The 144,179-nt window shown below is 36.8% G+C and overlaps 1 protein-coding gene across 5 annotated transcripts; it reads right to left on the minus strand.

The window, feature by feature from the left end:
• Positions 1-5,409: 5,409 nt before the first annotated feature.
• RRAGB (Ras related GTP binding B) lies at positions 5,410-57,500 on the minus strand. 5 transcript variants are annotated; one of them, XM_081793482.1, is made up of 11 exons: positions 56,772-57,458; positions 55,891-55,924; positions 53,261-53,360; positions 48,613-48,696; positions 46,623-46,689; positions 43,996-44,218; positions 34,015-34,110; positions 31,665-31,787; positions 8,591-8,682; positions 7,425-7,540; positions 5,410-6,490 (listed from the first exon to the last, which is right to left on the minus strand). In XM_081793482.1, the coding sequence occupies exons 1-11, from the start codon at positions 56,861-56,863 to the stop codon at positions 6,393-6,395; spliced, it is 1,125 nt and encodes a 374-aa protein (XP_081649608.1). In that variant the 5' UTR covers positions 56,864-57,458; the 3' UTR covers positions 5,410-6,392. The 5 variants fall into 5 exon arrangements, with proteins under 5 accessions (XP_081649608.1, XP_081649609.1, XP_081649612.1 ...); XM_081793483.1 differs by having other exon boundaries at positions 5,412-6,490; positions 57,409-57,500; XM_081793486.1 differs by having other exon boundaries at positions 5,412-6,490; positions 57,404-57,454.
• Positions 57,501-144,179: the final 86,679 nt, after the last annotated feature.

Genomic DNA, 144,179 nt, shown 5'->3' on the forward strand with positions numbered 1-144,179 from the left:
GAAATAATTATGCAACCAAATAATAGACTTTGGGAACTCCGGAAACCATCAAACATAATAACATTCATATTACAGGAGTCCTAGAAGAAGAGAGTGAAATAAAGGCAGAAAATTTATTTGAAGAAATAATAGCTGAATACTTCCCTACCTGGGGAAGGAAACAGGCACCCAGATCCAGGAGGCACAGAGATATCCCATCAAAATCAACAAAAGCAGGCCAAAACCAAAACAGACTACAATTAAATTTGCAAAATACTGTGATAAAGGAAAAATCTTAAAATCAACAAGACAAAAGATGTCTTTAACTTACAAGGGAAAACCAATAAGGCTAGCTGGAGGTCCTTCAACAGAAACTGGCAAGACAGAGGGAGTGGCATGATATATTTCAATGCGCTGAATGGGAAAATCTGTTGCCAAGAAAATTCTATACAGCAAGGCTATCATTCAAGTAGGAGAGACAAACAAAACAAAACAAAACAAAAACAAACAACACACACACACACACACACACACACACACACACAAAACCCTAAAGGAATTCATGATCACTAAACCAACACTACAAGAAATATTACAGGGGACTCTTTGAGTGCCAAGGAGAGACCAAAGTTGACAAAGATAATAAAGGATCAGAGAAAATTTCCAGAAACAGTAATAAAATGACAATAAATACATACTGATTAAGAATTACTCGGGCTCTGTGCTGACCGCTCAGAGCCTGGAGCCTGTTTCAGATTCTGTGTCTCCCTCTCTGCCCCTCCCCTGTTCATGCTCTGTCTCTCTCTGTCTCAAAAATAAATAAACGTTTAAAAAAAAAAAAAAGAATTACTTTGAATGTAAATGGACTAAATGCTCCAGTTAAGATACATAGGGTGTCAGAATGAATAAAAGGCAAGACTCATTGATATGCTGCCTACAAGAGACTCATCCTAGACCTACAGACACCTTCAGTTTGAAATTGGGGGGGTGGATTTTATCAAGAAAGCATGCTGTATTTTGTCAAATGCATTTTCCGTATCTATTGAAAGGATCACATGGCTCTTATCCTTTCTTTTATTAATATTGATGTACACATTAATTTGCAAATATTGAACCAGCCCTGCACCCAGGTATAAATCCCACTTGTTCATGGTAATAATTCTTTTGATGTAGTGTTGAATTGGTTTGCTTGAATCTTGAAATTTTTTGCATCCAGATTCATCAAAGATATTGACCTATAATTCTTTTTAGTGCTGTCTTTGGTTTTGGAATCAAGGTAATGCTGGTTTCATAGAATAACTTTGGAAGCTTTCCTTCCATTTCTATTTTCTGGAATACTTTGAGGAGAATAGGTATTTATTCTTCTTTAAATGTCTGGTAGAATTCCTGTGGGAAGCCATCTGGCCCAGGACTTTTATTTGTTGGGATATTTTTGATAAGTGATTCAATTTCTTTGCTGGTTATGGGCCTGTAAAAATTTTATATCTCTTCCTCTTTGAGGTTTGATAGTGTGTGGGTGTCTAGGAATTTACCTGTTTCTTCCAGATTATCCAGTTTGTTGGCATATAATTTTTCATAGTATTCTCTTATAATTGTATTTGTGTTCTTGCTTGTGATCTCTCCTCTTTCGCTTATTTTTATCTATGTGGGTCCTCTCTTATCTTTTTGAGAAGTCTGGCTAGGGGGTTATAAATTTTGTTCATTCTTTCAAAAAACCAGCTTAGTTTCATTGATCAATTCTACTGTTTTTATGGATTTTATATTGTTTATTTCTAATCTTTATTATTTCCCTTCTGCTGGCTTTGGACTTTATTTGCTGCTCCTTTTCTAGCTCCTTTACATGTAAGGTAGGGTTGTGTATTTGGGACCTTTCTTGCCTCTTCAGGTAGGCCTGTTTGGCAATGTATTTTCCTCCTAGGATGGCCTTCGTTGCAACCCGAAGGATTTGGACTGTCATATTTTCATTTTCATTTGCTTCCATATATTTTTAAATTTCTTGTTTAATTTCTTGGTTCACCCATTCATTCTTTAGTAGGATATTCTTTAACATCCATATATTTGAAGGCTTTCCAAATTTTTCCTTGTTGTTGATTTCAAGTTTCATAGCATTGAGATCAGAAAATATGCATGGTATGATCTTAATCTTTTTGTACCTGTTGAGGGCTGATTTGTGACCTGATATGTGGTCTATTCTGGAGAATGTTCCATGTGCACTCACCATATATGAGAAGCCTGCAGCTAATATCATCCTCAACAGGGAAAAAAATGAGAGCTTTTCCCTTAAGATTGGAAACATGGACAGGGATGTCCACTCTCACAAGTCCTAGCCACAGCAATCAGACAACAAAATGAAATAAAACACATCCAAAATGGCAAGAAAGCCAAAGTAATGTTGAAAAAGAAACCCAAAGAAGGAGGCATCACAATCGCAGACTATAGCCTCTACTACAAAGCTGTAATCATCAAGACAGTATGGTATTGGCACAAAAACAGACACACAGACCAATGGAATAGAACAGAGAATCCAGAAATGGACCTACAGATATATTGCCAAGTAATCTTCAACAAAACAGGAAAGAGTACCTAATGGGAAAAAGACAGTCTCTTTAGCAAATGATGCTGGGAGAACTGGACAGCAACATGCAGAAGAATGAAAGTGGACCACTTTTCTACACCATAAACAAAAATAAATTCAAAATGGATGAAAGACCTAAATGTGAGACAGGAAACCATCAAAATCCTAGAGGAGAAAGCACACAACAACCTCTTTGACCTCAGCCACAGCAATTTCTTGCTTAACATATTTCCAAAGGCAAGGGAATTAAAAGCAAAAATGAACTATTGGGACCTCATCAAGATAAAAAGCTTCTGCACAGCAAAGGAAACAATCAACAAAAAAGAGAGCCCAGACAAGCAACAGAAAGAAGACATTTGCAAATGACATATCAGATAAAGGGTTAGCATCCAAAATCTATAAAGAACTTACCAAATTCAACACCCCAAAACCAATAATCCAGTGAAAAAATGGGCAGAAGACATGAATAGACACTCTTTCAAAGATGTCCAGATGGCTAACAGAAACATGAAAAGGTGCTCAACATTGCTCATCATCAGGGAACTATAAATCAAAACCACACTGAAATACCACCTCACACTGGTCAGAATGGCTGAAATTAACAACTCAGGAAACAACAGATTTTGGCGAGGATGTGGACAAAGAGGAACCAGAACCTTCTTGCACTGTTGGTAGGAATGCAAACTGGTGCAGCCACCCTGGAAAACAGTGTGGACGTTCCTCAAAAAATTAAAAATAGAATTACCCTATGACCCAGCAATAGCACTACTAGGAATTTATCCAAAGTATATAGTAGTGCTTATTTGTAGGGGTACATGTATCCCAATGCTTATAGCAGTGCTATCACAATAAATTATGGACAGAGCCCAAATGTCCATCAACCTATCAACTGATGAATGGATAAAGAAGATGTGTGTACACACACACACACACACACACACACACACACACACACACACACAGAGTGGAATACTACTCAGTGATGAAAAAGAATGAAATCTTGCCATTTGCAACAACGTGGATGGAATTGGAGCATATTACGCTAAGTGAAATAAGTTAAAAAATACAGATATCTTATTTTCACTCATATGTGGAATTTGAAGAAGCTTAACAGAATATACCATAGGGGAAGGGAAGGAAAAGACAACACAAAGGATCTTCTGCTGGCTATGTGAAGACATGCAGGGAGCGCGTGCAGATCCAAGGAGTGTCAGGAAATTGCAGCAGATTTTGTATCTAACTGTCCTCTGGGGGATCATGGGGCTCTGTATCTCATAATGCTATCACATTTGATAGCCTTGAGACCAGAACATCGCTGACATTTCAGCAATTACCCCATTCACCCTTCCAGACTTACAATACACTCTCTAGAAATAACTCCACAGGGATAATCCTTATAAGCATTTATAAGCTCACACTTAATAAACACTCAACTAAAGGTAGCACTGTTTTCACTTGGCAATCCACATAAAGTTATATATCCTATTGAGAGAAAATAAAGCTGGTTGAAACTGGGAAAAGCTAGCTCCCTACACAAATCACTACCACTACTCTATGCTAGTAATGGTTTCCATTTACAACGTACTTTTAAAGTAGAAGCTTCCTAGTTATTATGTTTGTGTAAAACAGTGCTTCACAAACTTTTAGATCCCTTTGAAAATCAGTGGTCTATATTATATATTAGTTCATATAATGCCTTCAACTTATCCTTATAAACTTAGTGAACACGTTTTCATACTCCTCTTTCTACATTTCTTCTTTTCCCTAAAGCTGTGGTTCCTCAAGTATAGTCCATAGACCAGCAGGATCAGTATCTGCTTCACCAAGGAACTTGTCAGAAATGCAGACTCCTGGGTCCCACCCCAGACCTACAGAACCTGAAAATCTGGGTACCGGGTGTGGGGCAGCAGTGTGTTTCAACAATTTCTCTTCCAAGTGATTCTAATGCCTGCTCAAGTTTGAAAACTATTGCTCTATCCTAATAACATCACTAACATAGCCTATAAAAACCATCATTTCATTGTATCAATAATCCCATAATATGCTTTCACTATTCACTTGTGTTTATTTCAGTTTCTAGGTGGTTCCATCTTGGACAAATATCTATCACAAAACATATTTTTGTCTTCAGTGACAAAGAAGACTAGTTGGTCATTACAATAGGGAGGATTAAGCTAAATCATAACTTAATTTTTCTAACCTTTCATTCTTTTATGCATCCTCTAAGTCCAAATTATAACTAGAATCTGAGCAAGGGTTGAACAAGAGCAAATAATAACTACATTTTTTTCACACTTACCTAATTTAATGTCTATATCTGTATCTATCTGTCCACTTTCTAACTACCTTCAAATATAACCCCATATATTGAGGATAATGAGAACATATCAACTCATGACTCATATTAGTCACAGAACTGACCCCCACTTCATTTACTCTTCTTCATTTTCCTAGATATTAAGAAAATAAAGAATCTAGAATATCTACTAAAAAACTCCCCTTCTGCAGAGGACTAATACAACCGTTGATAAAATTAGTTCCATGACCTTTTAAAGCTTGATAATTTTAACCTACATAATGTAGGCAACCTAAAAACCATGTTCTTCACTGCTTAGTGAAAACTATTTCTCTCAACTGAGGATAAGATTGGGAAGGGTGAGGTTCTGTTGGTCTAGAAGAGTTTTCTTCATGATATAGAGAGGAGAAATGAGATGAATACACTGTGTTATAGATTTACCAAATGTTTTTGTGTTCTTTTATTGTACCTACAGAAGCAGAAAAAGGGCTTTGAGTAATTCTAGTTAGTGTTATCAAGCTCCATTTCTCCTAGTTTACAATGCTTCATCTTTTCATTAGGCGATGAAATAAAACACATCTTCTTGACAAATATTTTAATATTACTTGATCAGCATAATGTAATTATGGGATAATTAGATGGAATGGAATACATCCCATTAGATGTAATGGGATACATAAATTTAATCATTCCTGGACCACAGAGAAAGAAGATTTATATCTCATAAATCTTATCTCTTTTCCCTCAACTTTTTATTCATTCCTTCTCCAGCTGCAACCTAGAAGAAGCTTTCAATACACCTCAGGCCTATATTACTGCCACAGCTTCTCCAGCTGCCACCAGTCAGCCCATATAGTCTAGGTTAATTTTCTTTCAAAATTCCTTTCACATAATTCCCCTCCTCAAAAACCTACAATGGTATCCTATTTCCTATCACATAATATCTAAACTCTTCTAACTTTAAGACTATAATCTGCCTCCATCCTTCCTATCCAACTTTATTCTATAATATTTCCCAAACAGCAGATCCCCTCCCCATAGGATAACTATGAAATTCATTTGCTCTTCCTTAGGGAAAAAGTTGAAAAGACAAGGAAAAGAAAACAGACACTGAAATCCCTAACAGCAAAAGTTTATTTACAGTTGAAGTTAAGGAATAATTTTAATGCATGCTGAGAAATTAGTAATATTCCAAATTATAGGTTACTATCCAATGAGGAATACAAGATGATGTTGGAAAAGGCTATGGCATACACAACTATTAGAACCAGGTTATCAGAACACACACTATTAGAATCTTGTTATCAGAACACTTACATATCACATACTTTTATGTCACATCAAGTCCATGAACAGCTCATTTTCTAACTTCTCACTGGCTATTTTAGTAAACAGCATTCAAGGTTAAACGTTGAGACTGATGTGGGGAAGAAATACACAAGTGGTAAGCATCACATTTCAGAGCCTACATATATGAATACAACATTAAGATTAATTAAGAAACAGTATTTCAAAATTTTTTGAAACAACATGTGGCAATGTTTAGCGCATGAGGAGACACTGTTTTGGTCCATCCACTCTTTCCAGCTTTTCAAAGTGTTTCCTGGCATTGCGGATGTTGATCAGAGTAGCTGCAGAAGCTGAGGGTAGGGAGGGTAGGGGTGGAGGAGATACCCAACATAATAAATACAAGCAGCCAACGGAATGTCTGACTAGTAAAAACAAATAAATAAACAAAAGAGAGCCAAATCTCTCAAAATAGGTCACAGAGAATATACAGGAATAGGAGGTCCCAAATTAACTATGATTTAATTTTTCTGGATAAGCAGATTTGTTTATATTTAAATATATTTCCAAAATAAAATTTCCAAATCTTTTTTTGGTTCATTTTTAGAATAAAACCCATTATGTTATGCTGTATTTTAATATTAACCTAAGTAGGAAAAGCCAGTGGATCAGAGATAATTTATTTAAACTTCTGGGAACATCCTGGAAACACGGCTAGAACCTTTATTTCAGTAGTTATGAACATGGCTATTATGGCATGGAAGTACCAAATACGTCCCTTTATGCCCAGGGTACAAATATGGGAATATAGTATTTAGGAATATACAGTGACATATAAAATGATTCAGCATTTAGTAATCCAGAGCTTAGACTGATTAGTCTTTTGAAAATTTATACTATATGAAGCATAAATCATACATATGGGTTCTCTTTTCTTTAAAACCCCTAGATTTAGTACCTTGATTTCTGAAATTTCATGAAGAAAAAACAAAACACCCAGGAGTCTAAATTATTTTTAAGCTTCAAAACATAAGTTTAGTAAACAAAAAACTATTTATTACTAGTACTAAAATAGCTTTTTTATTGTGGTAAATAATACATATAACGAGAAATTTACCATTCTAACCATTTAAAAATATACAGGTCAGTGGCATTAAGTATATTCCCACTGCTGTGCAACCATCCCCACTACAAGATGTTTGTTCATTATCTAATAAAGTACTACCTCTAGGGCAATTGGTTTAAAGAATGAAGCTTTAAATGTATGTCAGCTAAGTTTGAACTTACGAATGGATGGATCAGACATCACGACCATCACATAAGTGTTGGATGTAAAGATGTCAATGAAAGCAGCAAAGTTAGAGTTCCTGACTTCCATGCTCTGGAAAGAAGCAGCTAGCTTGCTATAAGAGAAATGAGAAAAAGTAGTAAAGAACATAAAATAATAGCAATATAAAAAATTCTTACTTTGTATATTAAACATTCAATAGCATTATACCTTGATTCACCACTTCATTAAGACAGTTAATCACTAACTTCTCTTTGTTTTCCAAGGAAACTCTACTGCTAAATTTACTATGTTTTGGAAAGTGACTTAGAAAGTGGATTAGGACTTGACATTGACTGTGAAATGGGCTTAGACCTAGATCCATGTTAAAATAACAGATTACAAAAGATTTCCCTAATATTTAAGAATTTTAGGTTGAAATTTTCCTATCATTGTGATTAACAACTATTTTTGAATGTTCATTATATTGAAATTAGAGAAATGATCCCATTTCTTTAAAAACAAACAAGGTAATTATATTTGCATGCCCTTTGCGATTTCTTCTTAAAAATGTTAGCATAAACATGCCAGTAAGTCTCACAGTGTGCTAAGACATAAAAAGAGTAAACTTATACTTGTTCTATTGTCTGGGCATCAAAGTTTTACCAGGATAAGGATTTTGATTATTACATATTTACTAAATTATAATGTTCAGCCATTCCTTCTTCCTATATTCACAATGCTAAGATTCAAACCATATTTAATCAAAAGCGAGACAACATGATTAGACATTTCCAGACTGTATTCTGTACCATTCCTGAATCAGTATGTCACTATTTTAATTACTATAGTATTATAGCAAAATTTTTATTTGGTAGGGTAAATTCTTTCTTCTTTTTCAAAACTCCCTTGGATATTTTCTGTTTATTTCTTCTTAAATAGTATCGAATATCTCAAAAGATTTTTCTGCTTAGATATTTTTCACATGCTTCTTCTGTATCCGTTGAGTTTGCATTAAAGGACAATGACTTTCACCTGAACCAACTGTAGGCTCCCTTAGAATTTAGCTTTCTTTTCAATTAAAAGAACTACTCTGAACACAGAAGTGCAGTCTACTGTGGTTATCTGAACCTCTCAAAAGTGACAACTTTTTCCAGACATAAATAGATCACAAAAGATCTCTTACCTGCAGCTCAGCTTAAATTGCTTAATAATGTTGCTGATTTTCTCAAATCTGTGGGCATCACGCTGCTCTTTACACTGATAGTGAGAAATCACCTATGAAAAAAAGCAATACTCTTAAATATGCAAAGTAGTCATATCACCTTCTGCTACTTAATCCTCAAGTTAGACCTCTGTCAGTTTCTTGGTCACCCTGATTTTCAGGATAGACTTGGCACCCAACCTTACTGTCTCTTCTTCTCTCCCATATCCTGCCAATGTACTGCATAATTTCAACATCCCTATGGATAACCTATACAGTAGTGTTCATTTATAATTTTATTGGACATTAAAATATTATCTATTTTGGTTTCACTGCTGTTATTTCTCATTTATGTTAATTAAATGGTCATCTTATTTCAATATTTCACAGGATGTTTTTGATTTAAAAAGTACAAATTAGGGACACTTGGGTGGTCAATCGGTTAAGCATCTGACTTTGGCTCAGGTCATGATCTTGTGGTTCCTGAGTTTGAGCCCCATGTTGGGCTCTGTGCTGACAGCTCAGAGTCTGGAGCTTGCTTGGGATTCTGTGACTCCCTCTCTCTCATCCCCTCCCCCACTCATACTCTGTCTCTTAAAAAATAAATAAATGTTAAAAGTTTTTTAAAAAGTACAAATTTAAAAAAAATAAATATTTTTAGTGGTTCTTCAGATGTACCTAATGTACTGATTTTTTAAAAGATTTTTAATGTTTATTTATTTATTTATTTTAAAGTATATTCATTTTTCACACACAGAGAGAGAGACAGAGCATGAGTAGAGAAAGGGCAGAGAGAGAGGGAGACACAGAATCTGAAGCAGGCTCTAGGCTCTGAGCTGTCAGCACAGAGCCAGACATGGCGCTCGAACCCACAAACTGTGAGATCATGACCTGAGCCAAAGTCAGACACCTAACTGACTGAACCACTCAGGCGCCCCCCTAGTGTACTGATTCTAATGAAGGCTATACCTAAGTAGGTTTGGCATCACATTTAAAAATCTTAAGTATGCCTTGGGGTGCCTGGGTGGCTCAGTGGGTTAAGCGGCCGACTTTGGCTTAGGTCATAATCTCGCGGTCCATGAGTTCAAGCCCCGCGTCGGGCTCTGTGCTGACAGCTCAGAGCCTGGAGCCTGTTTCAGATTCTGTGTCTCCCTCTCTCTGACCCTCCCTTGTTCATGCTCTGTCTCTCCCTGTCTCAAAAATAAATAAAAAACGTTAAAAAAAATTAAAAAAAAAATCTTAAGTATGCCATGAGGAGAGCCCCTGCATGTCCCTGCCCCTTTCCTATCAGTGCTCCCTACATGTTGTTAGCTGAGTGTCCCATGGGGCCTGAGGCATTTACTCTGAAACAATTAGAATGTTCAAAGCAGGCAGGAGTCACATAGATACAGAAGCCAGGAATAATGGAGTAAGACTGCAGTTCTATTCTGTTGGTTTCTGGAACTGAGGGCATAATTAAGAGGAATAGCCAGGGACATTCATATTGCAGCACTACAGGTGAAATTCTTGGACTGGTGCAAGATGGACAAGAGTAAAATTATTTGCCAAGAATGTTTTCATTACTCAAGAATCAATGTCGAATGTATTGGGTGGGATCCAGGGGAAGATGGCAGCATAGGAGGATACTGGGCTCACCTCGTCCTGCTGATCACATAGATTCCACCCACACCTGCCTAAATAACCCAGAAAACCAACAGAAGACTAGCAGAATGGACTCTCTGGAGCCAAGTGTAACCAAGAGGACTCATGGAAGAGGGGAGAAAGGGTGGAGAGGCGATGCGTGCTACACGGACTGGCAGGAGGGAGCCGGGGTGGTTGAAACGTAGCCCACCCAGCAAGGCAGAGCCCCTGAAGTCTGGCATACAAAAGCGGAGGGGCCGGACTCGGTGAGTTCTGATAGCCATCGGGACTTAACATCTGGAATGTTAAAAGTCAAAAGCCTTGCTTGGAGAGCAGGAGGGCAAGAGGACACCAGGAGGGAGAGTTGTTAAGCCCGGGAAGACAGAGCTCAGCTTGGCAGGGGAACAAAGGCGCTGGCAAGAACCATCTCCCTCTCCCATCCCCCAGCTGTAAACCCAAAAGGAACCATTTTCCATCACTGAACTTGCTTGCACTGCGCCAACACCCACAGCTAAGCTTCTGTGGATCCATCCCTATGACAGGTCTGCCTCCCTCCCAGTGCTGCAGGGCCCCTCCCACAGGGGACCAGAGACAGCAAAGCAAGCTTAGCCTGCCCCTCATGCCCCTGTGCAGCTTGCAGATACACCCCAGCTAATACACCAGATCCCATCAAAGCAGCACCACAAGCCTGCAGTGTGCAAGTAGCCTGGACAGGGGCCACACCACTCCACAGTGAGTCCTTCCCCTGAGAAAGGAGAAGATAAAGGCACATACCAGTCTGACTGTGGCCCCAGCAGTGGGCTGGGGACAGACATCAAATCTGACTGTGGCCCCACCTACCAACACAAGTTACTCCAGACAGCACAGGGGAAGTGCCCTGCAGTTCAGTGCCACCCCAGGAAGTACCCAAAATGACTAAACGGAAGAACTCTCCTCAAAAGAAACTCTAGGAAGTAGAAACAGCTAATGAATAGATCAAAATTGACTTAAGCAATATAATGGAACAATAATTTAGAATAATCATCATAAAATTAATTGCTGGGCTTGAAAAAAGCGTAGAGGACACCAAAGAATCTGTTGCTACAGAGATCAAGGGACTAAGAAATAGACATGAGGAGCTAAAAAATGCTATCAATGAGGTGCAAAATAGAATGGAGGGGACCACAGCTCGTAATGAAGAGGCAGGGAGAGATTGGTTAATTAGAAGATAAAATTATGCATACATTCTTCTCCAGTGCACATGGAATGTTCTCCAGAATAGACCATATACTGGGACACAAATCAGCCCTAAGTAAGTACAAAAGGATCGAGATCATACCGTGCATATTTTCAGACCAAAATGCTATGAAACTTGAAATCAACCACAAGAAAAATTTGGAAAGGTAACAACTATTGGAGACTGAAGAACATCATACTAAAGAATGAATGGGCTAACCAAGCAGCTAAAGAAGAAATTAAAAAGTAGATGGAAGTCAATGAAAATGATAGCACCACAACCCAAAGCCTCTGGGACGCAGCAAAGGCGGTCATTAAGAGGAAAGAATACAGCAATCCAGGCCTTGCTAAAGAAGGAAAAAAGATCTCATATACACAACCTAACCTTACACCTTAAGGAGGTGGAACAAGAGCAAATAAAACCTAAAACCAGCAGAAGACAGGAAATAATAATAAAGATTAGAGCAAAAATTAATGCTATTGAAACCAAAAAAAGAGTAGAACAGATCAATGAAACCAGAAGCTGGTTCTTTGAAATAATTAACAAAATTGATAAACCAATAGCCAGTTTGATCAAGAAGAAAAAGTAAAGGACCCAAATAAATAAAATCAAGAATGAAAGAGGAGAATTCACAACCAACACAACAGAAATAAAAACAATAATAAGAGGTAGGAGGGGGAAGATGGCGGCATAGGAGGACGCTGGGCTCACCGCGCGTCCTGCGGATCACTTAGATTCCACCTGCACCTGCCTAAATAACCCAGAAAACCGCCAGAGGATTAGCAGAACGGAGTCTCCGGAGCCAAGCCCAGACGAGAGGCCCACGGAAGAAGGTAGGAAGGGCAGCGAGGCGGAGCGCTCTCCACGGACTGGTGGGAGGGAGCCGGGGCAGAAGGGCAGCCTGCCGGCCAAGCAGGGCCCCCGAGTCTGGCTGGCAAAAGCGGAGGGGCCAGACGGAGTGTGTTCCCACAGCAAGCGCGACTTAGCATCTGGGAGGTCATAAGTTAACAGCTCTGCTCGGAAAGCAGGAAGGCTGGAGGACAAAGGGAGGGAGAGCTGCTGAGCCCCCGGATGACAGAGCTCAGTTTGGTGGGGAACAAAGGCGCTCGCCAGCGCCATCTCCCTCGCCCATCCCCCAGCCAAAATCCCAAAGGGAACCAGTTCCTGCCAGGGAACTCGCTCGCTCCACGCAAACACCCAACTCTGTGCTTCTGCGGAGCCAAACCTCCGGCAGCGGATCTGACTCCCTCCCGCGGCCACAGGGCCCCTCGTGAAGTGGATCACCTAAGGAGAAGCAAGCTAAGTCTGCCCCTCCTGCTCCCGTGCACCTTGCCTACCCACCCCAGCTAATACGCCAGATCCCCAGCACCACAAGCCTGGCAGTGTGCAAGTAGCCCAGACGGGCCACGCCACCCCACAGTGAATACCGCCCCTAGGAGAGGGGAAGAGAAGGCACACACCAGTCTGACTGTGGCCCCAGCGGTGGGCTGGGGGCAGACATCAGGACTGACTGCGGCCCCGCCCATCAACTCCAGTTACACACCACAGCACAGGGGAAGTGCCCTGCAGGTCCTCACCACTCCAGGGACTATCCAAAATGACCAAACGGAAGAATTCCCCCCAGAAGAATCTCCAGGAAATAACAACAGCTAATGAACTGATCAAAAAGGATTTAAATAATATAACAGAAAGTGAATTTAGAATAATAGTCATAAAATTAATCGCTGGGCTTGAAAACAGTATAGAGGACAGCAGAGAATCTCTTGCTACAGAGATCAAGGGACTAAGGAACAGTCACAAGGAGCTGAAAAGCACTTTAAATGAAATGCAAAACAAAATGGAAACCACGACGGTTCGGCTTGAAGAGGCAGAGGAGAGAATAGGTGAACTAGAAGATAAAGTTATGGAAAAAGAGGAAGCTGAGAAAAAGAGAGATAAAAAAATCCAGGAGTATGAGGGGAAAATTAGAGAACTAAGTGATACACTAAAAAGAAATAATATACGCATAATTGGTATCCCAGAGGAGGAAGAGAGAGGGAAAGGTGCTGAAGGGGTACTTGAAGAAATAACAGCTGAGAACTTCCCTGAACTGGGGAAGGAAAAAGGCATTGAAATCCAATAGGCACAGAGAACTCCCTTCAGATGTAACTTGAATCGATCTTCTGCACGACATATCATAGTGAAACTGGCAAAATACAAGGATAAAGAGAAAATTCTGAAAGCAGCAAGGGATAAACGTGCCCTCACATATAAAGGGAGACCTATAAGACTCGTGACTGATCTCTCTTTTGAAACTTGGCAGGCCAGAAAGGACTGGCACGATATCTTCAGTGTGCTAAACAGAAAAAATATGCAGCCGAGAATCCTTTATCCAGCAAGTCTGTCATTTAGAATAGAAGGAGAGATAAAGGTCTTCCCAAACAAACAAAAACTGAAGGAATTTGTCACCACTAAACCAGCCCTACAAGAGATCCTAAGGGGGATCCTGTGAGACAAAGTACCAGAGATATCACTACAAGCATAAAACATACAGACATCACAATGACTCTAAACCCATATCTTTCTATAATAACACTGAATGTAAATGGATTAAATGTGCCAACCAAAAGACATAGGGTATCCGAATGGATAAAAAAACAAGACCCATCTATTTGCTGTCTACAAGAGACTCATTTTAGACCTGAGGACACCTTTAGATTGAGAGTGAGGGGATGGAGAACTATTTATCATGCTACTGGAAACCAAAAGAAAGCTGGAGTAGCCATACTTCTATCAGACAAACTAGACTTTAAATTAAAGGCTGTAATAAGAGATGAAGAAGGGCATTATATATTAATTACAAGGTCTATCCATCAGGAAGAGATAACAATTATAAATGTCTATGCGCCGAATACCAGAGCCCCCATATATATAAAACAATTACTCATAAACGTAAGCAACCTTACTGATAAGAATGTGGTAATTGCAGGGGACTTTAACACTCCACTTACAGAAATGGATAGATCATCTAGACACATGGTCAATAAAGAAACAAGGGCCCTCAATGATACATTGGATCAGATGGACTTGACAGATATATTTAGAACTCTGCATCCCAAAGCAACACAATATACTTTCTTCTCGAGTGCACATGGAACATTCTCCAAGATAGATCATATACTGGGTCACAAAACAGCCCTTCATAAGTATACAAGAATTGAAATCATACCATGCATACTTTCAGACCACAATGCTGTGAAGCTTGAAATCAACCACAGGAAAAAGTCTGGAAAACCTCCAAAAGCATGGAGGTTAAAGAACACCCTACTAAAGAAGGAGTGGGTCAACCAGGCAATTAGAGAAGAAATTAAAAAATATATGGAAACAAACGAAAATGAAAAGACAACAATCCAAATGCTTTGGGACGCAGTGAAGGCAGTCCTGAGAGGAAAATACATTGCAATCCAGGCCTATCTCAAGAAACAAGAAAAATCCCAAATACAAAATCTAACAGCACACCTAAAGGAAATAGAAGCAGAACAGCAAAAACAGCCTAAACCGAGAAGAAGAAGAGAAATAATAAAGATCAGAGCAGAAATAAACAATATAGAATCTAAAAAAACTGTAGAGCAGATCAACGAAAGCAAGAGTTGGTTTTTTGAAAAAATAAACAAAACTGACAAACCTCTAGCCAGCCTTCTCAAAAAGAAAAGGGAGAGGACCGAAATAGATAAAATCATGAATGAAAATGGAATTATTACAACCAATCCCTCAGAGATACAAACAATTATCAGGGAATACTATGAAAAATTATATGCCAACAAATTGGACAACCTGGAAGAAATGGACAAATTCCTAAACACCCACACTCTTCCAAAACTCAATCAGGAGGAAATAGAAACCTTGAACAGACCCATAACCAGCGACGAAATTGAATCGGTTATCAAAAATCTCCCAACAAATAAGAGTCCAGGACCAGATGGCTTCCCAGGGGAGTTCTACCAGATGTTTAAAGCAGAGATAATACCTATCCTTCTCAAGCTATTCCAAGAAATAGAAAGGGAAGGAAAACTTCCAGACTCATTCTATGAAGCCAGTATTACTTGGATTCCTAAACCAGACAGAGACCCAGTAAAAAAAGAGAACTACAGGCCAATATCCCTGATGAATATGGATGCAAAAATTCTCAATAAGATACTACCAAATCGAATTCAACGGCATATAAAAAGAATTATTCACCATGATCAAGTGGGATTCATTCCTGGGATGCAGGGCTGGTTCAACATTTGCAAATCAATCAACGTGATACATCACATTAACAAAAAAAAAAAAAAGAGAAGAACCATATGATCCTGTCAATCGATGAAGAAAAGGCCTTTGACAAAATCCAGCACACTTTCTTAATAAAAACCCTTGAGAAAGTCGGGATAGAAGGAACATACTTAAATATCATAAAAGCCATTTATGAAAAGCCCACAGCTAACATCATCCTCAACGGGGAAAAACTGAGAGCTTTTTCCCTGAGATCAGGAACACGACAGGGATGCCCACTCTCACCGCTGTTGTTTAACATAGTGCTGGAAGTTCTAGCATCAGCAATCAGACGACAAAAGGAAATCAAAGGCATCAAAATTGGCAAAGATGAAGTCAAGCTTTCGCTTTTTGCAGATGACATGATATTATACATGGAAAATCCGATAGACTCCACCAAAAGTCTGCTAGAACTGATACATGAATTCCGCAAAGTTGCAGGATACAAAATCAATATACAGAAATCAGTTGCATTCTTATACACTAATAATGAAGCAACAGAAAGACAAATAAAGAAACTGATCCCATTCACAATTGCACCAAGAAGCATAAAATACCTAGGAATAAATATAACCAAAGATGTAACAGATCTGTACGCTGAAAACTATAGAAAGCTTATGCAGGTAATTGAAGAAGATATAAAGAAATGGAAAGACATTCCCTGCTCATGGATTGGAAGAATAAATATTGTCAAAATGTCAATACTACCCAAAGCTATCTACACATTCAATGCAATCCCAATCAAAATTGCACCAGCATTCTTCTCGAAACTAGAACAAGCAATCCTAAAATTCATATGGAACCACAAAAGGCCCTGAATAGCCAAAGTAATTTTGAAGAAGAAGACCCAAGCAGGAGGCATCACAATCCCAGACTTTAGCCTCTACTACAAAGCTGTCGTCATCAAGACAGCATGGTGTTGGCACAAAAACAGACACATAGACCAATGGAATAGAATAGAAACCCCAGAACTAGACCCACAAACGTATGGCCAACTCATCTTTGACAAAGCAGGAAAGAACATCCAATGGAAAAAAGACAGTCTCTTTAACAAATGGTGCTGAGAGAACCGGACAGCAACATGCAGAAGGTTGAAACTAGACCACTTTCTCACACCATTCACAAAAATAAACTCAAAATGGATAAAGGACCTGAATGTGAGACAGGAAACCATCAAAACCCTAGAGGAGAAAGCAGGAAAAGACCTCTCTGACCTCAGCCGTAGCAATCTCTTACTCGACACATCCCCAAATGAAAGGGAATTAAAAGAAAAAATGAATTACTGGGACCTTATGAAGGTAAAAAGCTTCTGCACAGCAAAGGAAACAACCAACAAAACTAAAAGGCAACCAACGGAATGGGAATAGACATTTGCTAATGACATATCGGATAAAGGGCTAGTATCCAAAATCTATAAAGATCTCACCAAACTCCACACCCAAAAATCAAATAACCCAGTGAAGAAATGGGCAGAAAACATGAATAGACACTTCTCTAAAGAAGACATCCGGATGGCCAACAGGCACATGAAAAGATGTTCAACGTCGCTCCTTATCAGGGAAATACCAATCAAAACCACACTCAGATATCACCTCACACCAGTCAGAGTGGCCAAAATGAACAAATCAGGAGACTATAGATGCTGGAGAGGATGTGGAGAAACGGGAACCTTCTTGCACTGTTGGTGGGAATGCAAATTGGCACAGCAACTCTGGAAAGCAGTGTGGAGGTTCCTGAGAAAATTAAAAATAGACCTACCCTATGACCCAGCAATAGCACTGCTAGGAATTTACCCAAGGGATACAGGAGTACTGATGCACAGGGGCACTAGTACCCCAATGTTTATAGCAGCACTCTCAACAATAGGCAAATTATGGAAAGAGCCTAAATGTCCATCAACTGATGAATGGAACAAGAAATTGTGGTTTATATACACAATGGAATACTACATGGCAATGAGAAAGAATGAAATATGTCCTTTTGTGGCAAAGTGGATGGAACTGGAGAGTGTGATGCTAAGTGAAATAAGCCATACAGAGAAAGACAGATACCATATGGTTTCACTCTTATGTGGATCCTGAGAAACTTAACAGAAACCCATGGGGGAGGGGAAGGAAAAAAAAAAAAAAGAGGTTAGAGAGGGAGAGAGCCAAAGCATAAGAGACTGTTAAAAACTGAGAACAAACTGAGGGTTGATGGGGGGTGGGAGGGAGGGGAGGGTGGGGGATGGGTATTGAGGAGGGCACCTTTTGGGATGAACACTGGGTGTTGTATGGAAACCAATTTGACAATAAATTTCATATATTGGAAAAAAAACAATAATAAGAGAATATTATGAGCCATTATATGGCAACAAAATTGGAAATCTGGGAGAAATGGACAAATTCCTAGAAACATACACTACCAAAACTGAAACAGGAAGAAAGAAAAAAATTGAACAGACCCATAACCCGTAAGGAAATCGAATTAGTAATAAAACATCTGACAAAAAACAAGAGTCCAGGGCCAGATGGCTTTCCAAGGAAATTCTACCAAACATTTAAGGAAGATTCAACACTTATTCTCTTGAAACTGTTCCAAAAAATAGAATGGAAGGAAAATATCCAAACTCTTTCTATGAAGCTAGCATTACCTTGATTCCAAAACCAGACACAGACCCCACTAAAAAGGAGAATTATAGACCAATTTCGCTGATGAACATGGATGCAAAAATCCTCAACAAGATATTAGCCAACCGGATCCAACAATACATTAAAAAATTATTCATCACGACCAAGTGGGATTTATACCTGGGATGCAGGGCTGGTTCAATATCCTCAAAACATTTAATGTGACTCATCACATCAATAAAAGAAAGGACAGGAAGCATATGATCCTCTCAATAGATGCAGAGACAGCATTTGACAAAATACAGCATCCTTTCTTGATAAAAACCCTCAAGAAAGTAGGGATAGAAGGAGAATACCTCGAGATCATAAAAGCCATATACAAGCAACCCAATGCTAATACATTCTCAATGGGGAAAAACTGAGAGCTTTCCCCCTAAGGTCAGGAACAAGACAGGGACAGTCGCTCTCGCCACTGGTATTCAACATAGTATTGGAAGTCTTAGCCTCTGCAATCACACAACACAAAGAAATAAAAGGTATCCAAATCGACCAGGAGGAAGTCAAACTTTCACTCTTCACAGGTGACATGATACTCTATATGGAAAACCCAAAAGATTCCACCAAAAAACAGCTAGAACTGATTCATAAATTCAGCAACGTTGCAGGATATAAAATCAATGCACAGAAATCGGTGGCATTCCTATACACCAACAATGAAGTGAGAGAAGGAGAAATCAAGGAATCAATCCCATTTACACTTGCACCAAAAACCATAAATTACCTAGGAAGAAATCTAACAAAAGAGATGAAAAATCTATACACTGAAAACTATAGAAAGCAGATGAAAGAAACTGAAGAAGACACAAAGAAATGGAAAAAGATTCCATCCTCCTGAATAGGAAGAACAAATATTGTTAAAGTCTCGATACTACCCAAAGCAATCTACATACTCAATGCAATCCCTATCAAAGTAACACCAGTATTCTTCACAGAACTAGAATAAATAATCCCAAAATTTGTATGGAACCAGAAAAGACCCCAAATAGTCAAAGCAATCTTGAAAAAGAAAACCAAAGCAGGACGCATCAAAATCCCAGACTTCAAGCTACACCACAAAGCTGTAATCATCAAGACAGTATGGTACTGACACAAGAACAGACACTCAGATCAATGGAATAGAATAGAGAACCCAGAAATGGACTCACAAATGTATGGGCAACTAATCTTTGACAAAGCAGGAAAGAATATCCAATGGAATAAAGACAGTCTTTTCAGCAAGTAGTGCTGGGAAAACTGGACACCGACATGCAGAAGAATGAACCTGGACCACTTTCTTACACCATACACAAAAATAAATTCAAAGTGGATGAAAGACCTCAATGTAAGACAGGAAGCAATCAAAATCCTTGAGGAGAAAGCAGGCAAAACCCTCTTTGATCTTGCCCGCAGCAATTTATTACTCAAGACATCTCTGGAGGCAAGAAAAACCAAAGCAAAAATGAACTACTGGGACCTAATCAAAATAACAAGCTTCTGCACAGCAAAGGACACAATCAGCAAAACTAAAAGGCAACCGACAAAATGGGAGAAGATATTGGCAAATGACATATCAGATAAAGGGTTAGTATCCAAAATCTACAAAGAACTTATCAAACTCAACAACCAAAAAACAAATAATCCATTGAAGAAATGGCCGAAAGACATGAATAGACACTTCTCCAAAGAAGACATAGAAATGGCCAGCTGACACATGAAACAATGCTCCACATCTCTCATCATCAGGGAAATACAAATCAAAACCACAATGATATACCACCTTACAACTGTCAGAATGGCTAATATTAACAACTCAGGCAACAACAGATGTTGGTAAGGACACGGAGAAAGAGGATCTCTTTTGCATTGTTGCTGGGAATGCAAGCTGGTGCAGCCACTAAGTATGGAGGTTTCTCAAAAAACTATAAATAGAACTACCCTACGACCCAGCAATTGCACTACTAGGCATTTATCCAAGGGATACAGGTGTGCTGTTTCGAAGCAACACATGCACCCCCATGTTTATAGCAGCACTATCAACAATAGCCAAAGTATGGAAAGAGCCCAAAAGTCCATCGATGGATGAATGGATAAAGAAGATGTGGTATATATATACAATGGACTATTACTCGGCCATCAAAAAGAATGAAATCTTGCCATGTGCAACTACATGGATGGAACTGGAGGGTATTATGCTAAGTGAAATTAGTCAGAGAAAGACAAAACTCATATGACTTCACTCATATGAGGACTTTGAGAGACAAAACAGATGAACATAAGGAAAGGGAAACAAAAATAATATAAAAACATGGAGGGGGACAGAACAGAAGAAACTCATAAATATGGAAAACAAACTGAGGGTAGCTGGAGGGATTGTGGGAGGGGGCATGGGCTAAATGAGAAAAAAGGGAATCTACTGAAATCATTGCTTCACTATATACTAACTAATTTGGATGTAAATTTTAAAAAATAAAAAATTAAATTAAATTAAAAAAAAGAAGATAAAATTATGGAAAAAAAGAAGCTGAGACAAATAGAGATAAAAAAAAAAATCCAGGAGTATGAAAGGAGAATTAGAGAACTAAGTGATGCAATAAAAGGGAACAATATCCGTATCATAGGAATTCCAGAAGAGGAAGAGAGAGAGAAAGGGGCTGAAGATGTACTTGAACAAATCATAGTTGAGAACTTCCCTGATCTGGAGAAGGAAAAAGGCATTGAAATCCAAGAGGCACAGAGAACTCCCTTCAGACATCACTTGAATCAATCTTCTGCAGGACATATCATAGTGAAACTGGAAAAATGCAAGGAAAGAAAAAATTCGGAAAGCAGCTAGGGATAAACATGCTCTAACTTATAAAGGGAGACGCATAAGACTACTGGCAGACCTATTGAAACTTGGCAGGCAGAAAGGAATGGCAGGAAATCTTCAATGTGATGAACAGAAAAAATATACAGCTGAGAATCCATTATCCAGCAAGTCTTTCATTCAGGATAGGAGAGATAAAGGTCTTCCCAACAAACAAAAACTGAAGGAATTCATCACCACTAAACCAGCCCTACAAGAGATCCTAAGGGGGACTCTGAGTGAAATGTTGCAAGGACCACACTACAAGCATGAAACCTACAGACATCACAATGACTCTAAACCCATATCTTTCTATAATAACACTGAATGTAAATGGACTAAATACGCCAACCAAAAGACATAGGGTATCAGAATGGATAAAAAAACAAGACCCATCTATTTGCTGTCTACAAGAGACTCATTTTATTTTATTTTTTTTCAAAGAAAGGCAGACTGCCACGTGCAGCGCCTCATTTGGATGTGTCTGGAGTCTTGGAAGCTTGACTACCTTACGTTCTCCTACAAATGGACCTTGAGAGCTTGTTTGGAGGTTCTAGCAGGGGAGCGCAGCTACTCGTATACCCTTGACCGAAGAACGGTCCTCCTCTATCGGGAAAGGTCGTCCTCTTTGACCAAGCACGCAGCTTCGGGAGGGACACACATGGAGCGGTGAGGGAGGAAGGGGACACCCGCCTAGCCAGCCAGATCAGCCGAATCAACCCTGGCGATCAATGGGGTGACAGATATCATAGCAAGATCGCCCTCACATCCTACAAGAGACTCATTTTAAAACTGAGGACACCTTCAGATTGAAAGTGAGGGGATGGAGAACTATCTATCATGCTACTGGAAGTCAAAAGAAAGCTAGAGTAGCCATACTTATATCAGACAAACTAGACTTTAAATTAAAGGTTGTAACAAGAGATGAAGAAGGGCATTATATAACAATTACAGGGACTATCCATCAGGAAGAGGTTACAATTATAAATGTCTATGCGCCAAACACAGGAGCCCCCAAATATATAAAAGAATTAATCACAAACATAAGGAACCTTATTGATAAGAATGTGGTAATTGCAGGGGACTTTAATACTCCACTTAAAACAATGGATAGATCATCTAAACACAGGATCAAGAAAGAAACAAGGGCCCTGAATGATACATTTGATCAGATGGACTTGACGGATATATTTAGAACCCTGCATCCCAAAGCAACAGAATATACTTTCTTCTCGAGTGCACATGGAACATTCTCCAAGACAGATCACGTACTGGGTCACAAAACACCCCTTCATAAGTATAAAAGAATTGAGAACATACCATGCACACTTTCAGACGACAATGCTATGAAGCTTAATATCAACCACAGGAAAAAGTCTGGAAAACCTTGAAAAGCATGGAAGTTAAAGAACACCCTACTAAAGAAGGAACGGGTCAAGCAGGCAATTAGAAAAGAAATTAAAAAATATATGGAAACAAATGAAGATGAAAATACAACAATCCAAACGCTTTGGGAGGCAGCAAAGGCAGTCCTGAGAGGAAAATACATTGCAATCCAGGCCTATCTCAAGAAACAAGAAAAATCCCAAATACAAAATCTAACAGCACACCTAAAGGAAACAAGCAGAACAGCAAAGACACCCCAAACTCAGAGAAGAGAAATAATAAAGATCAGAGCAGAAATAAACAATACAGAATCGAAAAAAAATGTAGAGGAGATCAATGAAAACAAGTTTGGTTTTTTGAAAAAATAAACAAAACTGATAAACCTCTAGTCAAGCTTCTTAAAAAGAAAAGGGAGATGACCCAAATAGATAAAATCATGAATGAAAATGGAATTATTACAACCAATCCCTCAGAGATACAAACAATTATCAGGGAATACTATGAAAACTTATATGCCAACAAATTGGACAGCCTGGAAGAAATGGACAAATTCCTAAGCACCCACACACTTCCAAATCTCAAACAGGAAGAAAGAGAAAATGTGAATAGACCCATAAGCAGCAAAGAAATTGAATCAGTTATCAAAAACCTCCTGACAAATAAGAGTCCAGGACCAGATGGCTTCCCTGGGGAATTCTACCAGACATCTATTTTTATTTTTTTTAAATGTTTTATTTATTTTTGAGACAGAGAGAGACAGAGCATGAATGGGGGAGGGTCAGAGAGAGGGAGACACAGAATCCAAAACAGGCTCCAGGCTCCGAGCTGTCAGCACAGAGCCCGACGCGGGGCTCGAACTCACAGACCGCGAGATCATGACCTGAGCCGAAGTCGGCCGCTTAACCGACTGAGCCACCCAGGCGCCCCTCTACCAGACATTTAAAGCAGAGATAATACCTAGCCTTCTCAAGCTTTTCCAAAAAAATAGAAAGGGAAGGAAAACGTCCAGACTCCTTCTATGAAGCCAGCATTACTTTGATTCCTAAATCAGACAGAGACCCAGCAAAAAAAAAAAAAAAAAAAAAAAAAAAAAAAAAAAAAAAAAAAAGAACTACAGGCCAATATCCCTGATGAATATGGATGCAAAAATTCTCAACAAGATACCAGAAAATTGAATTCAGCAGCATATAAAAAGAATTATTCACCATGATCAAGTGGGATTCATTCTTGGGCTGCAGCGCTGGTTCAACCTTCACAAATCAATCAATGTGATACACCGTATTAATAAAAGAAAGGATACATGATCCTGTCATTCGATGAAGATATAGCATTTGACCAAATTCAGCATACTTTCTTAATAAAATCCCTCGAGAAAGTCGGGATAGAAGGAACATACTTAAACATCATAAAAGCCGTTTATGAAAAGCCCACAGCTATTATCATCCTCAATGGGGAAAAACTGAGAGCTTTTCCCCTGAGATCACGAACACAACAGGGTTGTCCACTCTCACCGCTGTTGTTTCACATAGGGTTAGAAGTGCTAGCATCAGCAATCCGGCAACAAAAGGAAATCAAAGGCATCAAAATTGGCAAAGATGAAGTCAAGCTTTTACTTTTTGCAGATGACATGATATTATACATGGAAAACCTGACAGACTCCACCAAAAGTCTGGTAGAATGGATACATGAATTCAGCAAAGTCGCACGATACAAAATTAATGTACAGAAATCAGTTGCATTCTTATACACTAACAATGAGGCAACAGAAAGACAAATAAAGAAACTGATACCATTCACAATTGTACCAAGAAACATAAAATACTTAGGAATAACCCTAACCAAAGATGTAAAAGATCTGTATGTTGAAAACTATAGAAAGCTTATGAAGGAAATTGAAGAAGATAGAAAGAAATGGAAAAATATTCCATGCTCATGGATTAGAAGAATATTGTTTTAAAATGTCAATACTGCCCAAAGCTATCTACACATTCAATGCAATCCCAATCAAAATTGCACCAGCATTCTTCTCGAAGTTAGAACAAGCAATTCTAAAATTTGTATGGAACAACAAAAGACCCATCATAGCCAAAGTAATATTGAAGAAGAAGACCAAAGCAGGAGGCATCACAATCCCAGACTTTAGCCTCTACTACAAAGCTGTAATCATCAAGATAGCATGGTATTGGCGCAAAAAGAGACACATAGACCAATGGAATAGAATAGAAACCGCAGAACTAGACCCACAAACGTATGGCCAACTAATCTTTGACAAAGCAGGAAAGAATATCCAATGGAAAAAAAACAGTGTCTTTAACAAATGGTGTTGGGAGAGCTGGACAGCAACATGCAGAAGGATGAAACGAGACTACTTTCTTACACCATTCACAAAAGTAAACTCAAAATGGATAAATGACCTGAATGTGAGACAGGAAACCATCAAAACCCTAGAGGAGAAAGCAGGATAAAACCTCTCTGACCTTAGCTACAGCAATTTCTTACTTAACACATCCCCAAAGGCAAGGGAATTAAAAGCAAAAATGAACTATTGGGACTTCATCAAGATAAAAAGCTTTTGCACAGCAAAGGAAACAATCAACAAAACTAAAAGGCAACCAACGGAATGGGAAAAGATATTTGCAAATGACATATCGGACAAAGGGCTAGTATCCAAAATCTATAAAGTAGTCAACAAACTCCACACCCGAAAAACAAATAATCCAGTGAAGAAATGGGCAGAAAATATGAATAGACACTTTTCCAAAGAAGACATCCAGATGGCCAACAGGCGCATGAAAAGATGCTCAACGTCACTCCTCATCAGGGAAATACAAATCAATACCACACTCAGAAACCACCTCACGCCAGTCAGACTGGCTAAAATTAACAAATCAGGAGACTATAGATGCTGAAGAAGATGTGGAGAAACGGGAAACCTCTTGCACTGTTGGTGGGAATGAAAACTGGTGCAGCTGCTCTGGAAAACAGTGTGGAGGTTCCTCAGAAAATTAAATATAGATCTACCCTATGACCCAGAAATAGCACTGCTAGGAATTTACCCAAGGGATACAGGAGTGCTGATGTGTAGGGGTACTTGTACTCCAATGTTTATAGCAGCACTTTCAACAGTAGCCAAATTATGGAAGGAGCCTAAATGTCCATCAACTGATGAATGGATAAAGAAATTGTGGTTTATATAAACAATGGAATACTATGTGTCAATGAGAAAGAATGAAATATGGCCTTTTGTAGCAACCTGGATGGAACTGGAGAGTGTGATGCTAAGTGAAATAAGTCATACAGAGAAAGATAGATACCATATGTTTTCACTCTTATGTGGATCCTGAGAAACTTAACAGAAGACCATGGGGGAGGGGAAGGAAAAAAAAAAACAGGTTAGAGAGGGAGGGAGCCAAAACAGAAGAGACTCTTAAAATCTGAGAACAAACTGAGGGTTGATGGGGGGTGGGAGGGAGGGGAGGGCGCGTGAGGGGTATTGAGGAGGATATCTGTTGGGATGAGCACTGGGTGTTGTATGGAAACCAGTTTGAGAATAAATCTCATATTAAAAAAAAAAGAATGAATGTCATTATTCAAATATGATCTGATACTTTTATAGTTCCAACCACGAACAATGCTGACTGGTGATGCAGCAGAATTATTACCATGACCCACCAGCTAGCATGTAGGAAACCAAAGTCTTTGGGTTCCAGAAAGAGTATGGTTGCAAAGCTGAAACTTAAAGGAATTGATGGACGGGAACCACCAGAATTGGAGACTGTGGCTTAATTTGAGTCAGCATAAGAAATCTCACACAGCTTAGACATGGACAGGACTGACACCGATAGCTCTTTCCCATTTCTGTGCATGGTGGTACATGGCCAGTTTTAGTTTGTGGAGCAATTTGCCTGGTTAATTTCAATAACGAACAAGGCTCTGGCATGCTAACTAGTTACAGGCTTCCTATGCTAGGATCACCCAAACACATAGAGCAGTTAATAACAAACATAAAGGAATTAATCGATAATAATACAATAGTAGTAGGGGACTTTACAGACACTTACATCAATGGACAGATCATTTAAACAGAAAATCAACAAGGAAACAATGGCTTTCAAAGACATAATGGAACACATGGATTTAATAGATATATTCAGAACATTCCATCCTAAAACAAGAGAATATACATTCTTCTCAAGCCCACAAAACAAACCTCAACAAATTCAATATCGAAATCACGGCACGCATATTTTCTGACTACAACATTATGAAACTATAAGACAAGCATAAGAAATAGTTGGCAAAGACTACAAATACAAGGAGATAAAGAACATGCTACTAAACAATAAATGGATCAACCAGAAAATCAAAGAAGAAATAAAGTACATGGAAACAAATGAAAACAAGGGTCCAAAACCTATCAGATGCAACAAAACCAGTTCGAGAAGGAAGTTTAACAAGCCTACCTCAAGAAGCAAGAAAAATCTCAAACAAGCTAACTCTACATCAAAAGGAGGTAGAGAAGAAAAACAAACAAGACCTAAACCAGCAGAAGGAAGGAAATAATAAAGATAAGAGCAGAAATAAATGATGGAGAAAATTAAAAAATCAATAGAACAGATTAATGAAACCAGGAGCTGATTCTTCGAAAAAATTAAATTGATAAGCCTCTAAGCTGTCTGATCAAGACAAAAGGAGAAAAGACCCAAATAAATAAAATAAGACAGGAGAAATAACAACCAACCATATAAAAAAGCATAAGAGAATATTATGAAAAACTATATGCCAACAAACTGGACAGCCTAGAAGAAATGGATATATTCCTAGAAACATATAAACTACCAAAACTGAAACAGGAAGAAATAAAAAACTTGAACAGACTGATAACCAGCAAAGAAACTGAATTAGAAATCAAAACTTGGGGCACTGGGTGGCTGAGTCAGTTAAGCATCCAACTTAGGCTCAGGGCATGATCTCACCGTCTGTGAGTTTGAGCCCCGAATCAGGCTCCGTGCCAACAGCTCAGAGCCTGGAGCCTGGTTCTGATTCTGATTCTGTGTCTCCCTCTCTCTCTGCTCCTCCCCTGCTGGGTGCTCTCGCTCTCGCTCTCTCTCTCTCTCTCAAAAATAAAAAAGAAAAAGATAAACAAAAAAAAAAAAAAAAAGAAATCACAACTCTCCCAACAGATAAAAGTCCAGGGCTAGATAGCTTCACAGGCAAATTCCACTAACCATTTAAAGAATTTCAAAAAATAGAAGAGGAAGGAAAACTTCCAAATTCATTCTTTGAGGTCAATATTACCCTGATACCAAAACCATATAAAGACACCACTAAGAAAGAGAACTACAGGTCAATATCCCTGATGAACATAGATGCAAAAATTACCAACAAAATACCAGCAAACTGAATTCAACAATAAATTAAAAAAATCATTCACCACAATCAAGTAGGATTTACTCATGGGTTGCAAAACTAGTCCAATATTTGCAAATTAATTAAGATGATGCATCACATCAATTAGAGAAAAGGTAAGAACTATATGATCATTTCAATAGATGCAGACAAAGCATTTGACAAAGTACAGCTTCCATTCATGATAAAAACCCTCAACAAAGTAGGTTTATAGAGAACACACCTGAACATAATAAAGGCCATATATGAAATACCCATAGCTAATGTCATCCTTAATGGGGAAAAACAGAGTATTCCCCCTAAGGTCAGGAACAAGACAAGGATGTACACTGGCACCACTTTTATTCAACATAGCACTGGAAGTCCTAGCCACAGCAGTCAGACAACAAAAAGAAATAAAAGACATCCAAATTGGTAAGAAATAAAATATTCATGATTGGCAGAGGACATTATACTACATATAGAAAACCCAAAAGGTTCCACCCCAAAACTGCTAGAACTAATAAATTCATTAAAGTCACAGGATACAATATCAGTGTAGAGAAATCTGTTGCACTTCTATACACCAATAATCAAGCAGCAGAAAGAGAAATTACAAAAACAATACCATTTACAACTGCAACAAAAATAAGATGCCTAGGGATAAACCTAACCAAAGAGGTGAATGACCTGTACTCTAAAATTATAAAACACTGATGAAAGAAATTAAAGATGACACAAAGGAATGTAAAGACATTCCAATCTCATGGATAGGAAGAACAATGTTAAAATGTCTATACCACCCAATACAAGCTATACATTTAATGTAACCCCTATCAAAATACCACTAGCTTCACAGAACTAGAAAAAACCTAAATGTGAGGCGTGTTAACCATCAAAATCCTAGAAGAGAACACAGGCAGTAACTTCTTTGACAATGGCAAACTTGTCTCTAGATATGTTTCCTGAGGCAAGGAAGACAAAAGCAAAAATAAACTATTGGGATTATGGCAACATTAAAAGCTTCTGCACAGCAAACGAAACAAGCAACAAAACCAAAAGGCCACCTTTGGAATGGGAGGAGATATTTGCAAATGACATATCTGATAAAGAGTTAGTATCTAAAATATATAAAGAACTTCTATAACTCAACACCCAAAAAAGGAATAATCCAGTTAAAAAAATGGGCAGAAGATATGAATAGACGTTTTTCCAAAGACAACATATAGATGGACAACAGACCCATGAAAAGATGCTCAACATTACTCATTATCAGAGAAATGCAAATCAAAACTACAATGAGATATCACTTCACACCTGTCAGAATGGCTCAAATCAACAACATAAAAAACAACAGGTGGTGGTGAGGATGTAGATGAAAAGGAACCCTCTTGCACTATTGGTGGGAATGCAAACTGGTGCAGCCACTCTGGAAAACAGTGTGGAGGTTCCTCAAAAAATTAACAGTAGAACTACCTTAAGATCCAGCAATTGCACTACTGGGTATTTATCCAAATAATACAAGAACACTAATTCAAAGGGATACAGACACACACCCTATGTTTACAGCAGCATTGTTTACAATAGTGAAGATATGGAAGCAGCCCAAAGTGTCTATCAATCGATGAATGGATAATAACATGTACACACACACACGCACGCACATGCACACACACACAGTAGATATTACTCAACTATAAAAAAGAATGAAATCTTGCCATCTGCAATGAAGTGGATGGAGTTGGAGAGTACTATGCTAAGCGAAGTAAATCAGTCAGGGAAAGATAAATACCATATGATTTCACTCATATGTGGAATTTAAGAAATAGAACAAACAAAGGGGAAAAAAGGACAGCATGAGAGAGTGACAAATCAAGAAACATACTTTTAATTAACAGAACTGATAGTTTCTAGAGGCCAGGTGGTTGGGGGATATAGAGGATGATGATTAAGGAGTACACTTGTGATGATGGGCACAGGGTGATGTATGGAATTGTCGAATCACTATATTGTATATCTGAAACTAATAATAACACTATATGTTAACTAGAATTAAAATAATTTTTTAATTGTAAATTAAATATATAAAAAACAATGAAAATCTTAACTAAAGGATTCCAACCTCTAAGGATTTACTATTTATAAATGAACTTATTCATTATGAACACTCACATCAGCTGAAAATACTTCTACCACTTTCAGATTTTAATAAAACCATGTATTTTTATAGGCTGAATATTTAGATATAAAGTTTCTAGTAGGAAGCAAAAATGAGTTGCTCACCAGAAGAAAATTCACAGGGCAATTTACTGAAACCATGTGAACCTTCGAAAGGTAATTCCTAGACCAATGGTGGAACAGGTTCCCCTTGCTTGACTTCAACTCATTCAGTGAAAATGGTTGATCACAACTAAACTTGGTCTTCAAGAGAAACCAAAGCCACCTGTTACTGTTAGTGAGAAAGAGGGAACTTATATAAGGTTAACCTCTATGATCATATGTGGTGGATAAGGCAGGAGAATACTGCTGAAAGCAGGATTCTGCCATGCCAATGTGTATCAAGATGGTAAGAATAGCTCACTTGTTTGTTGCTATTCACACTAGAAGCAAGAGGTTGCAGGGTAGTAAAACTGCAAGCAAGTGACTCTTGCCAGTGAGCTGAAGCAGAAAGTCACTCTAGTTAGAACTCCTTGCGGCAGCTGTACCACCTAGCAGGATAGATGACTCAGAAACTACAGTTACAAATAATGTTTCCACAAAGGATGGAGTAGGAAAAATTACAGTACACATTCTCTGCCCTCTGTTGCTATAATAACAAAAAGAACCTACTTTTTATAGTATGACAACTATATGGTAAGCTTTGTATTAGGGCTTAACATTGCCTTGTGCCATTTATTCCATACAATAAACTTATGATATAGATGTATTATCTCCATTTTATAGAAGGGAAACCAAGCTCAGATAGATTTAGAAATGTGTTTTAAAACCATCAGGCATTGGTAGAGCTCAGTAACCAATTATTTACTGTGAGTTGCTCTTAGAATTATATTTATTAAACTGATCAGCAATTATATGCAGTGTTTTATGACATCCTTAATTAGCTTCTGTTACTGTTCTTTAAAATTTTACTTATAAATATAATACTGCAACCCCCTTAAGGCCATACACACAGTAGGCTCTATAGTTAAGCTGAATTTATATGAGAAAAATAAAAACGCCAAGGCACCTCTTTCCCCTTCCACCTCTCCATCTGAACTCTTAGCTAAATCACTAAAATGACCATTATACCTCTTCCATGTTAAAAGTTTTCAAATCAGTCTTTTGGAGAAAGGGGTAGGATAAGAGTTTTCTCAAAAGGAAAATACCCCTTATTTCATAATAAAAGTCAATAGGAAATTAGGAATTATTTAACACAAATGAATAATTTTTAGCAGAAATAATCTAAACTCTATAATAAGGCATGCTTGTAAAAATCTAAGTTTTACTAACTACTAAAGAGCTGCACACCAAAGGACTTCTTTTGGGTCACCTGTAAATAAGGTTATATATGCTGATGCAATGACGAGAGGGAAAAAGGTTCTTCCTGAAAGTAACAACATGTTGTTCTCTGTTGCTGGATAGAAGGTAAGTGTGAAGTACACCTGCAGAACAGAAAGTTCTCACCAGAAAAGTAGCTCTCTCAAACAAAAGGACTTCATCAGCCTCAATAATTTCAGCAAAATTCCTTAGGTTCATTTCCAGCTGCTGAACATTGGGGATCAGCTGATAAACAATGCTGGACCAAGCCTAACGGAACAGAAGCACAGTGTAATATTACTAACAGGTAGGCAGTCCCAGACCTTTGCAAATGAGTAAGTATACTATAACATATGGACAGCAAAATATGGTGATATAGAGTCCCAAACAAATACTTGTAACGAATATGGTATGACACAAACAAAATGAGATGAAGGTGATATTTGATTATTATCCTTCAGATGGATTTTTTTAAAGTTTCAAACACTTATAAAATGCTGGAGAAACTTCTTTCCATTGATAATTTTTTAAAAATTAATAATTTAATTCCATGACGTTTGCCTTAAGAATAGTTGAAAACTCTGATTTACTGGACCAAATAAAACGTTTGTAATCCAGCCATTCAACAAATATTTAAGTGCAATAATGTAGACCACTCTAAATATCAGAAGATAATAGTGCTATATTTAACATAAATCCAAGAATCAATTTTGTAAAAAATATCATCAGAGTCACATGGAAAAATGGCCCCTCCCCTTAATGGGATAATGTACAAAAGAAATCACAAGAGAAATTAGTGGCATTGTCATTCCAAAAGGCTTATTATTGTCAGTTGTATAAATTATTGATCCAATTGAATTAAAAATGGTCCATTGTGTGATTCCTAAAACTGACTTCATCCAGAGAAGTATTACTAATGTAAGTAGTTGAAATTAACCACACCCTCCCTCTATTCTCTTAAGGCTCTTTTATTTGCATTTCCATTGTAATAATTCCTTCCAATTTGTCTGATAAGCTTGTTCTTCTCTCCCCTACTAGAGGGCAGGAACCTGGTCTTAGTCAATTTGTGTGTCCAACAGCATTAAGCAGTTATGCAACGAGTGCTTGTAGAATAAAACAAAATAAAAATTTAAGTCAGCTCTATGCAACATTGATGTAAGAGATAGTAGTGCCATGTCTCTGTTCCAATTAGTTTTATTACTTAAGCATAGGGGTTCAGGTTCCAAGTTCCCAGGTCGGTGTTAATGTCACTGCTGAATTTACCTTGGAGAAGGCACCAAAGCTAACCACAGCAGAGACATTGTCACTCACAGCAGTGTTGTGATTAGCCAATTGTCTTTGGTCGTGTTATGTATTGCCATCCTTCACACCGCAGTTGGTTCTTATCAGTGCGTCATGTCCATCCTTATTCACGGTTACCTGTTCTATGGGAATAAGGCTTTGAGAGAAATTCGGCCCAAATTAATCTGGAGCAGTATTTCCTAGACAGGTATCTCAAAATGATCTGTTATTAGAGTGAGGCTGAGTCAACAATATTGGGAAAAAATGAATTAGTTTAAAAAAGAAATCAATGGCTATTTTTAATGCCCATTGGTTTTTCTCCTTGGCAAATCAGGTTTCTGTGCTTCTCTGGTTGTAGATAATTGTCAGATGCAGTTGATAATGAGGCTGTAGCTACCAGTGACAGAGAAAGATGCTTTCCCACCCAGAGTCAGACTTGTCAATGAATATTAGCAGCAGGAAGGAAAGGTCTGACCAGGAGAGGACCCCAAAGAAGCCAGTCTTTCAAATCACCAGATCAGTAGGGAAAAAGCAGGATAAGGAGCCTATGTGCCAATAATGTAATTTCAGCTTAATCCATAACATAGCTATTATAACCTCTACAACTACTACAAGCAGTGTTTCCATTCCAGCAATGGAAACAATCCTGGTTAAAAGAATACTAGTCTCCAATATGGCATGAAAGTTGCTGCTACCATATTCTAGGCATAACATATCTCATTTTAAGACTCTCTTTTCCAATATCATCCCTAAATGTTGTTATTCTACTGCCATCCAAACTGAAGCAGACTAGTTTATATACTGAAGAGATACCTGAATATTACACACAGATCCAATCAGCATTGAGACCACAACAGGTCACAATGGATGATGGCCAGTAAAACCTCTGCTGTCACAAAGATCAGTATGAAATTAATCATGATGAAACTGGCTAGTTCAGTGTCACTTGGTAGGTATCTCAACACAATTCAAGATCAAACCCCAAATCTCTTAAGGTTAAGTTTGATAGTTTTCAAATAGGGTAGAAGAGTTATGTGAGCAAATCATAACGGAAAACTTTCCTAACCTGGGCAAATAATTTATTGTAGATTATTTCCTTTTTCAGTTCAACACATCTAAATGGATATGACAGAGTTTAAAATCTTTTACTTTTGACAATACCCTTTTAGCTTTTTTTCATTTTCTTAAGTAAGGGCACTAAGGGAAACATACACACCTTATAGAGAGTTTCATCCCAGATAGATGTTCGGAAACAAGAACATTCCAATGGGCGAGACAAACGCCTCAGATCTTCTTCTCGCTCTTTAAAAATCTGAATTAAAAAGTCCACATACAGATTAGCATATAACAGCTCTTCTCTTTCATTGTAAAATCTGAAATGTAATTATTTCAGTGTATTTTAAACAAGAACATTTCCTCTTTCCTCAGAGGAGTGTGTACATTACTTCGTAAAATAGGATGGCAGAAATTATTTCAGGTCAGGTCTAAAAGTACAACTACTAGAATTCTTCAGGCTTCTGCTGCTTGTGCTGAGTGCTCACTGAGAGCACTGTGTTGGGAAAAAAAATTACCATACAGAGGAGTGTTTATAAAATATATCGAATGTTCCAAATCACCTAATCTGGGTCAATTTAAGGTAATAATATTGTAAATTAAAATACTTTAACCTTTGTAGGTATTTTTCTCTCTCACACAAATATATGCATATACTCAAATATATTCTCATATATATTATTTCTGAATGGACTATATTTATTTGGCTATATAACACCCCCCACACACAAACAGAAATATCTATCCATTTTGGTATGATATGTATCTATGTATAAATGCCCACATACACATCGAAGAATACCTATTTGTACAAATATATATATACACAGGTATTTTCCATGACTGGGTGGGTTTGTAGTGAGCGCATGTATACACTGTGGTGGTTAATTTGATGTATCAATGTGGCTAGGCCACAGTACCCAGACATTTGGTCAAACAGCAGTTTAGATCTTCTTGTGAGGCATTTTTAAATGAGATTAATATTTATATTAGTAGACTACTCCATAATGTGGGTAGGCTTTATACAATCAGTTGAAGGCCTTAAGAGAAAAAAGGTCACCATTCCGCCAGGAAGGGGGAATTCTGCCTCCACACTGACTTCTGAATGGAACTGCAATAACTACTCTTTCCTGGGTCTCTATTGTATCAGCCTGTCCTGCAGATTTTGGACTTGCCAGTCTCCACGATTGTACAAGTCAATTCCTTAAAAACCAATCAATCAATCAATCAATCAATCCCCCCTCTCTCTCTACACATACACACACACACACACACACACACACACACACACTTATTGATTCTGTTTACTTGGGGAACCCACACACATACAATAAACTATCTATCTTGCTTGAAATTGATATTTAGGGAAGCACCCTAGCCACTTTGACTTCAAAACTTGCAAGTTTTAATCTTTAATTAAATGAAGTACACTTTTATTAATTGAGCTTAAAATACCACAAAGAACATCATATATCTTTGGGGATATATTCTATAAGCATTTAGGAAACAATAAATTGATTAATAAAAATGAAAATTAATTTAAAAAATCCATAAGGACCTTATTTGTTGGAATGCTCTGTTTTTCTATTGCAAATTGGGCCAGGTAATGAGGTGATTTTTAAAGGAAACAAAACAGAAAACAAAACAACAGCAAGAATAACAATAACACAGCCCTCATAATCCCAAGACTCAAGCTACATGCAGATATTCTACTGAATTACAACAGAATTAATACTTCGTGAGAAAAGGAGAGAGAGAAGGAAAAAAGACTAGATACTCAAAAATAGTTTTCAGAGTCAAATACAGAACCCGGTCAAGTTGTTTATAACCTGTAAGTTACCTAGAAACACCAAAATATGCCCAAACACCAAACACTGGAGGCAATACTGTAACTAGTTATACAAAAAAAGTATTCCTGACTGTAGCTATTACCATAAAATTCCTTTAAATAAAGGGTATCCTTAGACTCCTAGGTTCCAATCCAAAAAGGAACTGTATTCTTCTGTATCACCAAAATATTCTGAAACTGCTTTTCTTACCTTTATCCTTACAGGATCTTCTCTTTCAGCTTAGACTTTAAAATCAAATCCTCTTTTTTTTTTTTTTTTTTAGATTGATTATTTATTTATTTATTTGTTTATTTTATTTTATTTTTTTTTTAATGTTTATTTTTATTTTTATTTTTATTTTTTTTTTTATTTTTTAATATATGAAATTTACTGTCAAATTGGTTTCCATACAACACCCAGTGCTCATCCCAAAAGGTGCCCTCCTCAATACCCATCACCCACCCTGCCCTCCCTCCCACCCTGCCCTCCTTCCCACCCCCCATCAACCCTCAGTTTGTTCTCAGTTTTTAACAGTCTCTAATGCTTTGGCTCTCTCCCACTCTAACCTCTTTTTTTTTTTTTTTTCCTTCCCCTCCCCCATGGGTTTCTGTTATGTTTCTCAGGATCCACATAAGAGTGAAACCATATGGTATCTGTCTTTCTCTGTATGGCTTATTTCACTTAGCATCACACTCTCCAGTTCCATCCATAAAATCAAATCCTCTTATATTGCATAAACTAAAGTTGGACTATTTTTGTTACTTGCCAGACCTGGGGTCTCATAGCTAGCTAGGAGTCATCTCTTTCTACTGTGTCTTCTTTGGTTAATTTATGTGTACTAATCCCCATGCTAGAAAAGAAGCCAAAGATACCATATCAGTGTAATTAAGAGGAACTGGGCATTGAGCCTAACCCAAAGTGATTGGCACTTCTATTGGTGCATAAATATTTTCTAAGTTAACCTAGTGAATGCAATAACCCTTCTTCATCTCACCCCTGGTGGGTCTTCTAGCCTTCACAGTAACTACCTCTTCTGAAGGACAATAAAACAGGATAAGTAAACATAAACATACATAAAGGAGGATGTAAATGGAGAAGATGGCGGACTAGGAGGATGTTAAGCTCATTTTATCCCACGGACACACAAAAATAACAGTCACATCAGTGCAACCAAACAAGAAAATAATCTAAAGACTGGCAGAAAGAGTTTCCATAGCTAATAGAACACACTGAAAGGGTGAGGGGCAGAGATGTGGGGAACCAAACTCTCAGCCAGACTAACCACAAATGGGAGGTACACCACAAGCATGGAGAAGGGAGAGGAGCAGACCCCACATTAGGCACCCCAGACATAGGGATCTGCACTAGGAAGATAAGTCCCCCTAACATTTGGTTTTGAAACAAGTGGGGCTTAACTTTATGAGTTTTTGTAGTCAGGGGGCTTAAATTCAGGTACTTTAAAATCAGCTGGCTCAGCTCTGGGAGAGCTGGAAGGCAATAGGAAACTAAGTCTTCATCCTCAAAAAGTCAGCATATCAAACAACTCCACTGAGATACTGCATAGAAGCAGCAGTGTGAAAAGTGCTTAGGGTACACATTAAAGAGATTTATTTTCCAATCTCAGAACATGTGAAGGAGGGCAAGGGATCTTTAGGAGACTTCTCCAAGAACAAAAGAACTGGTGGGAGCCATTTCTTTGCACCCACAGCCTAGATAGCTAGACACTTGCAGAAAATACCATGAACACTTTCCACTTTGCTTGCTAACACTATGTAGCTCACCCTCACAATCTCTTGTGGACCGGTCCTATCCAACCCACTCTACAGAGGAGTCCCTCCAAAGCAGGTCCTGCATGTCTCATCCTACAGGGGCCAGCACTACTCCAAAGTAACTCCTGTACTGGGGAGAGGGGAAGATAACCCTTCGACTAAAGCCTCGGTAACCAAGCCTTATAACTGGCAGTATAGAGAGTCCTGGGGCGCCTGGGTGGCTCAGTCGGTTAAGCGTCCGACTTTGGCTCAGGTCATGACTTCCCAGTCCGTGAGTTTGAGCCCCACTTCGGGCTCTGCGCTGACAGCTCAGAGCTTGGAGCCTGTTTCAGATTCTGTGTCTCCCTCTCTCTCTGACCCTCCCCCATTCATGCTCTGTCTCTCTGTCTCAAATATAAATAAACACTAAAAAAAATTTTTTTTTTAAAAAAGAGAGAGAGTCCTGCCAGACATTACTCCTGCAGGCCCTGTGGGAATCTGGCCTGACTCCTGACCCCACACACCAACAAAAGCCTCTCAAGGGACAAGGCAGGGAGAGCACTCTGCTGGTAGGTGCTATTTCAGCCCCTAAAGACAGACCAGGAGAAGAGAGCTGGTTCGTCTCCAGACTCTGTCCACAAATGAAAGCCTCTCATTAGACAATGCAAGGAGAGTGCACTGCAGTTTGATGCTACTGTAGCCCCTGCAAATGTGCTGAGGGCAGGCATCTGGTCTGATTGCTGAAACCACCCAATGATAAGCCCACAGTGGCTTCAGACTGCCCTCTTAACAGAACAGGGACCAAATCCTACCCAGTGCGTGCATAATAGGCAAAGCAGGCCATTATAGCATACTGATAGGAAGGCAAATGTGGCTCAACCAGAAGAATAAGTCATATACAATCCACACAGGAGAAACTCCTGAGGCACCTGGTTCTGATAAACAAGGGACATTGTGCTACAAGCCACAACAAGAACTTTTCTTCATAAGGCTATTACTTTCAATACCAGGAGACATAAATGATCTGACACAGAAACAAACACAGAGTTAGATAAAATGAGGAGGCAGAAGAGTATGTCCCAAATGAAATAGCAATAGAAAATAAAAGCAAAACAGCTAAGTGAAACGAAGATAAGCAATATGTGTGGTAAAGAATTCAAAGTAATGGCCATAAAGAAGATACTCACTGGATTTTTAAGAGGTAGAAAATATAAAAATAACAAATAAGAAATGAAGGATTCAATAGCTGAAATTAAAAATACACAAGAGGAAGACGGAATCAATAGTTTAGAGGAGGAAGAAGACTGGATCATAGAGCTGGAAGAGAGAGTAATTAATAGGAAGAACCAAACTGAAGAGCAAGAAAAAAAAAAAGGAATAATAAAAAATAATAGGTTAAGGAAAGTCAACAACATCATTAAGTGTAATAACCCTTACGTTATAGGGATTCCAAAAGAGAGAGAGAAGGGGGCAGAAAATGTATGTGAAGAAATAATAGCTGAAGAATTCTCTAATCTGGACAAGGAAACAGATATCCAGATCCAGGAGGCACAGAGAACACCTAAAACAATCAACCAGAGGAGTACACACAAAGACACATTAAAGTAAAATTGCAAAAAGTAGTGAGAAATAGAGAATTTTAAAAGCAGCATAAGAAAACTTATACACATAGGAAATCCCATCAGGCTATCCACTGCTTTTTCAGCAGAAACTTGGCAGGCCAGAAGGGAGTGGCATGATACATTCAAAGTACTAAAACAAAAAAATCTGCAACCAAGAATACTTTACCCAGCAAGGCTATCATTCAGAATAGAAGAAGAGATAGAGTTTCACAGGCAACAAAAGTTAAAGGAGTTCACTACCACTAAACTAGCCTTAAAAAAGTTAAAGGGAATTCTTCAAGGGGAAAGAAAAGGCATGACCAGGAAAAAGATTATGAAATTATGATGAAATTATGAAATGAAAACACTTCATAGGTAAATATAAACATAATAAAAGTAGTAGACTAATTACTTATAATACCAGTATGGAGGTTAAACACAAAAGGATTAAAATCAATTATATCGATAAATATTTCTCCATAGATTCACAAAATAAAAAGTTATGAATTATGACATCATATACATAACAGGTTGTTGATGGCAGGAGTAAAAATTTAGTACTTTTAGAATGGGTTCAAAGTGACCATCTGTATGGGTTAAATTGTAGTGTAGGGCTAACGTAGCTTAAAAAATAACAGCTTTGTTCTGACACTGAAGGTCAAGAGATAATAGCCTTGCTTTACTCTTGTAAATTATGCTTCACACTCTTGTAAATCAGGCTTCACCAATGAAGGAAACAAAAGCTCAAAGAAAAGAGCATCAGAGGCAAGGTCAAGGAGATCCACTGGTTGCAACTTAGCGCAGAAAGTCTAAAACAATCACCTCATCCGGCAACTGTTTCTAGCTCATCTGGGAACTGTTTCTCTGTTCTGTTCCCAGGTGATAATAAAACGATGTGATCAGCCATAAAAACTCTGTATCCTGGTTGTTCAGGGCCACACTCTTATCAAGAGTGTTGGTCCCGATCGGTTGGCCTTGCCTCTCATTGCAATAAACTTTGTTGTGACTGTCACTGGTGCCCATAGCATTCTGTTTCAGGAGTCATGTGGATGCAACACATCAACTTAACATAGACAGCTATAGTCATCAGATGTTATATATGAGCATAATGGTAATCACAAATCAAAAACCTATAATAGATAACCAAAAAATAAAGAGAAAGGAATCCAAGCGTATCAGTAAAGAAAGCCATCAAACCACAAAGAAGAGAACAAGGGGAAAAAAACACAGAAAAACTACAAAAACAACCATAAAACAAATAACAACACAACAATAAGTACATATCTATCAATAATTACTTTGAGTTTAAATGGACTAAATGCTCCAATCAAAAGACACAGCATGACTGAATGTATAAAAAGCAAGACCCTGTCTACAAGAGACTCACTTCACACTTAAAGACACATGCGGATTTAACGCAAAGAAATGGAAAAACATTTATGATGCAAATGGAAGTGAAAAAAAAGATGGGGTAGCAAAGCTTATATAAGACAAGATAGACTTTAAAACAAATACTGTAATAAGAGACAACAAAGCATCATGTAACAAGAGACAACAACTACATGATGATAAAGGGAATGATCCAATATGAGGTAAGAACAATTATAAATATTTATGCAATCAACATAGGAGTACCTAAATAAAGAACATAAAGAAACAAACATATAAACACAAAGACAAGCATTGAAAGTAATAATGGCAGGGGACCTTAACACCCCATTTACATCAATGGATAGATCATCAAGACAGAAAATCACCCAAAAAAAAATAGTGGCTTTGAACACTGGACCACATGTAACTAACAGATATATTCAAAATATTCCATCCAGAAACAAAAGAATACACTCTTTTAAAGTGCACATGGAATATTCTCCAAAACAGATCACATGTTACGCCACAAAATAAGTCTCGGTAAATTATAAAAGAGTGAAAGCATATCATGCATGTTTTCTGACCACAATGGTACAAAATTAGAACTCAATCACAAGAAAAAATCTGGAAAGATCACAAATACATGGAGACTAGGGCGCCTGGGTGACTCAGTCGGTTGAGCATCTGACTTCAGCTCAGGTCATGATCTTGCAGTCCGTGAGTTTGAGCCCTGAGTTGGGCTCTGTGCTGACAGCACAAACATTTAAAGAAGAATGAATACTATTCTTCTCAAACTATTCCAAAAAAATATGAGGAAGGAAAGCTTCCAAATTCAATCTATGAGGCCAGCATTACCCTGATACCAAAACCAGATAAAAACACGACGAAAAAGAAAACTACAGGCAAACTCACTGATGAACAAAGATGCAACAATCCTCCACAAAATATTAACGAACTCAATCTAACAATACAGTAAATAAATCATTCACCATGATCAAGTGGCATTTATATCTGGGATACAAGGCATTTAATATTTGCAAATCAATCAACGGGATACACCACATTAGCAACAGAAAAGAGAAAAAGCATACAATCATTTCAATAGATGCAGTGAGAGCATTTGAAAAAATATAATATCCATTCATGATAAAAACTCTCAACAAAGTAGATTTAAAAGGAACATACCTCAACATAATAAAGACCATATGAAAAACCTACAGCTAACATTCTCAATGGTGAAAAACTGACAGTTTTTCCTCTAAGATCAGGAAAAAGACAAGGATGTCCACTCTCACTACTTTTATTCAACATAGTATTAATAGGAAGTCCAAGCCAAAGCAATCAAACAAGGAATAAAAGGCATCCGTATTGGTAAGGAAGAATTCAAACTTACACTGTTTGCTGATGACATGATACTATATATTGAAAACCCGAAAGACTCAATCAAAAAACTATTAGAACTGGTAAATGAATTCAGTGAAGTTGCAGCATATAAAATTAATATACAGAAATCTGCATTGCCATACACTAATAATTAAGTAACAGAAAGAGAAATTAAGAAAACAATCCCTTTTATAATTGCAAAACAAAGAATAAAATATATAGGAATAAACCAAGCAGATAAAAGACCTGTACTCTGAAAACTGTAACATACTGAAGAAGGAAACTGAAGATGACACTAACAAATGGAAATGATATTCCATGCTCATGGATCAAAAGAACAAATACTGAAATGTCCATACTACCCAAAGCAATATACAGATTTAACGCAATCCCTATCAAAATACCAACAGGATTTTTAACAAAAGTAGAACAAATAATCCTAAAATATGTATGGAACCACAGAAGACCCCAAACAACCAAAGCAATCTGGAAAAATAAGAACAAAACTGGAGGTATCAGAATCCCAGATTTCAAGATCTACTACAAAGCTGTAGTAATAAAAACAGTATGGTACTGGCACAAAAATAAACATAGAGTCCATGGAACAAAATAGAACACAAATACACCCACGCTTATATGATCAATTAATCTACCATAATGGAGGCAAGAATATACAATAGGAAAAAGACAATCTCTTCAACAAATGTTACTGGGAAAACTGAATAGCTACATGCATATGAATGAAACTGGACCAGTTTCTTACTCCATACACAAAAAATGAACTCAAAATGGAGTAATAGACCTAAATGTGAGACCTGAAAATGTAAAATTCCTAAGAGAAAACATAGGCAATGATTTCTTTGACATTGGCAATAGAACCATTTTTCTAGTTACATCTGTTCTGGCAAGGGAAACAAAAGCACAATCAAACTACTGGGACTACATAAAAATAAAAAGCTTTTGCACAATACAGGAAACCATCAATAAAACAAAAAAGGCAACCTACCAAATGGGAGAAAATATTTGCAAATAATATATCTAATAAGGGGTTAATATAAAAAAATATATAAAAAACTTAATAATAATAATTCAACCCCCCCCTCCAAAAAAACCCCAAAAAATCCAATTTAAGAAATGGGCAGAGGACATGAATAGACATTTTTCCAAAGAGGACATACAAATGACCAACACACATGAAAAGATGTCCAACATCACTAATTATCAGGGAAGTCCAAATTAAAACCATAACAAGATATCACTTTACACCTCTCAGAAAGGCTAAAATAAAAATACGCAAGAAATAACAAGTGTTGACGAGGATGTAAAGAAAAAGGGACCCTCATACACTGTTGGTGGGAAGGTAAATTGGTGCAGCCACTGAGGAAAACAGTAAGGAGATTCCTCAAAAAAATTAAAAATATGATTTTCATATGATCTAGTAATTCCACTACTGTGTATTTACCCAAAGGAAAGGAAAATACAAATGTAAAAAGATATGTGGGTCCCTATACTGCAGTATTATTTACAATAGCCATGATATGGCAGCAACCCAAGTGTCCATCCATAAATGAATGAAGAAGATATGGTATATATATACAATGGAGTATTATTCAGCCATAAAAATGAATGAAATCTTGCCATTTTTAAGAACAGGGATCAACCTAGAGAATATAATACTAAGTGAAATCAGGCAGAGAAAGATAAATACCACATAACTTCATTCATTTGTGGAACTTAAGAAACAAGACAAAGCAATAAACAGAGGAAAAAAAGACAAAAAACCAGACTCTTAAATACAGAGAACAAACTCCTAGTCTCCAGAGGGGAGGTGGCTGGGAAAAATGGATGAAATAAAGGGGATTAAGAATACAGTTACCTTGATGAGCAGTGAGAAATGTATAGAACTGATGAATCATTATACTGTACGGCTGAAATATAACACTATATGTTAATTTTACTTAATTAAGAAAACATACAGGCTGCTTAATGATATCACATTGACAAGTTCCTTACATAAACCTGAAAATTACTTGCCAAATGGATATTATATTTCCCTTACCATGGAAACTTTATGAGTATTTTTAAAAAACTTTGAGTGCTTATGCTGAGATTTATTCTTCCTAAAAACAATCCTACCATTTACCTATATCTGTAGAAAAGAAGTTTAGAAAGCATGTCAACCATTTTGTGCAGCACCCTTTATATTTCTTACCAGGTCCCGTTGATCCTCCTGTACCAGATCCATTTTGTGTACTAAGCAAAAGATTTTGGCATCTGGAGAATTCTGAAGAATAGCCTCTAGGCATGATTGGTAATAATGCATGTCCTTTTCCAATTCACGGCTTTCCACATCAAACACATATATCAGAACCTCCACATTTCTGAAGATGTTGTCTCGCTGGCTAGTGAAATAATTTTCCATGAAAGTGTCCTGTCTAGTAGGAAAAAAAAAATCTAGGTAGTAAACAAGTCCTTGGTTTAGTCACTCCTATTTACAATCTATTTTTGTTGGCTTAATCAATGTGAAAGATAATCTTACAGCTTCAAATTACTAGGCAAATAAATAGTAAAATAAATAGGCCAAAAAGGTATGGCCTCACCTTATTTCTTGAGCCCCACCTTGCACCACTCTTTGCTCCTCTCCTTGTGTTCCAAATACACTTTGACCTTCTCTCATTTGGACTAGCCTGTGGTATACCCAACAAGGGGCACTTACACATTGTTTACTCTGTTGCACATGCTATTCCCCTATCTCCACATCTAATTAACTCCTACTTGTCCCTTTAGATTTCAGTTCGATCCATATTTCCTCACAGAAACTATCCCTGATATCCCTGTCTTGAGCAAATCCAGTCACCATAGGCCCTAATATAACAGTTTTTTTAATATTTATTTATTTTTGAGAGAGAGCATGTGCACAAGTGGGAGAGGGGCAGAGAGAGTGGGAGAAAGAGGATCCAAAGCAGACTCTGTGCTGACAGCAGAGAGCCCAATGCGGGGCTCGAACTCATGAGCCGTGAAATCATGACCTGAGCCAAATAGGACACTTAACTGACTAAGCCACCTAGGTGCCCCAACACTGTTTTTATTTTTCACACTTAACCACAAATGTGATATTACATGTGTCTGTGCAAATTTTTAATTAATGGAATTCACTTCCCTACACAATATATTCCATGAAAGCAAGGATCATGTCTGTTACTGTCTGTCGTTGTTTCCCAGCTTTATGCAAAGAGCCTGCCATAGGGTAGGTGCTCAGCGAATGTTTATTGAATGAATAACCGTCATATACTCTAAACTATATGACAATGACTCCAAGATAACTTTTTATAAGTGTTGTTCTTTGACCCTTAGGCTGTGTGCTGCTTACCAAGAACTTCTCAATTACCAGGCAGCCAGTGAAAAAACAGTAGTTTTGTTGGAATTTAAGAAACGAAACAAGTAAGCAAAGGAAAGAGAGAGAGAGAGAGAGAAAGCAAAAAACAAACTCTTAAGTATTGAGAACAATCTGATGGTTACCAGAAGGGAAGTAGGTGGAGGAGATGGGTGATATATGTGATGGGGATTAAGGAGTGCATTTATCGTGATGTGCACCGGTTACTGTATGGAATTGTTGAATCACTATATTGTATACCTGAAACTAATGTGAAACTGTATGCTAGCTATACTGGAATTAAAATAAAATAAAATAATAAAAAAAGAGTTTTGTCATGTCACAAGCTTTTAGTCTTGTACTTTGTTATTAATTAGCTGTGTGACCTTGGGGGATTCATAAGCTCACTGGACGTCAGCTGCCTTATCTGCAAAATTAATAACACCTTAGTGCCTAAAAGCAAGGAACTATAACTAATCTCTTGAAATAGATTACAGAACTAGAAGAATTATAATGAGGAAGGATTTGTATGGAGAGAGCTCCTAGAGCATTAAGTGAACCATCTGCTAGCAATAATGGAGTCATTTTCTTATAGAATATTTGGCTATTTCATTATTCTTTCAACAAAAAATTCATTCAGCACCTGTTATATGGTTGGTTCTATGCCAGGAGCTGGTAAAACACTGAGCTAACAATAATGTCTGTCTATTTTGTGAGGAACTTTCCTATGCATTTATATATCATCTTACTGAATCATCAAAACAACCCTATTGAGTGGGTACCACTATTATCCCTTTTGTACAGATGAAGAAACTGTAGCTCAAGAGTTTAAGTAATCTACCCAAGATAACACAGCTAACAGAGGTGTGCTATAAACCCCAATCTAACTCCAGAGCCTAGGCTCCTAACCACTGTGCAGCATGGAGATGCAAATGGCCATATTGTAGGGAGCAATATCCACATATAAGCACAGTGAATGTGCATTTGTGATGGACTATTCTGGAAGTGCCTCAGCCATGAGAGGAAAAACTGTTTCCTACTCCTCCAACAGCTGGTAAGTCAGCTGGAGAATATATACTTAGGGCAATCTACAGTGCTTAGGCTGCCTGGAGATTGAAAATAATAAAGAATGAGGTGGTATGGTATGATGACTAAGAACTCAGCATTGGTGTTATGACACTTGAGATAAAAACCTAATTTCTTCACCTGCAAAAGAGGGTGATAATCTATCCCATACTACAGATACCTAGATATAGCTTATGTTACTGATGATTAAACATGTCACATATGGCATGTTCACAATTACATAAAAGTCAGAAATCTTTAATCAAGTGCCAGTTCTGAAGTAATTTCTATCGAATGTATCTATTACAAGTGATAGTTACTTTAATGTATTTTCTACACTTGATTATACTAGGTGCTATGATTATTGTCACTGGCCCTACAAACAAGCAGATGGTACTTACCCACCACAGTCCCACAGGTTCAATACCAGGTTTCCCAGAAATCGAACATGAGAATGTTCTACATCAACTGGAAGACAAATATGACAAATCTAGTATTGTAGCATGTGAGGTGAAATTCAAAATAAGCTAACCCAAAAAGAACTAACCCATGGAATTCAGAAGGACCAAAGTGGAGTGAAATGCTCAAAGCTACAACAAGAAGGTGATATTTAGCTTAGTAGTGTAGTTTAGTGGCAAGGTGGGCACCTAAACTAGTCTGAGCTACAGAGCTGGCTTTCATGTACGTCATTTTACTTTTTAGTACTTTAGTGCTTACAGCAGAAACAATCTCCAATTATAATATTAATGTTAACATTTCAACATGTAAGACAGAGACATATACCAAAATAGCTCTTCTCCAACCCACCAACACCCTCCACAAAAAAATTTAATACCAACACCAAATACAAAACAAGCATAAAACATAACCCAACTCACTCCCTCTATTGGTTTCCCTATTTCAGTTAATGATCCTACCACTGTCCCATCTGGGGGGGGGGGGGGGGGAACAGGTCATTGTAGACTTCTCTGTCCACATTCATTGATATTCCTTTGTAATCTCTCAATTCCACACCTTGTTTTACAACTTGCCACTAACATTAAGGAAGGCCCTTTACCTTTCCAAGCCTATATAACTATAATAGCTCTATAATTACCTCTCATCAGGAAACCTTACCCACTTTACTTCATCCTATAGGCTACTGTCAGGTTCATCTTCTTAACACTACTTTGAACATGTCACTCCCCATTCAAAAAAATTTCAATGGTTCCTCCATGTCTACAGGGGGGCATTCAAGGTCCCTCAGAATTTGGCTTCCAATCTACCTTTATATCCCCAGTGAGTCACATTAATAAAGCCTTTTGCTTCAGTCCAATTTGGTTTGTTCATAGTCCTCCCCAACCCCACTACCTCCCCAACCCCCAATATACCTTACACCAGGGGTCGCAAACTTGCTAATATGGGCCAGGCCAGTAAATGTACAAAAGCAAAGATAATCATGTATGGAGAGCAAACATCCATCCAAGGGGATGATGGAGTGGTTGTCAATTACTCAATTACTCAGCTGTAGCTCATTTGTCAGGCATGAATGTGGGATCAAGATGATCATATCTTTAAAACTTCCAATAGTAGTAGGAAATCCATATTTTTGCAGAAACTTTTACATATTAATAACTAATTCCAATTTTTCTAAAACATTGTACAAGCCAAACAAAACATATCTACAGGCCTTATCCAGCTTATAGATTGCCTGTTTGCGACCTCTGCCTTACACTTCTCTCTGTACTCTATACTTTGCCTACTCTGTTCATCTGCCTAGAAAGTCCTCCCCACCTTTCTTTCAAAGTTATGTTCATCTATTAAAACCCAGATTAAATTCCACTTCCTCTAAAAGCCCTACCTGGCCACCCCCACTTACCGTCATCACTCCCTCTGAATTCATTCAAACATTTATTAAGCATCTACTCTCTGCCAGGCACCAAAAATCACAAGGAGGAATAATGAAAATTCTTATCCTGAAAATTTCCTTAAAGTCTAGCAATTATCATTTATACAATTTATGTGACAATCAATCATACAGTGGTGTTTCTTCTATGACTATCTTGAATCTATTGCTTAAATTGACTGCTCTCTAAACTTTGTGCAATTTTATCTTCTTATAACCTAGATCATAAGCAGCAAAGCATTATTATAAAAAACATGGGCATTGGAGGTAAACAATTTTAGTTCAAATACCAGCTGTACTTCTCTGTGTGACCTTGGGCAAGTCACTTAACCTCTGAGTATGTTTCCTTTTCTATTAAAAAAGATGGAAGGCATGCTACTGACCTCACAGGATTATTGTGAGGTTTAAAGGAGTTATCATACAAGTGCCTGGCACGTAGTAGGTGCTCAAACTATTTCCCTTCTTCCCCTTACTTCCCCCTCCTTGGAAAAGGAATCATATCTTACATGTCTTTGTATTTCCAACAGAGTCTACGAGAGAGTAGGTGCTCAAACTGCTATTAATTTGAAGACTATGTAAACGGTCTAGTACTAAAAAAAAAATGGAAAGAAGTGCTACTGAGAAAGGGAAAGACAATAACAAAAGAAGTGACAGGATTCAGTGACTGTTTAGATATGAAGCACATGGGACAGAAATCTGGTTTCTACTCCCATATCAGAAATTGTTCTCATCAAGTGACCAGTGGCCCCATCATCAAATCCAGTGGACTTTTTAGTCCTAGTCTTACTTTCTGCAGCATGACACTGTTGACTACTCTCTTCTCAAGAAATTCTCTTCTCTTGGCCTCTGATATCATACCTATAACCTCTCTGGCAGATCCTCCTATTCTTCTTTCTGTCCCTTAAATGTTAGAGTTCTTCAGGATTTCACCTTTGGCAACCTACTTTTCTCTCTAGATTTTTCCCCCAGGCAAGCTTTCTGTTCCAGTTCTATTATTTACCATTTGGATACTGTTAACTCATAAACGTGTATCTCTTAATATAGATGTCCCTCTCCCTTTCTGAAACATGTATTGGACATCTTCACTTGAATAATGCACAAGTATCCCAAACTCAGTGTATCCAAATATAACTCATCTCACCATTTTCCCTACAAAATCTATTCTTTCAGTCTTCTCCATCTCAGTGAATTTAACCAGTTGCCTAAGCCAAAACCTTAATTTTATCCTTGAATCCATCCTTTCCTCTACTATTCCCCCCAAACCTATCAGCAAGTTCTATTAACTCTACCTCTTAAATATATCCCAAATTCATTTTCTCCTCACTATATCCACTACCACTACTTTAACCCAAGTTAAGGTCCCATCATCTCTTACCTTGTCTACTAAAATAGTTTCCTAATTTATCAACCTGCTTCTACCCTTGCCTCCGTCCAATCTTTCCTCCATGTTAGATATAATGGTCTCTCCAAAATGCAGATTTTACTCCATCCTTCTTTAAAAAGAAAAAAAAAAGCTTCTGTATATGTATGATTGTATACACCCAGGAAAAATAAAAAAGGCCAGAAGGACAATTTCAAACTACTAATGGTGGTTGTCCCTAGGAAGCAGGCCTGATGATGAGGGAAGGAGTAGACTTTCTACACTTCTATAATACCTGAATTTTTCGTATTACTTTTGTAATTAAAATTGAAAATTAAAAATAATAAAATCTGATGTTACTTTTCTGTTTAAAATTCTCTAGGGGCTGCCCTCTACCCTCAGTTCAAACTACCTGACTTGGGTTATAAGACTTTATGATCTAACCCCTACGTTCTGCCTCCCTCTTCTATTCTTCCTGTCCTGCTGTCATAAGAGCAACTGAAAAGAACCAGAAGAGAGCTTTGGGAAATCACATACACTTATGGGGCAGAAAGAAGAAAATATTTTTTAAAGGAGTAGGGATAGTTAAAGATAAAGGAAGAAAACCAGGGTAATAAAGCATTAAATAAAAGCCAAGGGAACAGAATTTTGAGAAGGTAAGAAATCTTGGAGCTGTCAACAGTGTTTGTGACTAAAATACTTCAAAATTATATTTTTATTGACAAGTTTACTATTCCAACAAACACATTTTAATAGCCCTCTAATAAATTAATTATATCACCATTCTGTATCTTTACCTCAAAGTTTAAAACACAGTAGGCTCTAAGTTTAACAAAATAAAACTGGATTTTTTCAGCAATGACAAGCTAGAAAAACATTAAAGGTGATATAATATTTTAGAAGTACTCTTTTACTACTTTTAAAGAAAATCAGCAACTGCATAAAAAAACCAATAAGTGAAAATCAAAGCACTATATGTATTTTCAAGTAGTCTTTAAGTTTAGCAGTAGAATCCAGACTTTTCTTCAGCAATGACAAATTAACTAATGATACATTCAAGCATTAAGTCCAACATAATTATTTAAAGCATATTTTACTACCTTTAAGGAAATATAGTAACTGCTAGCAAAGTATATCAATAAAGCTCCCACCTGAGATATTCTTAAGGACAAGTGTCCTGTCCCATTCACAGTGCCTGGCACACAGGACGATCGAGAAAAGCACTTGTTGAATAAATGGACTGCTTGAATATATGGGGTTCATATAATTTGCAACATTCTGTTTGTAACCTTTTAATGCTGCTGCTAGATTACTTCAAAACTATTTCAAGTAGCTTGAATAGTTTTGAAATTTGGGTTGCATGACTATTCACTAGACTTAGGGTAGTAAATCAACCTCTGCTGATTAGCTAAACACAAAAATATTAATTGACTAGAAAAAGGTACTTCAGTAAAATGTACATAATTTAAAATACACAAAGAATGAAATTCCCCAGGCATGGTGGCTATAGAACAATGGACAGAGCAGGAGCATATAATGACATTTAAGTTCTAACACTTGCTAGTTGAGTAAGCTTAACTTCTAGTTCATCTATCAAAATGAAGTTAATATAAAGAGTAAATAAAAAAGCATATAATAAATACCAGCTTCCTCTAATATACTGAAACCATATGATTATTAGGTCCAGTTATTTAACTTGGGAGAATAGAAACAAATTAAAATCTAGCAAACCAAGACATGAAGAAGTCTGGAGAGGTACTTTTCTAAAAGGAAGTCTCTCAAGGCATGACAAGCCATAGGACCTTGTCCTGACCAAAATTTTTGAGGAATGGCTTAGATGAAAACTAGATGAGATGCTTATCAAATGTACAAAATGCACCAAGCTAAGAAGAATAGCTAACAGAACAGATGAGATAATAAGCATATAAAATGAAAACAGTATTGGATCCTTTTTCTACAGATAAGGAAACTGAGGCCCTGAGAGATAATGACTCATCCTGGACTTCACAGTTAACAAACAGTGGGTACAGGAACATAAAGGCTAAAACAAACAAAACTGAGTAATTTAATAGATATAAGAATTTATTCTTAGATTTTAAATATTAGCTGCACAAGAATCAAAAGGATGATATGTGTTTTAGTAACAATGTATGTGAAAAGGATTTTTTTTTAGTATGACTCAATATAATGAAAACCACTCCAAAAAATAAGAGTAGGGGGCTAGACTGTGCTAACAGCAGTGCAATGCCCAGAATAAGAAATATAATAGTCCTACCCTGATCTGATCAGATCACATCTATATTCAAGTCTCAGCACTTTAAGAAGAACATAGACACATTCAAACAAGTCCTTAAAATGCTTCAAAATGATGTCAAATGAGGAATATATGGAGGAACTGGAGATATTTAACTTAGGTAGATAAGATTTGGGAAGCAAGGATAGATTGAGACATTAATCATACTCAAATATTTGTAGAGACACAAAGGAACAAAAAGAGGACCAGCTAACAAAAGGGAAATAGATTTAGGGTTCTAACTAAGAAATAGCTTTCTAACTATTAAAGCTGCTCCAGGGGTGCCTGGGTGGCTCAGTTGGTTAAGCGACCAACTTCAGCTCAGGTCATGATCTCAGGGTTCGTGAGTTCGAGCCCCGCATTGGGCTCATGCTGACAGCTCAGAGCCTGGAGCCTGCTACAGACTCTGTGTCTCCCTCTCTCTCTGTCCCTCCCCTACTCTGTCTCTCTGTCTCTCAAAAATAAAAATAAACATTAAAAAAAAAATTTAAGGCTGCTCCAATTTTGACAGTATGTGTGTGTGTGTGTGTGTGTGTGTGTGTGTGTGTGTGTGTGTATACACACATATATATATGATACTCCCAGTACTTTATAAACAAAAATGAGGTATCCTTCTTTGTATCCTAGGGTGTGGAACATAAGCTGTTTTAAAATGTTTGTGGTTCTTGAAACAAGAATGAGATACCTTATGAAGTAGTGGGTGACTTGTCCCTAAAAGTGTTCAAGATGCTAGAAACCCAGATCAGGAATCTTTGAAAGCCAGGTAGGGCAATGCTTTCATCACTTAGAGGCCAAGGACCATGGCAGAATCCAGAAATGCCTGGATGTTGCAAAATAAATTGGCATTACAACCTAGAGACAGAAGAGGTCTTCCAGAAGCATAGATCCACTGAACTGGCAGCCACAGCAGCCCAGTTAGCCTATATTACAAAGCCAGATTTAACATTCAAACAAAAAAGGGCAATGAAACATTTCTCAAGTCAGAGCTGGAACTCCATTGAGAACATCTATATATATATCCAGGAAGAGAAGCAGCAGAGAATACACATCAAGCTAACCTCCTGCCCACAGCCCCCGCCACCCAGAATTTACCTTTTAATGACTAACAGCTTTAAAAAAGTCTTAGAGATTTTATTGTTATGCTTATTAATAGCTATCATGTTATTTCCTTTTATATAATAAAAACAACCCCCTACAAAAAAGGAAAAAATAATCAAACAAAAGGGTCCCTATGTTTATTTAAGAAACAGCAGGATAAAAAACAAGTTGGACAAGGGTATCCTACTTGGTAAGCAACCTAGAAGGGACCTTCCCAAGAGAGCAAGTAGTAGTAACCAGAATTAGGCCACACCCCTCTGAGAAGGAATGAAAAACAAAGGAGAAACATGCTCCAAAACAAATCTCTCAACCTCTGCATCCCTAACTTACTGCAATCAAGTGCCTTAGGCAGACTATTAATAGTTAAGATCACCTGATTTCACAATAAGATAAAACATCTTACTTGTTGCACCAAGGCGACGTGTGTCTCTGGCAATATAATTTGCAAAGATAATAGACCTCATACTGGTCTTACCAGACCCACTTTTACCCATCAACAGCACCTAAGGACAAAGTGAGAAAAAACAATGAAGTTAGAAATCTAGAGCAAATCAAGTATAAAGGGACCCATGTCTCTCCTGTACTTGATGTTTTACTGAAGTGACAGTACCAACAACCTGCTGCAAATACTTGTAACTAACTAGTTCCCTGACCAATGGTGAATACAGAGATACCTAAAATTCCAGGGACCAGGCACTTACCAGTCATGGATCACACATCCTCTTGGCAATATAATCGCATGAATTTATTATGCTACCATTATACACTATCATATATTCAGAACTATGTTAGAGAAATAACAACTTGAGGAAATCAAACCCTGACTCATAATCTAATGCTTCACGCACTGAACTACCTGGCAGGGGATTTCATTGTAACTGAAAGTTCCTCCTCCTGATTAAGGTCAACCTTTCCACCTCTGCCCTTGATCTCATGCCTTCTACTTACTCTATGATTTTATTCTTTAATTAGTCTGTATATTTTTTCTTTTTAAGTGTCCCATGGCCTACAAGATCAAGTCCTTAAACAACATATAAGACCTTCCTTGATCTGGCTTATCTACTTCTCTGTAATTACCTCCTGACCTTCCTGGCTTGGAACTTTTAGAGTCCAGCCATACTGAACTGAACTGAACTGCTTATATCCACTTTGATTGCTCCCAGAACTCCAGGCAGCCCAGATCTATGTCTCTGTTTCATGCTGTATTCTCTGCCAATAACTTTCCATTCCTTTTTCTTCCTTCAGCTAAGCTCCATTCATCTCTCAAGACTTGGTTCAGTAATAAACTCCTCAAGAAGCTTCTCTGATCTCAATGTCCTAAGGTGGCTTGGGTGCATCTCACCTCTTTCCTCCCATGGCACTTGTAGAGCATTGCAAAGACCATAATGCACTGCGGTTATCTGGGATTTTTTTGGTCTTTCACAAGACTCTGAGTTCTTGAATAGCAGGGAGAATAGCCTTTGTATCTCCAGTGCGTAACATATAACAGACGCTTAAAATATGTTCATCAAAAGAATGACCAAGCTATCAAAACAAAGACATAAACCTAGCAAGTTTTTAATGATGACAACTTTCCAATGGAAAAGGTGAACTTATGAAGGTGAATAGCCATCATATCAAAGTCAGCACCTAACAAAGACAGAAAAACACCTATCAAAGATACTGTAGATTCTTGCACTGGAGGGAATTTGGTAAGGTAACTTTTCAGTCTTTTCAAACTTTAAACTTTATGGACTATAGTTCCAATTACCTTGCTTTTCAAATGAAGGGGGTATGGTTATATCTTCAATCCCTAAATAATTTACAAAATTTTCTAATTACAAATGTAGGGAGTATTGACAAAAGTGTATTGCACTCAGACTCAATTTAATCTAATCTAGCTATTTAGCTACATAACTTTATCTAACAAAATGTTACTGACAAGCCAGTCTAAGGCTGTTGGAAAAATTACTTTGTTTTATTCTTAATCACACAGAAATTTCTGGTATTTTTAGCCAACCTTATTGACAGCAACTTTAGTTTTTTTAAGTGTATTTATTTATTTTGAAAGAAAGAGAGAGTGCTAGTGGGGGAGGGCAGAGAGAGAGAGAGAATTCCAAGCAGGCTACATTCCATCAGTGCAGAGACAGATGTAGTGCTCCATCTCATGAACCATGAGATCATAAACTGAGCCAAAATCAAGAGTAAGCTACCCCAATAGCAACTTTGGACAGGCTCATTAAGAACATTCCTTTAGCAAACTGAATTATATAACTGAATTATTGGATGAAGTTACGGGTAAATATGGTGTTTTTCTTGTGTTTTTTAATTTAAGAAATCTTCAACTGCTTAGGAAAGAGTAACCAAGGCTAACGGTGTTAGGTGCTAACTTAAGGCCTACACATGCATTTACTCATTTAAACTTCATAACAGCCCTATGAGATAGATCATATTATTATCACCATTTTACAAATGAAGAAACTGAAAGCCCAAATTTCAGAAATTTGCTCCAGAACTGTGCCCTTATTGATTCTGTCTAACCCCCAGGTGGGGCACAGTACCATAAGAGCACAAGGGAAGGAATGTTCAATTCCACTTGGAAAACTCATATAAGACATTATAGAGGTAACATTTAAGTTGGGTTCGTTGGGTTCCACAAAAATGTGCAGGAAGACGCCTGTGTAGTGTTTGTGTATGGCTTGCACAAAATGCAAATTCGTAATTTGTAGAAAAACAGATTCTGTATAGCTATGGCAAGGTGCACAGGTGTGGCAGATTGGTTTAGTCAGGAAAATTTTTAAAGGGCATTCTATACTATGAAGTCACTTGAATTTCATTCTATGGGCTTTGGGAAGTATGTGAATGACCCAGTTAGATTTAAATATTAGAAAAATTAAATCTGATAGCAGAGAAGGGGATAAGAGTCAAAGAGAAAATGTAGAAGATTCCTGAAATGGTCCAGGAAAGATGATATATATACACCACAAATTTATTTCCTGAATCATATCTTCTTACCTTCACTTTTATGTATTTGATGTAATTAACATGTCTTACCTTTTTCTTCATGGCTGTATTTGGTAGCACCCACCTGCAGATATAAACCAAAAGACAGTTTCCAGGATCCATTGCCTTAGAAATTGGAATTTAAAAAATACAAATAAATGTGGAGTTGCAAAAGAACATGTTTAGCACAACAGCTGAGTACAGCTGTGTGCAGGAACTCCGTTAAAGAGGTCCTTGTTCTCCTAAATTATAAAACTGGATTCAAGTTCCCTAACCCCTAATTACAGTGCTCAGGAGACGGCTCCTAAGGTTTATTTAGTGATATAAATGAGCCATAAAATTCAAGATTTAATTTTTTATTATCTTAAAAAAAATTATCAAAGCAACATATATAAGTGCTTTAGTGAAACAATACTGTCCTATTTGAATGTCCTCTATTATTTTTAAGTTAGCCTATTTTTAAAACCTGGAAGTATGTTTAGTCAGCTGTCCTTCCAAGTCATATTTTACTCATTACATGCACAAAGTATATACAATAGAAATCTCAAGTTCAGGAACAAAAATGCACTGAAAGTACTCTCAAGCCACTGATCTCTGCCCCGGAAATACCAACCTTCTCCCTAGTCGTCTTATCCTCAACATGATGATGTTAAATCTCCTTTACTGATAATTCAAAGAAACTCAAAACTATCTTCTCAATTAGAACAGTTCCCTCAACCTCAGGACTAATATTAGGCCCATCCCAAGGGTTGTTTCTGCCCAGTTAACGACCAATCGATCCTCTTTCCAGTTTATCCTGTCACCAAAAGCATGACACCAATCAACCTTACTGGTAAATCGAAGCAATTTATCATAGGTGGGATGTTCTAATTCATGATATTTTCTTCAGTTAGAACCCCCATTCTAGGTTTGACATAATAAACTTCACCCACCCTAGCGATCCTTCAGGTTCCCCTATGGGAGGATCCATTCTTGGCCCCAGATTCTCTTTCTCCATCTTTCTCTCAGAGTCAGATTCTTCCATCGTGCAACAAGTCCTTTCCAGTCCTTTCTAAACCGCAGTACTCTTTTTCTTTTTTCTTTTTTTTTTTTTTTTTTTTTTTTTTCCTTTTTTCCTGTTCACACCCTCAGTCGCCTACTTTAATTGCCTGTGGCCGCTAGGCCTGCTCTATTCTTGCCTCCGCCTTTGTCCACTGGGGGGCTGCTTTCCCCACGGTTACTTTAAACCGCCTTGAACTTGGCCTCAAGGAACAGCCTAGCTGGCCAGTTCAAAGGCTAAATAATGTGGTGGTGCAAAGGAAGAGACGGAGGATGAGTGAAAAAGAGGAGTGGTGGGGACTCGTGTCGAGTTTGGGCCTCAGGACCCAAAGTCTCGAAACGCAAATGTGACTTCACCCGAAAAGAGGTGGAGACGGCGGAGGTGGCAGAAAGAGCAGACCCGTGCGGTAGGCACTAAGTAGTGACTGTCCCCGCCGGCTTGTCGTTACCGACCCTGGTCGCCCGAGAGCGTCCGCCGGCAGCGGCAGTTATGACCTAAACGCCCGCCCTTCAGGAGCCCAGGTACCTCACCGCAGGCACCGACAGCAGGCCAGGATCACGTGGGCACCTCCTGTAAGCCCAAAGCCCGTCATGTGACGCGCTGCTACCCAAGGGGCGGGTGGACTGGGAAGACTACCATAGATACTGCGCGGAGAAAGACAGAGCGCCGCCAGTCGCCATAGCTGCTATCGCTCCGCCTTGAGTCGGGTGGGAAGCTAACATCCTGTAAGCTGTTTACTTGTGGGCTGGCCTGGCCCAACTGGCCTGCCACGCAGAATTAAAGGAGACGTTTTCAATTTCAGTTCTTCAACGCTAGCTTCTTTGTGTGTGTGTGTGTGTGTGTGTGTGTGTGTGTGTGTGTGTGTGTGTGAGAGCGTGTGTGTGTGTGTTGTTGTTGTTGATGTTGTTTTGTTGTTGCTGTTTTAATTGCTATTTCACCCTTAACATTTTTCTGTGAGGAAGGCCGAGCATCGTTTTTGTCTTCCTGCTTTTTAAGTCTTTGTCTTCTTTTTATTATTAGTCCCTGTAACCGAGCTTGTAATGAAATGACTTATTACATCCAAAGTGATTACAACTAAGTCTTTCACATACTATGCACACAATGAAAGTTATTGCTGGGACCAGGTATTCATTGGGAAGTCTAGAAAGCATACTCATCTCCAAACTTGTTTAAAAGTGGAAGGGAAATAAATTCTCACTGACCATAGTAAGAAGTCAATAAAGTCTAAAATTGATGATGAAGGGACATTGATAGGTATTTACATAATATATTTAGACATAGAGACCTCCAGATAAAATGGCCAAAAAAGTTCAAAGGGGTTGCTTCTGGAGAGGAGCAGGGTAAAGGAAGTGAGGGGACTATTGCTTTTCATCTTAAGCCCTTTTGTACTATCTATCTATATCTAGAGATATAGATATAGATGGGTATATCACGTGTATATGTTACTTAATAAGAAAGGAAAGGAAAGAAAGAATGACAGAAGGGAGGGAGGAAGGGAAAGGAAACTGGATAGAACCAGGGTGCTATCTGCTTCCAGATTTCCCCAATTGCTGTTCTATATGATCCCTTCTCACCACAGCTGCCATGCCTCATGAAATACTTATTTCATTCTGATCACAGCTTCCTTAGCCCTATCACTCCCTATTTTCCTCCTTCTTACCAGCTTCCCCCAAACAAGTATTTGTTCAATTTTGTGTGTGTGTGGTGAAAGACTGAGTCCCAAAACCCTCCATAGATTCATTAGATTCGTTGCTGGCCATACCAGACAGTGAAACTAAGCCATGCTTAGTGTCAAAGATAAACAGAGTCTGAGTTAAAGCAGTGAAAACAGATTTTATTCAGTAACTACTGACAGTAGAAGGAAAAGCTGAGCTCCATTCCAATATGTGCAGAGGTAACTGGGCCTTTTAAAAGGACAATGAGGGAGGGGGAAGAACTGGGCTTCATTTGAGTCAGAAAAATGAAAATCTATAAAGGTTGGTCAGTATAAATGCAATTAAGCTGTTTGTTAGCAGGCAGTTATCAAAGTCAGGAATCTATCTTCCCACAGAGACTTGAAAACAAAAGCCCTATCCTTCCTGATTATTGTATTTCAATGGGATGGCTTTCAAGTCCTTGAAAAAGACACTTCTGAGTTGTAAGAGATACATATTCACAATTGTAAGCCCTTTACAATAATCTGAGAAAAATAGGTAAGGGACCTATCATCAGGCTGTATAGAACAAACAGTAAGTTATCTTTGATGTGTTGAGCTTTCTCAGGCACTTTAATGGAGGTTTGGAATCAACAGAGAGCTGGGAGTCATCCTAGGGGCGTAGAAAGTCTCTTCGTGCAGGGGTTTAGGCAGAGTTATGCGCTGAGAGTTCTGCAGTTCTCATTAGCTCATTTTCTACAATTTGTCTTCTCCTCCCTTTTCTGCTGCTATTTTTGTTCCAGCTGCTATAATATCTGGCCTGGATAATTGCAATAGACTGCTAAATTATTCTCCTACAGTGGCAGCTCCAACGTTGTTGGGAGTGGTTGGAATAATCTTCATCAGTCATCTCACCCCAAAAAACCATTTAATGTAAGTAATATGTGCATGTTGTGTAAAGGAAGCTTTCAAACATATCCTCCAACCCTCCACTACCACCAGGTATCACCAGCCAAATTGTTCCCTTACACTCTTCTATTACAGAAATTCACTGTATCCCTGTTGCCTGTTTCCCTTTCCTTCCCCCTCTCAGAAACATCACATGTATGTACCCACCATGACTACTTCCCTCAAGGTCCATGAGGAACAGATGAAGAAAGGGAGAGGAAAGGATGAAGAAAAGGGGGAGAAGTGAGGAGATGAGAAGAGGGAAGAGAAAGAGGAGAAAAGAGATGAAGAAAGAGGAGAAAAGGAGTAGGAGGATGGGAGTGGAAGAGAGGGATTTGAAAAAAGATTGAGGAACTAAACTGAATTGAATTAATTGCAAAGTAAATGAATAGGATTGCTGATGCAATGCATTCCTATATGGTCTAGAATTTGAGATTCTGATTTCTACCCAGGCATCCTGGGATGTTTATTTTTATATTTTCATTGACAAATCTTACAGAAATAAAAGATAAACCTTTTTGTCAAATTAATTTTTATTATAGGGACTTTTCAAAAAGTGTTGATTAAACTGTGCAGAGTTATTTATGCATCCATTCAGGAAATATTTATTGAGCAGTCATTCAGTTCCAGGAGCTACATTAGACACTAGATATACAAACATTTCTCTATTTCGGGTCCTTACTGCATGTGAGATGCTTCTTTCTGACACCTCAGCTTCACTATATTCATATGCACATAAAACAAATCAGCATTCTGTCTATCCACATCCCACCCCATATTTTTTCAACCATCCATCTCAGCAAGAAAAAGTAATATAGACACCTAAGATCCAATAAGATATCTTTCCTTATATTCTCTAAACCCATTCTAGTCACTTTTATCCTCAACCACATCCATGGGTTTCCAAATTGGTCATCCAGTTCCTAAACTGTCCCTCATAACTTCCCTGATCTTCTTTTTCTCCACCTCTGCTTCTTCCCCTGTTCCCATAGCTCACTGCTATTTTCAAGAGACCCATGAGCTTATCCCTACATCTTTCTTGCAGTTCTTTATTCTCCATTCTCATCTCTTTGCTTGAAATATCAGGAAATAATCTTCCAGTTAACTAGACTTAAGGATTTTATGAATGAAATTCTAATAGAGGGACTTCTGGTTTCATGTCCAACATGTAAGGAGATTAGGAGTTGCCAATCCATACTAACAAGTAAAAGGCTGAACAAGCTGAAAAAACAACAAATCTTAGATTCATCAGAGAATTGAAGCCACAGGAAAAACTGCTAACCCTAAAACTGGAGAGACAAACAGGCAGACACAGAAAATGAAAACTTCAGAACAGAACACCCCACCAACAGAAATATCTGTAGGAACCACTATTAGGGTAGAAAAACCTAAATTGTAATAGACAATTTGTTGGAGGTTCAATGTGGACAAGTCTGAGAGTTAAAAGCTCTAGGGCATCCCAGGGGTGCCTGGGTGGCTCAGTTGGTTAAGCATCTGACTTTGGCTCAGGTCATGATTTCATGGTTTGTGAATTCAAGCCCCACATTGGGCTCTGTGCTGACAGCTCAGAGCCTGGAGCCTGCTTTGGATTCTCTGTCTCCCTCTCTCTGCCCCTCCCCCTCTATCCCCAAAATAAATAAACATTAAATTTTTTTTTTCAAAATTCCAGGGCATCCCATTCAGAGAGAGGCCTCCACACTTTTGTGAATTTTACCTCCAGGAACTCTACTAGGTTTTCAGTGAGTGTCAGAGAATATTACCTTCCTAATACTGGAAGTGAGAGGTGAAAAGTAAACATTTTAAAATCAACTAGAACTTTCTGTTCTTATTAACAAGGCTGGCCCTCAGGAGAAACTACTTTACCAGAGCCTAACTTGCTGGGGTTTTATCAGTGCATACCTACCTAAGGAAAGAGAAATGCCCAACTCCAGCCCACTTTAGACATCCTGTCCCACCCAGAAAAAGATAAACCTGAGAAGCACTGGTTAAGTTCACAGTCTAGAGACACAGGATCACCAAAGACATACATTACTGAGAGACTATAGATTATAGCCCCTACACAAACACACACACACACACACACACACACACACACACACCTGCACACACACACACTCATACCACCGTAATACTAAAAGTCTATTTGCCCAAATTCCTTCCACCTCTACATCATCTATGTTATGTGCGCCTTTCAACAAAAAATTACAAGTGATACGAAGAGGCAAAAAACACAGTTTGAAGAGACAGAACAAGGATCATTGTCAGAGACAGATATGGCAGAAATGTTAGAACTACCCAAACTGTTAATTTAAAATAACTATGATTAATATGCTAAAAGCTTTAATGGAAAAAGCAGATAATATGCAATAACCAATAAGTGATGTAAGCAGAGAGATTGAAATTCCAACAATGAATAAAAAATAAATGTGTGAAATAAAGAACACTGTAACAGAAATGAAGAATGCTTTGGTTGGACTCATAAGTAGACTAGACACAGCTGATAGAAGAATCTCTGACCTTGAGGATGTATAAAGAAACTTCTAAGACTTAAAAGCAAATATTAAAAAGACTGAAAAAAAAACACAGAGAAATACACACACACACACACACACACACACATATATATATATATATATATATATATATAACGGACTATGGGATAACAACAAAAATGTAACATATACATAATGGGAATATCATAAAGAGAAAAAAGAAGAAGGAGCAGAAACAATATTTTAAGCAATAATGACTGAGAATTTCCTCCAACTTAATGTCAGACATCATCATAGACTCAGGAAACTCAGAAAACACCAAGCAAGATAAATACCAAGAAAAGAAAAAACTACAACCAAGCATATCATTTTCAAATTACAGAAAATCAACATAAAGAGAACATGAAAAAAAAATCTTGAAAGAAGCCAGAAAGAGCCCACATTATTTCCATAGTGGAGCATAGGTAAGTATTACATCTCATATGTTCTGAAAAACCATGGAAACAAGAAAAGAGTGGACTTAAATATTTAAAGTGCTGTAAGAAAAAAAAACACCAACCTAGAAATCTGTGCTCTACAAAATTATTCATTAAAAAAATCTAGAATAAATAAAGACTTTTGAACAAACAAAAATTGAAGGAATCTGTGGCCAATAGATTTGCTTGTAAGTAAAGGTCTTCAGAGAGAAGGAAAATTATACAGGTCAGGAATCCAGATCTAGATAAAGAAAGGAAGAACATCTGAGAAGGAATAAGTGAAAATTTATTTTTCTTATCATAATTGGCTTGAAAAAACAGCTACATGAATACCAAAACATTCAGAATACCCAAGAAGTTGATCTGAAGACTGACAGAACAAACTACACAAGAAGAGGGGGGAAAAAGGATGAAATTCTAATAGAGGGACTTCTGGTTTCATGTCCAACATGTAAGGAGATTAGGCGTTGCCAATCCATACTAACAAGTAAAAGGCTGAACAAGCTGAAAAAACAACAAATCTTAGATTCATCAGAGAATTGAAGCCACAGGAAAAACTGCTAACCCTAAAACTGGAGAGACAAACAGGCAGACACAGAAAATGAAAACTTCAGAACAGAACACCCCACCAACAGAAATATCTGTAGGAACCACAATTAGGGTAGAAAAACCTAAATTGCAATAGACAATTTGTTGGAGGTTCAATGTGGACGAGTCTGAGAGTTAAAAGCTCTAGGGCATCCCAGGGGCCCTAGAATTTCAGTCCTTCCTTGTGGAAGGTAGGAGGAGTGGAGACATGATTTTGGGGAGAAACAGATCATGAGTGCTGTAGAGAAGAGGGAGCACTGGTCATGGAGAGAGAGGATAGAGGAGGGAGAAGAGAGAAGAGAGAGAGAGAGAGAGAGAGAGAGAGAGAGAGAGAGAGAGAGATCCACATAGGGGATCACATGAGGCAAGCACTTCCCCAAAGCCATTGACTAGAAAATGAGAGGGGCTGATTTTCATGAAGTTTTACAACCAGTGGGACTCAAAGACTGGAGTTTTAGAGGTGTGCTTGTGGCTGATGTGGAGCCCTGAGGGCACTGCAGTGCTCCTGTGGAGAAGGAGCACAGAAGCCCAGTAGCAGACATTGTGATCTGAGGACTCCATAGGACACACTGGGAGAGACAGTTCCCCCTTCTTGGAGCAAATCTGGGAGAGGTGGCATTTGTCTCTCAGGAGACAAAAGAACCTGCAGGCACCATTACCCACCCCACCACCTAGCATAGGCACAGAGACACCTGCTGAGGGCAGTTAACCTGGACACTGGTCTTTTGCTAGGCTACATTTTTCTGCAAACTCCACACCCCTGTAATTTGGTGCAGCTGTCATTCTGGGTCAAGCCTGCATCAGTCCCAGTGCTGTGAGATGCTCCCCCAGAGGACCAGCACATGTTCATGCCATGCCAGGTCCCAATGATTTGGAGTTTAAAAACTCAGCAAGCCTGCATAGGATAGAACACAGGTGTACTGTGCGGCTGAGTGGGCAGATGGCCTGGATATAGACACGGTGAAGGAGGGAATCTGAGGGACACCTGGGATACATGAGGTGGAGATCGTATGCTCTTCAGGGAGGACTTCCAGGGGTACGAACACCCCTCTCCAGGGACCAGGAGGGGGCTGATGCCCTTTATTTCCTCTGCCCTTAAGCATAAACTACCCTCAGTAAGCAGCACAGCTTACTAACACTGGAGGCCTAAACCACTTACACCAAGTCCTGCCCACCTGCATTCTTCAGGGGCTGCTTTCTCAGGCAAGTGTGCCTAAGAACCAGAGCAGTGGGACAGTCCCACAGAATAGTACAAATATCCCACACTCACAATAACTGCTGAAAATAGAGTTCTGCAAAATTTTAATTCTAGTGGAAATAGCATAGTCTCATTTAACAAGCAGAATAGAGCAAACCTACTTAAAACTCACAACACTCTGGTCAAGGACCAAACACTCTGCACTGAAGGCAAGGAGAAACTCAGCAGACGACTGGCTTGAGGGAAAGAGCAGTCATAACACAGGAGCAGAGCAGAGTGCACACAGCATACACCAGAGACACTTCATGAAGTGCCAGGCCCTGGACAGTATATGACTTCTTCTTCATAAAGCCATGACTCTCAGGACAGAAAACATAAAAGGCTTTCTTAACACACACAAGATGACAGAGATGAAGAAAAAACACCAAGATGGAGGTATTCATTCCAAAAGAAAGAACAAGAAAAGATCATGGCAAGGGATCTAATTAAAACAGATGTAACTAATATGCCTGATCCAGAATTTAAAGCAAAAATCATAAGGATACTAGCTGGGATTGAGAAAGTCATAGACGACACAAGGGAGTCCCTTACTGCAGAGATAAAAGACCTAAAACCTAGTAAGGCTGAAATAAAAATACTGTAACCTAAATGTGAAACTTACTGATGGTAATGACCACAAGGATGGAAGAAGCACAGAAATGAATAAGCGATATAGAAGATAAAACTATGGAAAATAAAGAAGTTGAAAAGAGGAAAATAAAAATATTGGATCATGAAAGTAGACAAAAGGAATTCAGGGACTTCATAAAACATAACGCATTCATATTGTAGGGATTCTATAAGGAGAAGACAGCAAAAGGGGCAGAAAGTTTACTTGACGAAATTATACCTGAAAACTTCCTTAATTTGGGGAAGGAAACAGACATCCAAATTCAGGAAGCACAAAGAACTCTCATCAAAATCAACAAAAGCAGGCCAAGACCAAGACATATTGTGATTAAATTTGCAAAATATAGAGACAAAGAAAAAATCCCAAAAGTGGCAAGAGAAAAGGAAGTCCCTAATTTACAAGGAAAAACAGATAAGGTTAGCAGCAAATCTCTCCACAGAAACTTAGAAGAGCAAAGGGAGTGGCATGATATATTAAGTATGGTGAATGGGAAAAATCTGCAGCCAAGAATACTGTAACCACCAAGGGTATAATTCAGAACAGGAGACATAGAGTTTCCCAAATGAAAACTAAGAGTGACCTCTAAACTAGCCTGGAAGAAAGTAGAGCAAGAGAGAAAAACCAAAAGTGACAAAGACTACAAAGGAACAGAGAAAATCTCCAGAAATGACTTGCCAAGTAATACAACGGCACTAAATTCATATCTATCAATAATAACTCAAATGTAAATGAAATAAATGCTACAATCAAAAGACATAGGGTGTTAGAATGGATTAAAAAAATCAAGACCCATCAATATGATGCCTACAAAAGACTCATTTTAGACTTAAAGACACCTGCAGATTGAAAGAGGGGGAATAGAAAACTATTTATCATGCTAATGGATGTCAAAAGAAACGTATGGAGTAGCCATACTTTTATCATACAAACTAGATTTTCAACCAAAGACTGTAAAAAAAAAAGAGAGAGAGAGATAAAGAAGGGAACTATATAATAAATAAAAGGGTCCATCTAATAAGAAGATCTAATAGTTGTAAATATTTATGGCCCCATTTATAAGAACCAAAATATTAAAAAAATAGAAAACATAAAGGAACTCCTTATTAATAATACAATTAAGGGACTTTAACACCTCATGTACATCAATGGACACATCATCTAAGCGGAAATCATCAAGGAAACAATGGCTTTTAATGACACACTGGACCAGATGGACTTAACATATATTAAGACCATTTCATCCTAAAGCAGCAGAATACACATTCTTTTCAAGTCCACATGTGACATTCTCCAGCAGAGATGATATATTGGGTCACAGATTGGCTCAGAGAAGTACAAAAAGATTGAGATCATACCATGCATATTTTCCAACCACAATGCAATGGAACTTGAAGTCAACCACAAGTAAAAACTTGGAAAGACCACAAATACAAGGATATTAAAGAAAATCCTAATAAAGAATGAATTGGACAACCAGAAAATTAAATAATAAATAAAACAATACATGGAAATAAGTGATAATGAACATGAAAGTCCAAAACATTTGGGAGGCAGCAAAAGCTGTCATAACAGGGAAGTATATAACAATACAGGCTTACATCTGGCAGCAAGAAAAGTCTCAAATACACAATCTAACCATATACCTATATGAGCTAGAAAAGGAACAATAAATAAAGCCTAAAGCCAGCAGAAGGAAGGAAATAATAAATATTAGAGCAGAAATAAATAATATACAAAATAAAACAACTCCTCCAAAACAGTAGAACAGTTCAATGAAACCAGGAAGTTGTTCTTTAAAAGAATTGATAAAATTGATAAACCCTCAGCCAGATTATCAAAAAGAAAACGGACCCAAATAAATAAAATCATGAATTAGGAGAGATCACAACCAACACCACAGCAATACAAATATTTATAATATTATGAAAAAAATATTTGCCAAAAAACTGGACAATTTAGAAGAATGGATAAATTCCTACAAACATATAAAGCAGAAACAGGAAGGGGCACCTCAGTTCATTAAGTGTCTGACTTATTCAGCTCAGGTAGTGATCTCATAGCTCATGGGTTCAAGCTCCACATCGGACTCTGTGATGATGGCTTAGAGCCTGGAGCCCGCTTCGGATTCTGTGTGTTTCTCTCTCTGCCCTTCTCCTGCTCATGCTCATGCTCATTCTCATTCTCATACTCTCTCTCTCTCTCTCTCTCTCAAAAATAAATATACATTAAAAATGTAAAAAACAACTGAAACAGGAAGAAATAGAAAACTTGAACATACTGATAACCAGCAAAGAAATTGAATCAGTAATCAAAATCTCCCAGCAAACAAAAGTTCAGGGCTAGATGGCTTCGCAGGGGAATTTTACCAAACATTTAAGAAGAGTTAACACCTATTCCTCTAAAACTTTCCCAAAAAGTAGAAATGGAATAAATTTTTCCAAACTCATTCTAGAAGACCAGCATTGCCTTAATTACAATATCAGACAAAGACCCCACTAAAAAAGAATTACGGGCCAATATTTCTGATGAACATGGATGCAAAAATTCTCAGCAAAATACTAGCAAATTGAATCCAACAATACATTAAAATAATCATTCACCATGATCAAATGAGATTTATTCTTAGGCTAAAAGTGTGGTTCAGTATTGGCAAATCAATCAATGTAATTCACCACATTAATTTAAAAAAAAGGATAAGAACCATATGATCCTCTCAATAGATGCAGAAAACACATTTGTCAAAATACAGCATCCATTCTTGATAAAAACCCTCAACAAAGCAGGGATATAGAGACCACAATATATCTCAGCATCATAAAGGTCATATATGAAAGACCCACATCTAATATAATCTTCAATGAGCAAAAACTGAGAGCTTTTCCTCTACAGTCAGGAAAAAGACAAGAATGTCCACTCTCACTACTGTTATTTAAGTTAGTACTGGAAATCCTAGTCTCACCTATCAGACAACAAAAAGAAATAAAAAGCATCCGAATTGGCAAGGAAGAAAGTAAACTTTCACTATTCACAGATGGTATGGTACTCTATGTAGGAAACCCAACACCCCACCAAAATAATAGCTAGAACTGATACATGAATTCAGAAATGTCACAGGATGTAAGATCAATGTACATAAATCAGTTGCATTTCTATGCACAAATAATAAAGCATAAGACAAATCAAGGAATTGATTCCATTTACAAAAACCATAAGATACCTCGGAATAAACCTAACCAAAGTGGTATAAGATCTGTACTCTTGAAAACTATAGAATTCCCCCATTTTTTAAGTTTATTTCTTCATTTTGAAATAGAGAGAGAAAGTGCATGGGCGGGAGAGAGGCAGAGAGAGAGAGAGAGGGAGGGAGAGAATGCCAAGCAGGCTCCACGATGTCAGTGCAGAGCCCAACAAAGGGCTCAATCTCACGAACCATGAGATTGTGACTTGGCTAAGATCAAGAGTTGGATGCATAACTGACTGAGCCACCCAGGTGCCTCTGAAAACTATAGAACTCATATGAAAAAAGTTGAAGAGGACACAGAAAAATGGAAACACATACCATGCTCATGAATTGGAAGAATAAATATTGTTAAAATGTCTATACTACCCAAAGCAATGTACACATTTATTTTTTTAAGTTTTTTATTTATTAATTTTGAGAGAGAGAAAAAACGTGAGCAGGGAATGGGAAGAGAGAGAGGAGAGAACAAGAATCCCAAGTGAGAATCTCCACACTGTCAACGGAGAGCCCAATGCAGGACTCGAATTCATGAACCATAAGATCATGACCTAGATGAAATAGGATGCTTAACAAACTGAGCCACCCTGGAGCCCCACAATCTACACATTTAATGCAATCACTATCAAAATACCACCAGCATTTTTCACAGAGCTAGAACAAACAATCCTAAAATTTGTGTGGAACCACAAAAGATCCCAAATAGACAAAGCAATCTTTAAAAAGAAAACCCAAGCTGAAAGTATCACAGTTCTGGACTTTAAGTCCTACTAAAAAGCTGTACTGATCTACACAGTATGGTACTGGCACAAAAATATACACATAGATCAGTGGTACAGAATAGAAAACCCAGAAATGGACCCAAAACTATTTGGTCAGCTAATCTTTGACAAAGATGGAAAGCATATCCAATGGAAAACAGATAGTCTCTTCAATAAACAGTGTTGGGTAAACTGGACAACAACATGCAGAAGGATGAAACTGGACCATTTTCTTACACCATACACAAAAATAAATGCAAAATGGAGGAAATATCTAAATGTGAGACAGAAAACCATCAAAACCCTAGAGGAGAACACAGGCAGCAACCTCTTTGACGTTGGCCATTGCAACTTCTTACTACATATACCTCCTGAGGCAAGGGAAACAAAAGCAAAAATTAACTATTGGGACTTCATCAAGATAAAATCTTTTGCACAGTGAAGGAAACAATCAACAAAACTAAAAGACAACCTTCAGGATGGGAGAAGATGTTTGCAAGTGACATATATGACAAAAGGTTAGTATCCAAAATGTATAAAGAATTTATCAGATTTGATATTCCCCCCAAAAAACAAATGATCCCATTAAGAAATGGCAAAAGATATGAACAAGCACTTTTCTAAAGAAGACATAGAGATGGCTAACAGACATGAAACATGCTCAACATCACTCATCGTCGGGAAATTCAAACCAAAAAATACAATGAGATATCACTCCACACCTCTCAGAATGGCTAAAATCAACAACATAAGAAACAACAGGTGTTGGCAAGGATGTGGAGAAAAAAGAAACTTCTTGCACTGTTGGTGGGAATGCAAACTGGTGTAGCCACTCTGGAAAACAGTATAGAGGTTTCTCAAAAAAGTTCAAAATAGAACTCCTCTACTATCCAGCAATTGCACTGGTAGGTATTTACATAAAGGATGCAAAAATACTGATTAAAAGGGTCATATGCACTCTGATATTTATAGCATATATATATATATAAATATATATATTTAATATATTTAATATATATTTAAATTTATTTAAAATATATTAGATATATTTAATATATATATTTAATATATTTAATATATATTTTTATATATATTATATACATATTAAAAAAGCCATAAAACTTTTTAACTCAGCCATAAAAAAAAAGAATGAAATCTTGCCATTGGCAACAATGTTTATGGAGTTAGAGTGTATTATGCTAAGCAAAATAAGTCAGAAAAAGACAAATACGACATGGTTTCACTCATATGAGGAATTTAAGAAACAAAACAGATTATCTGGGGGGGGAGAGATACAAACCATATAATAAAGTCTTAACTAAAGAGAACAAATTGAAGGTTGCTGGAGGGGAGGTGGGCAGGGTGATGGGTATTAAGCAGGGCAATTGTGGTGATGAGCATGAAGTATTGTATGCAAGTGACGAGTCACTAAATTCTACTCCTGAAACTAATATTACAGTACATGGTAAGTAACTGGAATTTAAATAAAACTTAAATAAATAATGACAATAGCAGCAATGTATTTGATATATGGCATATGTATAAGAGAAATGAATAACAGCAATGACATAAAGGATGGGAGGGAAAATTAATTTTTTTTCATTATCAGGCACACTACTCATGAAATTGTATAATAGTACTTAAAAGTGGATTTGGAATACTTAGAAATGTATTTTGCAAGCACCATGGCAACTAGTAATTTAAAATTTAAAAAATTAATATATGAAGAAAGAAGAAAAGTAGAGTAAATTAAAACCATAAGTGGCAAAAGAGTACAAGACAAACAAGAAAAAATAACAAGAACAATAAATAGAAAATAGCAAATAGTAAAGTGGATCCTAAGCCACCTATATCAATAATCACTTTAAATGTTAGTGGTTTAAGTACACCAATTAGAATACAGAGATTTTCAGAATGTATCAAAAAACAATATCCAAGTATATGTAGTTGTAGGGGAGAAAAAGTATTTCCTTGACACTCCTAGGTACTATGGATGGACCTTAAAATTAATTTGACAAAAAAAGACTAACAAGAGGAAAGCATTAAAATTTAATTAATATAAATTTTATGAGATGTGGGAGCCTTCTTAAGGAAATGAAGATTAAGAAACAGGCTTCGATATTTTTATGCAAGTTTTGATAAAAAGTGGACATTCATGTAGAAATATGATAGGTTAAAAAGTATGAGGTAAGTGCATTAAAATGGTAGAAACTTAGCAAATCATGTTTGTTAGGATTCTTCTTGGCATCCCTTTATCTTTATCTTCTAAGATAAGGATGCTCCTATCCTCTGCGTATATGAAGGGCATTTTTCACCTGAAGGTTTTATGACCTGTTTGTAGGAAAAGTGTGGGAAGAAGGTCAAAGTGACCTTCCTGCTTCTTTGGTTTTCTCAAATTCCTTCAGTTCAAAATATTCAAAATGCATGATGCCACACTTTTCAGTAGTGTATCCTGAACCCTATCATTGTTTACAAAAAATCCATTTTAAATATAAAGACACGTATACATTAAACGTAAATGAATGGAGAAAGATCTACAATGTAACATTAATCAAAAGAAAGTTAAAGTACATGTACTAGTTTTAGACATAACTGATTCCAAAGGAAGGGAAATTTTCAAAGATCCTAAGGGATATTACATAATGATAATTAGGTCAATGCCCTAAGAAAATCTAACAGTTCTTAATGTGTATGCATCTAACAAAGCATCAGAATCTGTGAGGCAACACAGAACTGCAAAAATACAGATGAACCCACTATTATAGTTGGAAACTTCAATTCCCCTCTATCAGAAATTGGACAAATCTAAAATGCAGAAAATTGATAAAGACACAGCTGAACTCAACAGCAGTATCAATCAACTGGATATAATTAGCATTTATAGACTACTTCATCCAGCAATAGCAGAATACACATTTTTCTCAAGATTACATGGATCTCAAGGCAAGATAGATCACTTTTGGGGCCATAAAACACACATTAACAAATTTAAAAGAATCAAAAGCACACAATTATGCTCTCAAACAACAATAGAATTAAAGAAGAAATCAATAGCAAAAAAATATTGGAAATCTCAATAAGAAGTTGGAAAATCTCGATATACTTGCAGGTTAAACAAAGCGCTTCTAAAAAAACATGGGTCAAACAAAAAATTTAAGAGAAATTTAAAAATATTTTTAAATAAATGAAAATAAAAATACGATTTATAGATATTTGAGGGATGCAGTAAAAACATTATTTACAGGGAAATTTATGACATTGAATATGTACATATTAGAAAAGAAAAAAGATCTAAAATCAATAATCTTCCCTCAGATAAAGAATGGTAAATTGAATTCAAAGTAGGCAGGAAAAAAGAAATAATGAAAATTGCAACAGAAATCAATTAAATTGAAAATCGGAAATTAATAGAGAAAATCAATGAAACAAAAATCTGGTACTTTGGAAAAAAACAGTAATATCTTAAGTCTCTAAGCAGGCTAACTAACAAAAAAAGAGATGATACAATTTGCTAATATCAGAAATAAAAGAAGGCACAACTATAGACTCATGGACATTAAAAGAATAATATAGGAATACTATGAAGAACTCTATATTCAAAAGTTTTGTAACCTAGATAAAATGGACCATTCCTTGAAAGACACAATCTGCCAAAACTCACACAAGAAGAAATAGACAAATTGAGAAGCCTTATATCTATGAAACAACAAATCATTAATTAATAAACTTCCAAAATAGAGCACCAGGCCGAAATGGATTTACATTAATTCTACCGAATATCTAAGGAAGAGATTGTGTGAATTCTTCACAATTTATTTCAGAAGTTAGAGGAAGATGATACTTCTTAACTTACTGTATGAGGCCAGCATTAATAGTAAAATCTAACAAAAACATTACAAAAAATATATATATAGACCAATAGCTCTCATTAACATAGTGAAAAAATCCTCAACCAAATATTACCACATCAGATCAAATAATGTACAGGAGTAATTATATATCATTACCAAGTATGATTTATCCCAGTATGCAACTCTGGTTCAACATTTGAAAATTAATTAATGCAATCCATATCAACAGACTACACAGACGGATTACATAATCACACCAATACATGCAGAAAAAGCATTTAACAACATGCAAAACTTATACTGGTTAAAACCTCTCAGCAAACTAGGAAGAGAGGGCACATCCTCAACTTAATAAAGAACACTTATATAAAACCTACAGATAACATCATACTTAATGGTGAGAGACTTGAAACTTTCTCACTAATATCAGCAACAAGGCAATAATGGCCCCTCTTACTACTCTATTTTTATTATCATAATAGAAATCTTAGCTAATAAGGCAAGAAAAGAAAAGAAAATACATACAGATTTGGAGGGAATAAATGAAACAGTCTTTGCTGTTGACTTGATCATCTATGTACAAAATCTGAAAGAATCAATGAAAAACTAAAACTAATAAGTGATTATAGCAAAGTTGGAGTATACAAGGTTAATATACAAAAATCAGTATATTTTTAACATACCAGCAATGAAAAACCACTTAAAAATTAAAAACACATTACTGTTTAATACTACTACCCAAAAAAGTATACAGTTAGGTACAAATGTTTTAAAAAGTAACATATATATCTAAATGAGGAAAACTTCAAACTCTAATGAAAGAAATTAAAGGACTAAAAAAATTTATAGATATTCCATGCTTATGGATAGGAAGATTAAATATTGTCAAGATTTTAGTTTTTCCAACCTGATCTATACATTCAAAATTTCAACAAGGGATATTGTGAATATTGACAAATTGAATCTAAAGAAAATATGGAGAGGTAAAAAATCCAGAATAGTAAACACTATTTGGAGATGGACAAAGTTGGAACACCGACACTATCTGACTTCCCGAATTATTATAAAGTCATAGTAATCAGGAGAATGTGGTATTGGTAAATGAATAGACAAATAGATAAATGGGACAGAATATACAGCCCCCAAATAGACCCACATAAATAGAGTCAACGCACTTTTTACGAGTGAGTGAAGGCTGTACCACGGAGAAAAGATAGTCTCTTCAACAAATTTTGCTAACAACTGGACACCGAAAAGGAAAAAAAAAATCGACACCAAACTTACATTCTTCACCAAAATTAACTCAAATTGGATTATAAGCATAAATGTAAAATGCAACACTACAAAACTCCTAGAAGAACACAGGAGAAAACCTAGATGTCCTAGGATATAGTGATGACTTTTTTTTTATATTTAACAAAGATATAATCCATGAAAAAAATAATAGATCAATTGGACTTGATTAAAATTTTTAAACTTCTTCTCTGTGAAAGTCAATGTCAAGAGAATTGGAAGATAAGCCACAGACTGGGTAAAACTTTTTACAAAAAACACATATGATAAGAGATTATTAACCAAAATATACAAACAACACTTAAAATTCAACAATAAGAAAAAAAAACTTATTAGAAGTGGGCCAAAAACCAGAGCGAAATAAACAATCAACAAAACTAAAAGGCAACCAATGGAATGGGAGAAGATATTTGCAAATGAAATATCAGACAAAGGGTTAGTATTCAAAATCTATAAAGAATGTTATCAAACTCAACACCCAAAAGAACAAATAATCCAGTGAAGAAACGGGTAGAAGATAAGAACTGACACTTTTTTAAAGAAGACATCTATATGGCTAACAGACACATGAAAAGATGCTCAACATCACTCATCATCAGAGAGATACAATCAAAACCACGATGAGATACCACTGCACAACTGTCAGAATAGCTAAAATTAACAACTCAGGAAACAACAGATGTTGTTGAGGATGCAGAGAAAGGGGAACTCTTATGCACTGTTGGTGGAGTGCAAACTGGTGCAGCCACTCAGGAAAACAGTATGGAGGTCCCTCAAAAAGTGAAAAATAGAACTACCCTACAACCCAGAAATTGCACTATTAGTTGTTTATCCAAAGGATACAAAAATGATGATTCAAAGAGATCATATGCACCCTATCAACAATAGCCAAATTATGGAAACAGCCCAAATATCCATTGACTGATGAATGGATAAAGAAGATGTGGTATATAGGGGCGCCTGGATGGCTCAGTTGGTTAAGCATCCGACTTCAGCTCAGGTCATGATCTCGCCATCCATGAGTTCGGGCCCTGCATCGGGCTGTTTGCTGACAGCTCAGAGCCTGGAGCCTGTTTCAGAATCTGTGTCTCCCTCTCTCTCTGCCCCTCCCACACTCACGCTCTGTCTCTCTGTCTCTGAAAAATGAATAAACCTTAAAAAAATAGAAAAAAAATTGTATATATATATGATGAAATTTTACTCAGCAATCAAAAAGAATGAAATCTTGCCATTTGTAACAATATGGATGGAGGATGGAACTAGAGTGTATTGTGCTAAGCAAAATAAGTCAGTCAGAGAAATAGATACCATATGATTTCACTCATATGTGGAAGTTAAGAAACAAAACAAAGGAACATAGGGGAAGGGAAGGAAAAATAAGATAAAAACAGAGAGGGAGGCAAACCATAAGAGACTCTTAAATACACAGAATAAACTTAAGGTTGTTGGAGGGGAGGTGGGTATGTGTAGGGGCTAAATGGATGATGGGAGTTAAGTAGGGCACTTGTTGGGATGAGCACTTGGTGTTATATGTAAGTGATGAATCACTGGGTTCTACCCCTGAAACCAATACTACACTATGCGTTAACTAACTTGAATTTAAATAAATATTTTTTAAAATGGGCCAAAGACCCTGTATCAGAGCATACAAGGAGGTGGACGGGAGATGGACTAGATGGATGATTGGTATTAAGGAGGGCACTTGTTGTGAGGGGCATTGGGTATTGTATGTAACTGATGAATCACTGGATTGTCCTCCTGAAACCAATATTGTACTATATGTTAACTAACTTAATTTTAAATAATTAAAAAAATAATTTATAACAATAGGTGACTTCTGGGTAAGACAGCAGAATAGGAGGGTCCTAAGCTCACCTCATCCCATGGATACAACTACATAATAGCCACATCAGTGCAAATAACCCAGAAAATGACCTGAAGACTTACATGACTAACTCTCCACAGCTAAATGTAGAGGCCATGTTGAAAAGAGTAAAAAGGGTGGAGACACAGTCAGGAACCAAATGGACTCCCAGGACTGTCCTCAGAAGGTAGGGATGTGGTGGACTTAGGTAGGGAAGAGGACCAGACCCCCACACCAGTCACCCTAGGCACAGTTGACCTGCATAGGGGAGAGACATTCCCAAAACATTTGGCTCTGAAAACCAGAAAGTCCTCACAATCAGTGAAGCTCAACTCCTGGAACCTTAAAAATCAGCAGCTCAGCTCTGGGAGAGCTGGAAGGGTGGAGTCCTCACCCTTAAAGAGACATCACAGCAGACAGCCCCACTGAGATATAGCATAGAAGCAGCAATTTGAAAAATGCCTGGAGGATACAGAAAGATTTTATTTGTATCTGTGTTGGAGGGGCAGGTATCTTTGTAAGACTTACCCAAGAACAAAAGAGCTAGCAGGCACCATTTACCTACACCATTCCCTAGCCTAGATACACAGAAACCTGTGGAGGCCAGGGTAGTGCCAAAACGTTCCACCAAGCTTGATAACAGTGACCTGCCCTGGCACACTTCTGCATACCTGTCCCCTCTAACATGTCTGGCCTCAGCAGGAGTTGTCCCAGGTAGTTGCAGGTACCCTCCCACAGACCAATACAGACCTTGCTAGCACCATACCTCTCAACCCCTGTGTTCTGATACAGACCTGTCCCCACCAATTGCCCTTGGCCAGAGCCCATGAAAACAGTACCAGAAGCCTGGGAGTGTGCAAATAGCCCCCAAAAGGCCATCAGCTCTACAAAGTGACTCCTACCCCAGGGAGAAGAGAATATAACCACACCCAATAGTCCAACTGCAGCCCCAGTAGTGGGATGGAAGGAATCATCAGGTCTGACTGCAGGTGCCACTCACCAATGAAAGCTCAAGAGAAAGCACAGGGAAAGTGCCCTGTAGATCCATGGTATTGCATCTTTAGCAAATGCCTCATCTGACTCAACTCAAGGCCAGGGTGACTCTAGACTCACCCACTAACAACACAGGGACCAAACCCTACCAAAAATAGGCCAAGAGAGCCATTGCACATGACTAGACAAAAGGCAAACACAACTCAACTACAATAGTAGGCCACATGCAACACACATAATAGACACTCCTGAAGAGCCAGGTTTTGGTGAAAAGGGGACATTTTACCTGAAGAGAATACAAGACTTCTTCTTCAAAAGTCCACTACTTTCAAGGGAAGGAGATGTAGTTGAAGTCCTAATACATAGAAACAGAAACAGAGAGTTAGACAAAGTGGGGACACAGAAATATGTCCCAAATGAAAGAACAGGAGAAAATTACATATGACACCTCAATAAAATGGAGATAAGTAATATGGCTGATAGAGAATTTAAAGCAATGATCATGGAGGAGCTAAGATGGCAGAGCAGTAGGACCCTAGGTTTGCCTCTTCACCTGAATACAGCTAGAGAAATATCAAATCATTCTGAATGTCAAAGAAATTGATTTGAGGACTGACAGAACAAACTGCACAACTAGAAGGAGAGAAGGGACCATTTTGTAGAAGGTAGGAGGTGCAGAGATGTGGGTTGGGAAAGAAACAGATGGCAGGTACTGCAGAGGGGAAGGGAGCCCTGGTCACAGAGAAAGGTAAGAGAGGAACACACAGTGGAAATAACTAGGAGAACACTTCCCTCAAAGCCGTTGACTAGGAAAATAAAAGGAACTGATTTTCATGAGTTTTTGCAACCAGTGAGACTCAAAGACTGAAGTTTTAAAATTCCATGGCGTGGATCACATACAGCCTTGAGGGCGAGGCAGTGCTTCTATGGAGAAGGGAGCCAGGTAACCCAGGAGCACAGCATGAACTGAGGATCACCTAAGACACACTGGGTGAGACTCTTCCCGCTTCTTGAAGCACATCTGAGAGAGGTGGCATTGTCTCTCCAGGGAGGAAAGAGCTGGTGGATGCCATTTTCCTCCCCCATCCCTCAACACAGAAGTACAGACACCTGCTGAGGTCAACTAACCCAGACACTTGCTGTTTTGTGTGCTTTGCTCCAAATTCCACACTCCTGTGCTTTGGTGTGAATACTCTTCTGGGTCAAAATTGTATCAATCCCAGTGTTGCAAGACGCTCTACCAGAAGATCAGCACAGGTCCCCGCCACACCAAATCCCTAATGTTTGGGGTTTTAAAATTCAGCTGGCCATAGATGGGATAGAGCACAAAATGCACTGTACTGCTCCAGGCAGGCAAGCAACCCAAACATGGAGTGTGAAAGCCATGATCTGAAAAACTCCTTGGATGCACAAGGGGAAAATATTCACTCTTCTGGGGCGGCTTCCTTGACAGCAGCAAGTGTGAGCTCTCCTCTCCAGGGACAAAGGAGATTTGGTTGGATAGCACCATTTCCCTCTCCTGTGCCTCAGCATAAATCAACATCAGTAAATAGCACAGTGCAAACACCAACTGCCTTACATTCTCACACCAAGTCCCACCCCTCTGCACTCCACTGGTACTGCTTTTCTCAGTCAAGTGTGTATAAGGACAAAAGCAGTGGGATTCTCCCACAAAAGACCAGCGGAAAACCCCACATGCACCATACCTACTGACAACAGAGTTCTGCAAGGATTCAGTTCTAACGGAAATAGCATCAGGTCTCTTTTAACAAGCAGAACAGAGCATACCTAGTTAAAATTCACCACACTCTGACCAAAGTTTAAACACTCCTCACTGCAGAAAAGGAAAAATTATGAATACAAGTGACCTGAGGGATGGAGCAGTCATAACACAGCAGCAGAGTGCATGTAGCACACTAGAGACATTTCCTGAAGCATCAGGCCCTATGCAGTACATGACCTCTTCTTCGTAAAGCCATTACTCTCAGAAGCAGGAAAAATAACAGGCTTTCCTAACACACAGAAGAAGAGACCTAGAAAAAGCACCAAGATGGAGGAATTTATCCCCAAAGAAAGAACAATAAAAGATCATGGCCAGGGATCTAATTGAGTCAGATATAAGTAATATACCTGGTCCAGAATTTAAAGCAACAATGATAAGGATACTAGCTGGGCTGGAGAAGACATCAGGTATATGCTTACTGAAGAGATAAAAGAGCATAAAACCAATGAGGCTGAAATGAAAAATACAATAACTGAGATTTGAAACCAAATGTATGTAATGACCACAAGGATGGAAGAAGCAGAGGGATGAAAAAGTGACATAGAAGATAGAATTATGTAAAATAATAAAGTTGGACAAAAGAGAAATCTTGGGTCACAACAATGGAACTTAATGACTCCATCAAAGCTATTAACATAAATATATTACCAGTTCCACAGGAAGAGAGAGAAAAGGGGGAGGAAGATTTATTTCAGGAAATTATAACTGAAAGCTTCCCTAATCTGGGTAAGGAAACAGACATCCTCTAAATTCAGGAGGCACAGAGAATTTCCATTAAAATCAACAAAGCAAGCCAACACAAGACAGGTTGTAGTAAAATTTGGAAAATATAGAGATAAAAAAATCCTAAAAGCAGCAAGAGAAAAGACCAACTAAATTATGAGGGAAAAAAATAAGGTTAGCAGCAGAACTCTCCACAGAAAATTGCTGGGCCAGAAGGGAGTAGTATGATATATTCAATGTGCTGAATGAAAAAAAAAAAAGAGTATTCTATCCAGCAAGGGTAATATTCAGAATAGAAGGAAATATAAAGAGTTTCCCAGACAAAAAGAACTAAAGGAGTTCATAACCACTAAACCAGCCCTGCAAGAAATGTTAAAGGAGACTCTTTGAGTGGGGAAAAAAAGACCAAAAGCAACAAAGACTAGAAAGGAACAGAGAAAATTTCCAGAAACTATGAAAAACAAGTAATAAAATGGCACTAAATTCATATCTATCAATAATTACCCTGAATGTAAACAGACTAAATGCTCCAATCAAATAACACAGGGTGTCAGAATGGATAAAAAAAATTACACCTTTACACGCTGCCTACAAAGACTGATTTTAGACCCAAAGACACCTGCAGATTGAAAGTGAGGGAATGGTGAAACATGTACCACGCAAATGGATGTCAAAAGAAAGCCACAGTAACAATACTTATATCAGAAAAGTTATTAATATATTATTAGATTCAGGTTGCTAGTATCTTGTTGAGAATTTTTGCAGCCATGTTCATCAGGGAAATTGGCCTGTAAAGAATTATTCACCACAATCAAGTGGGATATATTCCTGAGATGTAAGGCTGGATCAACATTTGCAAATTGATCAATGTGATACATCACATTAATATAAGAATGGATAAGAAACATATGACCCTGTCAATAGATGCAGAAAAAGCATTTGACACAATACAACATCCTTTCTTGATAAAAGCATTCAAGAAAGTAGGGATAGAGGGAATATTTCTCAATATCACAAAAGTCATATATGAAAGACACACAGCTAGTATCATCCTCAGTGGGGAAAGACTGAGAGCTTTCCCCCTCAGGTCAGGAACACTACAGGGATGTCCAGTCTCACTTTGGTGTTTAACAGAGTGTTGGAAGTACTAGCCTAAGTAATCAGACAACAAAAAGAAATAAAAGGCATCCAAGGCAGCCAGGAAGAAGTCAAACTTTCATTCTTTGCAGATGACATGATACTTTACATGGAAAACCAAAAAGACTACACCAAAAGACTTCTAGAGCTGATATATGAATTCAGCAAAGTGCCAGGATATAAAATCAGTGTACAGAAATAGACTGCATTTCTATACAGCAATAATGCAGCAAAAAGAACAAAGATATCAAGGGATCAATCCCATTTACAATTGTACCAAAAACCATAAGATACCTAGGAATAAACCTAACCAAAGAGGTAAAAGATCTGTACACTGAAAACTATAGAAAATGTATGAAAGAAATTAAAGAAGACACAACAAATGGAAAAACATTCTATGCTCTTGTATTAGAAGAACAAATATTAAAATGTCTATACAACCCAAAGCAATCTACATATACAATGCAATCCCTATTAAAATAACACCAGCATTCTTCACAGAGCTAGAACAAACAATTCTAAACAGGTATGGAACCAGAAAATAGCCTGAATAGCCAAAGTAATGTTGAAAAAGAAAACCACTATGTGGATGGAACTGGAGGGTATTATGCTGAATGAAATTAGTCAGTCAGAGAAAGACAAAAATCATATGACTTCACTCATATGAGGACTTTAAGAGACAAAACAGATGAACATAAGGGAAGGGAAACAAAAATAATATAAAAACAGGGAGGGGTACAAAACAGAAGAGATTCATAAATATGGACAACAAACTGAGAGTTATGGGAGGGGTTGTGGGAGGGTGGTTGGGCTAAATGGGTAAGGGGCAATAAGGAATCTACTCCTGAAATCATTGTTGCACTATATACTAACTAATATGGATGTAAATTTAAAAAAAAATAAAAAATAAAACAAGTTAATAAAAATAAAAAAGAAAGAAAACCAAAACCGGAGGCATGACAATTCCGGATGTTAAGCTGTATTATGAAGCTATAATCATCAAGACAGTATAGTATTGGCACAAAAACAGACACGTAGATCAATGGAATAGAAGACAGAACCCAGAAATAAACCCACAAATGTATGGCCAACTAATCTTAGACAAAGCTGGAAAGAATATCCAATGGAAAAAAGACAGTCTTTTTAGCAAATGGTGTTGGGAAAACTGGACAGCAACATGCAGAAGAATGAACCTGGATCACTTTCTTACGATGTACACAAAAGTCAACTCAAAATGGATGAAAGACTTAAGTGTAAGACAGGAAATTATCAAAATCCTACAGAAGAAAACAGACAGCAACCTCTTTGACCTTGACCACAGCAATTTCTTACTAGACCTGTCTCTGGAGGCAAGGGAAAAAAAGCAAAAATGAACTATTGAGACCTCATCAAGATAAAAAGCTGCACTACCACAAAAAAAAAAACAACTGACAAAACTAAAAGGCAACTAACAGAATGAGAGAAGATATTTGCACATGACATATCAGATAAAGGGTTAGTATCCAAAATACATAAAGAACTTATAAAAGTCAAAACCCCAAAAAACAAATAATCTAGTTAAAAATGGACAGAAGACATGCATAGTAATTTTTCCAAAGAAGACATATGGATGGCTAACAGACACATGAAAAGATGGTGAGCGTCACTCATCATCAGGACAAGACAAATCAAAACCACAATGACAGACCACCTTACACCTGTAATAATGACTAAAATTAACACCACAGGAAAAATAGGTGTTGGCAAGTATACAGAAAATGGGGATTCCTCTTACACTCTTTGTGAGAGTGCTATCTGGTGCTGTCACTCTGGAAAACAGCATGGGGTTTCTTCAAAAAGTTAAATATATTCATACCTACTACTATCCAACAATTGAAGTGTTAGGCATTTAGGATACAAAAATACTGACTCAAAAGGATACACATACCCCAATGTTTATAGCAGCATTATCAACAATAGCCAAAGTATGGAAAGAGCCCAAATGTATATCAGTTGATGGGTGGATAAAGATCTTGTGGTGTGTGTGTGTGTGTGTGTGTGTACTATATATATATATATATATATATATATATATATATATATATAGTATACAATATATATATATACATATATATATATATTCAATGGAATACTAGTCTTACAAAATAATGAAATATTGCCATGTGCAGTGACACGGATGCAGGTCGAGAGTATAGGAAGTCAGAGAAAGACAAATACCATATGATTTCACTCATATGTGAAATGTAAGAAATGTAACAGATGAACATAGGGGGAGAAAAGAGAGAGGGAAGCCATAGAACAGAACATTACCTAAAGAAAACAAACTAAGAGTTGCTGGATGGGAGCTTTTAAGGGGGATGGGTTAAATTGGTGATGGGTTTTGAAGAGGGGACTTGTGATGAGACCTGAGTGTTATATGTAAATAATGAATCACTAAGTACTGATTGCATTACATGCAACTAATATTGCACTATATGTTAACTAACTAGATTTTAAATAAAAGCTTGAATGGAAAAAAGAACATAAAGCAATGTCATAAAAACAGTTACTCGACTAGAGAAAAGAGTGTAGGATCTCAGTGAGACCCTCAAGAAAGAGATAGAAAACATAAAAAATGGCCAATCCGAGATGAAGAACACAATAACAGAAATTAAAAATACCTTAGAGGGCATAAATAGTAGACTAGAGGAAACACAAGAATACGTCAGTGTCCTGAAAAGCAGAGTTATGGAAAGCAATCAAGCTGAGCAGGAGTGACAGAAAAAAAAAGAAATTAAAATAGACCAAGGGAAATCAGCAACACTATCAACCGTAGTCACATTCACATTACAAGGATATCACAAGGAGAAGAGAGACAGAAGTGGGCAGAAAATCTATTTTAATAAATATAGCTAAAAACTTCCCAAATCTGGGAAGAATATAAGAATACAGATCTAGAAGGCACAAACATCCCCAACAAAATCAGCCCAAGGAGGTCCATACCAAGACACATAGTAATTAAAATGGCAAAAAGTAGTGATAGAGACAGAATATTAAAAGCAGAAAGAAAATAGAAAAATGTTATATACAAGGGAAACCCCATAAGGCTATCAGCTGATTTTTCAGCAGAAACATGGCAGGCCAGAAGGAAGTGGTATCATATATTCAAAATTCTTAAAGAAAAATCTTGCAAACAAGAATATTCTATCAGCAGGACTGTTATTCAGAATAGAAGGAGAGGTAAAGAGTTTCCCAGACATAAAAAAAAAAAATTAACAGAATTCATAACCACTAAAGAGGTCCTAAAAGAAATGTTAAAAAGGGCACCTTAAATGGAAAGGAAAGACAATAAGTAGAAGAAAAAAAATAGGAAGCACAAGAACAATAAATTAAGTATGCTTATAAAAATCTGTCAAGAGATTCACAAAATTAAAGGACATTAAGTATGACACCATATACCCAAAATGTAGAACAGGGCAGAGAGTGGTAAAGAATGGGTTCAGGGGCACTTAGGTGTCTGTCGGTTGAGCATCCAGCTCTTGGTTTGGGCTCAGGTCATGATTCACAGTTAGTGGGTTTGAGCCTCACATCAGGCTCTGTGCTGACAGCACAGAACCAGCTTGGAATTCTCTCTCTCCCTCTCTCTCTGCCCCTTCCCTGCTCACATGCAAATGTGCTTTCACTCTCTTTTTCAAAATAAATAAATAAACTTAAAAAAAGAAGGTGTTCAAACTCAAGCAACTACCAACTTAATATAAACTGCTATATGCATAAGATGATATATATAAACCTAATAGTAACCACAAATCAAAAATGGATAATATGCAAAAAATAAAGAGAAAGAAATCCAAGTATATCACTAAGGAAAGCCAGCAAACTGTGACAGAAGAGAGGAAGAGAAGAAAAGAGCAGACAAGATCTACAAAAACAACCCTAAAAAGTAAGAAAATGGCAAAAGGTCAATATTAATAGTTACTTTGAACATAAATGGGCTAAATGCTCCAATCTAGGCATGGGGTGACACAATGGATAAAAAAGCAAGGCCTGTCTGTATGCTGCCTACAGCAGAATAATTTCAGACCTAATGACATGAATATTGAAAGTGAAGGGATGGAAAATATCATGCAAATGGACAAGAGAACGAAGCTGTGGTAGTGATACTTATATTGGACAAAATACACTTTAAAACAAAGATCGTAACAAGAGACTACGAAGGATGCTGCATAATCATAAACAAAACAAAACAACAAGAAAATAAAATAACTGTAAATATTTTTGAACCCAACATGCAAGCACTCAAATACATAAAACAGCTAATAACAAACATTAAAAAGTAATTGATGGTAATACAATTATAGTAGGGGAATTTAACACTTCACTTACATCAATGAATAGGTCATCCAAACAGAAAATCAATGAGATATCAGTGGCTTTGAATGACACATTGGACTGGATAGATCTGACAGGTATATACACAACATTCCATCCTAAAATAGCAGAATATACTTTCATTTCAAATGCACATGGAACATTGTCCAGAATAGACACATATTAAGCCACAAAAAAGTCTCAAGTAATTAAAAAAATATTGAGGTCATGCCATGCTTGTTTGATGACCACAAAACTATGAATCTAGAAATTAGTCACAAGAAAATATGTGGAAAGTACACAAATACATGGAAGTTAAATATCGTACTACTAAACAATGAATGGGTCAAATACAAAATCAGCGAGAAAATAAAAAATACATGGTAACAAAAGAAAACACAGTGGTAAAATTCTACAGGATGCAGCACAAGGTGTCCTAAGATGGCAGTTTATTGCAATACAGGCCTACCTCAAGAAGTAAGGAAAAGCTCACATAAGGAACCAAACTATATCTAAATGAGCTAAAGAAGAAGACAAAACCCAAAACCAGTAGAAGAAAGTAAATAATCAAAATTAGAGCAGAAATAAACAATATAGAAACTAAAAAACAATAGAGCAGAGCAATAAAACCAGGAACTGGTTCTTTAAAAACAATAAAATTAATACTTTAGTCAAACACATCAAAAGAAAAAAGAGAGTGGACTCAAATAAATAAAATCAGAAATCAAAGAGGGCAAGTAACAACCAACACCATAGAAATACAAAAGATTTGAAGAGAAATTTATGAAAAATTATATGTCAACAAATTGGACAACTTAGATGAAATGAATAAATTCCTAGAAACGTATAACCTACCAACACTGAGTCAGTAAGAAATAGAAAATTTGACCACACCTATTACCAGCAAGGAGATTGAATCAGTAATCAAAAAACTCCTAACAAACAAAAATCAAGGAATAGATGGCTTAACATGTGAATTCTATCAAACATTTAAAGAAGAGTAAATACTTATTCTTCTCAAACTATTTTAAAAAGTAGAAGAGGAAGGAAAGCTTCCAAATTCATTCTATGAGGCCAAAACCAAGAAATGAAACCACACAAAAAGAGAACTATTGACTAATATCTCTGGTAAACATAGATGTAAAAATATTCAACAAAATATTAGCAAATATAATGCAACAACATGTTAAAAAAGTATTCACCATGACCAAGGGGGATTTATTTCTAGAATGCAAGTGTGGTTCAGTATTTGCAAATTAATCAACATGCTACATCACCTCAACAAGAGAAAGTTAAAAACTATATGACCATTTCAAAAGATGCAGAAAAAGCATTTGACAAATTATAACATTTATTGATAATAAAATACTTCAACAGAATAGTTGTAGAGGGAACATATCTCAATAGAATAAAGGTCATATATGAAAAACCCACAACTAATGAGAGTTACTGTTGAAACTGAGAGATTTTCCCCTAAAATCAGCAACAAGGCAAGGATGTCATTTCTCACCAGTTTTATTCAATTTGGTACTGGAAGTCCTACCCACAGCAATCAGACAAAACAAAGAAATAAAAGGAATCTGAATTGGTAAAAAAGAAGTAAAACTTTCACTATTTCCAGATGACATGATATTATATATAGGCAATCCCAAAGACTCCACCAAAAAATTACTAGAATTGATAGTGAATTTTATATAGTCACAATTTACAAAATCAATATACAGAAATCTGTTCTATTTTTATACATTAATAATGGAGCAGCAGAAAGAGAAATTAATAAATCAAACCATTTACAATTGCATAAAAAATGATAATATACTTAGGGATAAATTTAACAAAGGAGGTGAAAAACCTGGGGTATGAAAACTATAAAAAATTGATGGAAGATATTGAAGAAGGCACACACAAAAAATGGAAAGACATTCTATGCTCATGCATTGGAAGAACAAATAGTGTTAAAATGTCTATACTACCCCAAATAATCACATGTTTAATGCAATCCTTATAAAAACACCACCAGCATTTTTTTACAGAACTAGAACAAAAAATCCTAAAGCTTACATGGAACCACAAAAGACCCTGAACTATCAAACGATTTTGAAAAAGAAAAGCAAAGCTGGAGGTGTCATAAGTTCAGACTTCAAGTAATATTACAAAGCTGTAATAATAAAAAAGCTGCAAATGTGGTACTAGCACAAAAACAGACACATAGATCAATAGAACATAATGGAAAACTCAGAAATGAACCCACAATTATATGGTCAATTAATTTTTTATAAAGCGGGAAAGAATATTCCATTAGCAAAAGACAATCTCTTCAACAAATGATGCTATGAAAACTGGACAGCTACAGGCAAAAGAATGAAACTGGACCACTTTCTTTCACCATACACAAAAATAAATTTTAAATGGATTAAAAACCTAAACGTGAGACCTGAAACCATCAAAATCCTAGAAGAGAGCACAGGCAGTAATGTCACTAATATCAGCTGTAGCAATATTTTTCTAAATAAGTTTCCTGAGGCAAAGGAAATAAAAGCAAACATAAACTATTGGGACTACATCAAAATAAAAAGCTTCTGCACAATGAGGTAAACAATCAACAAAAGTAAAAGCTAACCTACTGAATGGAAGAAACAATATTGCAAATGACATATCCAATAAAAGGTTATATAGAGTATAAAGAACTTACATAGTTTTATAAAGAACTTATAAAACTCAACACCCCCAAAAGGAATAATACAGTTAAAAATGGGTAGAATATATGAACAGAAATTTCTGCAAAGAAGACATGCAAATGGCCAACAGACATGTGAAAACATACTCAACATTACTCATCATCAGAGAAATGCAAATCAAAACTACAATGAGATATCACCTCACAACTGTCAGAATGGCTAAAATAAAAAAAGACACAGGAAACAAGTGTTGAGAGTGTGCAGAACAAGGAACTCTCATGCACTTTTGGTGAGAATGCAAACTGGTGCATCTACTCTGGAAAACAGTATGGAGTTTCCTCAAAAAGTTAAAAATGGAACTATCCTACAATCCAGTAACCACACTAGTGGGTATTTATCCCAAATATACAAAAATGTTAATTCAAAGTTATACATGCATCACTATGTTTATATCAGCATTAGTTACAATAGCCAAATTATGGTAGCAGCCCAAGTGTTTGTTGATATATATATATATATATATATATATATATATATATATATATATGAATATTATATATAATTATATACATTTGGAATATTATATATATTATATATTCCATATAATATATAATATATAATGGAATACTATTCAGCCATGAGAAAGAATGAAATCTTGCCACTGGTAATGACATAGATGGAGAGAGTATTATGCTAAGCGAAATAAGCCAGAGAAAGACAAATACCATATGATTTCACTCATATGTGGTATTTAAGAAACAAACAAAAAAATTAGCAAAGGAAAAAAAGAGAGAGAAAGAGACAAATCAAGGAACAGACTCTTAACTATAGAGAACAAACTGATGGGTAACAGAGGGGAGATGGGCAAGGGGCAGTTAAAATGGGCAATGGGGAGTAAGAAGTGCAGTTGTTGTGATGAACACTGGGTGATGTACAGAATTGTTGAGTCACTGTCCTATACACCAGAAACTAATATGACACTGTATGTTAACTGTACTGGAACCAGAACCAGAAGAAAAGAAAAAAACTAAACCCAAACCTAACAGAAAGAAGAAAATAATAAATATTAGAACAGATATAAATAAAACAGAAGATAGTAAAACAATAAAGAAAAAAATGAAATGGAGAGTTAGTTTTCCAAAAAGATCAATAAAATTGACAAATGTTTAGGTACATTGACAAAAAATAGAGATAACTGAATTTTAAAAACATAAAGGTAAACTGACATCACAACTGAATTTACAGAAATAGAAAAGCATACTACAAACAATTGTACCCTAAGAAATTGAATATCTGGATAAAATGGATTAATGTCTAGAAACATACAAAAAGCACTGTTTGTGGGAATGCAAACCGGTGTAGCCACTCTGTAAAACAGCATAGAGGATCTTCAAAAAATTAAAAACAGATCTACTCTACAATCCAGCAACTGCACTATAGGATTTATCAAAAGGATGCAAAAATGCTGATTGAAAGGGGCACATGCACCCCAATGTTTATAGCAGAGTTATCAACAATTGCAAAACTATGGAAAGAGCCCAAATGTCCATTGACTGATGAATGGATAAAGAAGATGTGGTATATGTGTGTGTGTGTGTATATATATATATATATATACACACACACTATATATATATACACACACACACACACTACTCAACTATGAAAAAGAATGAAGTCTGGCCATTTGCAACAACGTGGATGGAAGTAGAGGGTTATGAGTCTGTCAAATTTTCTATTTCTTCCTGTTTCAGTTTTGATAGTGTATTTCTTTTTAATTAATTTTCAAATTTTTTTGAGAGGGGGAGGGGCAGAGAGAGAGGGAGACACAGAATCTGTGCTGAGTTGTCAGCACAGAACCTGAAGTGGGGCTTGAATTCACGAATCGCGAGATCATGACCTGAGCCCAAATTGGATGCCCAACTGACTGAGCCACCCAGGCGTCCCAATAGTTTATGTGTTTGTAATTGTCCAATTTGTTGGCATATAGTTGCTCATCTTATAATTGTTTGTATTTCTGCAGTCTTGGTTGTTATCTCTCCTCTGTCACTGGTGATTTTTATTTATTTGGGTCTTTCACTGTTTCTTTTTGGTAAGTCCCATTAGGGATTTATCATTTTTGTTAATTCTTTCAAAGAACCAGCTCCAGATTTCATTGATATATCTACCGGTTTCTTTTTAATTTCATATCATTTATTGCTGTTTTAGTCTTTATCATTTCCCTTCTTTTGCTGGTTTTAGGCTTTATTTGCTGGGGTTTTTTTCCAGTTCCTTAAAGTGTAAGGTTAGGTTGTGTATTTGAAACTTTTTTCCTTCTTTAGGAAGGCCCAGAGTGTTATATACTTCCCTCGTATGACTGCCTTTGCTATATCCCTATGGTTTGGGACTGTGATGTTTTCATTTTCATCAGCTTCCATGTATTTTTTAAAATTTCTTTAATTTCTTCATTACCCCATTCTTTCCTTAGTAGGATGTTCTTTAATCTCCATGTATTGGTTGTCTTTCCAATACTTTTCTTGTCAAAGACTTCGACAAAAGTCATTGACTTTTTATAGCATTTGGTCTTAAGATATGCATGGTATGATCTCAATCTTTCTGTACTAGTTGAGGCCTGATTTGTGACCCAGTATGTGATCTATTGTGGAGAATGTTCCATATGCACTTGAAAAGAATGTGTATTCTTCTGTTTTGGGATGAAATGCTCTGACTATATCTGTTAAGTCATCTGGTTCAGTGTGTCATTCAAAGCCATTGTTTCCTTGTTGATTTTCTGCTTAGATGATCTGTCCATTGATGTAAATGGGGTGTTAATGTCCCTTACTATTATTGTATTAATATCAATGGGTTTCTTTATGCCTGTGATTAATTGATTTATGTATTTGGCTCTTCCCACTTGGAGGCATAAATATTTGCAATTATTAGATATTCTTGTTGGATAGGCTATATTATGATATAGTGCCCTTCTACATCTCTTATTATAGTCTTTGTTTTAAAATCTAGTTTGTCTGGATTGAAGAAGATGGCGGCGTAGGAGGACACTGGGCTCACCGCGCGTCCTGCTGATCACTTAGATTCCACCTACACCTGCCTAAATAACCCAGAAAACCACCAGAGGATTAGCAGAATGGAGTCTCCGGAGCCAAGCGCAGACGAGAGGCCCACGGAAGAGAGTAGGAAGGGCGGCGAGGCGGTGCACGCTCCATGGACTGGCAGAAGAGAGCCGGGGTGGAGGGGCAGCCTGCCGGCCAAGCAGAGCCCCCGAGTCTGGCTGGCAAAAGCGGAGGGGCCGGATGGAGTGTGTTCCCACAGCAAGCGCGACTTAGCGTCTGGGAGGTCATAAGTTAACAGCTCTGCTCAGAAAGCAGGAAGCCTGGAGGACAAAGGGAGGGAGAGCTGCTGAGCCCCCGGATGACAGAGCTCAGTTTGGTGGGGAACAAAGGTGCTGCCAGAGCCATCTCCCCCGCCCATCCCCCAGCCGAAATCCCAAAGGGAACCAGTTCCTGCAAGGGAACTTGCTCGCTCCACGCAAACACCCAACTCTGTGCTTCTGCGGAGCCAAACCTCCGGCAGCGGATCTGACTCCCTCCCGCTGCCACAGGGCCCCTCCTGAAGTGGATGACCTAAGGAGAAGCGAGCTAAGCCTGCCCCTCCTGCCCCCGTGCACCTTGCCTACCCACCCCAGCTAATATGCCAGATCCCCAGCACCACAAGCCTGGCAGTGTGCAAGTAGCCCAGATGGGCCACGCCACCCCACAGTGAATCCCACCCCTAGGAGAGGGGAAGAGAAGGCACACACCAGTCTGACTGTGGCCCCAGCTGTGGGCTGGGGGCAGACATCAGGACTGACTGCGGCCCCGCCCACCAACTCCAGTTATACACCACAGCACAGGGGAAGTGCCCTGCAGGTCCTCACCACTACAGGGACTATCCAAAATGACCAAAAGGAAGAATTCCCCTCAGAAGAATCTCCAGGAAATAACAACAGCTAATGAACTGATCAAAAAGGATTTAAATAATATAACAGAAAGTGAATTTAGAATAATAGTCATAAAATTAATTGCTGGGCTTGAAAACAGTATAGAGGACAGCAGAGAATCTCTTGGTACAGAGATCAAGGGACTAAGGAACAGTCACAAGGAGCTGAAAAATGCTTTAAACGAAATGCAAAACAAAATGGAAACCATGATGGCTCGGCTTGAAGAGGCAGAGGAGAGAATAGGTGAACTAGAAGATAAAGTTATGGAAAAAGAGGAAGCTGAGAGAAAGAGAGATAAAAAAATCCAGGAGTATGAGGGGAAAATTAGAGAACTAAGTGATACACTAAAAAGAAATAATATAAGCATAAGTGGTATCCCAGAGGAGGAAGAGAGAGGGAAAGGTGCTGAAGGGGTACTTGAAGAAATTATAGCTGAGAACTTCCCTGAACTGGGGAAGGAAAAAGGCATTGAAATCCAAGAGGCACAGAGAACTCCCTTCAGAAGTAACTTGAATGGATCTTCTGCACGACATATCATAGTCAAACTGGCAAAATACAAGGATAAAGAGAAAATTCTGAAAGCAGCAAGGGATAAACGTGCCCTCACATATAAAGGGAGACCTATAAGACTCGTGACTGATCTCTCCTTTGAAACTTGGCAGGCCAGAAAGGCTTGGCACGATATCTACAGTGTGCTAAACAGAAAAAATATGCAGCCGAGAATCCTTTATCCAGCAAGTCTGTCATTTAGAATAGAAGGAGAGATAAAGGTCTTCCCAAACAAACAAAAACTGAAGGAATTTGTCACCACTAAACCAGCCCTACAAGAGATCCTAAGGGGGATCCTGTGAGACAAAGTACCAGAGACATCACTACAAGCATAAAACATACAGACATCACAATGACTCTAAACCCGTATCTTTCTATAATAACACTGAATGTAAATGGTTAATGTGCCAACCAAAAGACATAGGGTATCAGAATGGATAAAAAAACAAGACCCATCTATTTCCTGTCTACAAGAGACTCATTTTAGATCTGAGGACACCTTTAGATTGAGAGTGAGGGGATGGAGAACTATTTATCATGCTACTGGAAGCCAAAAGAAAGCTGGAGTAGCCATACTTCTATCAGACAAACTAGACTTTAAATTAAAGGCTGTAACGAGAGATGAAGAAGGGCATTATATATTAATTACAGGGTCTATCCATCAGGAAGAGCTAATAATTATAAATGTCCATGCGCCGAATACCGGAGCCCCCAAATATATAAAACAATTACTCATAAACATAAGCAACCTTATTGATAAGAATGTGGTCATTGCAGGGGACTTTAACACCCCACTTACAGAAATGGATAGATCATCTAGACACACGGTCAATAAAGAAACAAGGGCCCTAAATGATACATTGGATCAGATGGACTTGACAGATCTATTTAGAACTCTGCATCCCAAAGCAACAGAATATACTTTCTTCTCGAGTGCACATGGAACATTCTCCAAGATAGATCATATACTGGGTCACAAAACAGCCCTCCATAAGTTTACAAGAATTGAAATTATACCATGCATACTTTCAGACCACAATGCTATGAAGCTTGAAATCAACCACAGGAAAAAGTCTGGAAAACCTCCAAAAGCATGGAGGTTAAAGAACACCCTACTAACGAATGAGTGGGTCAACCAGGCAATTAGAGAAGAAATTAAAACATATATGGAAACAAACGAAAATGAAAATACAACAATCCAAATGCTTTGGGACGCAGCGAAGGCAGTCCTGAGAGGAAAATACATTGCAATCCAGGCCTATCTCAAGAAGCAAGAAAAATCCCAAATACAAAATCTAACAGCACACCTAAAGGAAATAGAAGCAGAACAGCAAAGGCAGCCTGAACCCAGCAGAAGAAGAGAAATAATAAAGATCAGAGCAGAAATAAACAATTTAGAATCTAAAAAAACTGTAGAGCAGATCAACGAAACCAAGAGTTGGTTTTTTGAAAAAATAAACAAAATTGACAAACCTCTAGCCAGGCTTCTCAAAAAGAAAAGGGAGATGACCCAAATAGATAAAATCATGAAGGAAAATGGAATGATTACAACCAATCCCTCAGAGATACAAACAATTATCAGGGAATATGATGAAAAATTATATGCCAACAAATTGGACAACCTGGAAGAAATGGACAAATTCCTAAACACCCACACTCTTCCAAAACTCAATCAGGAGGAAATAGAAAGCTTGAACAGACCCATAACCAGCGAAGAAATTGAATTGGTTATCAAAAATCTCCCAACAAATAAGAGTCCAGGACCAGATGGCTTCCCAGGGGAGTTCTACCAGACGTTTAAAGCAGAGATAATACCTATCCTTCTCAAGCTATTCCAAGAAATAGAAAGGGAAGGAAAACTTCCAGACTCATTCTATGAAGCCAGTATTCCTTTGATTCCTAAACCAGACAGAGACCCAGTAAAAAAAGAGAACTACAGGCCAATATCCCTGATGAATATGGATGCAAAAATTCTCAATAAGATACTAGCAAATCGAATTCAATGGCATATAAAAAGAATTATTCACCATGATCAAGTGGGATGCAGGGCTGGTTCAACATTCGCAAATCAATCAACGTGATACATCACATTAACAAAAAAAAAAAAAAAAAAGAGAAGAACCATATGATCCTGTCAATCGATGCAGAAAAGGCCTTTGACAAAATCCAGCACACTTTCTTAATAAAAACCCTTGAGAAAGTCGGGATAGAAGGAACATACTTAAAGATCATAAAAGCCATTGACGAAAAGCCCACAGCTAACATCATCCTCAACGGGGAAAAACTGAGAGCTTTTTCCCTGAAATCAGGAACACGACAGGGATGCCCACTCTCACCGCTGTTGTTTAACATAGTGCTGGAAGTTCTAGCATCAGCAATCAGGCAACAAAAGGAAATCAAAGGCATCAAAATTGGCAAAGATGAAGTCAAGCTTTCGCTTTTTGCAGATGACATGATTTTATACATGGAAAATCCGATAGACTCCACCCAAAGTCTGCTAGAACTGATACATGAATTCAGCAAAGTTGCAGGATACAAAATCAATGTACAGAAATCAGTTGCATTCTTATACACTAACAATGAAGCAACAGAAAGACAAAGAAAGAAACTGATCCCATTCACAATTGCACCAAGAAGCATAAAATACCTAGGAATAAATCTAACCAAAGATGTAAAAGATCTGTATGCTGAAAACTATAGAAAGCTTATGAAGGTAATTGAAGAAGATATAAAGAAATGGAAAGACATTCCCTGCTCATGGATTGGAAGAATAAATATTGTCAAAATGTCAATACTACCCAAAGCTATCTACACATTCAATGCAATCCCAATCAAAATTGCACCAGCATTCTTCTCGAAACTAGAACAAGCAATCCTAAAATTCATATGGAACCACAAAAGGCCCCGAATAGCCAAAGTAATTTTGAAGAAGAAGACCAAAGCAGGAGGCATCAGAATCCCAGACTTTAGCCTCTACTACAAAGCTGTAATCATCAAGACAGCATGGTATTGGCACAAAAACAGACACATAGACCAATGGAATAGAATAGAAACCCCAGAACTAGACCCACAAACGTATGGCCAACTCATCTTTGACAAAGCAGGAAAGAACATCTAATGGAAAAAAGACAGTCTCTTTAACAAATGGTGCTGGGAGAACTGGATAGCAACATGCAGAAGGTTGAAACTAGACCACTTTCTCACACCATTCACAAAAATAAACTCAAAATGGATAAAGGACCTGAATGTGAGACAGGAAATCATCAAAACCTTAGAGGAGAAAGCAGGAAAAGACCTTTCTGACCTCAGCCATAGCAATCTCTTACTCGACACATCCCCAAAGGCAAGGGAATTAAAAGCAAAAGTGAATTACTGGGACCTTATGAAGATAAAAAGCTTCTGCACAGCAAAGGAAACAACCAACAAAACTAAAAGGCAACCAATGGAATGGGAAAAGATATTTGCAAATGACATATCGGACAAAGGGCTAGTATCCAAAATCTATAAAGAGCTCACTGAGGGTTGATGGGGGGTGGGAGGGAGGGCAGGGTGGGAGGGAGGGCAGGGTGGGTGATGGGTATTGAGGAGGGCACCTTTTGGGATGAGCACTGGGTGTTGTATGGAAACCAATTTGACAGTAAATTTCATATATTAAAAAATAAAAAAAATTAAAAAAAAAAAAAAGATTCTTAACCATAAAAAAAAAAAAAAAAAAAAAAGAGCTCACCAAAGTCCACACCTGGAAAACAAATAACCCTGTGAAGAAATGGGCAGAAAACATGAATAGACACTTCTCTAAAGAAGACATCCAGATGTCCAACAGGCACATGAAAAGATGTTCAAAGTCGCTCCTCATCAGGGAAATACAAATCAAAACCACACTCAGATATCACCTCACACCAGTCAGAGTGGCCAAAATGAAGAAATCAGGAGACTATAGATGCTGGAGAGGATGTGGAGAAACGGGAACCCTCTTGCACTGTTGGTGGGAATGCAAATTGGTGCAGCCGCTCTGGAAAGCAGTGTGGAGGTTCCTGAGAAAATTAAAAATAGACCTACCCTATGACCCAGCAATAGCACTGCTAGAAATTTATCCAAGGGAAACAGGAGTACTGATGCATAGGGGCACTTGTTCACCAATGTTTATAGCAGCACTCTCAACAATAGCCAAATTATGGAAAGAGCCTAAATGTCCATCAACTGATGAATGGATAAAGAAATTGTGGTTTATATACACAATGGAATACTACGTGGCAATGAGAAAGAATGAAATATGGCCTTTTGTAGCAACATGGATGGAACTGGAGAGTGTGATGCTAAGTTAAATAAAGCATACAGAGAAAGACAGATACCATATGGTTTCACTCTTATGTGGATCCTAAGAAACTTAACAGAAACCCATGGGGGAAGGGAAGAAAAAAAAAAAAGGTTAGAGTGGGAGAGAGCCAAAGCATAAGAGACTGTTAAAAACTGAGAACAAACTGAGGGTTGATGGGGGGTGGGAGGGAGGTGAGGGTGGGTGATGGGTATTGAGGAGGGCACCTTTTGGGATGAGCACTGGGTGTTGTATGGAAACCAATTTGACAATAAATTTCATATATTAAAAAAATAAAATAAAATAAAATAAAATAAAATAAAATAAAATAAAATAAAATAAAACAAAATAAAATAAAATCTAGTTTGTCTGATCATAGTATAGCTATTCCAGTTTTCTTTTGATGTTGATTAGCATGGTAACTGGTTCTCTGTCCCCTCACTTACAATTTGGAGGTCTCTTTGGATCTAAAATATGTCTCTTGTAAGCACTATATAAGTAGTCCTTGTTTTTTTTTTTATCCATTCTGACGCCTACGTCTTAGGATTCAAGGATTTAATCCACTCAGTAATTATTCATAGATATGAATTTAGTGCATTGTATTACTTGTTAAGTTGCTGTTCCTGTAGTTTGTCTCTGTTCCTTTCTAGTCTTTGTTGCTTTTGGTCTTTATTTCCTGTTCAAAGGATCCCCTTTAATAATTCTTGCAGAGCTGGTTTACTGTTACAAACTCCTTTATCTTTTGCTTTTCTTGGACACTCTTTACCTCTTCTATTCTCTAGGGAAACCTTGCTGCATAAACTATTCTTGGCTGCATATTTTTCCCATTGAACACATTAAATATATTATACAACTCACTTCTGGCCTGCCATGTTTCTGTGGATAGGTCTGCTTCTAACTTTATGTGTCCACCCTTGTAGGTTAAGGACCTTTTGTCCATACCTGTTTTCAGAATTCTCTATCCGTATTTTTCAAGTTTCACTATGATATATCTTGGTGTTAATCTGTTTTTGTTGATTTTTTTTTAACGTTTTTTATTTATTTTTGAGACAGAGAGAGACAGAGCATGAACGGGGGAGGGGCAGAGAGAGAGGGAGACACAGAATAGGAAGCAGGCTCCAGGCTCTGAGCCATCAGCCCAGAACCTGACGCGGGGCTCGAACTCACGGACCGTGAGATCGTGACCTGAGCTGAAGTCGGATGCTCAACCGACTGAGCCACCCAGGTGCCCTGTTTTTGTTGATTTTTAGAGCAGCTCTTGGGCATGAATGCCTGTTCCCTTCCCAAGATTATGGAGGTTCTCAGCTATAATTGTTCAAATAACTTTCTGCCACTTTCTTCTGCTTGTCTTCTTCTGGGACTCCTATGATTTGTATATTATTTCACTTTAGATTTACTGAATTCCCTAACTCTATATTTGTGATCTAATAGTTATCTTTCCCTTTTCTTTTCAGATTCATTATTTTCTATAATTTTCTTTTCTATATCAACTATTTGATCCTTTGCTTCTTCCATCCTCATTGTAATTACACCTAGTTGGTTTTGCATCTTAGTTATAGCATTTTTATTTTGGCCTGACTAGTTTTTAGGTCTTTGATCTCTGCAGCAAGGGTTTCTCTGGTATCTTCTATGCTCCTTTTCAAGCCCAGGTAGTATTCTTATGATAGTTTTTCTAAATTCCTGTTCAGATACATTACTTATATCTGTTTTGAGCAAATCTCTGGGTGTGATTTCTTCTTGATATTTCATTTGTGAGAATTCCTCTGTCTTGTCATTTTGTCTAGGTGTCTTTTGCGTGTTATGAAAGCTTGTTATGTTTCCTGCTCCTGAGATTAATGCTGTATTAAGAAGGAGTTATACACTTTCCAGGGTCTGGCACTTCAGGAAATGTTTCTGGGGTATACTGTGTGCACTCTGCTGTTGTGATTTGGCTGCTCTTTACCCCTGGTCAGTCCTCTGCATATTTCCTCATTGTTTACAGTGGGGAGTGTTTGGACCTTTAATAAGTGTGTTTTGGTTTGTTTTCTTTAAATAAGCCTGATTTAAAAAAAAAAAAAAAAGCCTTATCCAAAAAAAGAGAAGAGGTAAAGGAAAAACAGCACCAAAAAAGCCAAACACATAGAGAAGCAAAAAACCATAAGCTTGGTTCCAAAGCAAAATAAAGCAAAAGGAAAGAAGAGGAGGAGGAGGAGGAGGAGGAAGGAGAAGGAGAAAGAAAGAAAGAAAGAAAGAAAGAAAGAAAGAAAGAAAAAGCTTGTTCCAAAAAATGAGTAAGGAAATGAAAAGAACAAATGAATGAACAAACAAAACAAAACAAAACAAAACAAAACAAAACAAAACAAGTCTCATTTTTTAAAAATCCCTGGTACTATTTCCACCAGAACGAAGATGTGAAGCTGTTGCTCTGGAACACTGTATGATCAGTAGACTAGGTGCATGCAGGAGTCCCTGTGTCTGTTCTCTGGGGGAGAGGTCCACTGCGCTGGTTCACAGTCAGACCTGTCCTAATAAAGTTGCCCCTGCAAAGTGCAGGGCGGTGGGTTTGGTGTAGTGGCTCCAGCATCAACTGGGGGTCACTGTGTTACTCATTGAAGCCCAACCATGCTGATGGGCAGGAGGAGATGGCATCACCAGCTCTCACATCCCTGGGTAAGGGGGCCAGTGCCCACTGCCATTCACGTAGCCCTCACAGACAAACAATCTCGCCTCCTGTGTCCCAGGCTGCCATCAGATCCTTGCTCTCAACCCTTCTGTGCCCAGGTAATCAACATGCTTGGCACCACATGTCTCCTATGATATATCTTTAGTATACACTGGGATTCAAAACTCCAAATATTAAAGCACCCAGCAAAGCACAGACACACTCTCCTCTCCCCTCTCCAGAGGAGAGCCTCACAGCATTGCATATGGTGCCATTCTGTCTCAGAAAAGCAGTCCCACAGCTGGACAGGTGTCTAGAGTTTATGGTGAAACACAGCAAAATATGTGACCATTTTATCCACCCTCTGTATGCACCTCTGTCGCCTGCTGTTGAATTGCTGTTCAAAGGTGCTAGCCAGGTCTTTTGTCCTTGGAGAGGCAATATTCCTTCTTCCAAATTCACTTAGGAAAGGAGAATTTTCTCTCCCGGTGAGACCCAAGGAATCCCCACACCTCCACTGTCTGCTCCTTAGCCTCCCCTTGTTCTCTCCAGGAGCATCACCACCCACCTGAGTCTTCTCCAACAAATGATGCAGGATTCCAAACACTCAGAATTTCAGCTCCACTGATTGCAAAAACTTGTCATATTCAGCTCCTCATGATTCCCCCATCAATGGTTTTGGGAAAGTGATTTTCTTGCTCAAACCCAATGCACTACTGTTGCTCCTCCTCTCTCTTTCTCTCCAAGAAAAAGGCTTCCACCCCACTGTGGCACTGCAGTGTTTTTCTCCCCCAAATCCCAATCTGCACATTCTCTCCCTCAAATTATCCAAATTGTTATCTTAATCCTCAGATTGATTTCCTAGGTGTTCAAATGATTTGATGTTGATCTAGCTGTGCTTGAGGGAGGAGACTAGCCCAGAGTCCTGCTACTGCACTGCCAACTTAACGCCAGAAACTGGAAACACCTTCCTTTATTTACTTCCTATTTCCTCACCTTTGATCATACAATTTTCCCTTAAATCCTTTATTCCTGTCTTCCTGACAATTCAAATCATGCCCTTATATAAAAACCAGCTCAAACCTTCTATTCCCTAGTAAGATAGCTTAAATTCATAAGCCTGCAATAATCTTTTTCTCCTGCATCCTCTCTGGACCTTCTGCAGCATTTATGATCTTGCTGCATTCACTTATTAGTTTTTATAGAACATTTATGGTGTCTCTAATAATGTTATTCATGACAGAAATTTAAAAAAAAACTTCCATGACAGAATGTCAGATTTATTCAAAGATGTTTACCACATTCCTTACTGTATTCTGTATATTATGCTAGACATTGTAAGAAACACAGCAAATAGTATGATGCCATTCTTGTCCTTACAAGATTATAGTAAAGAGAAAGCATTTCTTCATATATATATATATATATATATATATATATATATATATATATATGTATAATTTTTATACAGGTTTTTTTTCTATTCTTTTTTCCTTCTTTTCTTCTGCTTTTTTTTTCTTCTTTTAGTTTCTTTATCTTTCCTTGGACCCAGCATTATAGGTTTTGATTCTCTGTTTGGTTATCTTTTCTCCCCTTTCATTTTTCTCTTTTTATGGAATAAGGCTTCCCCCTCCCTTTTTTTCCAGGGTTACATCAACAAAAAAATCAAAGCACACATAGTTAAAAGTCAAAACACTCCACCACTGCAAGTAAGGAGGAACTCTGCAAAGGACAGACCAGTTGGATAGAGCAGCCAAAATGCAACATCAAAGTGCACACAACATACACCAGAAACACTTGCTGGGAATGTCAGGCCCTGGACAGTGTATGACTCCTTTTTAATATAGTAGTACTCTCAGATGCACGAAACATAACATGCTTTAAAAACACACAAAAGACAGAAACTTAGCCAAAATGACAAGACTGAGGAATTCTCCCCAAAAGAAAGGTCAAGAAGAAATCACAGCTAGATACATGCTCAAAACAGATATAAACTATATATCTGAAAAAAAAATTAGAACAAAAGTCATGAGACTACTAGATGGACTTGAGAAAATCATAGAAGACACCAGAGAAACCCTGGATGTAGAGATCAAATACTTAAGAACTAGTCAGGATGAATTTAAAAATACTATAGCTGACATGCAAAACAAACTAGATACAGTGACAGTGAAGATGGAAGAAGCAAAGGAGATAATAGGTAAAATAGAAGATAAAATTATGTAAAATAATGAAAAGGAAAAGAAAATTACTAGATCACTAGGGAAGAATTACATAACTATGTGATTCCATGAAATGAAACATCTATATCACAGGAGTCCCAGAAGAAGAGCATGACAAGGGGGCAGGTTTATTTCAGCAAATTATAACTGAGAACTTCCCTAATCTGAGGATGGAAACAGGCATCCAAGTCCAAGAGGCACAGAGAAATCATGTGCCTTCAAAATCAACACAAAACAGGTCAACAGCACATCATATCATAGTGAAACTTGCAAAATACAAAGATAAAGAGAGATTTCTGAAACCAGCTAGAGACAAAAGGTCCTTAACTTTCAAGGGTAGACACATAAGGTTAATAGAAGACCTGTTCACTGAATCTTGCCAGGCCAGAAAGGAATGGCAGGAAATGTTCAATGTGCTGAAGAGGAAAAAAATATGTAGCCGAGAATCCTTTATCCAGTGAGACTGTCATTCAGAAAAGGAGAGATAAAGACTTTGCTAGAAAAACAAAAACTAAATTAGTTCATGACCACTAAACCATCCCTGCAAGAAATTCTAAGGTGGCTCTGTGAGTGGAAAATAGCAGAGACTACAAAGGACCAGAGAACATTACCAGAAACACGAAATCTACACATAACACAATGACACTAAATTCGTATCTTTCAGTAATCACTCTCAATGTAAACGGAGTAAATGCTCCAATCAAAAGACATAGGGTTTCTGAATGGATTAAAGAACAAGATCCAACGATATGCTGCCCACAGGAGACCCATTATAGACCTGAGGACACTTGCAGATTGAAAGTTAGAGAACCATCTATCATGCTAATGGACATCAAAAGAAAGCTGCAGTGTCTGTACTTATACCAGAAAAACTAGATTTTAAAACAAAGAATAACAAGAGATTGACATTATATCATAACTTAGGGGTCTATCTATCAAGAAGAGCTAACAATTGTAAATATTTAGGCTTCCAACTTGAAGGCCCCAATTATACAAACCAATTAATAACAAACATAAACAAACTCATTAATAACAATACAATTATTGTAAGAGACTATACTCCACTTCAAGCAATGGGAAGATCCTGTAAACAGAAAATCAACAAGGAAGCAATGTCTCTGAATGACACAATGGACCAGATGGACTTTACAGATGTATTCAGAATATTTCATCATAAAGCAGCAGAATACACATTCTTCTCAACTGCACATGTAACATTCTCCAAAATATATCACATATTGGGTCACAAATTTTCCATCCACAGGTACAGAAAGATCGAGATCATACTATGCATATTTTCAGATCACAGCACTATGAAACTTGAAATCAACCACAATAAAAAATTTGGAAAGTCTGCAAATACATGGGGGTTAAAGAACATCCTGCTAAAAGGGGTTAACCAGGATGTTAAAGAACAAATTAAAAAATAGATGGATTCAAATGAAAATGAAAACATGACAGTCCAAACCCTTTGGGATGTGGCAAAGGCAGTCCTAAGAAGAAAATGATTTGCAATTCAGGCTTATCTCAAGAAGCAAGAAAGATCCCAAATACACAACCTACCCTTACACCTAAAGGAGCTAGAAAAGGAGCAGCCAATAAAGCCTAAAACCAGTAGAAGATGAGAAATAATAAAGATTAGAGGAGAAAAAAATGATATAGAATACAAAACATTAGAACAGATCAATGAAACTAAGAGCTGATTTTTTGCAAGACTAAACAAATTGATAACCCCTAGCCATATTTCTCAAAAGGAAAAGAGAGAGGACCTATATAAATAAAATCACAAATGCAAGAGGAGAGATCACAACCAATGCCACAGAAATAAAAAAAAATATATAGGAGAATACAATGAAAATTTTATGCCAACAAACTGGGCAATCTGGAAGAAATGGACAAATTCCTAGACACACACACTAACAAAACTCAAACAGGAAGAAATAGAAAAATTGAATAGGCCCATTGCAAGCAAATTAATTGAATTAGTTATCAAAAATCTCCAAAACTTAAGAGTCCTTGGCCACATGGTTTCTCAGGGGAATTCTACCAGTCATTTAAACAAGAGTAAATACCTATTCTCTTCAAATTTTTCCAAAAAAAATAAAATCGAAGTAAAGCTTCCGAACTCATTCTATGAAACCAGCATTACCTTGATTTCAAAACCAGAAGACCCACTAAAAAGGAGAGCTACAGGCCAATATCCCTGATGGACCTCAATGCAAAAATTCCCAAAAAGATAATAGTAAATCAAATTCAACAGTACATTAAAAGAATAACTCACCATGATCAAGTGGGATTTGTTCCTGGGCTTGCAGGGCTGCTTCGACATTCACAGATCAATCAACGTGATATGCCAAATTAATAAAATGAAGGATAAGAACCATATGATCCTTTCAATAGATGCAGAAAAAGCATTTGACAAAATACAACAACTTTTATTGATAAAAACACTCAAGAAAGTAGAGAGAGGGAATATACCTCAACATCATAAAAGCCATATATGAAAGCCCCACAGCTAATATCATCCTCAGTGGGGAAAAACTGACAGCTTTCTCCCTAAGATCAGTAACACGACAGGGATGTCCACTCTCTCAGTTGTTGTTCAACATAGTACTGGAAGTCCTAGCCTCAGCAATCAGACAACAAAAACTAATAATAAGCAACCAAATTAATGAAAAAAAATATCCAAAATTTCACTCTTCACAGATGACATGATACTCTCTATGTAAAACTCAAAAGACTCCACCTAAAAACTACTAGAGCTGATACATGAATTCAGCGAAGTCCCAAGATGTAAAATCAATCTACAGAAATTGACTGCATTTCTACACACCAATAATGCAGCAGAAAGAAAAACATATCAAGGAATTGATCCCATTTACAATTGCATCAAAAACCATAAGATGCCTAGGAATAAACCTAACCAAAGAGGTAATAAAGCTATAATGCTGAAAACTATAAAAATCTTATGAAAGAAACTGAAGAAGACACAGCAAATGGAAAAAAAATCCATGCACATGGATGGGAAATACAAAATTATTAAAATATTGATATTGTCCAAAACAATCTACACATTTATTGCAATGCCTATCAAAATAACACCAGCATTCTTCACAGAGTTAGAACAATCAGAAAATCTGTATGGAGTCAGAAAAGACCCTGAATAGCCAAAGTAAGGTTGAAAAAGAAAACCAAAGCTGGAGGCATCACAATTCCAGACTTCAAGTTGTATTACAAAGCTGTAATCATTGTTACAGTATGGTACTGACACAAAAACAGACACATAGATCAATGGAATAGAAGAGAGAACCCAGAATTGGGCCCACAAATATATGGCAAAGTAATCTTTGACAAAGCAGAGAAGAGTATCTAATGGAAGAAAATGACAGTGTCTTCAGAAAATTGTGCTGGGGAAACTGGATAACAACATGCAGATGGATGAACCCGGACCACTTTCTTATACCATACACAAAAATAAATTCAAAATGGATGAAAGACCTAAATGTGAGAAAGGAAACCATCAAAATCCTACAGGAGAAAACAGGCAGCAACCACTTTGACTTTACATGTCTCTGGAGGCAAGGGAAATAAAAGCAAAAATGAACTATTGGAACCTCATCAAGATAAAAAGCTTCTGCACTGCAAAAGAAACAATCAACAAAACTAAAAGTCAATGGACAGAATGGAAGAAGATATTTGCAAATGACAAACTGGATAAAGGATTCGTATCCAAAATCTATAAAGAACTTATCAATCTCCACATCCAAGAAACAAATATTCCAGTGAGTAAATGGGCAGAAGATATGAATAGACACTTTTCCAAAGACTTCCAGATGGCTAACACACACGTGAAAAGATGCTCAACTTCACTCACCATGAGGGAAATAAAAATCAAAACCACAATGAGATATCACCTCACACTTGTCAGGATGGCTAAAATTAACAACTCAGGAAACAAGAGATGTTGGTAAGGATGTGGTAAAAGGAGAAGACTTTTGCACTGTTTATGGGAATGCAAACTGGTGCAACCACTCTGGAGAACAATGTGGAGGTTCCTCCAAAAATTAAAAATGGAAATATCCTATGACCCAGCAATTGCACTATTTATCCAAGGATAAAAAAATGTTGATTCTAATGGGCACATGCACCCCAATGTATATGGCAGTGAAATCAACAATAGTAAAATTATGGAAAGAGCTACACATACATACACACAGACCACATCTTTCTTCATTCATCAGTTTATAGACATTTGGACTCTTTCCACAATTTGGCTATTGCTGATAATGCTACTATAAACCTTAAGGTATATTTGTCCCTTTGAATCAGTGTTTTTGCATTCATAGAGCAATTGTTCAATTGTAGGAAAGTTCTATTTTTAACTTCTTGAGGAAGCTTAATACTGTTTTACACAGTGTCTGCACCAGCTTGCATTCCCAACAACAGTGCAAGAGGTCTCCCCTTTCTTTATGTCCTTACCAGAGCCTATTGTTTCCTGCGCTGTTAATTTTAGCCATTCTGACAGGTGTGAGGTGACATCTTAGTGTAGTTTTGATTTGTATTTCTCTGATTATGAATCTTTTCATGTGTCTGTTGGTCATCTATATGTCTCCTTAGGCAAAATGTCTATTTATGTCTTTTGCCCATCTTTAATTGGATTATTCATTTTGGGGAGTGTTGAATTTTAGAAGCTCTTGACATATTTTGGATACTTACTCTTTATCGTTTGCAAATACTTTTGCCCATTCTGTGTGTTGTCTAGTTGTTTTTTTCCTTCACTGTGCAGAGGCTTTCATTTTGATGAAGTCTCAATAGCTTAGTTTTGCTTTGTTTCTCTTGCCTCAGGAGACATACATAGAAAGAAGTTGCTACATCCAGTGTCAAAAAGCCTACTGCCTGTGTTGTCCTCTGTGTTTTCTGGTTTCAGCTCTCACAGTTGGGTCTTCAATTCATGGTGAATTTATTTGGGGGTATGGTGTATGAAAGTAGTTAGTTTCATTCTTTTGTATGTTGCTGTCCAGTTTTCCCAACAACATTTGTTGAAAAGACTGTCTTTTTCCCATTGTATATTCTTTCCTGCTCTGATGAAGATTAATTCCCTGCTCTGTTGAAGATTAGTTGGGGGATCATTTCTGGATATTCTGTTCTGTTCCATTGATCTATGGATCTATTTTTGTTCCAATACCAAACTGTTTTGACTATTACAGCTTCGTAATATTCCAGACTCGAAGTCTGGAATTGTATGCCTCCATCTTTGCTTTTCTCTTTCAAGATTGCTTTGACTCTTCAGGGTCTTTTGTAATTCCATACCTATTTTAGGACTATTTGTTCTAGTTCTGTATAAAATGCTGTTGGTATTTTGATAGGGATTGCATTAAATGTGTAGACTGTTTTGGGTAATATAAACATTTTATCAATACCTGTTCTTCCAATCCATGATCATGGAATGTCTTTCCATTCCTTTGTGTCCTCTTCAATTTCTTTCATCAGTGTTTTATAGTTTTCAGAGTACATATCTTTTACTTCTTTGGTTAAGGTTTATTCCTAGGTATCTTAGGGTTTTTGATGCAATTCTAAATGGGATCAATTCCTTGATTTGTCTTTCTGCTGCTTCATTAATGGTGTATAGAAATGCAACAAATTTCTCTATGTTGATTTTGTGTCCTGTGAATTTACTGAACTTGTGGATGAGTTTTAGAATTTTTTTGGTGGAGTCTTTCAGGTTTTCTATATAGGGTTTCTGGTTTTCTATCATGTCATCTGCAAATAGTGAAAATTTTACTTCCTTGCTGATTTGAAGATTTTTCTCTTTCTTTCTTTTGTCTGACTGCTGTGACTAGGACTTGCAATACTATGTTAAATAATAGTGGTGAGAATGGACATCCCTGTCTTATTTCTGACCATAGAGGAAAAGCTCTCAGTTTTTCCCCATTAAGGATTATACTAGTTGTGGGTATTTAGTATACTGCTTTTATTATGTTGAACTATGTTCCCTCTAACCCTAGTTTGTTGAAGGTTTTCATCATGAATGGATGTTGTACTTTGTCAAATGCTTTTTTGTATCTATTGAAAGGAGTATATGGTTCTTATTCTTTTATTAATGTGGTGTATCACATTGATTTATTTGTGAATATTGAACAACCCGTGCAACCAAGAATAAGTCCAAATTGAGTGTGGTTAATGATTTTTTTTAAATATACTATTGGATTCAGTTTTTCTTTCTTTTTCTTTCTTTCTTTCTTTCTTTTTTTGTTTGCATTCATGTTCATCAGGGACATTGGCTTGTAGTTCTCTTTTATAATGGAGTCTGTATCTGGTTTGGTATCAGGTTAAAGCTGGCCTCTAAAATGTATTTGGAAGTTTTCTATTTTTTTTTTTTTTTTGGAATATTTTGAGAAGAATAGGTATTAACTCTTCTTTAAATGTTTACTAAAACCAAGAGCACACTTTACACACTGTATATTAGCCAATTTGACAATAAATTATATTAAAAATAATATCACAAATAAGAAAATAAATGTTTGGTAGAATTTGCCTGTGAAGACATCTGGCCCTTGACATTTATTTGTGGGGAGAATTTTTATGATTGATTCAATTTCTTTACTGATTATCAATCTGTTCAAATTTTCTATATCTTCCTGTTTCAGTTTTGGTAGTTTATATGCTTGTAGAATTTGTCCATTCTTTCCAGGTTGTCCAGTTTGTTGGCTTGTAGTTTTTCATAACATTCTCTTATAATTGTGTTTTCGTGGAGTTGGTTGTTATTTCTCCACTGTCACTTGTGATTTTATTTCTTTGAGTGGTTTCTCTTTTCTTTTTGATAAATCTGCCTGGGGTTTTTCAATTTTGTTAATTTTTTGGAAGAACCAGTTCCTGGTTTCATCGATCTGTTCTATTTTTTTTAGGTTCTATATCATTTATCTCTCCTCTAATCTTTATTATTTCCTTCCTTCTGCTGGCTTTTTTTTTTTAATTTTTTTTCAACGTTTTTTATTTATTTTGGGGACAGAGAGAGACAGAGCATGAACAGGGGAGGGGCAGAGAGAGAGAGGGAGACACAGAATCGGAAAGAGGCTCCAGGCTCCGAGCCATCAGCCCAGAGCCTGATGCGGGGCTCGAACTCACGGACCGCGAGATCGTGACCTGGCTGAAGTCGGACGCTCAACCGACTGCGCCACCCAGGCGCCCCCCTTCTGCTGGCTTTAAGCTTCATTTTTTTATCCTTTTTCTAGAGCCTTTAGGTGCAAGCCTAGGTTGTTTATTTCAGAGTTTTCTTCCTCCGTGAGGTAGGCTTATATTGCTATATACTTCTCTGTTAGGACTGTCTTTGCTGCATCCCAAAGGTTTTGAACCATTTTGCTTTCATTTTCATGTATTTCCATGTAATTTTTGAGTTCCTCTTTGATGTGTTTTGCCCATTCATTGTTTAGTAGCATGTTGTTTAACTTCTACATATTTGTGGTTTTTCCAAATATTTTCTAAAGTTGACTTTTACTTTCATATCGTTGTGATCATAAATGGTACATGGTATTATTTCAATCTTTTTGTATTTGTTGAGGCCTGATTTGTGACTTAATATATGATCTACTCTGGAGAATGTTACATGTGCACTTGAAAATAATGTGTATTCATTTGTCAGTTGATGGACATTTAGGCTCTTTCCATAATTTGGCTATTGTTGAAAGTGCTGCTATAAACATTGAGGTACATGTGCCCCTATGAATCAGCACTCCTGTATCCTTTGGATAAATTCCCAATCGTGCTATTGATGGGTTGTAAGGGAGTCCTATTTTTAATTTTTTGAATAACCTCCACACTATTTTCCAGAGCAACTGCATCACTCCATGATGAGTGATGTTGAGAATTTTTTCATGTGTCTGTTGGCCATCTGGATGTCTTCTTTGGAAAATTCATGTCTTCTGTGCATTTCGTCACTGGATTATTTGTTTTTCAGGTGTTGAGTTTGGTGAGTTCTTTATAGATTTTGGATACTAGCCCTTTATCTTATATGTCATTTGCAAATATCTTCTTCCATTCCGTCAGTTGCCTTTTAGTTTTGTTGATTGTTTCCTTTGCAATGCAGAAGATTTTTTTTTATCTTGATAAGGTCATAATAATTCATTTTTGCTTTTAATTCTCTTCCCTTTGGAGACATGTCGAGCAAGAAATTGCTGGGGCTGAGGTCAGAGAGATTGTTGCCTGTTTTCTCGTCTGGGGTTTTGATGGTTTCCTGTCTCACATTCAGGTCCTTCATCCATTTGGAGTTTGTTTTTGTGTATGGTAAAAGAAAATGGTCCATTTTCATTCTTCTGCATGTTTGTGTCCAGTTCTCCCAGAATATTTATTAAAGAGACTGTCCTTTTTCCATTGGATACTCTTTCCTGTTTTGTCAAAGATTAGTTGGCCATACATTTGTGGGTCCAATTATGGAGTCTCTATTCTATTCCATTGGTCTATGTGTCTGTTTTTGTGCCAATACCATACTGTCTTGATGATAACAGCTTTGTAGTAGAGGCTAAAGTCTGGGACTGTGATCTCTCCTACTTTGGTTTTCTTTTTCAACATTAGTTTGGCTATTCAGGGTCTTTTGTGGTTCCATACAAATTTTAGGAATGTTTGTTCTAGCTTTGAGAAGAATGCTGGTGCAATTTTGATTGGGATTGCATTGAATGTGTAGATTTCTTTGTGTAGTATTTAAATTCTAGCAATATTCATTCTTCCAATCCATGGGCATGGAATGTTTTCCATTTCTTTGTGTCTTCTTCAATTTCCTTCATAAGGTTTCTGTAGTTTTCAGAGTACAGATCTTTTACATCTTTGGTTAAGTTTATTCCTAGATATTTTATGGTTCTTGATGAAATTGTAAACAGGATCAGTTTCTTTATTTCTCTTTCTGTTGCTTCATTATTGATGTATAGAAATGCAACCAATTTCTGTACATTGATTTTATATCGTGTAACTTTGCTGAATTCATGTATCAGTTCTTGCAGCTTTTGGGTGGAATCTTTCAGGTTTTCCATGTGGAGTATCATGTAATCTGTAAAAAGTGGAAGTTTGACTTCTTTTCTGCCAATTTGGATGCATTTTATTTTGTTTTATTGTCTGACTGCTGATGCTAGGACTTCCAACACTATTTTAAACAACAGTGATGAAAGTGGACATCCCTGTCATGTTCCTGATATCAGGGAAAAGATCTCAATTTTTCCCCATTGAGGATGATATTAGCTGTAGACATTTCATATATGGCTTTTATGATGTTTAAGTATGTTCCTTCTATCCCAACTTTCTTGAGGGTTTTTATTAAAAAAGGATGCCGTATTTTATCAAATTTACCCAACATTTGGGGGCCCCATTACTCAGAGTCTGTATTTGGCAAGGTTCTGCTCAGCTAAGGGGCAGGGGAAGAAGAACTCATTTCCCATGTCCATCAGCCCTGGGAACTGGTCATGGAGACTGTACCAGAATTTGGGATTTTTTGCTTTTATGTCCATCTTTAGTGGAGTGGTAGGTAGAGAGAGACTTCGAAAAGGACAGAAGTCTCTGAGATGCTTTTCAAAGCCATTGTTGGGGCACTGTTTTTGATGCAGTATATTTCATCTGGGGAGCTTATCAAGAGGTCTGCTAAAAATATTAGAAAAAGGGGAATGGATACCTCATTGATTAGTGGTCAAAAGTGGAGAAACCTCAGTGTTTTTACAAGAGCTCAGAACAGAGAAATAACTAAAAAGAGCTTTTTAGCAGGAGATAAATTCAAAGTAGAATTCCAGAGCTTTCATTGGAAGCAGAGAGTCCCCATGTGAGGACTTACACATTTTGAATTATGTGCCAATTAAGGCGACTTGCATAACATGTTGATTGGCATATCTTTCAACTCTTTCTAGGTTCATTTAATGAGGGAACAAACATGTGTACAGATCACATTATATTTCTGAGTTCTTAAATGGTTTAAAAATCATTCCATTTTTAAGTGCCTTTTGTCAAGTGCTTTCACATAGATGATCTCAATTGATTCTCATGACAGTCCTGCAAAATAACATAGTGGGTATTATTAACCCCATGTTACAGATAAGGGACCTGAGATCTACAGGATATTCAAGATTATGTATGTAAGTATGTAACAGCCCACAGTCCAGGTCTTTTGATCCTCTCATTATACCTAATGCTTCTTGATTACATTCAACATACTTTACAAAGGAGGCAGCAATATGTGTAACCCGAGTTTTATAGTAAAATGATAACTATCACAAGATGATCTACATTAGTCTCAATCCCATTCTAGAAATCAACTGTGCTGCTTTTTTCAATTCTACTCTGGAAAACATCTGGTTTCCCTCTCTTCAGGTTACCTTCTCAGGAGCTGAGTTCTGAACTGTATCCCAAAGACAGTAGAACCAAAAAAGCTATGACATGAAGTTCCTGAAAGCTCCAGAGTTTTACTCTCTAGTAAGTTAATCCCAAAACTGTTCTTAGGAAAACGCGAAATGGGAAGGTATTGCTTAATTAAGTCTTCACAAAATCCATCAATTAAGTATGTGATTTTGTTAAAACCTTTACATAGAAGTGTACCTCAAAAATATCCAGCAAATGTTAACAAGAGCTATTGGGGGAACATACTAATCCCCCTACTGTTTTCCCATTCTCTTGTCCTATTCTATTCAGAATAATCTTTCATACATACTACCAGAGTAATCTTTCTACTGTATATATATATAAAGTTTAATAAAAACATAGACTTAATATCTATTGAATGTTCTAACCACTATATGTAATTTAACTCATTAATACTCAAAACAGCCCTATGAAATAGGTGCTATTATTCTCCCTTTACAAAGGAAACAATGTAAGGAACAAGAACCTAAGTCACAGAGCTAGTAGAAGGGAGAGCTGAGTTTCAAATCTAGGCAGCCTGTCTGCAGAACATGTGTTTTTATCCACTCTACTAATCTTTTCTGTTTTTCTACTTCAAGATAAAATCTTATGACTTAACACAGCATAAAAGGCCCTCCAGAATTCCACTCCTGTTTACCTTTCCAAACTAACTTATCATTCAGCTTCTTTGCTTCATACTTCATATCCCAGAAACACTTAATTTCTGGGATTTTAACACCCTGCCCCCATCATTTTTCTGTTCTTTTTCTCAAGTTACCACTTCTACCTGAAATGACCTACTCCCAATTGCCTTGGTTTAGATAACCTCTACTCATCTTTTAAGGCTCAAGAAACCTTCTCTGGTAAAAATGTTGCTTCCACCTTCCCGCAGGGATGGGATTAATAGATCTCCTTCCCAGTGGGGCACTGACCTAAGTGAAGCAGAGGGCTTGTCCTAAAATAATCAGTTTATTATGATAATCCCAGAGAGTCTAGCAGCATTTTGGCTCTCAGTAGTCCCTTATCCCATAAATGGGAGCTCTAATGTTACAAAATTTCTCTTCTATTTTCACCAGGGAACACAATACAATCTTCAGGGATTGACTAGTAAAACCAGGCTATCATTGTGTATTTTATTTATTTGAGCCTCATTAAAGCATTTAATATATAAGTATTGAGCATCTACTGTGTTACAAGTAGTATGTAACAGGTCTGGCGTATCTGGCAGACAAAACTCAAGAGAATGTCACAGTTTAATATAGGAAGACAGGCAAGTAAAGACAAAATTAATGTACAGTATAATGAGTGCTAGACACTGTACTAGAAGGGCACAGAGAAGTAAAATCTAACCCAAATAATAGAAATCAGAAGACTTCCCCATAGGAGTTGCTTGAGCGGAGATTTAAAAACACGTAACCCAAGAGCAGAGACATGGGGAACAGGCTAGCACATGGTAACCAAATGATTGTTAACTTGTTTCTTAAGTGGTCTGTATAAAAGGAAGCTGGGACATTTTGAATATGCCTAGGAAAAATATTTAAACTCACGTTTGTGGGTGAGTATCTTGATTTTCAGGCTCCCATCCACTCGAAACATTAATATAGGCAAAAGTGTCAGTAATCGATGAAATAAAATAAATAGGCAAAGCAGGTACAACAACATAATAAGTTGGAAAAGGTAAAGGGAAGTTATAATGATCTTAGAAATATATTTTCTAGTGTGTGCATGCTCATGCTCATGCTTATTCTGTCTTTCTCTTACACATGGAGGGACACACGCACACACACTAATGACCCAACAGTAGCAGCAGTAGAAGTAGCACTTCTGCATGCCATCAATTTCCAAAAGTATTCCTGTGCCCAGACTTTGGTCTCTACTAAAAGAACTGGTAAGGAGAGTAGTTGATACATGTTTTTGAAACAAGAAAAAAATAGATACATCTAATAAATCCTTCTGTTACAAACAAAACTGATTTCAAGAATGTCAGGGCCAGTGTTATCAGGATGGAAAGTCAACTTAAAGGGGCTCCTGCTACCAAACTGTGACTTTTTTACACATATATTATGATTAACTGAAACTGGTTTAGTCTGTAAAGGGCTATGAGTACATAAGGGTACCTCAAATATTTAAAAAAGGTAATTGTAACAAAAAAGAGAAAGTGTCGTAGTATATTTAAGTTGTCTGGTTTTCACATAGGAAACTCTCAAATGCTCATGGGTATTTTTTTCATTTTTAAGTCAATGTTTATTTATAAAGTATAGATACATACTTATTTCTGTTGGAGGGTAAGCAGGAAAGAATGCATGAGAAACAATGAGTAAGCCATATGTGTTTCCAGAAAAAAGGTACCACAACAACATGTATTGCATATGGTTGTATGCTGCCTAAGCTGTTTTCCAAACCATGAACCCTGGTCCTGGGGGGTGTATTAATCCATAGGAAGTACCTCTTTCTAATTCATATAGAGGAGCTATCCAGTTGTTGTGTGCCCACAACTCACATTCTTTTAGAGAGGGTATCTATTTTTTTCTAATTCACACTAGACCATCATCCACGTATACCAAGAACTGGTAAAATAGACTCGCACTGATGGTAAAACATAATAATCAGGCAGAAATAGGTCCAATAAGGTTTTCAGGATGTCTAACAATATAGTGTAAAGAAGAGAACTACCCAAGAAGACTCAATCTCTCTTCTTCTAGGAAATGAAATACTTAGAAAGCTCAACTAATTATAATAATATACAAATAAAAATACATAAATCTTAATAGTACTAACAAACTTGATAAAGATAGCAAAAAGACAGGATAATGGGTACTACCAACATGCAAAAATTAAGAAATGCTTATTCCTGTTAAAGACAAGTTAACCCAAAAAATAACACTGTGTTTCAGAGAATCATATGATTTCATTCATATGTGGAATTTAAGAATAAAACAGATGATCACAGGAGAAGGGGGAAAAAAAGAGAGGGAAGCAAACCATAACAGACTCTTAACTATAGCGAACAAATGAATGGTTGATGGTGGGAGGTGGGCGAGGGATGGACTAAATGGGTAATGGGTATTAAGGAAGGCACTGTTGTAATGAGTACTGGGTGTTATATGCAAGTGATGAATCATTAAATTCTACTCCTGAAACAAATATTACCCTATATGTTAACTACTAGAATTTAAATAAAAAACTGAAACAAAAACAAAACAAAACAAAACAAAACAAAACGAAAAAGAAGTGTTAGGAAATAACAAAACATTATTATTAAAATTATTAAAAGGATCTTAGCCAACATCTCATGGTTAAAATTGCCTTGAACTACTCAACCATGTCCTATGATCTCCCCAAAGAATCAATTATCAATAACCCATATTCTGTTACCTAAGTTTGTCTGAGATGGTATTTCACTTTTCCTCTCAATTGAGTGAGATTATTGAAATCCTAAGAAAATGTAAAAATAATCAAATTACTGAAATTGTAGGAAGATATCAAAAGAAGTGTAACAACATAAAAAAGGAAAAATATAAGCATAGAAATAAAGAAGGAATAAATTAAACCCTGGTATTCACATTTTAGAATGGGCTTAAATGTAAGACCATGAATATATCTGTAATTATTGCATTTGTGTAGGTTTCAAATACTATTCAAGCTGTCTGAAGTGTTTACCAAAAAGCCATGTTAAATTTGCCATTACAGTTTAAAACTTTTAGAAAATTTAATTCTTCACATTGGTAAGCAATGTCCATATGTTCAATAAGAATTAGATTTAAAAGTTATGCTTATTGGCTATTTGGATTTAATAAAATTGAGCAGTAAACAAAACACAAATTGTAGCAAGTATTTCTCTTCATACACCAAAGCCATTGGATGCTAAAGAATCTATGAAAGATTTTACTATTGTAACACTATTTTCATTAACTTCTCTTTCCAGCAATCAGATTGACTCTTCAAGCTCCTGGGGACCTCCTTGCTGTTCTCACATTAGCCAAAAACAAGAGTTCAATTTTGAGTTTAAATTAGGTGAGCTTATTTATACAGCAAATGGTAGTAGGCTACTAAAATAGATCATTGCCATTTGACCTACCAACTTATCTCTGCTATAATTTACTTCAGTTTCTTCATTTAGAAAATGGAGATAAAAAGAATCCTACCTCAACAAGTTATTGAGAATATCACATGAAATAATGTATAGAAATAATTAAAATATAATGTATTATAAAGACCTAATTTTAATGTTTGACATATAAAAATTTCCATAAATGTATGCTTTTATTTATGTCATTATTTTTAAGGGGAATATGGTTCCTAAACATGAATATATCACACAGAAATCATATTGGAAAACAAATAGGATTTATTTGAATGTCTATTCATGGAATGTTTACTTAATTCAGCAATCATGAGATTGGATTCTAACCCCTAGTTTGGGAGCTGCAAGCTGAGCTCAAAAAAACCTCAATCCAACAAAACATTGAGACATACTTTGAGAGTTCTGAACTTATGGGAGCAAAGCACCTCTTTATCTGGAATACTTTTTTCAAATTATTTATGAGACACTTCAAGAGCCAATAACCCCTTGTTTATTGTCACTTACTACTTGTTTTCCTTTCCAAGGATTCAACCTCAAATGCTTGGGAAGGGGAAGAGAACTTTCTACACAACAAAATAAAACATCAAAAGAAATAAAAACCTTGCACGACATCTACATCCTCTGGTGAGTTTCATACAACTTAATGCAAAAGAAACTGATATACAATAAGGATTAAGTGACTTGTCAAAAACATACAGACTACAAGAGAAATTAGAGTCAGGGTCCTAGGTACAGTACATGTTTTATACAATCTCAGGTGTTTTCTGTTATTCTGAAGAGGACAAGTCACACCAACTTATTTATTTATTTATTTATTTTTAATGTTTACTTTTGAGACAGAGAGAGACAGAGTATGAGCGGGGGAGGGGCAGAGAGAGAGAGATAGAGACAGAATCTGAAGCAGGCTCCAGGCTCCAAGCTGTCAGCACAGAGCCCCATGCAGGGCTCGAACTCATGGACCATGAAATCATGACCTGAGGCAAAGTTGGATGCTCAACCGACTGAGCCACCCAGAAGCCCCTATATTTTTAGACATATATTGCAGCCAGGTCAATACAGCACAATGATTTCACAACCTTCAGTAACCCTCTCCTCTTTGCTCCAAACATATAAGAAATAATGAATAAAACTACATAGAGAGACCGACCATAAAATATAGTCAAGCTCAAATACAAAAAAAAGTATCATTAGAACAGAAATACAAAATAATGAGTGGGACTGAAGCCACTGCCTTGCTGGGATCTGTATTATCAAGTGGGAACTGGAAGTTGGGAATTTGGTTTCTTTGGGGGAAATGAGACCTAAAGTCAAGGACTAGGGTGGGGCTAACACTGCTTATAAAAAGAAGCTAAAAAATATAGCTGCCAAACCCTGGCAAACTGCAGGTCTAAGAAAGGAGAAAGTCACACGAAATCTTGCAAACAGATGCTGAGTCACATTTTTCACTAGCCATGGTAACTGGTTCTATTGGATCTCCTGGATTTGTGGTATCCTCGGTAACATCACAAGATAGTAAATCAGAACTGCCATTCTGAGATCTGAGGGTGGCATGAAACCTGGAGGGCTGGTAACTAGAAAACCTCTAGATAGGGATGGGTAAGCATAAGCTAATAAATAGAGGTAAATGAGATGTAGGGAACAGAAAATTTTCATTCAAATTAAGCTGAAAACTAAAATCTTAAAATGCATGAAGAAATTTAATAACAAGACAAATTAACAATCAGATTATTAATTCATTCCAGATAGTAATAATATTAGGAAGCCACCTAGAAAATAAAATAAGTATGTTTAGGTTACTCAAAGAAATCAAAAGCTAACAGATTAAAAATTAACACAATGAAAGGAACTAGTATAGATGAAAAGGAAACAATGCACCATTGAGATGATCAAACTTTGTTCCATAGCTAGATTTCAGAAGTGTGTGTGCCTAGGTACAAAGAAGAGAATTAATTCTCACTGCCCTACAACAGTGATAAAGTCGTAGATATTGATGCTCATACAAGTTGTGTCAGGAGTAGGCTAATTGCTGAAGCTAAGACTTTAATTAATAAAGCCAGATTGAAGACACAAAACCACTGGTTCACTTACAAAATAACAATGAAAATACTGGGAGGGTATATCCCAGTTTGAGTCAAACCTAAGTGTAAATTTTGGAGAATAAGATGTAGATTCATATGCTATGTTTCATTCTTTTGAAGTAACCCTAACTGTTCAAGGTGATATAGAGTGTGATGGTTGAACAATCAGCTCTGCCTCAAAGGGTGCTGAGTCCTCCTTGCAGGAAGTTTACCAGAAGGTTCTGAAGCATTCTCAACGTTTGTTTTAAATTAATAAATAATTTACATACATTAAAATGCATAGAACATACATTTTCAATTTGATCAATTTTGACAATTGTATATGCTGATGTAACCATATTCCAAAACAAGATGTGGAATATTTCTATCACCCCAGAGGGTCTTCTCATGTCCTTTCAGTCCATCTTCACTCACCCTTGTAATTACTTTCTGTCTTCTATCATCATAAATTATTTGTGCCTGTACTTGTGCTTTATGTAAAAATAATTATGCAATAATAATAATAATAAACAATAATAAAACAATAATCTTAAGAGGTACTATAAAAAATGCTTCCTTCTAAAGAAAGTTCAACAAGACTGGAAGCATGCAATAATGGATGCTAGAAATATTTACACATGCTGAAGTAAAACTGTCAACCTCTATCCAAAAATAAGAAGGAGTCCAATGGGTAGTTCAAGCATACTAAAGCTTTTGCCACAGTTAAGAGGATAGAAATATTGTACAACTGTATACTTATTAAAATTTTTATAGATATGTATATATCTGAAACATTTAAGAATAGTAAGAATATAAATATAAAATATAACATTCAGAAATCAGCAGATATAATAGAAGGACAAGAAGCCAGAAAGTTGATGTTAACCAAAAACAAACAAAAAAAAGGACAGTAAAAATGAGTCAAAATATATCAGTAAGCATAATATTTGTAAACAAATTAATCCCATCTAATAAAGACAATATTGTCATAATAGTATTATTTTGTAATCCAGTTATATACTATTTATAAGAGCTACACCTAAAACAAAACCACATGAAAATACTAAAGCATAACAAATAAAAAATGATAAACAATGTCAAAATAAAAAAAGTTGGTCTGGTAAAATTATTATTAGAAAATAACAGAATTAAAGGGAAAAAAGCATCAATAATAGAGATACTCCACAATAACAAAAGAAACAATGCACGAGGACTTGAATGTATGTCACAATGTGCCCGCACAACAAATGAAGCCTGAACTGACAGAATTACAGGAAACATTTACAAATACACAAACAAGGCAGAGAATTATACTCCTCACCATCATAAACAGATGAGGAGGAAAAAATAATAAAGATTAAAAGCTTTGAACAATAGAAATGTAGAAGATAGATCTATATACAGAGATTTAACTCTTCACCCAAGAAATAGAAAATATACATTCTTCAAGAATTTACAAAAATTTACCACATAGTAAGTAGGTCACTAGCAAGTCTCAAAAATTTCAAGTAATCTATATCATATAAATCCTTTCTCTGATTACAATGCCATTAACTATGAACTATAAGAAAGTAATTAGTAAAGTAAAAATTGCTTACAAACTTCAAAAACCATTCCTTAAAATCTCATTGATTAAATAAAAGTTCAAAATGAAAATTACAACATATTCAAACCCAGACAGCAACAGAAACACTATATTCTGAAACTTGTGAGATGCACTAAGGCGGTATTCAGAATGGAATTTATGAGTATAAATGAACAATTGTATTAACAAGGAAAATATATTAAATATAGATTATGGTTTCCACAAATTAAAATTAAAAATCAACAAAATGAATAAATCTTATTAAAAGACATAAAATCAAGAGATATACAATATTTACATATTGGATGAGTTAGTATTATAAAATACTAATATTCTGCAATTTACTCTAAAAATCAGTATCATTCCAGTCAAAGTCCCCAAAGCATTGTTGAAAAAGCAAATTTTCAAGTTGATCTTCTTACAAAAGGAAAGAGCAAAAGGCCTAGAATACCCATAATTTTAAAAATACAGTGAGGAGATTTGCCTTACCAGACACCAAGACTTACTACAAAGCTATAGTAACTTGAGACTCTTATCAAAAAAGGGAAGACAAAAAGGCCAAAAAACATAATAGAGTCCAAAAACAAACCGCATCATCATTACCCTATATTCCTCTTTGTTTTTCTCCTTAGCACTTATAATTATTTAACATGCTCTATAATTCTACCATTTATCTTGTTTACTGTCTGTGTCTGCCCCCTCAGGTCAATAAAGATAGAGATTTGTTGTCTGTGTTTGTTTGTCTGTTTTCAATGAAGAATGCCTAGAAGAATTCTGGGCTTAAAGTAGATGATCAATAAAATATCAGTTGAATGAATAAAGAAAAAACTTAAATATGAAAATCAAAACTCAAATTTTTGAAAAAGAAAATCCAGGGGAATAAATATGCTTATGTACTCAGAGTAGGGAAGAATTTCTTAGAAATACAAAAACATAGATTACATAAAAATTATAAACTCATGGGCACATGCATCCACATATGCATGCCATTATAAACATAGGTTAAACTTCACTAGTAATGAGAGAAATGCAAATTAAAACAAAAAATGATGTTACAAACCATTAGATTGTCTAGTAAATTTGAAAAGAGTTGAAACTTACTACATGAGAATTTTACAGTTAGTTGTATATTCTAGAAATATTTTACGTATGTGCACATTAGGGCTACACAAAGCTACACAAGCTACACAAAATAATATTAATAATTTTAAAAGTATAATTTTGAATTAAAAACGTTGCAAATGAATATATACCATATGCCATCATCTAAATGAAGTTTTCAAAGCTGCACCACAAAACCATTTTAATACGTAGATTCAAAAAAGTGTAGAAAAAGTTTAAAACTATGCAAAGGGAGAAAATAAAATAATTTTCTAAAAGGGAGGAGTATATAGGGAGTAACAATTGTGTTTAAAATGTGGGAAAAATATATCAATTCTGAGATTCCAATTCACGCCCACCATTTTGGCAAAAATTAAGAAACAATAACATCAAGCTTTGACAAGAAAGGTAGGAAATACTCTCATCCACTATTGGGAGTGTAAATTGGTGCAGCTGTTTTGAAAGGCAATTTGTCAGTGTTTATTAAAAGGTAGAATCTATGTTAAGATTCAGCAAGTTTTACTTCTACGTGTGTATCCTAGAAAATGTTGTAAGTGTGCTTATGGAAACACGTAAAAAGGGTGCTCTTCATAATACTGCTTGGAATGCTGAAAAATAGCTAAATGTCTATCAATATGAAAATAAGTGAACTAAACACAGTAGGGGAAAAAAGGAATACCATGCAGCTTTTACAAATAATAAGTTATCTTTAAGAAAACTAGATGCAACCGAGAATTGTTTGGTGAAAGAAATTAAGTTGTGTAAGGTTATGGTAAGCTACTCTTAAACAGAAGGCTGACTTTAGTGAGGAGAGAACTCAAGTGTAGGTAGTGATGACTAAAAGCCTAACTGTAGTGATGAGGAGGACCCTGATGTGGCAAAGCTCATCATCAGACTGACAAAAGAAGTACTTACTATGGCGGCACTAACTCGAAAATCTGCCAGTGCAAAAAATAAACACATTCTTAAGGCGGAGCTCTCCATACATTTTCCTGTACAATGAAGAATGTGACGTGAGCAAACTGACCCATGGAAAAGAGAGACATCATGATGTGGGAAGGGCTAACTGGAAGCCTGCCAATAGAAATAAGACAGACTCTAGGGTAGACAGACTACCCAGCAGCCTGCCTGCATGATGAAGAGGACCCTTATGTAGGGAAGGCTGTCCATACACTGCCTATAAAAAAGGAGAAACATCGTTGTTGTGGGCAGGCCTGACAAGAGGCCCCCCAGTGGAAAAATAAGACCCTGGTGTCAGAAAGAGTGAGCATAGGACTGTCTGCATAATAAGGAAGGCCCTGGTAAAGTACTGAGATGAATAGAGAACTGCTGGTAGAAAAGGATCCTGGTATAGGTATACCAATAGAGGAGAACATTTGTGTAGGTGGAACTGCCCAGATGCCTGCTTATACAGAAGAAAGGGACCCTAGTTTGAGACGGTATAACTGGAAGCCTTCCAGTAGAGAATAGAAGAAACCTTGGTGTGGGTGAGACTAACTAGAGGTTGCCTAAGGGAATAAGAAAGACTCAATGTAGGTGGGGCTGTCCAAGGACATGCCTGTAATGATAATGAGAAGGACATTGTTGTGGTTGGAGCTGGCAGAGGTGTTTGATTATGTTGATGACCAGAATTCTAAAGTGGCTGAAGTATTAGGGGCCCGTTTGAAAAACAGATTGGGTTGGAATAAAAAAGAAACCTGACTACAGCAATAAAGAGGATAAAAGATGGGCATGACGAGAGTTGTATGCTTCTCTGGGGACTGGGTGTTAATAATGGAGTGGCAGTCTGAATCTGGTTCTATGGAAAAAGCAGCTCTGGAGTGGTTAAACCCAAGATCTGGTTGGGGAATTTTCTTCAGGTGTACTAGAAAGAGTTTGATATCAGATTAATGCTGGTCTCATAGAATGAGTTAGGGAGTGTGCCTTTCCATTCAGTTTTTTAGAAGAGTTTGAGAATTATTGGTGTTAATTTTTCTTTAACTGTTTAGTAGAAATTCTCCAGTGAAGCCATCTGGTCCAGGTCTAGTCTTACTAGAGTGATTTTTAAATTAATGATTCAATCTCCTTACTATTTATTATAGGTATATTGATATTTTCTATTTCTTCTTGATCCAGCCTTGCTAGGTTGTGTGTTTTTATATATTTGCCTATTTCATCTAGGTCATTCATTTTTTTGGCATGAAATTGTTCATAGTACCCATTTATAGTCCTTTACTTCTATAAACACAGTAGTAAAGTTCTCTCATTTCTGATTTTAACAATGTGAGTGTTATCTCTCTTTTTAAAAGTTTTTATTTAAATTCCAGTTAGTTAACAATCAGTGTAATATTAATTTCAGGTGTATAGTATAGTGATTCGGCACTTCCATACAACACCCAGTGTTCACCAAAAGTGCACTCCTTAATCTCCATCACTTATTTAACCCATCCCCCCACCCACCTCCCCTCTGGTAACCATCAATTTGTTGTCTACAGTTAAGACTTGTGTTTTGGATTGCCTCTCTCTCTTTTTCCCTTTGTTTGTTTCTTAAATTCAACATATGAATGAAATCATGTGGTATTTGTCTATCACTGACTGACTTACTTTGCTTATCATGATACTTTCTAGTTCCATCCACACCTTTGCAAATGATGGCTGATAATTACTTCTTCTTTATCCATTCATCAGTCAGTGGACACTTGGGCTGTTTCCATAGATTGCCTATAAGGCTGCTATAAACATCAGGGTGCATTTACCCCTTTGAATTAGTGTTTTGTATCCTTTGTGTAAATATCTAGAAGTGCAATTCCTGGATTGTAAGTTAGTTCTATTTTTCAATTTTTGAGGAACCTCCATACTCTGTTACAAAGTGGCTGCACCAGGTTGCATTCTCACTAACAGTGCAAGAGGGTACTCCTTTCTCCACATCCTTGCCAACATCTGCTGTTTCTTCTGTTGTTGATTTTAGCCATTCTGACAGGTGTGAGGTGATATTTCATTGTACTTTTTATTTGTATTTCCCCAACAATCAGTGATGTTGAGCATCTTTTCATGTTTCTCTTGGTCATCGGTATGTCTTCTTTGGAGATATGTTTATTCATATCTTCTTTCCAAGTTTTAATTGGATTATTCATTTTTTGGGTGTTGAGTTGTATAAGTTTTTTATATATTTTGGATACTAACCCCTTATAAGATATGTCATTTTCCTTCTCCCATTTCATGTTGACTTTTAGTTCTGTTGATTGTTTCCTTCACTGTGCATAAGTTTCTCATTTTGATGAAGTCTCAATACTTTATTTTTGCTTTTACTTTTCTTGCCTCAGGAAACATATTCTGGAAAGAAGTTGCTATGGCCAATGTAAAAAACATTAACTACCTGTGTTATTCTCCAGGATTTTAATGGTTTTCTGTCTCACATTTAGGTCTTTCAACCATTTTGAATTTATTTTTGTGTATATTGTAAGAAAGTGGTCCAAGTTTTTTTTTTTTCCGTTTTGCTGTCCAGTTTTCCCAAAACCATTTGTTGAGGACACTGACTTTTCTCCCATTGGATATTGTTTTATGGTTTATCAAAAATTGACCAAATAGTTATCATTTCTGGGGTCATTTCTGTGTTCTCTATGCTGTTCCATTAACTATGTGTCTATTTTTGTTCCAGTAACATACTGTTTTGTCACTATATCTTTGTAATATACCTTGAATTTCAGAATTGTGATACCTCCAGGTTTTCTTTCTATTTTCAAGGGTGCTTTGACTCTTTGGGATCTTTGTGGTTCCATACATACTTCAGGATTGTTGGTTCCAGCTCTGTGAAAAATGATGTTGATATTTTGATAAGGATTGCATTAAATGTGTAAATAGCTTTAGGTAGCATACACATTTTAACAACATTTGTTATTTTGATCCATGAGCATGGAATGTCTTTCCATTCTTTGTGTCATTCTCTATTTCTTTCATCAGTGTTTTATAGATTTCAAAATACAGTTCTTTCACCTCTTTGGTTAAGATTATGCCTAGGTATCTTATGGGTTTTTATGCAATTATAAATGGGAGTGATTCCTTACTTTCTCTTTCTGGTGCTTCATTATTGGTGTACAGAAGTGCAACAGATTTCTGTATGTTCATTTTGTATCCTACAACTTTTCTGAATTTGTGTATCAGTTCTAACAATTTTTTGGTGGGGTCTTTTGGGTTTTCTACATGGAGTATCATGTCTGCAAATAGTGAAAGTTTGACTTCTTCCTTGACAATTTGGATACCATTTTATTTCTTTGTGTTGTCTGACTGCTGTGGTTAGGACTTCCAGTGCGTGCTAAATAACAGTGGCGAGAGCAGACATTCCTGTCTTGTTCCTGATCATGGAAGAAAAGCTTTCAGTTGTTCTCCACTGAGGATATTAGCTGTGGGTTTTTTATAGGTGGCCTTTACCATGTTGAGATATGTTCCCTCTAACTCTACTTTGTTGAGGGTTTTTATCATGAATGGATGTTGTATTGTACTTTGATGACTACTTTCCCTGCATCTATTGAAAGGGGTCATATGGTTCTTATCCTTTCTTTTATTAGTGGAATATTCACCCACCTTTGCAACCCAAGAATCAATCCCACTTGATTGTGGTGAATGATTCTTTTAATGTGCTGTTAGATGTAGTTTGCTAGTATTTTATTGAGAATTTTTGCATACATGTTCACGAGGGATATTGGCCTGTAGTTCTCTTTTTAATGCAGTCTTTATCTTGTTTTGGTATCAGGGCAATCATGGCATGCTAGAATAAATGTGAAAGTTTTCCTTTCTTTCTGTTTTTGGAAGAGCTTGAGAAAAACAGGTATTAAGTCTTCTTTAAATGTGTTGTAGAATTAGATTGTGAAACATTCTGGCCATGGACTTTTGTCTGTGGGGAGATTTTTGATTGCTGATTCAATTTCTTTGCTGCTCATGATTTTTTTATTTGGGTCTCTCTATTCTGAAAACTATAAAACACTTATGAAAGAAATTGAAAATGACACAAAGAAATGGAAAGGCATTCCATGCTCATGGATCAAAAGAACAAATGTTATTAAAATGTGTATACCATCCAAAGGAATTTACACATTTAATGCAATCCTTATCAAAATATCAACATCACTTTTCACAGAGCAAAAAAAAAAATTTTTCCTACAGTAGGATATCACCTCACAGTTGTCAAAATGGCTGAAGTCAACAAAAGTAACCACAGGTGATGACCCCAGGGTTCGAATAGAAAAGGAACACTCATGCACTGTTAGTGGGAATGCAAATTGGTGCAGCCACTATGGAAACAGTATGGGGGTTCCTCAAACAGTAAAAATAAAACTATCCTGGGGCGCCTGGGTGGCGCAGTCGGTTAAGCGTCCGACTTCAGCCAGGTCACGATCTCGCGGTCCGTGAGTTCGAGCCCCGCGTCAGGCTCTGGGCTGATGGCTCCGAGCCTGGAGCCTGTTTCCGATTCTGTGTCTCCCTCTCTCTCTGCCCCTCCCCCGTTCATGCTCTGTCTCTCTCTGTCCCAAAAATAAATAAAAAACGTTAAAAAAAAAATTAAAAAAAAAAAAAAAAACTATCCTATGATTCTGGAATCGCACTACTGGGTATATACCTATAGAATACAAAGACACTAATTCAAAGGGATACATGAGCCCCATCTTTATAGCAGCATTATTTACAATAGCCAAATTATGATGGCAGTCTAAGTATCCATCAATCAATGAATAGATACAAAAGAAGTGGTATATATACACAATGTAATATTACTAAGCCATAGAAAATAATGGAGTCTTGCCATTTGCAAGGACATGGATGGAGTTAGAGTGTATAATGCTATGTGAAATATGTCAGTCAAAGAAATACAGATGCCATATGATTTCACTCATATGTGGAATTTAATAATCAAATGAGCAAAGGGAAAATGAAAGAGAGAGAAAGGGAGAGAAACCAAGAAACAGACTCTTATTTATATAGAAAAAATGGATGGTTATCAGTGGAGAGGTCAGTGGGTGTGGGGGGGTAAATAGGTGATGGGGATTAAGGATTGCACTTGTCCTGATGAATACTGAGTGATGATGGAGTTGTTGAATCAGTATATTGTACACCTGAAATCAATATAACACCATATGTTAACTAGCTGGGGTCAAAAGAAAAACTTAAAATTAATGAAAACATGCACAGTAGTATGTATATACAATTGAATAATGTAATGTGAAAGAAAGAACACATTCATTATATAATTTAAAGACATTTTTATAATATAGTAGACATAAATGTAAATCATGTGAGAATATATATTTGAAATTATTTAAGGTATATGTTTGTAGGTAGTTTTATTGGTTTTGGTGGGGACAATAACTAGAACAGGAGCTCTTACTCAAGGCAGTAAAAGTTCTGAGGGCCAGAGTGGTTAGCTACATTGTAGTTCCACAGTAGTTATATATGCAAACACCAAGAAAGCCTGTTGAACAGAGTAAAATCCAAAGAGCTAGAGCAATCCCAAAGTCTCTAATGCAGAGAGATCCAAGAGTTTGGAATCAGTGAGAGAGGGTAGTGTGAGTAAGAGCAGATCAGTCAAAAGTGAGAATGGCCTGAGGCATTTGCTGAAAACAAACTTTAGTGTGTATAGCTCACCTTTACCAGTTTCTAGAATAGTGAATGTGTCTTTGTCTTACAAGGCTACCTTATAGAAACCAAGGAAGGACCAAATGTAAACTGCCATGTCTACCAATTTCTCTGTGGTCTCTAACTAGGGACTGTGTGTCATGTTCCAATTTCATTCAGTCATGTATTCTGGGATGGGATGCAATTCAGCAGGAGACAGGACTCCTGAATGTTCTGGGTTTTTTTTTTGTTTGTTTGTTTTTGTTGTTGTTTTTTTTGTTTTGTTTTGTTTTGTTTTGTTTTTTTGTTTTTTTTGTTTTTTTTGTTTTTTTTTTGTTTTTTACCAGGCATCAGGCATAGAATCTCCTGGGTGCCAGTATCAGTTTCGTTGCATGCATGATTCAGGTTTTCAGCTTAAGGTTTCCCTGCATAAAATTTTGAATTGGTTACATAAAACATACAGGGATCATTGTCATTGGAAAAATTAAGGGACTCTGTGCTAGCCTCCCTTGCCTATTGCACATAGTTGGCCTATTATGTAAAAATAGCCTCACTTCTCTATGCTACTTTGGGAGCCATAACTGTGATTAATGTCTCAGTTGAGCACAACCAAGTGTATGAATCAAATTGTTTCTGTTCACACCTCAGTTACTTCCAACTAAGGCTGAATACACAATTTCTAGGCTAGGGAACTTCTGAAGGCAGAGTGATCCTTGCACAGGATACCCATAGGCAAGTAAGCATTTTAAAATGGAATAACCAAATTAACAATGTGCACATCATCTAGTGTGAGCTGAATTTCAATTTCCCTTAGTTCCTCCAGGTGCATTGATCAAAGTCTCAATCAACAGGTGCTGGGCTATTTTTCAAACTTGGAATCTGAAATGTGATAGTCTTGCACAGCTAGAAGTAGACAATTTGGGCAAAAGTCAGAGAGTAGAAATTGTTACCAACCTTAGGATTACCTCTGTGATAAGGAAAGTCAATACTTCTAACACCATACACAAATATAAACTTAGACTAGATTAAAGATCTAAATGTGAGACCTGAAACCATAAAAATCCTAGAAGAAAACATAGGCAGTAATGTCTTTGACATTGGCCATAGTAATATTTTTTTAGATATGTCTCAAGGCAAGGGATAAAAAAATAAAAATTAAAAAAAATAAACTATTTAGAGTACACCAAAATAAGAAGTTTTTGCATAGCAAAGGAAACAAGAAACAAAATGAAAATGCAACCTACAGAATGGGAGAATATATTTGCAAGTGATATATTCAATAAGGGGTTGGAATACAAAATATATTTAAAAAGTTATACAACTCAATACCAAAAAAATAAAAAAGAAAAACAGTGCAATTAAAAAATAGGCAAAGGACCTGAGCAGACATTTTCCCAAGAAAGGACATGCAGATGGCCAACAGACAGATGAAAAGATGCTCAGCATCACTAATGATCAGGGAAATGCAAAACAAAACCACAACGAGATGTCATCTTACACCTGTCGTAAAAGCTAAGCTAAAAAAGGCAGGAAATAACAAGTGCTGGTGAGGATGTGGGGAAAAAAAGGAACCCTTATACACTGTTGGTGGGAATGTAAATTTGTACAGCCACTATGAACAACAATATGGAGATTCCTCAAAAATTAAAATTAGAAATACCATATGTTCCAATAATTCCACTACTAGATATTTACCCAAAATAAATGAAACATTTATTTGAAAAGATATATACATCCTTAAGTTTATTGCAGCATTAATTACCATAGCCAAGATATAGAAGCAACCTAAGAGTCCACCGATAGATAGATAAAGAGGGTATGGTTGGTGTATACTATATATACAATATTACACAGCCATATAAAGGGTGAGATCTTGCCATTTTTGACAACATGGATGGACCTAGAGAGTGTTATGCTAGGTGAAATAAGTCAGAGAAAGACAAATACTGTATGAATACACTTATATGTGTAATCTAAAAAATAAAACAAATGAACAAACAAAACAAAACTCTCAGATACAGAGAACAGATTGGTAGTTACCAGAATGTTGGTGGGTTGTGGGTAGACAAAATGTGTACAGGAGGTTAACTTCATGGTGATGAATGGTAACTAGACTTAGTGTAGTGATCATTTTGTAGTGTATACAAATAACAAATTATTATGTTCTACACCTAAAACTGATGTAATGCAATATACCAAATTTACCTTGATTAAAAAAAAGAACTTAAAGAAATTCTGCATTTGCTGGGTCTTGAAATGTCAAGGTGGATTTGGGCTTCTCTAAATCATATGCAAAATATTGTATATATTTGTATACAAAATAGGTATATATTGTATATGGGCTGAATTGTGTCCCCCAAAATTCATATGTAGAATCCCTAACTTCCAATGTGACTATATTTGAATATAAGATAGGTAATTAATGTTATATGAGATCATAAATATGGGGCCTTAATACAATAGTACTGGTATCTTTACAAGAGGAAAAGATAACAGGGGTATAGTTGCACAGAGTATAAGGCTATGTGAGGACATAGTAAGAAGGTAGGCATTTGCAGTTACATTTTCTGTGGTATTTTTTATAGCAACCCTAGTAGACTAATGTGTTTTCTCCATAGAGAACTATTGCTTTGGGCAAAGTCTCAATGATACCTGTGAAATGATAAAGTGATAAAATGTTCATTATCCTTGTAAGACCAGTGTAGGACTCCTAAAATTGTCAGTTACCCTGAGAAAACTAAAAAACAGTTTCATGGCACGTGAAATGGGAAATATAATACCTCCTTCACAGAATTATTGTGACTTAGCTAAAGTAATATGTTTAGAAAATGAAATTATGTCACTCATCTCTGTGCAAAACCATGTGGTAGCTCTCCATTTCACTCAAAGTAAATCCTAAAATTTATGCGTGGTCAAAGAAATCCTACATGATGTGTTCCTCATACCACTTGACCCACATCTATTGTTTCCTTCTGCTCCTTTCATACCAGTTTCCTTCTTTTCTCCCTGGAATGTCCCAACATCCCAGGCATATTCCTGCCATAGGGCCTTTTTTTTTTTTTTTTTTTTTTTTTAAAGGAGAGCATGAGCGGGGAAGGGGCAGAGGAAGAGGAAAAGAGAGAGAATCTTAAGCAAGTCCATGCCCAGTGCAGAGCCCCATGCAGGGCTCCATCTCAAGAACCATGAGATCATGACCTGAGCTGAAATCAGATGTTGGCCACTTAACCGACTGAGCCGCTTTGGCACCCCAGTACCTATACTTATTTATTCTAGTTCCCCCCTCCTGCTTAGAATGCCACTATTTAAGATAGGTTCCACAACTCACCAAGTTTTTGCTTTAATTTCACTTTCTCAGTGATGTCTACTCTGATTGTCCTACTTAATTCTGGATCCTTTCATCCATCCACAGCATCCCATATTCCCAGTAGTCATTTTATATTTTCTTTTTTTTCCCCCATACCATGAGTCATTACTAACATACCAGAAAGCTTACTATTTATAACGTTTATTATATGTTTATCTTTGTATTTTGTCAGGTTCTCAGTATATTAAAATAGTTTACTTTCAGTGTATTAAAATAATAGCTTGTTACACATATTAGATATTATTTCCCTGTGTATGTTTAATAGCATGAAAACTAAGATGCAGAGGACTACAAAGGGTAATAGAAACTATTTTAAGCACGTCTTAGCACACTGGAAACACTCTTGTCTCTCTTCATTGTCCAACATTATAAAAGATACATAGTTTTAAGTTTTTATTTTGCAATAATTGTAAATTAGTATACAATGCTAAGAAATAATTCAAAAGTATCTTATGTATACATAATATATCTTGTCTATCATGTATATCTTATCTATACATAATTCCCTCGATTTACTCTTACAAAACTATAGTGTGACAAAACATTCAGAAAATTTTAGCAAACTAAATTTAACAATACCTCAAGAGGATCATAGCCCATTATCATATGGGATTTATTCCAGGAATGCAAGGATGTTTCAACATTCTCAAACCAATCAATGTGATACACCACATTAACAAAATGAAGGACTAAAATTATGTAATCATTTCAATAGTTGCATAAAAAACATTTAACAAAATATAACACCCCTTCATGATAAACATTTTTTGACAACATGGTTATAGAGAGAACATCATTAAACAAAATAAAGTCCATATATGACAAGCCCACTGCTAACATTATACTCAATGGTGAAAAACTGAAAGCTTTTCCTCCAAGATCAGGAATTAGATGTGGAGTCCACTTTCATTACTTTCAACGTAATACTAGAAGTCCTAGCCAAAGCAAACAGGCAAGGAGAAGATATGAAAGACATCCAAGTTAGAAAGGAAGAAATAAAACACTGTATTTGCAGATGATGTATTATATACAAAAAATCCTAAAGATTCCACCAAAAGAATAAAAACTGTTATAACTAATCAATGAATTTAGTAACGTTGCAGGATAAAAAACTAATACACAAATTTTTCTTCTTCTGGTATACACCATGCTGTATACTACAACTATAGAAATTATTTCTTATAACTGGAAGTTTATACCTTTTAACCACACTTACCATTTGCCTCTCCCCCAACTTCCCCAACTTTGGCAACAACAATCCATTCTCTGTATCATTCATTCATTCATTCATTCATATTTTCTTCTTCCTTTTTTTTCCCTTCTTCCTGCCCTCCCTCTTTCTCTTCCTATCAAGTCCACATATAAGTGAGGTCACACAGTATTTGTCTTTCTCTGTCTGACTTAATACCGATCCTTATTTTTTATGGGTGAATAATATTCTATTGTATCTACATACCACATTTAATTAATTAACTAATGTGCCAGTGGACACTGAGGTAGTTTCCATGTCTTGGCTATTGTGTAAAATGGTGCAATGTACATGGGGGTGCAGATATCTTTTTATATATAGTGATTTTGTTGCCTTCAGATAAATACCCATAGGTAAAATTGCTGGATCATATGGTAGTTCTATTTTAATTTTTTTGAAAAACTTCTATACTGTTTTCGATATCAACTGTACCAATTTACATTCCCTAGCAACAGTACACAGTGGTTCCTTTTTCTCCATATCCTCACTAATTTCTTGTCTTTTTAATAATTGTTATTCGAATAGGTGTGAGATGATATCTCAGCATGGACTTAATTTTCATTTCCTTGATGACTAGTGATGTTGAGCATCTTTTCATGTACCCATTGGCCATTTGTAGGTCTTAGTTGGAAAATTGTCTTTTCAGATCCTTCCCCCACTTTTTAATGTGATTGCTTTTTTCTATTGAGTTGCAGGAGATCTTTATATATTTTGGATAAATCCCTTACCAAATATGTGATCTTAAAATATTCTCTGAGGCTGCTTTTTTCATTTTGTTAATGGTTTCCTTTGCTGTATATAAGCTTTTTAGTTTGATGTAGTCCTACTTGGATAGTTTTGCTTTTATTGTCAAATCAAAAAACCACCACCAAAACTGCTGTCAAGGAGCTAACTCCCTATATTTTCTTCTAGGACATTTAGGGTTTCAGGTCTTATACTAAAGTTGTTATTTCATTTTGAGTTTATTTTTGTATATAGAATAAAATAGTGATCCAGTTTCATTCTTTTGCATGTGACTTTCCAGTTATCCCAGGATTATTTATTGAAAAGACTTTCCTTCCCCTATTGTATATTCTTGGCTCCTTTATTGTAAATCAATTGACCATATATGTGTGGGTTTCTTTCTGGGATCTCTATACTGTTTCATTGATATATGTGGCTGTTTTGTTTTTGTTTTGCCACTGCCACATTGTTTTATTATAGCTTTGTAATATAGTTTGAAATAATGAAATGTGATGTCTCCAGCTTTGTTCTTTCTCGGTATTGCTTTGACTACCAAGGTTCTTTTGTGGCTCCATGCAAATTTTAGGATTGCTCATTCTATTTCATTTTTATTAACCAAGAACAGAAGGCAGTTTTTAATTTTTTTAAGTTACACATACTTAAAAGGTTTTTTTTTAAATTTATATTCCAGTTAGTTAACATACAGTTTAATACTAGTTACAGGCATACCATATAGTGATTCAATACTTACATACATCGCCCAGTAGTCATTACAACAAAGGCACTCCTTAAACCCCATCATCTATCTAGCCCATCTCTCCACCCACCTCCCTTCTGTGAGCTGTCACTTTCTTCTATATAGTTAGTGTCTGTTTCTTGGTCTGTCTCTCTCTCTCTTTTTCCCCCTTACTCATTTGTTTTGTTCTTAAATTCTGCTTATGAATGAAATCATATAGTATTTGTCTTTCTCAGACCCACTTATTTCACTTAGCATTATACTCTCTCGCTCCATCCATGTCATTGAAAATGGCAAGATTTGATTATTTTTTATGGTTGTATACATTTCCTCTCAGACTCCAAATCTCTGCCTCTGTGCTGTTAATCTTGCCTAAAATGCCAATCACACTCCATATGGAATACTCCATATCATCCCTTAAATTTCAGTTCAGTTTATGGTGACAACATTTACTGAGTGAGCATGTCATGTTCTAGGCACTGTGTTAGGCACATGGAATTTTAAATATTAGTAGGGGAACATGCATTTGTCCATACATTCATTTCAGTAACTATCCCAGAGTGTTCCTAATGCCTGCATGCTGAGAATCTGATAAATGCAGGTCATACATGTACATATTTGCTGAGTGAATGGATTCCCCTTTTCTCTTTTCTCAGAAATTGGGAAAGGTGGTGGTGAAAACAATTACACATCATTTACTTGCCTCTCACTCTCTCCCCAGGGAAGGTGTCATCCTTAGTAGGTATGTTTAATAGGCAATTTAGTAGCATCAGCTAAATAATGGAACCATGAGGCAAAAGTAGAAGTTGGATTTGTTTATGGCTTTAGCTATGTCATATAATAATATATTGGGTTAAATTTAATGACTTTTTAAAATTTTCAAACATCACCAAGCTCAATTTTAAATATCGAAACCCTTCCCTCTCAAATATCAATATTTGGAGGATCGCTGAGAAATGTATAGAATTGTTGAATTATTATATTTGTATAACTAAAACTAATATAACACTGTATGTTAAATATACTTGAATAAAAAATATTTAGGGTAACATATATTCTTTTCCTTAAGTTAAAGTTTAAGTGAGGATAATAACAATAATGATAATTGAGAACTACTACACATGGGACACATCAAACCTGTAATAAGAATTTTTAGCTCAATTTTTCAGATAAGAAAAGTGAGATTCAGAAAAGAAAAGAAACAGGTTCAAAGTTAAAGTGAGTGAAAGCGTTTAGTGAAAGAGTAGAGACTGATATAAGAGTATGTGCATCTTCATGGATTGGATCTTATCCATCACACCTTTCAAATCACAGATTGATAGTTCTAAAAGCATCTTTAGCATAACTGGAGTCCACGTGTTGATGGAAGTAACAGATAGGTATGGAAATTAGGCAGTTTCATGTTCATCATGAAAATATACCAATATATAATAGGAAAGTTTATTGGAGTACATATGATGGAAGTTCATGTTTATAATCTTTAATGTACCAATATATTATTTATACCCGGAAAAACATGAGTGAAAATGGAATTTATTTCATATAATAGATATCTGTGGCTCAGAAGATGAGTTCAACTTTGTCCCTTTCTTCTTAATAGACATTAATGATGATGTATAGAACATAGTTATAAAGTTTGTTTTATGAACTGCTGGTTTGTTTCCATGATTTTATGTTATTATTTCATTATACTTTTTATTTATCATAAAAGTAAAATATTATAGAGAAGATAAAAATATAAAGAAATAGAATAACAAGGAAAAAGTCCACAGATATAGCAATACTACATGCCAGGCATTCTGAGGGAATCACACAAAGGCAAATATCATTAAGGTTTTGGCATACATTTCCCCCCTCCCCTTTTTTTTAACTCTTCACATGATTTTTGGTATATATAAAAATATTTTACTAAGAGAATACTATGGAAAAGTATATGCCAATAAACTGGGATATCTGGAAAAATGGATAAATTCCTAGAAACTCATGCAGTACAAAAACTGAATCAGGAAGAAAGAAAATTTGAATGAACCCACAATCAGCAAATAAATTGAATTAGTTACAAAAATTCTCCCAAAAAACAAGAGATGTGGGCCAAATGGCTTCCCAGGGGAATTCTACCAGACATTAAAAGAAAAGTTAATAACTAAATCTTCTCAAACTATTCCAAACAAATAAATATGGAAGGAAAGCTTCCAAACTCATTCTGTGAAGCTGGCATTACATTGATTCCAAAACCAGACAAAGACCAAACTGAAAAGGAAAACCACAGGCCAGTATCCCTGATGAACCTGAATGTAAACATTCTCAACAAGACACTAGCATATCAAATTCAATACTACATTAGAAGAATTATTCACCATGATCAAGTGAGATTTATTCCTGGGCTTCAGGGGTGGTTTAATATTTGTAAATCAATCAATGTGATACACTGCATTGATAAAAGAAAGAATAACAATCATATGATCCTATCAACAGATGCAGAAAAAACATTTGACAAACTACAGCATCCTTTGTTGAAAAAACCCTCAAGAAAGTAAGGATAGAAGGAACACACCTCAACATCATAAAGATCATATACAAAAGACTTACACCTAATATCATCCTCGATGGGGAAAAGCAGAGCTTTCCCCCTAAGATCTGGAACACGACAGGGATGTCCACTCTCATCACTGTTATTCAACATAGTACTGGAAGTCCTACCCTTAGCAATTAGACAACAAAAGAAATAAAAAGCATACAAATTGGCAAGGAAGACAAATTGGACAACCTGGAAGAAATGGACAAATTCCTAAGCACCCACACACTTCCAAAACTCAAACAGGAAGAAATAGAAAACTTGAACAGACCCATAACCAGCAAAGAAATCGAATCAGTTATCAAAAATCTCCCAACAAATAAGAGTCCAGGACCAGATGGCTTCCCTGGGGAATTCTACCAGACATTTAAAGCAGAGATAATACCTATCCTACTGAAGCTGTTCCAAAAAATAGAAAGGGAAGGAAAACTTCGAGACTCATTCTATGAAGCAAGCTTTCCATTGATTCCTAAACCAGACAGAGATCCAGTAAAAAAAGAGAATGACAGGCCAATATCCCTGATGAATATGGATGCAAAAATTCTCAATAAGATACTAGCAAATTGAATTCAACAGCATATAAAAAGAATTATTCACCATGATCAAGTGGGATTCATTCCTGGGCTGTGGGGCTGGTTCAACATTTGCAAATCAGTCAATGTGATATATCACATTAATAAAAGAAAAGATAAGAACCATATGATCCTGTCAATCGATGCAGAAAAAGCATTTGACAAAATCCAGCATCCTTTCTTAATAAAATCCCTCAAGAAAGTCGGGATCGAAGGAACATACTTAAACATCATAAAAGCCATTTATGAAAAGCCCACTGCTAATATCATCCTCAATGGGGAAAAACGGGGAGCTTTCCCCCTGAGATCAGGGACACGACAGGGATGTCCACTCTCACCGCTGCTGTTTAACATAGTGTTGGAAGTCCTAGCATCAGCCATCAGACAACAAAATGTAATCAAAGGCATCAAAATTGGCAAAGATGAAGTGAAGCTTTCACTTTTTGTAGATGACATGATGTTATACATGGAAAACCCGATAGACTCCAGTCTGCTAGAACTGATACATGAATTCAGCAAAGTTGCAGGATACAAAATCAATGTACAGAAATCACTTGCATTCTTATACACTAACAATGAAGCAACAGAAAGACAAAGAAAGAAACTGATCCCATTCACAATTGTACCAAGAACCATAAAATACCTAGGAATAAACCTAACCAAAGATATAAAATGTCTGTATGCTGAAAACTATAGAAAGTTTATGAAGGAAATTGAAGAAGATACAAGGAAATGGAAAAACATTCCGTGCACATGGATTGGAAGAACAAATATTGTTAAAATGTCAATACTACCCAAAGGTATTTACACAGTCAATGAAATCCCAATCAAAATTGCACCAGCATTCTTCTCAAAGCTAGAACAATCAATCCTAACATTTGCACGGAACCACAAAAGACCCAGAATAGCCAAAGTAATACTGAAGAAGACCAAAGCGGAAGGCATCACAAACCCAGACCTTAGCATCTACTACAAAGCTGTAATCATCAAGACAGCATGGTATAGGCACAAAAACAGACACATCGACCAGTGGAATAGAATAGAAACTCCAGAATTGGACCCACGAAAGTATGACCAACTAATCTTTGACAAAGCAGGAAAGGGTATCCGATGGAAAAAAGACAATCTCAACAAATGATGCTGGGAGACCTGGACAGCAACATGCAGAAGGATGAAACTAGACCACTTTCTTACACCATTCACAAAAATAAACTCAAAATGGATAAAAGATCTGAATGTGAGACAAGAAACCATCAAAACCCTAGAGGAGAAAGCAGGAAAAAACCTCTCTGCCCTCAGCCGTAGCAATTTCTTACTTGACACATCTCCAAAGGCAAGGGAATTAAAAGCAAAAATGAACTATTTTGACCTCATGAAGATTAAAAGCTTCTGCACAGCAAAGGAAACAATCAACATAACTAAAAGCCAACTGACAGAATGGGAAAAGATATTTGCAAATGACATATCAGACAAAGGACTAGTATCCAATATCTATAAAGAACTCACCAAACTCCACACCCGAAAAACCAATAATCCAGTGAAGAAATGGGCAGAAAACATTAATGGACACTTCTCTAAAGAAGACATCCAGATGGCCAACAGGCACATGAAAAGATGCTCAATGTCATTCCTTATCAGGGAAATACAAATCAAAACCACACTCAGATATCACCTCACACCAGCCAGAGTGGCTAAAATGAACAAATCAGGAGACTATAGATGCTGGAGAGGATGTAGAGAAATGGGAACGCTCTTGCACTGTTGGTGGGAATGCAAACTGGTGCAGCCACTCTGGAAAACAGTGTGGAGTTCCCTCAAAAAATTAAAAATAGACCTACCCTATGACCCAGCAATAGCACTGCTAGGAACTTACCCAAGGGATACAGGAGTACTTATGCATAGGGGCATTGTACCCCAATGTTTATAACAGCACTCTCAACAATAGGCAAATTATGGAAAGACCCTAAATGTCCATCAACTGACGAATGGATAAAGAAATTGTGGTTTATATACCCAATGGAATACTATGTGGCAATGAGAAAGAATGAAATATGGCCTTTTGTAGCAACATGGATGGAACTGGAGAGTGTGATGCTAAGTGAAATAAACCATACAGAGAAAGACAGATACCATATGTTTTCACTCTTATGTGGATCCTGAGAAACTTAACAAAGACCCTGGGGGAGGGGGAGAAAAAAAGAGGTTAGAGAGGGAGGGAGCCAAAGCATAAGAGACTTTTAAAAACTGAGAATAAAGTGAGGGTTGATGGGGGTGGGAGTTGGGCATTGAGGAGGGCACCTTTTGGGATGAGCACTGGGTGTTGTATGGAAACCAATTTGACAATAATTTTCATATTAGAAAAACCACAAATTGGCAAGGAAGAAGTCAAACTCTCAGTCTTTGCAGATGACATAATAGTCTACATGGAAAACCCAAAAGACTCCACCAAGAAATTGCTACTACTGATACATGAATTCAACAAAGTTGCAGGATATAAAATCAATGTATAGAAATAAGTTGCATGTCTTTATGCCAAAAATTAAACAACAGGAAGAGAAATCTAGGAAATATTCCCATTTAAAATTGCACCAAAAAAAGAGAAAAGAATATACCTAGGAATAAACCTAACCAAAGAGGTCAAAGATCTGTATCCTGAAAACTATAGAAATCTTATGAAAGAAATTGAGGAAGACACAAAGAAATGGAAAAACATTCCATTTCATGTATTCTAATAACAAACATTGTTAAAATGTCAATAGTACCCAAAGCAATCTACAGATTCAATGCAACCCATATCAAAATAATGCCAACAATCTTCACAGAGTTAGAAGAAACAATTCTAAAATCTGTATGGAACCAAAAAAGACCCCGAGGAGCCAAACTAATGTTGAAAAAGAAAACCAAAGCTGCAGCCATCCCAATTCCGGACTTCAAGCTGCATTAAAAAGCTGTAATCATGAAAACAGTATGGTACTGGCCCAAAAAAGACAGATGGACCAATGGCATGGAATAGAGAATCCAGAAACTAATCTTCAACGAGGAAGGAAAGAATATCCAGTGGAAAAAAGACTCTCTGTTCAGCAAATGGTTCTGGGAAAACTGGACAGTGACATGTAGAAGAATGTAACAAACCACTTTCTTACACCATACACAAAAGTAAATTCAAAATGGATGGAAGAGCATTTGGATGTGATAACAGGAAACAATCAAAATCTTATAGTAGAAAATAGGCAAGGAGCCAAGATGGCGGAAGAGCATGGAAGTTTTTTTGTGTGTCTTGCGTCCATGAAATACAGCCAGATCAACACTAAAACATCCTGCACACCTAGAAAACTGATTGGAGGATTAACACAATAATCTGCACAACCTGAACCACAGAACTCAGCAGGTACATGGCATGGAGAGGTGAACTGGGGGAGAGAGAAGCCATGGAGGGAAGGGAACTGTTTTTGCTTGCAGAGAGAGGACAGAGACAGGGGGAGAGAATGGGGAAAGCACCTCCCCCAAAAGCAGATGGAGAGAAAGTGGAAAAGTGCAAACAGCCACAAGGACTGAACTAAAAAGGGAGAAAGTAGAAAAGAGAGGGTTTAAATTCCATTAAGACTCTATAAACAGAGGGAGCACAGAGTCTGAAACTCCGCAGCTTGATACCTGGCAGTGCTCTGGTGAGAAGGGCGAATCCCCAGGAGCAGAGTGAAGTCCAGGGATCCTGTGGCCACATGGGGAGAGGCAGTTCCCCTGCTGGGAGGACATTTGGTAGAGGCTGTGTGCCCCCTCGCACAGGCAAAGGCCCCAGAGGACCCTGGAGAAAAACCACATTCCCTGGTGCTGGAACAAAATCATTAAGGGTGAAGCCTGGTACCAGAAGCATGTTGTGATTCTCCCTAATACCCAAAACACTGCTGCCACACGATTGCATGAACTTTTTCTGAGGCAGGCTGGCACCCAGCCGCAGTCTCTGGGCATCAGCAGCAGAACAGTCCTGCAAACATTCCTGGGTGTGGCCGGCACCTGGCCATTGCTTGGTAAGACCCTCCCCCAGAGGGTCAGAACACGTCTAAGCCACAGTCCCTCAGAAGTAAGGGGTAGGGAAAAACAGGCACATCTGAGATAAAACTGAGGAGGGAGGTGCTGCCTTGCAACCTGACGGCTTGGTCATGGACAGTATAAAAGCAGGGAGTGGACGAAAGACAAAGACAAAGGACAGGTGTGCGATTGCTAATCCGGGAGAACAGAATTCCGATACTAGAGACTGGGTAGCTAGACTGGTAGAGACTAGAGATGCCATTTTCACTCCTTCCTCACATGTGCATACACACGAACAAGTGCCACCATGATCCACCCCAGTAAGCTCAGCAGCGCCATCTAGTGGAGAATGGAGCCATTACACTAAGCCCCACCCAACTGGGCCAACCTCCCTCTTCAAGAACACCATAAGTCTGTCCTCCTGCTTGGTTTATGGACTATAAAGGGCTTCATACTTTGATTTTGAGGGGAAAATAATGTAATTTCAATCATATTTCAGTCTGTTCAATCATATTTCAATCGTATCCAATTTTCTTTTTTCTTTTTTTTCATTTCTTTTCTTTCTCTTGAATAGAAGGAGAAAAAAATATTTTTATTTTCAATTTTTATTAAAAATATTTTTCTTTAAATTTTTCTACTATTTACTTTTTTTGTAAATTCGTCAAATTCTATTTACTTCCATCATTACATTTTATTCTATTCCATTGTATTCATTTTTTCAAATTTTCAAACATTTTTTTCTTTTTTTCCCCTCTTCCCCTTTTTTCTCTATCAAGCCCCTTTCAACACCCAGACCAAAACACACCTATGATCTAGCATCATTTATTTGATTTTATGTGTGCTTTATTTTTTTTTATTTTAATTTTTTTAATTTTAATTTTTTTTACCTCACTAATTCCTTTTATTCCTTCAAAATGATGAAATGAAGGAATTCACCCCAAATGAAAGAGCAGAAAGAAACGACAGCCAGGAACTTAACCAATACAGATACAAGCAAGATGTCTGAACCAGAATTTAGAATCAGGATAATAAGAATACTAGCTGGGGTCGAAAATAGATTAGAATCCCTTTCTGCGGAGATAAGAGAAGTAAAAGCTAATCAGGATGAAATAAAAAATGCTATAACTGAGCTGCAAAGTTGCATGGATGCCAAGCCAGCAAGGATGGATGAGACAGAGAAGAGAATAAGCGATATAGAGGACCAACTTATGGAGAATAATGAAGCAGAAAAAAAAAAAGAGGGAGACCAAGGCAAAAGAGCACAATTTAAGATTTACTATCGGGCCCTCAACAAAATAAAAAGCTTCTGTACAGCGAAGGAAACAATCAGAAAAACTGAAAGGCAACCAACGGAATGGGAGAAGATATCTGCAAATGACATAACAGATAAAGGGTTAGTATAAAAAATCTATAAAGAACATATCAAACTCAACACCCAAAAAAGAAATAATCCAGTGAAGAAATGGGCAAAAGACATGAATAGACACTTCTCCAAAGAGGACATCCAGATGGTCAACCAACACATGACAAAATGCTCGTCACTCATCATCAGGGAACTACAAATCAAAACCACACTAAGGCACCACCTCATACCTGTCAGAATGGCTAACATTAACAACTCAGGCAACAACAGATGTCGTTGGTGAGGATGCAGAGAGAGAGGATCTCTTTTGCACTGCTGTTGGGAATACAAACTGGTGCAGCCACTCTGGAAAACAGTATGGAGGTTCCTCAAAAAATTAAAAATAGAACTACCCTACAACCAAGCAGTTTCACTACTAGGTATTTATCCAAGGGATACAGGTATGCTGTTTCAAAGGGGCACATGTACACCAATGTTTATAGCAACACTATCAACAATAGCCAAAGTATGGAAAGAGCCCAAATATCCACCAATGGATGAATGCATAAAGAAGAAGATGTGAGATAGTATATATATTATATATATATACATATATATATGTATATATATATATAATATAATATGTATATAATATACATATATAATATATAATATATTATATATAATTAATATATATTATTAATTATAATAATTAATTATAATTAATATAATATAATTATATAATATAATTATATTATATTATGTAATTATATATATTATATATTGTATATATAATATATATTATATAATTATACATATATTATATATATTATATTATATATATTATATTATATAATTAATTATAATTAATATAATTAATATATAATTAATATATCATATATATAATATATCATATATATAATATATGTAATATAATATATATATAATATATATACATATATACATATATACATAGTATATACATATATACATATATATGTATATATACATATATATGTATATATGCATATATATGTATCAGGATGTATATATGTATATATGTATACATATATATGTATATATACGTATATATGTATCAGGATGTATATATGTATATACATCTATGTATATATACATAGATGTATATATGTATATATATGTGTATATATATATATACATATATACATATATATGTGTATATATATACATATATACACATATATATACATATATATGTATATACACACACACATATACACACACACAATGGAGTATTACTTGGCAATCAAAAAGAATGAAATCTTTCCATTTGCAACTACGTGGATGGAACTAGAGGGTATTATGCTAAGCAGAATTAGTCAGTCAGAGAAAGACAAATATCATATGACTTCGCTCATATGAGGACTTTAAGAGACAAAACAGAATAACATAAGGGAAGGGAAGCAAAAATATTATAAAAACAAGGAGGGGGACAAAACATAAGAGGCTCTTAAATATGGAGAACAAACAGAGGGTTACTGGAGGGGTAGTGGGAGGGAGATGGGCTAAATAAGTAAAGGGCATTAAGGAATCTACTCTTGAAATCATTGTTGCACTATATGCTAACTAGCTTGGATGTAAATTAAATTTTTTAAAATAAATAAATAATTTTTAAAAATAAAAGAAAACAGGCAGTGACCTCTTTGACCTTGGCCACAGCAATTTCTTATTAGATATGTCTCTGGAGGCAAGGGAAATAAGAGCAAAAATGAACTATTGGGACTTCATCAAGGTAAAAAGCTTCTGGACATCAAAGGAAACAATCAACAAAACTGAAAGATAACCAAAAAAATGGGAGAATATATTTGCAAATGATGTATCTGATAAAGGGTTAGTATCTGTAAAGAACTTATCAAACTCCACACCAAAAAAAACACAAATAATCCAGTGAAGAAATGGGCAGAAGTCACGAATAGACACTTTTCAAAGGAAGACATCTAGATCTCTAATAGACACATGAAAAGATGCTAAACATCACTTATCATCAGAGAAATATAAATCAAAACCACAACGAGATACCACCTCACGCTTGTCAAAATGGCTAAAATTAACAACTCAGGGAACAACAGATGTTGGCAAGGCTGCAGAGAAAGGGGAACACTTTGGCATTGTTGGTGGGAATGCAAACTGGTGTAGCCACTCTAGAGAACAGTGTGGAGGTTCCTCAAAAAATTCAAAATAGAACTACCCTAGGACCCAGCAATTTCACTAGTAGGTATTTAACCAACGAATTAAAAAAAAAAAAAACCTGCTTCAAAGTGGCACATGCACCCCAATGTTTATAATGGCATTCTCAACAATAGCCAAAATTATGGAAGGAGCTCAAATGTCCATTGACTGATTAAGGATAAAGAAAATGGGGCATATATACACAATGGAATATTACTTGGCAATCAAAAAGAATGAAGTCTTGCCATTTGCAATGATGTGGATGGAGCTAGAGTGTATTATGCTAAGCAAAATTAGAGAAAGACAAGTATCATATGATTTCACTCATATGTGGAACTTAGGAAACAAAACAG

This window comes from Panthera onca, chromosome X (genome assembly GCF_046562875.1).
Source record: "Panthera onca isolate mPanOnc1 chromosome X, mPanOnc1 haplotype 2, whole genome shotgun sequence".
NCBI classification, from domain to species: domain Eukaryota; kingdom Metazoa; phylum Chordata; class Mammalia; order Carnivora; family Felidae; genus Panthera; species Panthera onca.

Coding starts and splice junctions, on each gene's coding strand:
- RRAGB (XM_081793482.1), bottom strand. CDS start 56,863: ATGGAAGAATCTGACTCTGAGAGAAAGATGGAGAAAGAGAATCTGGGG. Junction 46,690..48,612: donor TGTTGGAAATACAAAGACAT/GTAAGATATGAT, acceptor TTTGTCTTCCAG/TTGATGTAGAACATTCTCAT. Junction 7,541..8,590: donor CAATTTAAGCTGAGCTGCAG/GTAAGAGATCTT, acceptor TTTCTCTTATAG/CAAGCTAGCTGCTTCTTTCC.